We start from the raw sequence: 133,871 nt of genomic DNA on the forward strand, positions 1-133,871 counted from the left end.
CCAGGAGGGAGGCGCTCTGTGCGCTGGGAAAACTGGCAGAACAGGTCTGCAGAGAGCTAGATATTTTCAAGAGAAGAGTTTATGAGCCCAGTTCTTGCATCTCCTCATATCCAGAAAAACGCTAAACTCCGCCCCTTCCTGACACCAGCAGGAAACTCCTGTAAGACGCAAGCCTGGCAGCAGGCGCCTCCCCTCCCGCCTGGGGACGTGGGTGCTGCTGCGCCCCTTTCCCCGGGCGGGTATCCCCTTTGGGGTTTTCCCTTTGGGAACACCTGGGCTGTGGATGGTGGCAAAACGAAGACGTCGTGGGCCCCTGTGGGAACAGCCACGACCAAAGGGGGGCCAGTGAGCTCCGAGGGAGCACGGGGAAGCACAGCAAAGGAGAGATTCCTACAAGCCCAGACCTTGGTTTTCTGGAGGTCCCGTTGCGGCGCAGCGGAAATGAATCCAACTGGGAACCGTGAGGTTGTGGGTTTGATCCCTGGCCTCGCTCAGGGGTTTCAGGATCCGGAGTTGCTGTGAGCTGTGGTGTAGGTCGCAGATGTGGCTCGGATGATGTGGCTTGGATCTGGCATTGCTGTGGCTGTGGTGTCGGCCGGCGGCTACAGCTCCAATTCGACCCCTAGCCTGGGAACCTCCATGTGGCGCGGGTGTGGCCCTAAAAAGACCAAAAGATAAAGAGAAAGAAAAAAGAGACGGTTTTCTGTACATCTTCTGTTCCTACCACCTCCCCACTGTTGCCAAAACTCACACATCCTAGCTCCCCCCTCGCTTCCCAGAAGAGGTTTCTTGGGGCTCCCTGAGATGCTGTTTCCTGGGCTTAAGTCCTAATTTCACCCCAAACAAAACTTGGCTGTGAACCTTCAGGTTGTGTTGTTTTAGTCGACAGCTGCTCAGTGGACACACAAGCCTCGAGGCCCTGGAAGGCGCACCTTCTGCCATCTCGGGCCTGGTAGGTTTTAACCAGTCGTCAAGTCGTGTATCCTCAGTGGCTGTGTCATTCTTTGAAGGGTGTGCCCTGCCCCCTTCCTTCCTGTTGTCACACAGGCAGACGTGAGCAGAGAAGGGGGACATGGGGCCAGATGACAGGAAACCAATCATCATTGCTGTCGACTTGAAAAAAGCATACAACCTCAACCATGGTTTAAAAAATTAAAACTTGAAAGTCGACAGTTCGGTTCTCTTTGGGGTGAAGCGGGAGCTAGGACATATGGGTTTCTGCAACAAAGAGCAGGTAGCAGGAACAAAAGAGTCACAGACAACCGGAGTTACAGAAAGCCGGTTTCTGTGGTTAGAAGTCAGGTCGGGGCCTCCTGGAGCCCCGCCTTTGAGGCGCACCCCAGCTGGGGGTCGTCTTTTGTTGGTGTCCTGTGCTCCCTCGGGGCTCCCGGCCCACCCCTGGGAGTGGCCCTTCTCACGGGTGACCACCGCGACGTCTTTTCTTTTGCCCACTTAGCTGCAGCCCAGGAGGCCAGATGGCAGAGCTGGCCGACTTTTTGCCCCCACGAGGAGAGGGGACAACAGGACGTGACGCAGGTGAAGAGGGAGGTGCCTGCGGCCAGGCTGGCCTCACAGGGGTCTGCTGCTGGTGGCGGGACGGTCACTACTCGCCACAGGCAGCTGTCATCGTGAAGGATCTTAGTGTTTTTCTAGATGTGAGTGTAAGGTTTGCCGAGGGAGGCACACGCGCAAGGCCACGTGGGTAAACCTGAGAGATTCAGGAAGGCCGCAGACGGGGACAGGCTGAGCTCCAGGTGGCGCCAGCCCCGACCGTGAGGCGGTTCTGTGGTGGGAATCTGAGGCTGGAGTTCCTGGCAGAATGTGAGGCAGGAACAATGAAGAAGGGGAGGGGAGGCTCCAGGGAGGGGTAGGGGGTCGGGTCCATGACAGGGGCAGTTCAGCCCTGTGGGAGGGTAATCTACGGCGGCCCTTGTTTCCTGCAGGCCAAGGGGAGCCTCCACGTTCCGGGAGAGGTGTCCCCAGCTGGTCTCCAGGGTCAGCGGCCACATTTGATTGGGGGGGGGGGGGGTCTGTCTCCGTCCTCCTGGGAACCTATCAGTTCCAGGATATTTTTTCGCACTTGTGAATTGCTGTTGAATGTTATCAAGTGGTTTTCCTGTAGACTCAACACAATCACGTGATTTTCCCTCTGAAGCCTGTCCTTAAGGGGAAATACATGGGCTGTTTTCAGGATCTACTGAAAATGAGAGTTCCATGCTGGCTCAGCGGGTTAAGGATCAGGCGTTGTCACTGCTGTGGCACAGGTTTGATCCCTGGCCGGGAACTTCCCTGTGCCACAGGCACAACCAAAATACAGACAGAGGAGTTCCCGTCGTGGCGCAGTGGTTAACGAATCCGACTAGGAACCATGAGGTTGCGGGTTCGGTCCCTGCCCTTGCTCAGTGGGTTAACGATCCGGCGTTGCCGTGAGCTGTGGTGTAGGTTGCAGACACGGCTCGGATCCCTCCTTGCTGTGGCTCTGGTGAAGGCCAGTGGCTATAGCTCCGATCGACCCCTAGCCTGGGAACCTCCATCTGCCGCGGGAGCGGCCCAAAGAAATAGCAAAAAGACAAAAAAAAAAAAAAAAAAAAACCAAAAACAAAACAAAAACAAAAACAAAAACAAAATACAGACAGAATCCTGAACACGCCCCGCATGCCTAGAATATACCTCGTTTGGTCATAGGATGTGATTTTTAAAAATACATCGCTGAATTCTATTTGCTAATTTTTTAAACTGTTCATGAGCGGCATTGATCTGTAGTTTTGCGCGTGTGTGTGTGAGCTTGTGTGGGGTGTGTGGCGTGTGAGTGTGTGAGCACAAGCTCGTGCTATCTTGTGGGTACGAGCCTCCTGCCGGTCACCGACCCCAGCCCTGCGGCTTCCAAGAGGGCAGGACACTCGGATACAGTTGGGAGCACGGCCACTGGGGCTGCTGGAGGGACAAGACTGCCAGACCGGGGAGTGGGGGGGCAGAGCCTGTCCTGGGAGTGAGAAGAGGGAAGGGACAGGATGAGGGGCAGAAACAGGCAGAAGACAGAGAAGCAAAGAGGTGAGGGTGACAGGAGGCAGGCTTTTGCCACCAGGGGGCTGAGGAAACAAGAGTAAAAATAACAGCAACAATAATAATAGTAAAACCATGAACACAGCACCGACCAGGCCAGGCCCTGTTCTAAGCCCTCGCAAATAACTACACTTCCTCCCAGCAGCCCCTCGGAGCCATGCTGCCGCTCCTCCCTCTGTGCAGGATTTGGGCAGTGGTGTCACGCCCCACACAGTCCTTCCCCTGCTGGCGAGGGATGGACGCTCTGTGTGAGTTAGAACCCTGGGGTGGGACCTGACCTGGGGAGGGTGGTGCCGCAGGAACACAGGGGTGCTTTGCAGGAGCCAGGGGTGGGGGGTGCTACTGCTTCAGGGCGCCCCCTTGCCGCCAGCAGCCCACTGGCATCCACGCAGAACGGGGCTGAGCCTGGACAGGCTGACAGCAGCCGCAGCCTGGCCTTTCCCCACAGCCCCGGGCATCCCAAGTCTGGCTGGCATTCCCAGTCCCAGTGTCCCAGGGCGAGTGCTCCCAGCAATGATGGGGGGCCCGGGCAGGAGGCTGGTCTGAGCAGCCCTGCTGGCTACGAACCTCCGGAGTCCTGGCTGGTTCTGCCTGTGGAACTGTGTAGAGGGCTGTGATGAGCTGGCTTGTTGCAGTGATTCAGGGCCTAGGGTGTCTGTCACTGTCACCACAATGAAAAGGCTTGGTGCCAACTGCTTGGTCAGGTCAGCCACCTGGGCAGGCCTGGGCGGCACCTGTGGTCCAGAGCAAGCCGCGGAGCCCAGTCCCGGGGCTGGTGCCAGGATGCCATGCTGGGAGCCCCAATGCTGGAGCTCCCAGCTAGGAGCAGGTGTCTGCCTCACCTGAAGAGGGTTCAGGTCCAGAAGAAGCCCCCAAACCAAGGGGTTAGCCAGGGCTTCGACCTCAAAGTAAGCCTGACAACTTGGTGCGGTGGCTTCTCTGCTAAAAATGACACAGCTCATCTCGTGCTGGCTGGGTGCCGGCTCCTCCTTCTGGGGATCGGCAGGTATTAAGACTCACCTCATCCGCCACAGACCTGATGAAGCGCATGCTATGGCGAGTCCCAAATTACAGGGAAGAAACCCAGGCTCACGGAAGTTCAACAAGCTGCCCAAGGTCACCCAGCGGGCAGTGGCAGAGCGGGGACTGGAAAGCGCCGCTCTGGGCTGAGCTTTCCGCCTCCGGGTCAGGAGGAGAGGATCCAGGATCCCCAAGCAGCATGGCTGGGGCTGCTCCTCTTTTGGGGGAAGCGGGGCGTGAGGGACGGGGGAGCAGAGAGAGAGCGGGGACGTGGCGGTGTCTGCAGCAGGGACAAAAGCGGGGGGCACGCTCTGACCAGGTCACGGTCTGCATCGAGGCAGAGGCGGCAGGAGCGGTGAGCGCAGGTGGGATTCCGGTGGGCGGAACTTTGGAGACCCCCCTGGAAGTAGGTGGAGGAGGCGACACCTGGGTTTTCACATCTTTCACATGATGCGACAACACGATTTGGCTCAGAACCATCTGGGGCCAAGGAGGGCAGCTACGGGGCCAAGCCCGAAGGCCAGAGGGGGGCATCAGTAGCCTCTGGAAAGAGTGAGGCAGAGGCGAGGTCTGTGTGTGGCAGGTGTCTGCACTCAGCATCCTTGGGGGCCGAGCCAAGGAGCAGGCGGTCCCACAGAGACGTCCACGCAGAGGGAAAAGGGGATCCGAACGCTGGCAGAGAAAGCGTGCTACGGACGGCAAAGCGGTGGGTGGCGGCAAGGGCACCAGAGCCGGGACGGGGCCAGAGATCAACGGAAGTCCGGAGCGGCCACGCTGGCCGAGGCGGACGGAAGACGTGGGGTTCGTGGACTCCGGCCGCTGGGTGAGGCATTCATGCCGTCGCTGGGCCGGGCCTCGGTGAAGGCCCGAGCGCAGCTTCACTGAGTCCCGTGACCCCGTTCCACTGACAAGGGCGTGAAGGCCTGCGGAGATGCCCAGAGGGGCTGTGGCTGGACGGGAGGCAGGCCCTGGAGCTGGAACTCAAGCCCAAGTGGACACGCATCTGAGGGTTGAGGTTGACCCACCGCTTGCTGACTCGTGCCTGAAAACCGGCATCGCTCTGTCTGCCTGCCGCGCCACCCTGACGGCTGACACAGGCACCGCGCCCACCACCATCCCTGTCCCCACCAGCAGCACCACGCCCACCGTCAGCACCCCCACATCAGCACCCCACTGCCACCATCAGCACCCCCACATCAGCACCCCACTGCCACCATCAGTATCCCCACATCAGTATCCCACTGCCACCATCAGCATCCCCACATCAGCACCCCACTGCACCATGAGCACCCCCACATCAACATCCCCACATCAGCTTCCCACTGCCACCATCAACACCCCCACATCAGCATCCCACTGCCACCATAAGTACCCCCACATCAGCACCCCCACATCAGCTTCCCACTGCACCATCAGCACCCCCACATCAGCATCCCACTGCCACCACCAGCACCCCCACATCAGTACCCCCAATCAGCATCCCACTGCCACCATCAGCACCCCCACATCAGCACCCCCACATCAGCATCCCACTGCCACCATCAGCACCCCCACATCAGCACCCCACTGCCACCACTACGACCACCAGCATCACCGTCTCCTCCACCACCGGCAACACCACCTCTGGTGCTGGGAGTAACAGGAGCCACCACTCTAGGTATTATGATAAGGAGTTGCCTTCGGGGCGCAGTGGTTCACGAACCCGACTAGAATCCAGGAGGATGTGGGTTCCATCCCTGGCCTCGCTCAGTGGGTTAAGGATCCAGCGTTGCCGTGAGCTGTGGTGTAGGTGGCAGACGCGGCTCGGGCTCGGATCCCGCCGTGCTGTGGCTCTGGTGTAGGCTGGCGGCTGCAGCTCCAATTAGACCCCTCGCCTGGGAACCTCCATGTGCCGCGGGAGTGGCCCAAGAAATGGCAAAAAGACAAGGAAAACAAAAAAAGCAAACAGTGAAACAAAACCATACATAAAAGAAGTGAATGAGATGCTGCGTGAGGCACTTAGACGTGGCGATTTGCTCCGTCTGTGAGCCTCACGTTTGCACCCACCTCTCCGCGAGGAGGGAGCCCTCGCCGGGCCTTTCTCTCCCTCTCCCCGCCCTGCCCGCACACCCGAGTGTCACTTCTTCCTTCAGAGCAACTTGACCCAGAGCTGCCTCCTTGGGGGTGCCCCCTCCCCCGCTGCTCCCGGCGGCAGTGCTCAGAGACCAAGGAGCTGGCAGCCCTTGCAGCGGTCCCTTGTCATCGGCTGGAGGGCCCCAGGCCTGGCAGAGCCATGACTGAAGTGGGGGGTTGCTCTTCCTTGGTGGCCCGTGAAAGAGCGGGGCATCCTAGAGTCTGTGGCGTTGACATATGATGTCACCGCCTCTGGGGAGCTCCCGGCCCCACACCTGGGGGAGGGGGAGCGGGGGGGGGGGGGCCTGAACTGGCTCCGCCGCTTCCTGGCGCCCAGCCGCTCCATCAGCGTTCAAGTGCCTGTCGGGTGGGGGCCGTGGAGAACCGGGGGGCGGAGGGTGGAGAAACTGTCGCGGAGCCCGTGTCTGCTGGCAGCACCCCCACGCCCCGGCCCAGACTGTGAGGCCGCCCCGGGACTATCGCCTCCTGTGCTTGGGCTCAGTTTTCGCCCCCAAGTTCAGACCTCGAGGTCCTGGCCACCGAGAAGGACCACCGCGTTTGGAGACGGGGTCCTCAGAGAGGAGAGGCGGCTAAGAGGAGGTCACCTGGGTGGCCCGAAGCCCGTGTGGTCGTAGGCTCGGTGTCCTTGGAAGAAGAGGACACAGATGCCAACAGAGGGACAGGCACGCGAGGACACAGGGAGCAGACGGCCATCCACGGGCCAGGCGGAGGCAGCCCCGCTGCCGCCCCGACCCTGGCCTTCCAGCCTCCAGAACTCGCAGACGCTGGGTTTCTGCTGCTTCAGTCGCCCCTGCCGTGGCGTTCATGCCAGAGGCCCTGGCAGGCAACCCGCCCCGGGTGACGAGCTGGAGTCCCGCTTCTCTGCACCGGCCAGGGATGGGTGCCGGGCGAAGGGAGGGTGAGGGGGCTGGTGCGTGAGGCCGGAGGGCGCGGGGCTAGAGTGCCTGGGCGGCCACAGGGGCCGGGAAGCAGGGGCAGGACCCAGGGGTACTTACTGCTCTGACTCCCCTCGGGAGAGGACACACATTGGGACAGAGGGCCAGCAGGGAGCGAGAGCTGTGAGTGCCCCAGGCCCTGTCAGAGCTGGACGGAGGCCCGCGACAGGCCAGCTGGCCTGGTCTAGGCCAGACACGCGGGCTCCGGACGGGGATACCGACGGCCCCGGTCCCGCGTTGAGCGTCCACCGTTCTGGCTGCAGGCTCTGCTCCTGCTGGCTCGGCCAGGTGAGCCCGTGGGGCAGGGATGCTCCAGGGCCTCGTCCCGCAGGCTGAGTGAGGGGCTCACGCCTCCCAGATCGCTGGCTGGGGAGCCGCTCTCAGCCCCAGGCCAGGCGCACGCCTGCGTGGCTGTGGCACGAGAGGCTGGGCGGGAGCCAGGCCTGGCCTCCGCCGCCAGCCTTGTGGCCCCCAGGCCAGGGGCCGAGGTGCCCCTCTGTGACAGGGAATTGCTTCCTGCCCATGGCTTGCAAAGAAACCACGTGCTGGCGCCAGACTGTGTGGCAGCGAGTGCCCCTGCTCCTGCAGGCAGGTGGGCTGGGCGGGGCGAGGTGGGGCTCACCAAGGCCTGGCACTTGGTCCTCCAGCAGGAGGGGGGGCCGCAGGTGACGGCAGAGGCGTCAGAGAAAACCCTGCTCCTCCTCCAGGTGCAGACATCTGCCAGGGGTGTGTCAGGTGCGGGCTGGCACTGCCCTGGTCCGCAGTCGCCTCCACGAAGGGTCAGGAGCCTGTGGCCTCCACGCTAAAACCCTTAAGAGGATGAACGAGATGGTCCACGGGGGATGCTCCACGCAGTGTGGGGCCCAGGAAAAGCTCCATTCACAGGGGAGAGGGTTAGAATCGTTGTCCTTTTTGTCTCTCTTAGGGCCACACCCGCCGCACGTGGAAGCTCCCAGTCTGGGGGTGGGATTGGAGCTACAGCTGCCGGGCCACACCACAGCCACAGCAACATGGGACCTGAGCCACATCTGTGACCTGCACCCCAGCTCACAGCAACGCCAGACCCTTTAACCCACTGAGCCAGGTCAGAGATCGAACCCACATCCTCATGGATACGAGTCAGATTCATCTCAGCTGCCCCACCCCCACCCCGACGTGGGAACTCCTGTTAGAATTACTGAACAGAGGGTCCAGGCTGCCCAGAAAGGGAGAGGGAGACAGTGGGGGAGTATGAGTCCTGCCCCTCGTCCCACTCTGAGCCCCCACCACGGCCCTACCCTGCCCCCGGTCTCCTTCTGAGCCTGCCCCTCATCTCACTCTGAGCCCCGCCCCTGCCCCACTCTGAGCCCTGCCCCTGGTCACATGCTGAGCCCTGACTCCATTTGCCCCTCCCGGGCACCCCACTGAGATGAGAGGAAAGGCAGAAAGGTCCGGGCAGGAGGGCAGGACATCCTAGGCCTGGCTTGCCCCAAGGGGCAGGGGCCGGATTTCACCAGTCTCGGTAAACATCGCTCTGCCCTGAATTTTCCACACCCCGGCCAGGAAACGGTAGGCATCAAAGCCCAGGTTTATACCTCCCTGGCGGCTTTGTCTGTGGCCTCCTGCTGGGACCACAGTGCAGCAGCCACAGGGCCAGTGGCGGCCTGCTGGCCCTCAGCGTCTAGCGTGCCCACCTCAACCGCTAGCCCTGGGCCAGCCCCAGGAATGCTCAAGTGTTGCAGAACTAGGAGTCTGGACCTGGTGCCATTGTGCCACTGACACGCGGTGTGGCCTCCGGCAGAGCCCCTCTCCCGGGGCCCACATCCGACGGGCGAGATTCCAGGAGAGCATGGCCAGACTGGCGGGACACTGCAAGAGACCTGTGGCCGTGGCTGCAAGGAGCCTCTGCTGCTGTCCAGGGTGCTGTCTGCTGGCCGCACGCCAGGGACTCGGCCACCTGCTGGCCCCCGGGGCTGGTGCCTTTAGGGGCGGAGGCGACAAGCAGGTGCTTTCCATCCTTGGCGCCTTCAGGCCCAGGCCCCCGGCCTCCCAGAGCCTCCTGATCCTCTGAGCAGAAGCCGCCGCGACGTCAAAGGTCGGCTGAGTTGCTGCCTCCTGATGGACCATGTCGCTGGCTTTCCCCTGGGAGAGAGGAGACGCCCTCACCCCCCGGCCCAAACGGCCCCTCCAGTGGGCTCCGCCTGAGCCTCAGGGGTTTCGTGGAGGGCATCCTGCACAGGACGGGGCGTCCTCAGGCCTCCCCGCGTCGGGGCTGCCACTCACGCCATCTGCTTCAGGAGGCAGGGTGGGCACGGGGCCCCCACTTCTGTGCCCGGAGCCCTCTCAGGGCTCAGCGCCTGGGGCACGTTCTGTCCCTTGTAGGCAGCCAGGCGCCGTCTTTGGACATGGCCCGAGGCCTGCAGACCGGCGGACCGACGCCCCCAGGGCGCTGGACCCCGTCTCCGTGGCGGGCCCCCATCGTCCACACACCACCCCGTCACCAGCAGCCTCTCTGCTTCCGTCGTCCAGACCCGGACGCTAGAAGGATGGAGGCTCAGGTGGCCTCAGGTACCGGTGGCCTGAGCAGAGCGCGGGCCACTCTTTCCCTGAACCCAGAGACGACGCCCTGGCACTGTTTCTCTCTGTCGTCGTTGTTCTTGTCTCTTGTCCTTTTAGGGCCGCACCCGGGGCACACGGAGGTTCCCAGGCTAGGGGTCGCATCGGAGTTGGAGCCGCCGGCCTACACCACAGCCACAGCAGTACCACATCCGAGCCGCATCTGCAACCTACACCACAGCTCACGGCCCCGCCGGATCCTTCACCCACTGAGCGAGCCCAGGGATCGAACCCGCAGCCTCGTGGTTCCTCGTCGGATTCGTTTCCGTTTCCGCTGCGCCACGCCGGGCACTCCCTGTCTTGCTTTTGATGAACAGGCGCAGCCTCTCCTGCCCCAAGGGCCGAGATCCTTTGGTCTGTGTGTGAGACCGTGATGCCTGACGACGGCCCAAACGGGTCAGACGCTGACACCACAAAGAAATCTGAGCGCACGCCCCCCGACGGCCATGCTCTTTTATTTCCCCCTTGAAAGAAGCCCCAGACGGGGAACTCGCCCACGGGGGGCCCCGAGGCGCAGTGTCTCTGGCTCACGAGAGATGCCAGGACAGCCAAGGCGTTCTGGGAAACGGGGAGAGGCTCGACCCTCCCGAGGGGGCTTCTCATGTCAGGGCGTGGCTGACTAGGACGGAGGCCACACTCAGGAAAAGGGTGGCCTCCCCGAGACGCACTGTCCCTCCCAACTCCTCCTCAAGTATCAGAGGAGGGGTTATGTCCTTCTCAAGGTTAATAGGTCCTCCCCGATTGCAAGTTATAGCGTTGCAGCACTGAACAAAGTATAAGCTGTTGCTCCTGGGAGGTTTTCTCTCGCCTGGAGGAGGCTGCTCATCTGCATAAATGAACGTGCAGTTGCGTGTGCACCCCTTGTAAACGTATATTTCCCGAGAACTCAACCCTGCAAAAAAGCAGAGATGAAAATCATTCCTTTCACATTTTCAACTTGCGTTCCTCAAAGCACCTTCCTCTTAACTAGCTCCATCACCTACATGTTGCTTTTACCCATGGCATATGGGACTTTCGAGGCTAGGGGTCCAACCAGAGCTACACCTGCTGGAGCTACAGCCACTAGCATCAGCAATGCAGGCTCTGACCACAACTGTAGTCTACACCACACCTCATGGCAACGCTGGATCCTTAACCCGCTGAGTGAGGCCGGGGATTGAACCCGTGTCCTCATGAATTCTATTTGGGTTTGTTAACTGCTGAGCCACGAAAGGAATTCTTTTTCCTTCTTTAAAAATTTTCTTTCTCCTTCCCTTTCTGATTCTTTCTTATTTTTTTTTCTTTTTGCCTTTTCTAGGGCTGCTTCCGCGGCATAAGGAGGATCCCAGGCTAGGGGTCGATTCGGAATAGTAGCCGCTGGCCTACACCAGAGCCATAGCAACACGGGATCCGAGCCGTGTCTGCAGCCTACACCACAGCTCACGGCAACGCCGGACCCTCAACCCACCGAGCAAGGCCAGGGATCGAATCCGACACGTCATGTTTCCTAGTCGGATTTGTTAACCACTGAGCCATGACGGGAACTCCTTGTTCTTTCCTATTTTTAATTTTTTTTTTTTTTTTTTTTTTTTTTTTTTGCTTCTTGGGGCCACACCCAAGGTATATTGAAGTTCCCAGGCTAGGGGTCGAATTGGAACTACAATTGCCCCCTACACCACAGCCACAGCAAGGTGGGATCCCAGCCACGTCTGCGACCTACACCACAGCTCATGGCAGTGAAGGATCCCTGACCAACTGAGTGAGGCCGGGGATCAAACCCGAGTCCTCACATTTACCAGATTCCTTTCAGCTGCAACACAGGGAGAACTCCCTCTTCATTTACTATTTTTTTCCTTTTTGGCTGCTCCCCAGCACATGGAATTTCCAGGCCAGGAATCAGAACCAAGCTACCGTTGCCACCTACCCCGCAGCTACAGCAACCCCGACAGCGCCACACGGAAGAGCTCCCCACATGACCACAGTCAAACGCCCAACCAGGAATCGCCCACGCTGCCCTGGGGCGTCCACACACGGGACCAGGGACTGCCAAGGGGGGAGCAGCAGTCCTCTCAGGCCCCGGAGGCACTGCGGGACAGGAGTCTCCCGAGGGCCCCCCTCGCAGGCCACGTGCCTCTGCCAGGGGCGGCTACGGCCCTCTCCCAGGGCAGAGGCGACTCCTGGGAACACCCTCTCGGGATGGGGACAGAGCAGTTGAGGCCCTGGGGCCGGCTGCGGAGAAAGAGCCGCTGGGCCCGGTGCGAGGAAGGCGCTCAGGCGGGGGCACTAGTTCGAAGGGGGAAGAGAGAGGCTGGGGCTCTTACGAATGGAGAGAGTCAGACAGCGCCTGATGCCCCGAGGACAAGTCACGATGTGATCACAAGCGAAGGTGTTCTTCGTGTCACACTCGTGGCATCTCATGTCAAAGGCCCCTAGAAAAAACACAGGCCCAGGCTCTGGCTCCAACATCCCTTCTCCTCCCACCCGCTGTACGGCTCAGGCTGGCCCCCCACCACGGAATCAAGTTCTCCCTGAGGCCTGCACAGCTCAGCCCTCAGGGGGGCGCTGAGGCTGGCGAGCTCCCTGGACAGGATCCAGGAGCCCCAGGAGCACGTCCTCTGCTCAGACAGGTTGTCCTAAGGCCTCAGGGGACCAGGAGAGTGAAGCTGCTGCTCTGGTGACAGGACCCCCCTTTTCAAGGACACTCTGGTGGTCCCAAGAGGCCAGTGGCCCCCTGAACTTCCTGCACTCAGCCAGCCCCGCCTGCTGGTGACGCAGGCTCCCTGGCACCGTGTCCTCCTCGGCTTCCAGAGAGGAGGGAGGCTGCCGAGGGAGCCAGGGAGGCCTCCCACAGGCGGCCTCGGCCTGTGGTCGGAGCAGGATTCTGGGAAGACGTTTCCGCTTACGACCACGACACAGAGGAGCGGGGAGGGTCCAGGCTAGACGCACTCCTCCTGGGGCCCCAGGGCCACTGGTCTGGGGAGGAAGCCCCTGCCTTCCTGACGTCCCCCGCCCCCGGACACCCTCCAGTCCACCCCGGCCACCAGCTGCAGCGACCAGGGGGACCTCAGCCGGCGAAAGGGACGAAAACTCCAGGCGGACCCTGGAAATGACCCCCCTTAAGGGAACGCTCCCCCCTGCCAAGATGCAGAACTGCTACTCACAGGCGTCTCCACGGTCAATGAAGCCCCAGGGCCAGGCCGTGATCAGGAGGCAGGCAAGCGGCAGCAGCATCTCTGGAGGAGCTTGAACCTGCACGTGGAGACACCCAGGGCACCGGTCAGCAAGGCTGGGGCTCCTCGGAGGGGCTTCGGGCTCCCAGCGTGGCCAGCACGTGTGCCGCGGCCCCAGTCCCCAGCTTCCCAGGCCATCGCTCCTCTGGGCAGACGCCGGGCAGCAGCCCGTGCCCGCACACAAAGGCTTGGCCACTCAGGCCCTCGTCCCAGATGAAGCCAGCCTCCCCGCCGTGCACCAGGCACGGCGGCTCAGCCAGGGCCTGGGGCCGGCGCCACTCGGACCACACCCCGGGTCCCCAACCCCACAGGCTTCCCCCGCCTCGTGTTGACTCCGGACCTCAGAGGCACTCGTGCAAAGAGCCTCAACCCTGCCCGCCTGGACAAGCACCGGGGCAGACGTGGGGGGCGGCGACTGGAGCCGGGGAACTAGGGCGCCAGAAGCCTGAAGCCTCCGCTGGCCCGGGGCTGGCACGTGCGGAGCCCAGGGGCCACCGCGCCTCCCTCGGCCTGGACAGCTCAGGGCCGCGGACTCCCGGCAGGGGATGGTCTGGGGCGTGGGGACACCAGCAGTCGCTCAAGGGAACGCCCCCAACCCCGCCCCGGCCCCGCCCCAGGCACAGCCCACGCCAGAAACGTCCTCCCGAGGGGACCCACCTGCACCCCCACCGCTGCAAATGCCCACAGTCGTGTGGAAACGGCCTCCCCGTCCCCCTCGTCAGCAGCAGGGGGCACCCCCACCCCCGGGCCCACTGGGGCTCCCCCTGACGACGTAGAGCCTGTCACCACGAGGACACCCACCCAGGCGGCGGCGGCGGCCCCCCACGACACCACGTGCACCGAGGCCCCTGGAACCGCCCGGAGGCCCGGGAGGGGGGCTTTCTGGGCAGCAGGCGGCAGGCCCCCAGGGGCCGCCAAGCTCCCACGGCCCCCGCCCTGCTCGCCCAAGTCCAGCTCTCTCCGGAAAGCGCGGCCCCAAGCCGCCTGCCGCCCAAGGCTTCCCGCCGGGACGCAGCGCGGGCCGAAGCCGGGGACAGGGCTGCAGGGGGGAGGGGGGCTGGCGCTCGGGCCCTGCAGGCGCCCCCGCCCCCGCCGCCCACTGCTGTCCTGCCCGAGAGGAAACAAGACGGCACTGCGGGCCCCAGGCGAGAAACACTGCAGAGCGGACCTCAGCAGCCTCAAGCCTGGCGGGAAGGGGACGGGTGCCAGGCGGGCGTCAGAGACGCTGGAAGCCAAGACCAACGCTCTCCCTTTCCAGCGCCACCGACTCCCAGCAAAGTGACAGCAGATTCGCCCCCAGCGAAGGGGCCGAAGGACCCGAACAGCAGGAGCTGCCCGGTGGATGGGGACGGCCAGGGCCCCACGGGACGGGGCGCTGGGCCCCCGCTGGAGGCCGGAGGGCCGGGCCGGGCCGGGCGGAGGCGCGGGACCCGCGGGCGCTGATGGCAGGTTGAGTCAGAGCCCGTCCTTCACAGGCCTCGAACCTTCCCTGCCCCGTGTCCTGCCCAGACCTTCTGGAAGCTTCTGCTCTGCCCCTTCCCCCTGCCAGCCATGTCCTTTCCACACCTTCTGGATCGTTCTCCCCGCCCAGGTCCTGCCCAGACCTTCCGGAACCTTCCCCTGCCCACTGCCTGTGTTCTTCAGTGACTTTCTGGAACTTTCCTAGCCCCCGCCCCATGCCGTCTCTGTCCTGCCCAGAACTTAAGGATCCTTTCCCTCCCTCAAGTCTTGCCCAGAACGTAGAGATTTTTTTTCTCCTGAGTTTTTTCGCTTAGACCTTCTAAACCCTCCCCTCCCTCAGGTCCTGCCCAGACCTTCTAGAACCTTCCCCAATGCCCAAGTCCTACCCAGGCCTTATTGAACCTATGCCCTTCCGCATGCCTGTGTCCAACACCATGGATCTCATTTTCCATCTCAAAAGTTCGGAAGGAGACCGCAAATTCAATGGAAAACAAAGGTCCTAAAATAAAGAGCAGAAGGGGGCGCGCTGCCAGTTTGGAGGTGGAGGCTCCTCTACCCAGGGGAGGGCTGTTGGGTGGGTAGGGGACGACCGGGACCCCGCGGGGGGGGGTCATTAGATGGCTGATTAGTGCCAGCAGGATCCTGGGACCCTGGTCGAGGTGAGCAGGGCCGAATCCTAGAGCCCGCAGATACTGACCAGAGGCCGGGCGGGACCCCACACTTCAGCGCGGCTGGAATCACTTACGTCCTGCCCACACCTTCCGGAACCTTTTCCATTGCCCGTACACTTCACAGACCTTCTGGAACCTTCCCCGTCCCCGTGTCCTGCCCAATCCATCTGGATCTTTCCCCTCTTCCCTCCCCCGGGTTCTGTCCCGACCTTCTGGAACTCCGCACCCCCCCCCCCGCACCCCCCCAGTCCCCAGTTATCCTGCCCAGACCTCCTGGAATCTTCCTCAATCCTGTGTCTGCCCAATTGTCTGGAACCCTCCCCTCCTCCCTCCCCTCCTCCCCTCCTCCCTCCCCTCCTCCCCTCCTCCCTCTCCTCCCTCCCCTCCTCCCCTCCCCTCCTCCCCTCCTCCCTCCCCTCCTCCCCTCCTCCCTCCCCTCCTCCCCTCCTCCCTCCCCTCCTCCCTCCCCTCCTCCCTCCCCTGTGTTCTGTCCCAGACCTTCTGGAACCTTCCCCACTTCACTCCCCTGTGTTCTGTCCCAGACCTTCTGGAACCCTCACACCCACCTGCCCGTGTCCTGCCCAGACCTTCTGGAACCTTCCCCGCTTCACTCCCCTGTGTTCTGTCCCAGACTTTCTGGAACCTTCCCCGCTTCACTCCCCTGTGTTCTGTCCCAGACCTTCTGGAACCCTCACACCCACCTGCCCGTGTCCTGCCCAGACCTTCTGAAACTGCTCCACACCCAGCTCCTCGATCCCCAGTTGTCCTGCCCAGACCTTCTGGAATCTTCTTCAACCCCATGTCCTAGCCAGATCACCCTAACCCTAACCCATCTGGATGCTTCCCCTCTTCCCTTCTCCTTGTCCTGCCCAGACCTTCTGGAACCTTCCCTGAAACGTTTTAGTATGTAGGTAGCACCGGACCAAGCTCTGGAACATGGGCCCTGAGTTGCAAGTACCTCCGCCGTCCCCAGCGAACCTACCTCCCTCCCTGTTTTCTCCACACAAGGCACCATCAACCCGTCTTGTGTCTCTCACACCCTTGATCCTTACTTGAAATAGTTTTCTTTGGTGCATGTAATTGTCTAGTCTTCACGTGGTGCTTTAAACTTAACAGAAAGCATATCATGATGTTGCAGGCTTTTGAGACGTGTTATTACTCCAAGTTGCCTTTTTAACTAGTCCTTCTGTTGCTGGTCATCCTTTTCATTGTGGACTTGGAGGGTATTATGCTGTGTGAAAAAATGTCAGGCAGAGAAAGACAAATACTGCGTGAGTGGGAACATAGCATAATACCCTCCAAGTCCATCCATGTTGTTGCAAATGTAAAATTTCACTCTTCTTTTATGGTTGAGTAATATATTTTTTTCTCTTTCTTTCTCTCTATGTATATATATCATATATAGAGAGAAGATATATATAGAAGATATATGTACACACACACATATACAGATGATATATGTATACAAATGGAAGATATATGTATCTTCCTTATCCACCTATCAGTTGATGAACACGTTCATATCTTGGCTATTATAAATAATGAACAAAGCTTTTGAATCAGTGTGTTTACTTTTTTTTTTTTTTTTTTTTTTTGTCTTTTTAGGGTCATACCTGCAGCACATGAAGGTTCCCAGGCTAGGGTGTAATCGCAGCTACAGCTGCTGGCCTACACCGCAGCCATAGCCACGGGGGATGCGAGCTGCGTCTGCGATCTACACCACAGCTCATGGCAACGCCGGATCCTTAACCCACTGAGTGAGGGCAGGGATGGAACCCGAAACTTCTCCCTTCCTAGTCGGATTCGTTTCCACTGCGCCACAACAGGAACTCCTCAATTGCGTGGACTCTTACTCACAGCATGGAACTGGCAGTGGTCATTGCAGGATCCCAGGGCGTTTGAAGTCGGGGGCTTCAGGTAGGGGGCCTCTTGCCTCCTCAAGGCAGCTGTGCCCCCTGACAACCCTGGCTGGGCTCAAGCTGCCACTGGCATTCCTGCCTCCAGGGGGCGACGAAGAGCGCGGACAGGGAAGCGGGGGCTGGGCGGGTGAGGCAGGGTTGGGGGGCTGCTGGAGTTCCGGTCAGGTCACCTCCTCTAGCCCAGGGGAAGGCGTCCGAGGCCCGCCTGGGGTGCAGGCTCCACGCCTGGCGTTGGGGCTGGGAAGGACTGCGGATGAAGTGGGGAGCAGCCCAGCACCCCCAGGCTCCTTGGCTGGGACGGGAGGGGCCCGGCGTAACCTCCGCTGATGGGCCCTTTCCCTGACAGCGGACGGACCTTGGGCCTGTGCTCCGTATTCAGGGTCACCGTGTGCTGACCTCGGCCTGTGACACCATCAGCCCTGTTCTCCCTGCAGCACCGGCACGCCCTCCCCAGGGTAGGAGGACCTCAGGGTGGGGATTCGATCTCAGGCCCTGGCACCTTCTGAGCCTTAGGGGAGACAACCTGGCAGGTTCGGCCTCACTGCCCCGCGCCCCCGCCGCAGGAAGAAGTCTCCAAGGGGCCTGCCAGGCCCACGAGGCAGGCAGAGCAGCACAGTGGTGACATGGGGAGCCGAGAGAGTGAATCGTCTTATGGGTTCATCCATGGGGCAGTGCTGCAAGGAGGCCCTTTTGGGACCCCTCAGCTTGGTTTCAAGGCTGCGGCGTCTGGGAGGCACCAGGAATTCAGCAGGAGCACAGAGCCTTTGAGGCTGGAGCCTGCGCCTTGCAGCCATTGCTCAGGGGCGGCTTTGGGCTGACTTGTGTCCCCAGCATCCTGCGGCCGACTGTGTAAGGACAGGGAAGCTGACACGTGGCGATGTCCCCAAGAACAGACCAGGAGAGGCCAGGAGGGGGTGAGGGTGGAAGGCACACAGGCGGGACCTGGCAGCAGGAGCATGTTCAGCGTGGCAGCCAGCACCCCAAGGGCAGACTGTGCTTCCAGGCTGCATCTCGGCCCAAGGGCAGCTCTTACATCATTTGGGGTCAAGGCACATCTTCCGTCTCGGCTTGATGAGGGGCCTTGGCAGCTCTGACTCACTGCCTGCGCTGAGCGTTCCCCGAGGGAGGGGTCAGGAGTGGGAGTGAAGGAAAATTAAAAGCCCCACTCGGACCTTCGCCTCCCCACCAAAGCACAGACTCGCCCTCCGCCCGAGCCCGCACTGCAGCGCCCCCACCTCTCCATCCTGGTTGGGGTCAGGGCCTGGGGGCAGCCTGAAGCGTGCTCAGAATGAGGGCTCTGGGGCCCCTCTGCGGCGTGGGGGGCCTTGGGAGGTGACAAAACCTCTGGGCATCAGTCTCCTCGTCTGAAAATGAGAATGAATCTCGGGGAGACAGCAGTGAGCGATGGTGTGAAGCAAGATGTTAATTCTCTGCTCGGGAATGGAACCTGGGCAGCCTGGGTGAAAACCAGGCATCCCAGCCGCTAGCCCAGCTAGAAGCAGAATTGCCCTGATCCTTGCCCCCTGTTGAGAGCAAGAGTGTTTCAAGGAGGCAAAGACCGTAGAAACAGGTATAAAATTTATTTTATTTTGTTGTCTTTTTGCCTTTTCTAGGGCCAATCCCGCAGCATATGGAGGTTCCCAGCCTAAGGGTCTAATCGGAGCTGAAGCCGCTGGCCTACGCCAGAGCCACAGCAACGCGGGATCCGAGCCAGAGTCTGCAACCTACACCGCAGGTCACAGCAACACCAGCTCCTTGACCCACGGAGCGAGGCCAGGAATCGAACCCGCAACCTCATGGTTCCTAGTCGGATTCGTTAACCACTGCGCCACGACGGGAACTGCGGGTATAAAGCTGATTGTGAGAAACACAATACACTGGTGTGGGGAGAGCCCCCAGACGGGAGTCTACTTATCGAAGGCAGATGCAGCGCGGTAACACACACCCGGAGGCGCGAGGGTGCGGGCCTCCCCTTGAGGGAGGAGCGCGCCTGAGGGGTGATTCGGCTCTCTTCTGTAGGACAGTTCTTCCGGGTCTTTGTTTCCTGTGTCCACGTGTCTTGTTTTATCTTCCACACCTGAGCAGAGCCAGGGGCCTCCCTGATGGGTGTCGGCATCTTTCGGCCAAGCTGGACTCTGAAGCAAGGCCTCGTGGGAAGGTTGTCCAGGCTTAGGACGGCCTGGCGCCCCCTCCCTCTCTGACCCAGGGGGGTCTTTCTGCGCATGTGGCGTTGGGGTCTCCCTGGCTTTAGGATGGGGAGGATGTGACCTCTTGGTCTTTGGTCCAAGCAGGGCTGGGCCCCTCTTCCGATCCTCTCATCACCGTTGTTTACCGAGGTCGTGAAAGACAAGTACCAGTTATTTGCCTTCTGCCTGCTGGTACCTCTGTCATGAAGTGTAGGCAGGGGCTGATTGTAAATGTTTGTCCCAGAGCCCGCTTGTCTCCTGCCTCAGGAAGGGAAACTAGGGGAGTTCCTGTCGTGGCTCAGTGGTGAACGAGTCCAACTAGGAACCATGAGGTTGCGGGTTCCATCCCTGGCTTTGCTCAGTGAGTGAAGGATCCGGCGTGGCCGTGAGCTGTGGTGTAGGTCGCAGACGTGGCTCGGATCCCGCCTTGCTGTGGCTGTGGTGTAGGCCGGTGGCTACAGCTCCGATTGGACCCTTAGCCTGGGAATCTCCATATGCTGCGGGTGCAGCCCTAAAAAGACAAAAAGAAAAAGGTGACTAGGAGGCTAATTGTACCTCTTTCCTGCCCCAGGAAGTGTAAACGAGAGGCTACTTGTAAACGTCTCTCCTGGAGCCCGTCCGCTTCCTGCCTCAGGAACAGTGACGGCAACACCCCCCTCATGGGGAAGTTGCTGGACCTGAGTGACACAATGCAGGACCCCAAACTATGGACCCCCCCAGGACTGGCACCAGCCGTGTGCCTGCTGGAAAGGGTTGTGGGGAGTCGGGGACACAGCCCCATCAGAGGCTTTTCCCACCCGGGGCACGGGCTCTGGGGAGAAAGCAGGGTGAGGGCCCCGAGCTCAGGCCTCTGGGGAACAGGCAGGGCCCTCCCACCTGTCTCAGGAGTGGCTTGCAGGCCACCCCCGCAGTGACCCAGTCTGCTGGGTCGTCACCGTCCTCAGCTGGACAGGAAGGTCAGACAGGGCCTCGGACACATCGGTGCCTTGGCCGCTGCAGCGCCACCCCCGATGGTGTCTTTGGATCCCCCATCTGCCCCTGAGGGACTGAAAGCCCCCACTGGGAGGGACCCTTGCTGGCCCCGTCTCCACCCCAGGCACACACAAGGCCCTGGGGGACAGTAGCCGAAGCCCGTGCGGCCGAGCAGATGAGGGCAGAGCCCGCCTACTGCCCCCCCGCTCTGGTCCTTGTAGAAGAGAGATGAAGCCTTCGGGTCCCCTTTCATCCCTTGATAAGATAAGGCCCTGTCCACGCTGCTCCATCCCTCGCTGCAGGGGGAGGGGGCCTCCTGCGCCCAGCCCCTCCCCATCGGGCCCTAGCCAGACCCTGCCCAGGCTCTCGGCAGCCACCCGCCAGCAGGCCTGCGTCACCGCCAGGCTAGGCTCCCATCCATCTCTTTCCTCCTGCCACTCGAGGCCTCCAGCCCTGACCGCCACCCCGGATTTCCTGGGCAGTCCCAGGGACACTTTCTTCTCTGACGTGACCAAGTCGGCTGGGCCAGCAAACCGGGCGAGATAAAAGCATGGGGCTGGAAGGGGCGGGGGCACACCACCAGGATGGCCATCTGGGCAAAGGCAGAAGCGTGGCTGGCAGGGCCTTGGCTGGCCCTGCACAGGGCACGCACGCTGGGCACCAGAGCCGCTCTGGCCCCTAAGGCGGTGCTGCCCTTCGAAGCCATACCCCAGTGTCCCGGCAACAAGTGGATGCGGGTGCTGCAGCTCTGGAGGGAGCAGGGCTTCGAGAACATTCACCTGGACATGCATCAGACCTTCCAGGAGCTGGGGCCCATTTTCAGGTAGTGCTCTCCCCGCCCACCTGGGCGAGAACCCCTCACTGTCCGTCCCTACTAGCTGCTGGGTCCCTCCCTGCTCTCACGTCCTGACACGGGTGTCGTGTGGGGGAGGGGCAGGAAGGGGGCTCCGTGGAGCAGGTGCCCGGCGAGGCTCCCTGCGCCTGCCAGGAGGGCAGAACACACACACACACACACACCCTGGACGGGAGGCTTCAGGGAGTTGGTGAGTTGGTGGGAGGGCTGCTCTCCACCCCTGCCACCCACCTCCCTGCCAGGGGCCAGAGTCGCACTGGTTCTGCAGAGTGGGGCCAGGGGAGGACACGGCCCCACAGCAGGGCTCGGCCCTCCATGCCACAGATTTGACGTGGGAGGCAGGCACATGGTGCTGGTGATGCTGCCTGAGGACGTGGAGCGGCTGCAGAAGGTGGAAGGCCTTCACCCCCAGCGGATGTTCCTGGAGCCCTGGCTGGCCTACCGACAGCTCCGCGGGCACAAGTGTGGCGTGTTCTTGCTGTGAGGGCGAGTTGGGGCGCAGGGGGAGGGGGCAGGCTGGGTGCAGAGAGGAGGCTGGGTGCAGACAGGGACGAGCCCAAAGCACGCCTGCCGGGCCTCTCTGGCCCAGCGGAGGAGGGGGTGCACTGACGGGCGAGTGCCTGTGCCGGGAGGTGGGGGGGGGGTCGTGTGTGGCCTGGGCCCGGGGAGGGGAGCGGGGTGCCGTGGGGACCCAAGCCCAGCCCTCCCTGCAGGGTGAGAGGAAGAAAGATGCCGCCGCCGGCCCTAGGGAGCCCCCACCCTCCTCCGGTCAGGCCCCTCCAGGGGCCCTTGGGGAGCCCCCTGTGGGCTCTGGGCTCTGTCTGGAGTCTATCGGGAGAGACACGATTCGGGTCCTGCCATGGAGGAGCAGGGGGCTCAGCAGGGAGGGGAGCAGGCAGCCCAGGCAGAGGCGGCATCTCAGGAGCCGGGAGGTAGTCTCCGGGGGCCGCGGGCCTCTCCTATCAGGGTCCTTGGGTGAGCGAGCTGGGCCAAGCTTGCCGGAAGGCCCGGACCCCTTCCTCCTGGACAGGGCCTCGCACCCCAGAAAGGGCCCGATGGGAGCCGTGGGCACCAGGCCCGGATCCTGCCGGTCTGCACAAACAAACGGGGACGTCCCTCGGCACGCTCAGGCAGAGGCCCCCGTCTCCTCCTGGACCAAGGACACTGGGCCTCCTGGAGGAAAGAGGGGCAGTCGAGGCTCAAACGCGGGCAGCCTGGCCCCTGAGGACTGGCAGGCAGCTCCCTGCTTGGCCCACTGCCCTTTGGGGAGAGGCAGGTGCGGACAGGGCTGGGGCCAGCTGCTGACTCTGGATGCGCTGACACTCCGCTCTCGCTCTCTGCTCTGCAGAAACGGGCCCACCTGGCGTCTGGACCGACTGCAGCTGAACCCGGGCGTGCTGTCGCTGCAGGCCATGCAGAAGTTCACGCCCCTGGTGGACGGGGTGGCCAGGGATTTCTCCCAGGCCCTGCGGGCGAGGGTCATGCAGAATGCCAGGGGGAGCCTGACCCTGGACATCAAGCCCAGCATCTTCCGCTACACCATCGAAGGTGCGGGCCCACGAGGAGGGTGCAGCTCAGGGGCACTGGGGCAGCCCAGGTCCGGGGCGGGGAGGGGCAGCGGGAGGCCCTAGGCTGCTGCCTCAGGCTTGGGAACCGCCTCCTCCCCGCAGCCAGCAACTTAGTCCTTTTTGGAGAGCGGCTGGGCCTCCTGGCCCATCAGCCGAATCCCGAAAGCCTGGACTTCATCCACGCGCTGGAGGTCATGTTCAAGTCCACTGTGCAGCTCATGTTCATGCCCAGGAGCCTGTCGCGCTGGACGAGCACCGGCACGTGGAAGGAGCACTTTGAGGCCTGGGACTGCATCTTCCAGTATGGTGAGGGCCCCGGGGCGCAGGCAGGGCCAGGACCAGCGACCCCGGGGCACTGCCCACCACGCACCACAGTGCAGGGAGGACTCAGGCCCCAGCAGGGGGCTTTTGGCTTCTTCATGCTCTCTGAGAGAGTTGGCGCTGAGGTTGGCTGATCCTGAGAACCCGGGTAGGATGTGGAGACCTGGGGACATTGAGGGTTGGGGTGGGGGGAGGGGGTGACAAAAACAAGTGCCCCCCAGCCCCAGGCCCAGGGCCTCCATCACGCTGTGTCCCACAGCCAACAAAGCCATCCAGAGGCTCTATCAGGAGCTGACCCTGGGCCATCCGTGGCACTACAGCGGCGTCGTGGCAGAGCTGCTGACACACGCAAACATGACCGTGGATGCCATCAAGGCCAACTCAATCGACCTCACGGCCGGAAGCGTGGACACGGTCAGGCCAGCAGCCAGCCCTCCCCCTGGAACAGGGAGCCCCCTCCCCCGCCCTCAGGCAGCCTCCTCCCAAACCAACCGTCTCCTCCATGCCCCAGCTTCTGAACTGGGGAGGGGGGGCACACGCGAGCCAAGCCTCTGAGCAAAGGAGTTCAAAGTTCCTCACGAGGGAGCCATGCTCCAGGTAGAGCTCAGAGTGGACGGAGCCCAGGCAGGGACAGGCAGCATCGCAGGCCCGTGTGGACCACCTGGGTCCTGGGAGGAAGGGAAGGGCCGACGTGCAGCTGGAGGGCTGCAGAGGGGGCCTTCGAGGGGCCAGATGGCCTTGGGCTCTCCCTTGGTGGTGACATGCTGGTGGGGAGGGCAGCGAGGGGTTCCAGCCTGCCCGGGAGAAAGCAGGGGCAGCAAGGTGACACCATGGGCAGGGTGAGCCCCCGGGGAGGGGAGTGCGCCTGATGCTTTCTGACTCTAGACGGAACCTTCATCTGCCAGCATCTCTGAGGGCCTGCCTTGGGCCAGGCCCCCAAGAGCCTCAGCAGGCGGGAGCGCAGACTCGGGGTGGGAAGAATTGCTGAGCAGGGGCTGTGCTGCAGCCACCGGGCGAGAGAGCCCAGGGGAGGGCGTGTGCCCCAGGAGGCAGCTCTGGGAAGGCTTCCTGGAGAAGGGGGCTTTCTGCTGCATGTGGAAGAATCACAGGAGAAGAAGTTGGGAGGCAGCCGCCAGGGCCTGCAACAGTAGACAGGAAGGGCGGGGAGGCTGAGTGGGGGCAACAGGGCAGGCGGGCAGGTGAGGGCAAACAGGCTCAGGGCTCCTGGCAGGAAGGGCCTTGGGCACCAGGCCTGCGTCCAAGGCCAGAGGAAGTCAGTGGGGGCAGTGTCTCGGCCGCACGTCTGCTCCCTCACGAGCTACAAGGGTAGAGCTGGAACTAGAGCGCAGGCAGCAGAGAGGCCCGGGGTGCCGCCTTGGGAGGCGCGTCTAGGAGACATTGGGCCTCCTGGGTCTCAGGCTGGGCGGGCCAACGCCTCTCCCTGCACGTGGAAATGAGCCGGCAAGAGGGAACTGCTGGGCTCCGGGGTGGCCCATCTTTCTGCCCAGGGGAGATAAGCTCCTGGGAGCAGAAGGACCTGGGGCTCCTGGACACCCCCCCTCTGGCCCCGCAGTTGATGCAAGAGTGAGCCCCTCCTGGACCCAGAGGAGGGTGAGAACCAGGCTCAGAAGTGGCTGGAGGGGACCTGGGGCTTCACTGAGAATGGGGCCACCTTCCCCAAGGGACTTAGGGAAAAGCAGACAGGTGGTTTGGGATCTTTCGGTCTCAGGTCACTGGGCTTTGTCGTCTCTGGGCACGCAGGGGGACAGTTGTCCTTCTGGGCGGGGCGGGAAGGGAGTGCTGTGGGTGGAGGGGCAAGGCCAGGGCCGAGGTCAGAGCCCTGTGCCCGTGGCCTCGCAGACAGCCTACCCCCTGCTGATGACTCTGTTCGAGCTGGCCCGGAACCCAGAAGTGCAGCAGGCGCTCCGCCAGGAGAGCCTGGCAGCCGCGGCCAGGATCTCGGAAAACCCCCAGAAGGCAATCACCGAGCTGCCCCTGCTGCGGGCGGCCCTCAAGGAGACCCTGAGGTAGGCCTGGGAGACCCCGGCTGTCCCAGTGCCCCTGCCCCCTGTCTGGAGACACCACGCCCGGGGCTTGCAGACAGATGGGGGGGGGGGGGGCGCTGATGAGTAACTTTGCCCAAGGATACCCCGCCCTGCACCTGCTCTTCCCCACCAGAAGAGGGGTGCTTCGTCCCCTGGGCCCCACCTCGGTGTCCTCACCGGCCCGGGGCTGCTCAGGCCAGGGGAGCTTGGGTGGACCCGGGAGACGCAAAGCAGCAGCTCCTCCGGCTCTGGGCTTCCCAGTGCGAAGGCAGTGGGGGAGATGGCCTCGGCCAGTGTGCGCTGGGCTAGGAAGGCTGCAGTGGGGTAGCGAGGGTCCCAGCACAGCTAAGGACTCTGGGGGATGTTCCCGTGCACAGGCTGTACCCCGTGGGTATCTTCTTGGACCGATGCGTGAGCTCAGACTTGGTCCTGCAGAACTACCACATCCCGGCCGGGGTGAGTAAGGTCCCAGAGCTCCCCCGGCAGACACCCGGCTCCCTGACGTTCGCCCGTGGGCGGGCAGCTGACCCTGCCCCTCCCGGCCTGTCTGCAGACCCTGGTGAAGGTGCTACTCTACTCCCTGGGTCGAAACCCCGCCGTGTTCGCCAGACCGGAGCGCTATCACCCCCAGCGCTGGCTGGACAACCAGGGCTCGGGCACCAGGTTCCCACACCTGGCCTTCGGCTTTGGCATGCGCCAGTGCCTGGGGCGGCGCCTGGCACAGGTGGAGATGCTACTGCTGCTGCACCACGTGAGTGGGCCTGGGTGGGGGCCGGTGCAGCGGGGCGGGCGGGCGGGTGGGGGAGGCAGCCTGGTCTGGGACCCTCTCTGCTGAGCGCCCAGCCTCAGGGCTCTGGAAGGCAGGGGCCGCCAGGCCAGGGGATCCCGCGCCTCTGTCCTAGGTACTGAAAAACTTCCTGGTGGAGACGCTGGTGCAAGAGGACATAAAGATGATCTACCGCTTCATACTGACGCCCTCCACCCTCCCCCTCCTCACCTTCCGGGCCATCAGCTAGTCCCGCCGCCGCGCTGTCCGCCCAGCCGCACCACAGTCCCCTCTGCCTGACTCCAGGCCGCCCCTGTTTCCTCCCATGGGCCCTGCTTCTTGAGCCACACTCTGCCCGGCCAGCACTTGGCGCAAGCGGAACAGCCCAGGCCCTCTGAGGGTCAGGGCCTGCCAGCCTGGGCAGCAAGGCCAGGGCAGAGCTGGGAATGCAACTGGATGGCCAGCCCTGGCTGTGTGCCCCATCTCGCCCAGGCCTTCTCCAGCAAGGGGCACCTCGGAGGGCCTTTGGCCCCCCCTGGTCCCAGCGCTGGCTCCAGGCTCCTCGTGGGTCCATCCAAGCAGGGGACTCGCGTCCCGCCTTTTGCCTCCCCGTCCAGTCCCATGTGCCCCTGGGCTCAACTCTGCTGCCAACCTGGGATCCCTGTCCTGTCACTGCCATTTCAAATGCCATCCGTCCCCTTTGTCTGCAGTGCTGTGGTGTGGACTCTCCCTTCAGGCTGGGTTGTCACTTGTCCTGTCGGTCCCGCTCAGCCCACTTGGGCTCCTGCGGGCAGTGCAGGTCCTCCACGATGGTGGCAGAAGCGCCCGGCTAAGGCAGGTCGGTCGGGAGTCTGCTTACTAGAAGAGCTATCTGGGCCCAGGGTATTGCTCTGAAAGGAGGAGGGATGGCAAAAATGCCTCTCCAGGTGGAGACAGGGCAACTACCGAGAAGTCTCTCAAAGGGCCGTGGCTCCAGCTGGTGCTCCCTTTAGCAAAGCCAGTCTGAGACACCCGGCTGCCCTCTCCCAGGGACCACAGCAGAGGGGCCACCCGACCTCATGGGTGGAAGGGGTTGGAATAGCTGAGAGCCAGCCGGGGATGCCCACCTGGCTGGAGTGGGCAGTCTGTACCGTTTCACCTGTCCCCAGGTGACACACCCAGGTCGAAAGGGAGCCTAGAGGCAAGATGAGGGGAGCTGGAGACTCTGCTCGCTCGCTCTCTCCTTCCCCACCTGTGCACCCTGTCTAGTGACAGCCAGGTATGGGGTCACGGCAAGGCGGTAAGGAAGGAGGGGTGGCGTGTCTGGCTGCAGAGAACCTGCCGGCACGGAGACCCCCAGGGCACCTGGTCAGTTCCGAGACGCCTGGAGGTGGCTGAGGGGTACACCCTTCTTGCTGCTCCACTCCACCCACGAGGCGGGGAGGTTTCGGGCTGCTGCCGAGAGTGTGGTCTCCCCTCCCCTCCCAGCCCTGCCTGGTGCTGTTGAGGGGGACTTGAAGGATTGGCGAGAAGAGAGGAGGCTCCAGACACCATGGCCACGCAGGAGCAGACAGGAGCCCTGGCTCACCACGTGGGCCAGCCCTCAAGCCCTCGAGCATCTCTAGTCCTAGGAGATGACTATCAGTGGCTTGCCATTCCTCCCGTGGCTCTCATGGCTTTTGCGTTAGGTTTATGCTGCCACGGAGGGTGTGTCGGGGAGCAGCCCCCGCCAGTTCTTGCCCGGAGGGGTCCGTGTGAGCCTGGGGGGTCTTCGCCCACGACGCCAGGGAGCTACTCGCCAGGGAAGCACTTTCTGGTTGGTAGCTTTTGCAGCAAGGACGCAGGACCCTGCGGCCTCAGGCTCTCACTGTGAGTCAGGCGTGCTTCAAGTTCTTCTTCATCTCACGGGACCCTCGCCTTCTCACAGGGACCCCAGTCGTTTGAGGCTTGTTGATGCTCCTTGTGTCACAGCCTGACCTCAGCCTTGCAAGGGCCATAGTCAATCCCGCACAAAAGGTGAACGTGGGCATCGCCGGGTCTGCTGTCACACATGCTGACTGCACCCTGGTTGGGAACCGTGTCGCTCGGACCTTCTAGAGCAGAGGATGGCAACCCAGAGGCGGTGGGACCAACCCGGCCCACCACCTGGGTCTATAAAGAACCCTTGGTTGGAACACAGGGCAGAGCATGTGCTTCCTGACACCCAGGGCGGCTGCCACTTGCAGAGGCACTGCTTACCTTGCCACGGTGTGACAGAAATCCTTTGATTGGCACTCAAATTGTAGACCATTTCTATATTTTATTTCCAAGCTTTTGTATCCTTATTTTTTAATTTTATTAAAGTATATTTGATCTACAGTGTTGTGTTCATTTCTGTTGTACAGCAAAGTGGCTGAGCTGTGTGTATGTACTCATACACATGTCATTGTTTAATATTCCTTTCCATCATGGTTTATGCTAGGAAATTGGATATAGTTCCCTCTGTGATACAGTGGGATCTCGTTGTCTATTCATTTTAAACGTAACGGTTTGCATCTACAACCCCCATCCTCCGCATCCATCCCTCTCCATGCGCCCTCTCCACTTGGCAACCACAGGTCTGTTCTTTTATCCATGGATCTGACTCTGTTTTGGAGATAGGTTCACTTGTGCCCTATTTTAGGTTCCACATGTAAGTAACATCACGTGCTATTTGTCCTCATGACCTTATTTTAAGGCGTATCTCTAGGATAGGATATAGATTATTTTGTTGACGCCCCCAAATCTGGGGTTCCTAACTGTAACCACTCAAGCAGTAATGTCATGAGTCGCATGCATGCTTAAGACGTTCTTTTGCATTAAACGTGTTCTTTGTAGATTCAGATCGTTGTATTTCCAAGTGCAGTCGCCGGAAACACAGAAAGATGTTCGCGTGCCCTCTACTCAGTTACTCCCACCGCTAACATCTTGCAAAAAAAAAAAAAAAAAAAAAAAAAAAAAAAGTACCAGAGCTAACTAGGGTCGTGCCATCCGCAAACGTGCGGGAAAAGACGGATCTTACCCCTCCCCGTTTCCCCTCCATGGACACGGGCCCTCTTCTCCCCCCAAATCCTGAGACATGGACGCCCACGAGACGGGTCCGGAGGCCTTTTCTCCACGGTCGTCATCCGTGGGCTTGCACGTAAGCAGAGCGGCGTGGGTGTCACCTTGGCAGTTGGCCTTGGTTCCCTGAGCCGAGTCCCCAGAGACTCATTCATTCCTCCTGCATCCGCGAAAATCCTCTTCCTCCTGCTGAGGACCTTCCCACGGGCGCGGGCTCCGGGGTTTGTCCACCCGCTGCAACTTCCCGGGTGTTTCCGGGTCGGGGGCCTACACATCCAGCTGCCACACACGCCGTGGGTGTTGAAGGGAAGCCCGGGTCGCCCAGGAGGAGCCACGGAGAGCGCGCGCCGAGGCCAGGCACCCGCCGTTCCCGACGGCGCCGGCCACACCATCACGCCTCAGTCCGCGGACCACACGGGCGAAACTGAACATGAGAGGAAGCACCTGGACACACACAGGCCTCCCGCGCCCCCCTGTACGTTCTGGAAGCCCCAAGACCCTGGCGCAACAGTCTGCGCTCAGACCCGCCTGCCGCCCCTCCTTGCTGATGCCAGGCAGTCTGGTTGGGCAGAGGCGTCTCATTTCCTGCTGCAACCAGCTCTCTCTTCCTTATGGGCGTGTCCTGCGGGGACACGAGTTTCCGCTTCTCTGCGGAAAATACCCAGAAGAGAACTTGGAGCGCCTACGGTAGCTGCCCGGGGGGGTTTTCAAGGAGGTGTCAGCCCCGTCTACACCTTGGCCGCACCCCGTTTCCGTGCCACCAGCAACGGGGGAACAATCCGGTTTCTTTGCCTCGGGCCCAGCATTTGGTGTGGTCACCGTGGGGCCCTGCGTGCCACCTGGGTCCTGCCCAGACCTCTGGACCCTCCCCCGCGTGCTGCCGGGACCACGGGAACCCCCCCAACTCCTTCCCGGACCCTCTGGAGGCCCCGCCCCACCCTCCTGGCCCCGCCCCTCCCGGCCCCGCCCCCAGCCGGGCTGTCGGAGGGGAGCACTTCCGGGAGCCCCACCCCCACCCCGAGACCAGGCGGAACCTTCCAGAGGCCGCGCAAAGCCTGACGGGAGCCGCCTTCAGACTCTCCCGAGTGGGGTCTGGGCCCGGAACCTGAGCCGCTCCCCTCCGTGGCTGCGCTCCCGACGCGAGTGTGGGCGCCCTCGAGGACGTGGGTGGAAAGTTCCAGAAGGTCTGGGTAGGATGCGGGAAAGGCGGAGGGGAAAGTTCTAGCGTCTGGACAGGCTCGGGGGGAGGGGGGAGGGAGACGGAAGGTTCCAGAAGGTGTGGTGCGGACCGGGTTGGAGGAGGGCAGAGGGGAAGGTTCCCGAAGGTCTGACAGGACGTGGGGTTGAGGAAGCTTCCAGAAGGTCTGGGCAGGACACGGGGCAGGGAAGGTTCGAGGCCTGTGAAGGACGGGCTCCGACTCAACCTGCCATCAGCGCCCGCGGGTCCCGCGCCTCCGCCCGGCCCTCCGGCCTCCAGCGGGGGCCCAGCGCCCCGTCCCGTGGGGCCCTGGCCGTCCCCATCCACCGGGCAGCTCCTGCTGTTCGGGTCCTTCGGCCCCTTCGCTGGGGGCGAATCTGCTGTCACTTTGCTGGGAGTCGGTGGCGCTGGAAAGGGAGAGCGTTGGTCTTGGCTTCCAGCGTCTCTGACGCCCGCCTGGCACCCGTCCCCTTCCCGCCAGGCTTGAGGCTGCTGAGGTCCGCTCTGCAGTGTTTCTCGCCTGGGGCCCGCAGTGCCGTCTTGTTTCCTCTCGGGCAGGACAGCAGTGGGCGGCGGGGGCGGGGGCGCCTGCAGGGCCCGAGCGCCAGCCCCCCTCCCCCCTGCAGCCCTGTCCCCGGCTTCGGCCCGCGCTGCGTCCCGGCGGGAAGCCTTGGGCGGCAGGCGGCTTGGGGCCGCGCTTTCCGGAGAGAGCTGGACTTGGGCGAGCAGGGCGGGGGCCGTGGGAGCTTGGCGGCCCCTGGGGGCCTGCCGCCTGCTGCCCAGAAAGCCCCCCTCCCGGGCCTCCGGGCGGTTCCAGGGGCCTCGGTGCACGTGGTGTCGTGGGGGGCCGCCGCCGCCGCCTGGGTGGGTGTCCTCGTGGTGACAGGCTCTACGTCGTCAGGGGGAGCCCCAGTGGGCCCGGGGGTGGGGGTGCCCCCTGCTGCTGACGAGGGGGACGGGGAGGCCGTTTCCACACGACTGTGGGCATTTGCAGCGGTGGGGGTGCAGGTGGGTCCCCTCGGGAGGACGTTTCTGGCGTGGGCTGTGCCTGGGGCGGGGCCGGGGCGGGGTTGGGGGCGTTCCCTTGAGCGACTGCTGGTGTCCCCACGCCCCAGACCATCCCCTGCCGGGAGTCCGCGGCCCTGAGCTGTCCAGGCCGAGGGAGGCGCGGTGGCCCCTGGGCTCCGCACGTGCCAGCCCCGGGCCAGCGGAGGCTTCAGGCTTCTGGCGCCCTAGTTCCCCGGCTCCAGTCGCCGCCCCCCACGTCTGCCCCGGTGCTTGTCCAGGCGGGCAGGGTTGAGGCTCTTTGCACGAGTGCCTCTGAGGTCCGGAGTCAACACGAGGCGGGGGAAGCCTGTGGGGTTGGGGACCCGGGGTGTGGTCCGAGTGGCGCCGGCCCCAGGCCCTGGCTGAGCCGCCGTGCCTGGTGCACGGCGGGGAGGCTGGCTTCATCTGGGACGAGGGCCTGAGTGGCCAAGCCTTTGTGTGCGGGCACGGGCTGCTGCCCGGCGTCTGCCCAGAGGAGCGATGGCCTGGGAAGCTGGGGACTGGGGCCGCGGCACACGTGCTGGCCACGCTGGGAGCCCGAAGCCCCTCCGAGGAGCCCCAGCCTTGCTGACCGGTGCCCTGGGTGTCTCCACGTGCAGGTTCAAGCTCCTCCAGAGATGCTGCTGCCGCTTGCCTGCCTCCTGATCACGGCCTGGCCCTGGGGCTTCATTGACCGTGGAGACGCCTGTGAGTAGCAGTTCTGCATCTTGGCAGGGGGGAGCGTTCCCTTAAGGGGGGTCATTTCCAGGGTCCGCCTGGAGTTTTCGTCCCTTTCGCCGGCTGAGGTCCCCCTGGTCGCTGCAGCTGGTGGCGGGGGTGGACTGGAGGGTGTCCGGGGGCGGGGGACGTCAGGAAGGCAGGGGCTTCCTCCCCAGACCAGTGGCCCTGGGGCCCCAGGAGGAGTGCGTCTAGCCTGGACCCTCCCCGCTCCTCTGTGTCGTGGTCGTAAGCGGAAACGTCTTCCCAGAATCCTGCTCCGACCACAGGCCGAGGCCGCCTGTGGGAGGCCTCCCTGGCTCCCTCGGCAGCCTCCCTCCTCTCTGGAAGCCGAGGAGGACACGGTGCCAGGGAGCCTGCGTCACCAGCAGGCGGGGCTGGCTGAGTGCAGGAAGTTCAGGGGGCCACTGGCCTCTTGGGACCACCAGAGTGTCCTTGAAAAGGGGGGTCCCGTCACCAGAGCAGCAGTTTCACTCTCCTGGTCCCCTGAGGCCTTAGGACAACCTGTCTGAGCAGAGGACGTGCTCCTGGGGCTCCCTGGGTCCTGTTGGCTCCAAAAGTATGTTTGAGCAGGAGCCTGATGCCCCTCTCTTATTTCTAGGGACCTACAATTTGAGATGTTATGAGTGTTTTGCCACCAACACCTTCTCTTGTATAGACATCAGAACTTGTCCTTATCACCTCAGGCGCTGCCTGACCGTCTCCATTCGTGAGTACCGAGCAGCGTGACTTTCCTCGGGGCATCAGGTGCTGTCTGACTCTCTCCATTCGTAAGAGCCCGAGCCTCTCTCTTCCCCCTTCGAACTAGTGCCCCCGCCTGAGCGCCTTCCTCGCACCGGGCCCAGCGGCTCTTTCTCCGCAGCCGGCCCCAGGGCCTCGACTGCTCTGTCCCCATCCCGAGAGGGTGTTCCCAGGAGTCGCCTCTGCCCTGGGAGAGGGCCGTAGCCGCCCCTGGCAGAGGCACGTGGCCTGCGAGGGGGGCCCTCGGGAGACTCCTGTCCCGCAGTGCCTCCGGGGCCTGAGAGGACTGCTGCTCCCCCCTTGGCAGTCCCTGGTCCCGTGTGTGGACGCCCCAGGGCAGCGTGGGCGATTCCTGGTTGGGCGTTTGACTGTGGTCGTGTGGGGAGCTCTTCCATGTGGTGCTGTCGGGGTTGCTGTAGCTGTGGGGTAGGTGGCAACGGTGGCTTGGCGAGCTCTTCCAACAAACAGGCCCAAGAAGTTGAGCTCCCCTGGACCCCATGGGGCCGTGCCTGTCTCGTGAAAATCCTCCTTAGCTCCTGCCTGCCGGAGAAGGGGCGCAAACCTGAGCACAGCCGCAGAGCAGCTCCGCAGTCTTTTCCCAAATGGCCGGACTGTGCATGTTTCTTCTCAACTTTGCAGGCCGTCTGGTCTCTGTCACTGCTACAAAACACTGTCTCTGTCCAAGTGGCAGCCGCCCTGGGTGTCAGGAAGCACATGCTCTGCCCTGTGTTCCAACCAAGGGTTCTTTATAGACCCAGGTGGTGGGCCGGGTTGGTCCCACCGCCTCTGGGTTGCCATCCTCTGCTCTAGAAGGTCCGAGCGACACGGTTCCCAACCAGGGTGCAGTCAGCATGTGTGACAGCAGACCCGGCGATACCCACGTTCACCTTTTGTGCGGGATTGACTATGGCCCTTGCAAGGCTGAGGTCAGGCTGTGACACAAGGAGCATCAACAAGCCTCAAACGACTGGGGTCCCTGTGAGAAGGCGAGGGTCCCGTGAGATGAAGAAGAACTTGAAGCACGCCTGACTCACAGTGAGAGCCTGAGGCCGCAGGGTCCTGCGTCCTTGCTGCAAAAGCTACCAACCAGAGAGTGCTTCCCTGGCGAGTAGCTCCCTGGCGTCGTGGGCGAAGACCCCCCCAGGCTCACACGGACCCCTCCGGGCAAGAACTGGCGGGGGCTGCTCCCCGACACACGCTCCGTGGCAGCATAAACGTAATGCAAAACCTAAGAATTTATCAACTTACCCTTCCATTCCTTTGGGGCCAGCGTAGCTTGTAGTGATGGCAGGCGTGAGGGCGGGGATCACTGAATTACTCTGAGGGTTACAGGTCAAAACCCACGAGTTCAATTCACCCCAGTAAAAAGGAAAGGGCAGACATCACGGATCGTGATCAGATATGCCAAGAACTGTGCACTCAGCTCCAACCCCGTGTCCCAGTGAAGAAGAAAACAGTAGGGAAGTGTAAGCAAAGGGAAGATTTATCTCCCAGAAACTCTGACCACTAAACACGACGGTGGCAAGTCTGGCCTGAGTGAAACTGGAGTGCAGTACCCGACACCACCACCTCGGCTCCTAATGGATCAAGTTCATGGTCTGTTCACAGGAGGCCAGAGGAAGAAATAGAATGCACGGTGACTCGAAGACAGTAGTTACACTGCAACTCGTCACCAACGACCGTGGGCTTTGGGGAAAAGGAACAGGTGAATTTGGCAAGGGCCTTGGATACAAGACAGTTATTCAGAAATCAATTGACGCAGCATCGAATGATCACCTGAAAATGAAATTTATGAGAAAACACACCTGGATTAAAATATCACTACGCAGGAAGAAATCCAACCAATTTTGTGCAAGATTTGCACACTGAAACTGCAAAAGCCATTCTTGAAGTCCGAGCCTTAAACTCCTGGAAGGATCCACCAAGCTTATGGATGGTGAGTCCCAATAAAGTAAAGATTCATCTACAGATTCAATAAATTTGCAGTCAGAGGCGTCCCAGCAGGTGGTGGGCACATGCGTGTGTGTGCGCGCGCACGTGTGTGAGAAATTGCTTCCAAATGTACAGATGTTTATGGAAATGGAAAGTGCTCAGAACATCCACAGCCATCAAGTGGGAGAAGAGAAACGCTGGAGGACTTGCACTCTCAACTACTAAGAGCGTTCATGTCATTTTCTGTATCAAGACAGTGTGGTGTTGGCTTCGGGATTGAAAAATAGACCAATGGAGGAGAAAAGCAAAGCCAGAAAGCACCTACCAACAGTTACAAGTTTCTGGACGAAGTCGACCCGCCTTGGAGCAGGGAAGGACTGGTTTGCCTTGACGAGGGATGGAGAGACAGGGCGTCATACACTGTGTTTGAGGCTCACAGCAGAAGCAGGTGTGGGAGCTCTGTGAAGCCCAATAGTCCCCCGAATGAAAGGAAAATGTGGAAGATGATACTTGTGTCCTTTGGAAAATTGAGGATTTTTTCTAAAAAACTGCGCAGAAGACTGCTGGTCATGAGAGAAAAAAAATGGTCACTGGCCTGATGTGGAAATTCCCAACATCTGCCCCTGAGGAGGTACGGATGGGACAGTAAAAACGCAAAAGCCGCAGATGAGGAGAACACACTTCAAACACGTATGCGCTCGAGGCCTTGTTTTCAGAATGTAGAGTGAGCTTCTTGCTACAGATCAACCGTGAAAGCAGCAGATGATCCGACAGAGATTCGAGCCACGGGCACGAGGGCTGTTCGCCAGATGGCGAGGTCCGTCTGGGCAGTAAGTGGCAGAGACGTTGGACGTGCTGCTTCCCAGGGGAGCTGCAACTTAAAACCTCTGTCCGATGACCCCAGAAGGAATGACTCAACCCTCAAAGAGGGCCACACCCCGTGTTGGCGAGATCGAGAGGCATACAGGCTCCGGTGGACGCTCAAGAGGTCCAGTCTGTCTGTCAGTCCCTCGGCAGCATCTGCCACAGCGGCACGTAAGCTTGTCAGGGTTCCAGCATTGCCCCTCCTGGGTCCACACCTCCTGGGACTCTTACACGGCCTTGCCTCAAGCCAGGGACAAGAACAGTCACTGCAGTGTGGCTTGGGGTAGATTCAAACCAGAGCAACTTTCATGCCCATCAGCAGGAAACGGGGGTCTGCTCTACAAGGGAAAGGACACAACCAGGGGAGCGAACCCCGAGGGCCGCTCGCACAGGCAGGGGCGCGTCCCCCAAGCCCCAGCAGCCGAGGGCGGGCAGCCCAGAAATAGACCAAGCAGGCTGTCATTGTCATTGATTCCAAAGCAGACTAACTCCTGCACAGGCTCAGAAATCCAGATCCTTCTTTCTGATCTTTGGCCTTGGCTGCTTCTAGTGCCTCCATGGAAGAAGAGAGGGAGGGATTTGGGGTTTCCATCCACTTCCGTTTCTTGAGACAAATGCTGTAATGGGCTCATGTGCCCGACGTGAAAATCCACGAAGCTGTGGACCTGTGGTTGTGCTCTTTGCTGTAGAAGGCTGGACTGTAATGAACCCTTTTTTAATGTATGGGAAATAAAGAAAAGCCAGGAACTGGAGTGGAGTCATTGGGTTCCTCTGGTGTTATTGGAGGGGCAACCCCAGGGCCCTGAGCAGTAAGTTCCAGGAGGAAGTATTTGTGCAAAGGCTTCGAGGCTCAAGGGGAACAGAACAGGGCCGGAGGCACGAGCCCTGGAACCCGGTGGATCTTGAGGCAGCCTCAGGGCGGGCCCTGGTCAGGGGGCCTTGGCTGGCCGAGGAGCTAATGGCAGCAGTTGGGGCCTGTTGGGGAGACGTGTGTCAAGTCTGCCCTGGGGAGCAGGTGGGCATTATGGTGCATCCGCATTGACGTGTTGGGCCAGGAGCTAGGCACCGCAAGCGGGGGCCGTGGCAGGAGCTCCTTCTAGAGGGGCCATGCCAACTGCAGAACATCAGACGAAGCCCATACTCTTGTGCTCTCTGTGCCAGGCGCTGAATGATCTTTGGAACCCAAGCAAAACATGTCGCCTGGTCTGCATTTTATTCCCGGGTGCCTGGAATTCCTCTGCCAAATGATGACCAGGACGACTCATTGCTGTAGCTCACGACAGGGTACTGTAAACCTGCCGAGGGAGGGCAGACGCCTGGCGGAGGCTGCCGTGTAGGTGGAACACATCTCCAGCAGAAGATGTTTATGGACGAACCGGACCCTCTGGTGGCCTGAATATTCTTCCTCGATCAGGACTTTTAGGCAGTGAGTTCCTGCGGTGGTGCAGTGGATTAAGAATCCGACTATACCATCAACAGATGATTGGATTAGGAAGATGTGGAATACTGCTAGAATACTACTCAGCCATAAAAAAGAACAAAATCATGCCATTTGCAGCAGCATGGGTGGAACTAGAGACTCTTACACTGAGTGAAGTAAGAAAGAGAAAGACAAATACCGTATGATACCACTTGTATCTGGAATCTAATATACGGCACAAAATGAACCTTTCCACAGAAAAGAAACTCATGGACTTGGAGAATAGACTCGTGGTTGCCAAGGGGGAGGGGGAGGGAGCAGGATGGACTGAGAGCTTGGGGTTAATAGATGCAGACTATTGCCTTTGGACTGGATGAGCAGTGAGATCCTGCTGTGTGGCCCTGGGAACTATGTCTGGTGACTTACGATGGAGCCTGATAATGTGAGAAAAAAGAAGGTGTACATGGATGTGTAACTGGGTCACCGTGCAGTACAGTAGAAAATTGGCAGAACACTGTAAACCAGCTACATTGAAAAAAAATCATTATATATTTTAAACAAAGAATCCGGCTGCAATGGCTCAGGTCGCTGAGGAGGCAGGGCTCAGTCGGCAGCCTTGGCACAGGGGGTTAAAGGATCCCGTTTCGCTGCAGCTGCAGCTCTGATTCATTCCTGAGAACTTCCATCTGTCGCGGGTGCAGCCAGGGCGGGGGAGAGAGAGAGAAGGACTGACAGACTTTGGGCAATGAAGGTGTGGGGGATGGAGGAAGGTGCTTTCGAAAGTGCAAGCAGAAAACGCAAAATCGATGATTTTCGTCTCTGCTTCTCGGTAGGTGTGAATGCTCGGGAAATACTCATTTACAAGGACTGTACGTTCAACTGCACGTTTGTGTATCGCGAAGAGCAAATGCCGGAAGCGCCAAGGGCGAGATACTGGGCTACGAACAGCTTCTATTGGGTTCACTGCTGCAACACCATGACGTGCAATCACGGAGGACCTACTAATCTTGAGAGGGACATTGTACCCGAAGAGGCAATTGAGGAGGAGTTGGGAGGGACCGTGCGTCTCGGGGAGGCCACCCTTTTCCTGAGTGTGGCCTCCGTCCTAGTCAGCCACGCCCTGACATGAGAAGCCCCCTCGGGAGGGTCCGAGCCTCTCCCCGTTTCCCAGAACGCCTTGGCTGTCCTGGCATCTCTCGTGAGCCAGAGACACTGCGCCTCGGGGCCCCCCGTGGGCGAGTTCCCCGTCTGGGGCTTCTTTCAAGGGGGAAATAAAAGAGCATGGCCGTCGGGGGGCGTGCGCTCAGATTTCTTTGTGGTGTCAGCGTCTGACCCGTTTGGGCCGTCGTCAGGCATCACGGTCTCACACACAGACCAAAGGATCTCGGCCCTTGGGGCAGGAGAGGCTGCGCCTGTTCATCAAAAGCAAGACAGGGAGTGCCCGGCGTGGCGCAGCGGAAACGGAAACGAATCCGACGAGGAACCACGAGGCTGCGGGTTCGATCCCTGGGCTCGCTCAGTGGGTGAAGGATCCGGCGGGGCCGTGAGCTGTGGTGTAGGTTGCAGATGCGGCTCGGATGTGGTGCTGCTGTGGCTGTGGTGTAGGCCGGCGGCTCCAACTCCGATGCGACCCCTAGCCTGGGAACCTCCGTGTGCCCCGGGTGCGGCCCTAAAAGGACAAGAGACAAGAACAATGACGACAAAGCGAAACAGTGCCAGGGCGTCGTCTCTGGGCTCAGGGAAAGACTGGCCCGCGCTCTGCTCAGGCCACCGGTACCTGAGGCCACCTGAGCCTCCATCCTTCTAGTGTCCGGGTCTGGACGACGGAAGCAGAGAGGCTGCTGGTGACGGGGTGGTGTGTGGACGATGGGGGCCCGCCACGGAGACGGGGTCCAGCGCCCTGGGGGCGTCGGTCCGCCGGTCTGCAGGCCTCGGGCCATGTTCCAAGACGGCGCCTGGCTGCCTACAAGGGACAGAACGTGCCCCAGGCGCTGAGCCCTGAGAGGGGTGAGGGCCCCTTCAGGCCGGCTGGGGACTGCCTTTCCAGGCAGGCGCCCTCCCTCCAGGCAGCTCTCCCGGGCCTGGCGGGAAGGAGGGCCTGAGGGCCCGAGGGGAGCCGGCTGGGCAGCAGGCCTTGGGAGGCCGGCCCGTGCCGAGGTCCATCTGGAGGCTCCGGCCGGTGCCCCTGAAGGGCTCCTGGGCCGGAGGCGCCGACGGCAGCTAGAGCAGAGCTCCTCCGGGCCCCGGAGTCCCCCGTGGGGTCTCTTTGGGCTGCCCGCCCCCCCCCCAGCTTGTCCACTGTGCCAAATGGGTGGAGACGGCTTGGAGGTCACGTGCCTGCTGGGAGCCCAGTTCGTGGGGCACGAGGCACCTCCACTTTTGGTCACCCCAGGGTCCAGGAGGTGGGGCTCGTTTTGTCCAGCCATGCCCCTCGCACGTCCTCATCCTGCCTATGCCCCCCTCAGGCCCAGTGATGCCCACAACACCCACTGGGTCCTCCTGGTGCCCACCCTGAGGTGGGGGCTGGGGATCCAGGCCTCAAGGACCCACGGGCTGGTAACTGACAAGGGTCCTTCCAGCCCCAGGGCAGATGGCCAGGTTGGTGGGCGGTGGTCACTGCAGGTTGCGTCCCTCTGGGCTCTGACACCTGCAGACTGACTAGAAGGGGGGCTGGGACCGCAGAGGAAGCCACGTGGATGGGCAGGTCAGCCTCCAGAAATGGCCTGGGCATCCGCTGCCGGGGGAGCCCCCGCAGGCCCTGGCTGGTGCTGGGCTGCGGGGCAGCAGACCCGCCGCCTCCCGTGTCCACCTGTGCACACCTGCTCCCCAGGAGCGGCCGCAGGCTTCTGAGCCGCCATGGGTGGTGCGCCAGCCCCCCTCTGAACGGGGGTGATGGGTCCCCACAGCCCGAGAAGCTCCTCGGCTCCTGGGCAGAGGGCTCCCTGGTCAGAGCCTAGGACCCTCTGGGCCAGGAAGAGGCGTTTAATCTCAAGGACGTGAGCCCACGTGAGGCCGGGGCTTCTGAGGCAGGGGTGGGGCCGGCTTCCTTGCCGCCTGCTTGGGCTCGAGCCGCCTCTCCTGCTGATGTGCCCGCTCGGCTGAGGAAGGGGACGCGGCCCGCTGTGTGCTTAGAGGGAGAGGGGCCCCCAGCCCATCCCAGCGTGGCTCCGGGCACAGAAGCGGGGGCGCCGTGCCCACCCTGCCTCCTGAAGCAGATGGCGTGAGTGGCAGCCCCGACGCGGGGAGGCCTGAGGACGCCCCGTCCTGTGCAGGATGCCCTCCACGAAACCCCTGAGGCTCAGGCGGAGCCCACTGGAGGGGCCATTTGGGCCGGGGGGTGAGGGCGTGTCCTCTCTCCCGGGGGAAAGCCAGCGACATGGTCCATCAGGAGGCAGCAACTCAGCCGACCTTTGACGTCGCGGCGTCTTCTGCTCAGAGGATCAAGAGGCTCTGGGAGGCCGGGGGCCTGGGCCTGAAGGCGCCAAGGATGGAAAGCACCTGCTTGTCGCCTCCGCCCCTAAAGGCACCAGCCCCGGGGGCCAGCAGGTGGCCGAGTCCCTGGCGTGCGGCCAGCAGACAGCACCCTGGACAGCAGCAGAGGCTCCTTGCAGCCACGGCCACAGGTCTCTTGCAGTGTCCCGCCAGTCTGGCCATGCTCTCCTGGAATCTCGCCCGTCGGATGTGGGCCCCGGGAGAGGGGCTCTGCCGGAGGCCACACCGCGTGTCAGTGGCACAATGGCACCAGGTCCAGACTCCTAGTTCTGCAACACTTGAGCATTCCTGGGGCTGGCCCAGGGCTAGCGGTTGAGGTGGGCACGCTAGACGCTGAGGGCCAGCAGGCCGCCACTGGCTCTGTGGCTGCTGCACTGTGGTCCCAGCAGGAGGCCACAGACAAAGCCGCCAGGGAGGTATAAACCTGGGCTTTGATGCCTACCGTTTCCCGGCCGGGGTGTGGAAAATTCAGGGCAGAGCGATGTTTACCGAGACTGGTGAAATCCGGCCCCTGCCCCTTGGGGCAAGCCAGGCCTAGGATGTCCTGCCCTCCTGCCCGGACCTTTCTGCCTTTCCTCTCATCTCAGTGGGGTGCCCGGGTGGGGCAAATGGAGTCAGGGCTCAGCATGTGACCAGGGGCAGGGCTCAGAGTGGGGCAGGGGCGGGGCTCAGAGTGAGATGAGGGGCAGGCTCAGAAGGAGACCGGGGGCAGGGTAGGGCCGTGGTGGGGGCTCAGAGTGGGACGAGGGGCAGGACTCATACTCCCCCACTGTCTCCCTCTCCCTTTCTGGGCAGCCTGGACCCTCTGTTCAGTAATTCTAACAGGAGTTCCCACGTCGGGGTGGGGGTGGGGCAGCTGAGATGAATCTGACTCGTATCCATGAGGATGTGGGTTCGATCTCTGACCTGGCTCAGTGGGTTAAAGGGTCTGGCGTTGCTGTGAGCTGGGGTGCAGGTCACAGATGTGGCTCAGGTCCCATGTTGCTGTGGCTGTGGTGTGGCCCGGCAGCTGTAGCTCCAATCCCACCCCCAGACTGGGAGCTTCCACGTGCGGCGGGTGTGGCCCTAAGAGAGACAAAAAGGACAACGATTCTAACCCTCTCCCCTGTGAATGGAGCTTTTCCTGGGCCCCACACTGCGTGGAGCATCCCCCGTGGACCATCTCGTTCATCCTCTTAAGGGTTTTAGCGTGGAGGCCACAGGCTCCTGACCCTTCGTGGAGGCGACTGCGGACCAGGGCAGTGCCAGCCCGCACCTGACACACCCCTGGCAGATGTCTGCACCTGGAGGAGGAGCAGGGTTTTCTCTGACGCCTCTGCCGTCACCTGCGGCCCCCCCTCCTGCTGGAGGACCAAGTGCCAGGCCTTGGTGAGCCCCACCTCGCCCCGCCCAGCCCACCTGCCTGCAGGAGCAGGGGCACTCGCTGCCACACAGTCTGGCGCCAGCACGTGGTTTCTTTGCAAGCCATGGGCAGGAAGCAATTCCCTGTCACAGAGGGGCACCTCGGCCCCTGGCCTGGGGGCCACAAGGCTGGCGGCGGAGGCCAGGCCTGGCTCCCGCCCAGCCTCTCGCGCCACAGCCACGCAGGCGTGCGCCTGGCCTGGGGCTGAGAGCGGCTCCCCAGCCAGCGATCTGGGAGGCGTGAGCCCCTCACTCAGCCTGCGGGACGAGGCCCTGGAGCATCCCTGCCCCACGGGCTCACCTGGCCGAGCCAGCAGGAGCAGAGCCTGCAGCCAGAACGGTGGACGCTCAACGCGGGACCGGGGCCGTCGGTATCCCCGTCCGGAGCCCGCGTGTCTGGCCTAGACCAGGCCAGCTGGCCTGTCGCGGGCCTCCGTCCAGCTCTGACAGGGCCTGGGGCACTCACAGCTCTCGCTCCCTGCTGGCCCTCTGTCCCAATGTGTGTCCTCTCCCGAGGGGAGTCAGAGCAGTAAGTACCCCTGGGTCCTGCCCCTGCTTCCCGGCCCCTGTGGCCGCCCAGGCACTCTAGCCCCGCGCCCTCCGGCCTCACGCACCAGCCCCCTCACCCTCCCTTCGCCCGGCACCCATCCCTGGCCGGTGCAGAGAAGCGGGACTCCAGCTCGTCACCCGGGGCGGGTTGCCTGCCAGGGCCTCTGGCATGAACGCCACGGCAGGGGCGACTGAAGCAGCAGAAACCCAGCGTCTGCGAGTTCTGGAGGCTGGAAGGCCAGGGTCGGGGCGGCAGCGGGGCTGCCTCCGCCTGGCCCGTGGATGGCCGTCTGCTCCCTGTGTCCTCGCGTGCCTGTCCCTCTGTTGGCATCTGTGTCCTCTTCTTCCAAGGACACCGAGCCTACGACCACACGGGCTTCGGGCCACCCAGGTGACCTCCTCTTAGCCGCCTCTCCTCTCTGAGGACCCCGTCTCCAAACGCGGTGGTCCTTCTCGGTGGCCAGGACCTCGAGGTCTGAACTTGGGGGCGAAAACTGAGCCCAAGCACAGGAGGCGATAGTCCCGGGGCGGCCTCACAGTCTGGGCCGGGGCGTGGGGGTGCTGCCAGCAGACACGGGCTCCGCGACAGTTTCTCCACCCTCCGCCCCCCGGTTCTCCACGGCCCCCACCCGACAGGCACTTGAACGCTGATGGAGCGGCTGGGCGCCAGGAAGCGGCGGAGCCAGTTCAGGCCCCCCCCCCCCGCTCCCCCTCCCCCAGGTGTGGGGCCGGGAGCTCCCCAGAGGCGGTGACATCATATGTCAACGCCACAGACTCTAGGATGCCCCGCTCTTTCACGGGCCACCAAGGAAGAGCAACCCCCCACTTCAGTCATGGCTCTGCCAGGCCTGGGGCCCTCCAGCCGATGACAAGGGACCGCTGCAAGGGCTGCCAGCTCCTTGGTCTCTGAGCACTGCCGCCGGGAGCAGCGGGGGAGGGGGCACCCCCAAGGAGGCAGCTCTGGGTCAAGTTGCTCTGAAGGAAGAAGTGACACTCGGGTGTGCGGGCAGGGCGGGGAGAGGGAGAGAAAGGCCCGGCGAGGGCTCCCTCCTCGCGGAGAGGTGGGGGGCGCAAACGTGAGGCTCACAGACGGAGCAAAAAGCCTAAGTGCCTCACGCAGCATCTCATTCACTTCTTTTATGTATGGTTTTGTTTCACTGTTTGCTTTTTTTTTTCCTTGTCTTTTTGCCATTTCTTGGGCCACTCCCGCGGCACATGGAGGTTCCCAGGCGAGGGGTCTAATTGGAGCTGCAGCCGCCAGCCTACACCAGAGCCACAGCACTGCGGGATCCGAGCCCGAGCCGCGTCTGCCACCTACACCACAGCTCACAGCAACGCTGGATCCTTAACCCACTGAGCGAGGCCAGGGATGGAACCCACATCCTCCTGGATTCTAGTCGGGTTCGTGAACCACTGCGCCCCGAAGGCAACTCCTTATCATAATACCTAGAGTGGTGGCTCCTGTTACTCCCAGCGCCAGAGGTGGTGTTGCCGGTGGTGGAGGAGACGGTGATGCTGGTGGTCGTGGTGGTGGCAGTGGGGTGCTGATGTGGGGGTGCTGATGGTGCAGTGGGATGCTGATGTGGGGGTGCTGATGTGGGGGTGCTGATGGTGGCAGTGGGGATGCTGATTGGGGGTACTGATGTGGGGGTGCTGGTGGTGGCAGTGGGATGCTGATGTGGGGGTGTTGATGGTGGCAGTGGGAAGCTGATGTGGGGATGTTGATGTGGGCGTGCTGATGGTGCAGTGGGGTGCTGATGTGGGGATGCTGATGGTGGCAGTGGGATACTGATGTGGGGGTGCTCATGGTGCAGTGGGGTGCTGATGTGGGGATGCTGATGGTGGCAGTAGGATGCTGATGTGGGGGTGCTGATGGTGGCAGTGGGGTTCTGATGTGGGGATGCTCATGTGGGGATGCTGATATGGGGGTGCTTATGTGGGGTTGCTGATGTGGGGTGCTCATGTGGGGTTGCTGATGTGGGGGTACTGATGTGGGGGTGCTGATGTGGGGGTGCTGATGGTGGCAGTGGGGTGCTGATGTGGGGGTGCTGACGGTGGGCGTGGTGCTGCTGGTGGGGACAGGGATGGTGGTGGGCGCGGTGCCTGTGTCAGCCGTCAGGGTGGCGCGGCAGGCAAACAGAGCGATGCCGGTTTTCAGGCACGAGTCAGCAAGCGGTGGGTCAACCTCAACCCTCAGATGCGTGTCCACTTGGGCTTGAGTTCCAGCTCCAGGGCCTGCCCCCCGTCCAGCCACAGCCCCTCTGGGCATCTCCGCAGGCCTTCACGCCCTTGTCAGTGGAACGGGGTCACGGGACTCAGTGAAGCTGCGCTCGGGCCTTCACCGAGGCCCGGCCCAGCGACGGCATGAATGCCTCACCCAGCGGCCGGAGTCCACGAACCCCACGTCTTCCGTCCGCCTCGGCCAGCGTGGCCGCTCCGGACTTCCGTTGATCTCTGGCCCCGTCCCGGCTCTGGTGCCCTTGCCGCCACCCACCGCTTTGCCGTCCGTAGCACGCTTTCTCTGCCAGCGTTCGGATCCCCTTTTCCCTCTGCGTGGACATCTCTGTGGGACCGCCTGCTCCTTGGCTCGGCCCCCAAGACACCTGCCACACACAGACCTCGCCTCTGCCTCACTCTTTCCAGAGGCTACTGATGCCCCCCTCTGGCCTTCGGGCTTGGCCCCGTAGCTGCCCTCCTTGGCCCCAGATGGTTCTGAGCCAAATCGTGTTGTCGCATCATGTGAAAGATGTGAAAACCCAGGTGTCGCCTCCTCCACCTACTTCCAGGGGGGTCTCCAAAGTTCCGCCCACCGGAATCCCACCTGCGCTCACCGCTCCTGCCGCCTCTGCCTCGATGCAGACCGTGACCTGGTCAGAGCGTGCCCCCCGCTTTTGTCCCTGCTGCAGACACCGCCACGTCCCCGCTCTCTCTCTGCTCCCCCGTCCCTCACGCCCCGCTTCCCCCAAAAGAGGAGCAGCCCCAGCCATGCTGCTTGGGGATCCTGGATCCTCTCCTCCTGACCCAGAGGCGGAAACCTCAGCCCAGAGTGGCGCTTTCTAGTCCCCGCTCTGCCACTGCCCGCTGGGTGACCTTGGGCAGCTTGTTGAACTTCCGTGAGCCTGGGTTTCTTCCCTGTAATTTGGGACTCGCCATAGCATGCGCTTCATCAGGTCTGTGGCGGATGAGGTGAGTCTTAATACCTGCCGATCCCCAGAAGGAGGAGCCGGCACCCAGCCAGCACGAGATGAGCTGTGTTATTAACAGCACAGCAATATCAGTGACATCACGTGCTATTTGTCCTCATGACCTTATTTTAAGGCGTATCTCTAGTATAGGTTACAGATTGTTTACCCCCTAAATCTTGGGTGCCTAACTGTAAACATTCAAACAGTAATGTCATTAGTTATATGCATGCTTAAGACGTTCTTTTGGGGAGTTCCCGTCGTGGCTCAGTGGTTAACATATCCAACTAGGAACCATGAGGTTGTGGGTTCGATCCCTGGCCTTGCTCACTGGGTTAAGGATCCAGCGTTGCCGTGAGCTGTGATGTAAGTCCCAGACACGGCTCGGATCTGGCATTGCTGTGGCTCTGGGGTAGGCCAGCAGCTACAGCTCTGATTCAACCCCTAGCCTGGGAACCTCCATTAGTCGCAGGTGGGGCCCCAGGAAAGACAAAAAAAAAAAAAAAAAAAAAAAAGAAGACGTTCTTTTGCATTAAACGTGTGCTTTGTAGATTCAGATCGTTGTATTTCCAAATGCAGTCGCCGGAAACACAGAAAGATGTTCGCGTGCCCTCTACTCAGTTACTCCCACTGCTAACATCTTGCAAAAAAAAAAAAAAAAAAAGTACCAGAGCTAACTAGGGTCGTGCCATCCGCAAACGTGCGGGAAAAGACGGATCTTACCCCTCCCCGTTTCCCCTCCATGGACACGGGCCCTCTTCTCCCCCCAAATCCTGAGACATGGACGCCCACGAGACGGGTCCGGAGGCCTTTTCTCCACGGTCGTCATCCGTGGGCTTGCACGTAAGCAGAGCGGCGTGGGTGTCACCTTGGCAGTTGGCCTTGGTTCCCTGAGCCGAGTCCCCAGAGACTCATTCATTCCTCCTGCATCCGCGAAAATCCTCTTCCTCCTGCTGAGGACCTTCCCACGGGCGCGGGCTCCGGGGTTTGTCCACCCGCTGCAACTTCCCGGGTGTTTCCGGGTCGGGGGCCTACACATCCAGCTGCCACACACGCCGTGGGTGTTGAAGGGAAGCCCGGGTCGCCCAGGAGGAGCCACGGAGAGCGCGCGCCGAGGCCAGGCACCCGCCGTTCCCGACGGCGCCGGCCACACCATCACGCCTCAGTCCGCGGACCACACGGGCGAAACTGAACATGAGAGGAAGCACCTGGACACACACAGGCCTCCCGCGCGCCCCTGTACGTTCTGGAAGCCCCAAGACCCTGGCGCAACAGTCTGCGCTCAGACCCGCCTGCCGCCCCTCCTTGCTGATGCCAGGCAGTCTGGTTGGGCAGAGGCGTCTCATTTCCTGCTGCAACCAGCTCTCTCTTCCTTATGGGCGTGTCCTGCGGGGACACGAGTTTCCGCTTCTCTGCGGAAAATACCCAGAAGAGAACTTGGAGCGCCTACGGTAGCTGCCCGGGGGGGTTTTCAAGGAGGTGTCAGCCCCGTCTACACCTTGGCCGCACCCCGTTTCCGTGCCACCAGCAACGGGGGAACAATCCGGTTTCTTTGCCTCGGGCCCAGCATTTGGTGTGGTCACCGTGGGGCCCTGCGTGCCACCTGGGTCCTGCCCAGACCTCTGGACCCTCCCCCGCGTGCTGCCGGGACCACGGGAACCCCCCCAACTCCTTCCCGGACCCTCTGGAGGCCCCGCCCCACCCTCCTGGCCCCGCCCCTCCCTCCTGGCCCCGCCCCTCCCGGCCCCGCCCCCAGCCGGGCTGTCGGAGGGGAGCACTTCCGGGAGCCCCACCCCCACCCCGAGACCAGGCGGAACCTTCCAGAGACCGCGCAAAGCCTGACGGGAGCCGCCTTCAGACTCTCCCGAGTGGGGTCTGGGCCCGGAGCCTGACCTGCTCCCCTCCGTGGCTGCGCTACCGACGCGAGTGTGGGCGCCCTCGAGGACGTGGGTGGAAAGTTCCAGAAGGTCTGGGCAGGATGCGGGAAAGGCGGAGGGGAAAGTTCTAGCGTCTGGACAGGCTCGGGGGTTGGGGGGAGGGAAGGTTCCAGAAGGTGTGGTGAGGACCGGGTTGGAGGAGGGCAGAGGGGAAGGTTCCCGAAGGTCTGACAGGACGTGGGGTTGAGGAAGATTCCAGAAGGTGTGTCGAGAACACAGGCGGTGGGTTTGAAGGTTCCAGAAGGTCTGGGCGGGATCCCTGGGGGAGGGAAAGGTCCGTAAGCTCTTGGCAGGATGTGGGGGAGGGGAAGCTGCCAGAAGGGCTGAGCAGGACTTGGTAGGGGGAGGGGACAGAAGGGAAGGTTCCCGAAGGACTCCGGCTCAGGTCAGTGTCTGCGGGTCCTGGGATTCGGGCCTGCCTCCTCCAGCAGGGTTGGCAGAGCCCCCCGGCACCAGCCGTACGTGCCGCGCACAGCGCATCCCTTCCCCGGGGTCCCGGGCCTCCCGGACCGCAGAGCCTCGCTTCCTCTGCAGGCCCCCGGCTCCCCGCCCGCCAGCAGCCCCCTCTGTGCCCTGGAGCTTTTCCTCAGGAGCACACGGCTCCCTGGACCCACACAGCATCCTTGCCACTCAAATCCCTGCCCCACCTGGACCCCACCTCCCATCCCCTATCCCGAGCCCCGACTGGCTGCCCTGCTCATGCACCTGTGCCTTGCAGATGGCTCGTTTGTTTAAATTAAGCCCCTAGAAGGATCAGGTATTTCCTGCTAAGAGCAATTCCCAGATGGGACTGTTGTTTTCATTTTTCTGTTCGTGCCGTCAGGAGACGGCCGTCGCGGGTTATCGCTTTCTTCCCCAAAAGAAGTGGCTCCCAGCAGAGAGGAAAGATGAGGTTACAGGCTTTTGCTAAACTTGGCCTTCTACCGCCTTTTGTAACCTCGGGAGCAAAAATGGGGAGTGCGGAGGGGAAGGGCAAATAACCCAGGATCTTTTTTCCAGAGAGCTGTCAGGTGACTTCTGCCCAGTCTCCTTGAGACAGCTTTCTTCAAGGGAACTCATCCACGCGGTGTTAGCAGTGTAGCTGCTCCCGGATCCGTGGTGGTTATCAGTTTAAGACCCATCACGCTGGATTTTCACACATGCCAGCAAGTTCAAACACCTCTGTGGCAAAACCATCAATGTATGATAAGTTCCATTTTCAAAGGATACACATCTTGCCTCAGTCAGGAGTGAGAGGAAGGCATTAGCTAATCGGCCTCCATGGACCACTTCTCTCATAAGCTGTTTTTCTTCCTGTACGTTTTTTGCCACATCAGGGGTGGCTAAATCTGCAGGAAGAGCCAGCTGTTTTAATTCTTATTTATCTTTTTTTTTTTTTGTCTTTCTAGGGCCTCACCACAGCATGTGGAAGTTCAAGTTCCCAGGCTAGGAGTTGAATCATAGCTGCACCTGCCAGCCTACATCACAGCCGCAGCACGGATCCGAGCTGTGTCTACAACGTACATCACAACTCACAGCAATGCTGAGTCCTTAACCCACTGAGCGAGGCCAGGGATGGAACCCAAGTCCTCCTGGGTACTAGTCGGGTTCATTACCGCCGAGCCGCAACGGGAAGTCTCTCATTCTCATTCGTCTAATGAAGTTCTTAATTCCTTTCTCGATCCCCATTGAAGCCACTGTAGCTTGTGCCATTGTGCTGGCAAAGACTTAGAGTCCCACACCCAGGGTCACGCAATCAGATTCTGGACCTTCAGTCTTTAATTGAGGAGGTGAATTCAGCCTCTTGTTCAGATGTTTTCTGTGCTATGTCATGATTCTCATAATGGCTTGAAACTCGGCTAAAATGTGTCGAGCAGGGATTTTTAAATCCCTGGCATTTTATTTAAAATATTTGCGACAGTAAAGTTGGAAGAATTTACAGCGACTACAAGGAAACCCACCACCAAAGTCCACCCCTCACATTTTACTGGTGTTCCCACTTCTCCGTCTGTCTCATCAACCATTCTTTAATTCATTTTTGTTTCATTTCAAAGTGACCCCCACACACCAGCATTCTTTCCCCTACGAACTGTAGCTTTGGCGCACATGATTCATGTTTCAAATGGTTACCTAAAAATTCTTTGACTACCCAAATCAGAAAAATTGTTCCTGTTTCCTTCTAGAAGTCTTCTAGCTTTGTACTTAGATAAGTTTTATAGCTTTTAGTTGTATCTGTGATTCATTCAAATGGATTTTTGTATATGATGTGAAGTAGGGGAAAGTCATGTTGATATCTTTTCTTTCTTTTTTTTTTTGCTTTTTTGGGCCACACCTGCGGCATATGGAGGTTCCCAGGCTAGGGGTCCAATCAGAGCTACAGCGACCGGCCTGCACCACAGCCACAGCAACACCATATCCAGGCCACGTCTTCAACCTACACCACAGCTCACGGCAATGCCGGATCCTTAACCCATTGATGGAGGTCAGGGATCGAACCCACAACCTCATGGTTCCTAGTCGGATTCATTTCCGCTGTGCCATGACTGGAACTCCTTTTGCTTTTCTTTTTTTTTAATTTGGGGCAATATTTTTTGCATGTTGTTGCTCAATGGTTCCAGCAGCATTGGTCACCCAAGGCGGCCCTTTCTTCATTGTGTTATCTTGATACTCATCTAAAATCAATTCACCTGTTAGACCTGTTTCTCAACCCTTTATTCTCTTCCACGGGTTGTATGTCTGAGCTCTTTGCAGCACCGTGCTTCTTGTTCACCAGAGCTTTCTATTACATCTCAAAATCAAGTCGCCCACGTCATCCAACTTTGTTCTTTTTCCAGGTTACTTTAGCTCTTCTAGGTCCTTCATTTTTCGACTTAAATTTTAGAATCAGTTGTTACTTTCTACATTAAAAACACACCTCCGGAAAGTCTGCCTGAGACCATGATGAATCTACAGCTCAATTTGGGGAAAGCAGACATCTCAGCCCTGGTGGGTCTTCTGGTCCAGGAACACAGCCTAACTCCTGGCTTTTTTAGGGCTGGCTTCTCTTCAGAATTCTGGTCACCTGGTGACATCGTGACCTCAGCTTCCTGGTGGGCTGACAAGTCAGACATTTGTGGATTCTCTGGTCTTCGCCTCTCGCTGTGGTTGTGGTTGTGGTTGTGACAGCAGAGACAGGTTCTCTTGTGTCCGTTCTACTTCCCAGCCAGACAGACTGAAAAAGAATCAGGTAACAATAAAGTGAAGGCGTGATGAGGGCCTCCCAAACTTTGAAGGGGGCTTGGTGGGCCTGGACTTGTAACAGCCTGGTTCTGGTGTGTGACCGGACAGACAAAGCAGCTGACGGAAGAAGCACACAAAGACAACCAGGTGCATTTGGAACTTAACACACAATGAAGGGCCTCACAGATCAACAGCAAACGGTGTTGCTGTTTCATAAAATGAATGGTGTTGAGGAGTTCCTGCCTTGGTGCAGCGGAAGCGAATCCGACTAGGAACCATGAAGTTGTGGGTTCGATCCCCGGCCTCACTCCGTGGGTTAAGGATCTGGCGTTGCCTTGAGCTGTGGTGTAGGCCGGATTCCCTCAATGCTGTGGCTGTGGTGTAGGCCGGCGACTGTAGCTCCGATCCGGCCCCTAGCCTGGGAACCTCCGTATGCCGCAGGTGCAGCCCTGAAAAGATAAAAAAACAAAATTAAATTAAATTAATGGTGTCGAGATAACTGAGTCATCATCTTAAAAAACTGAACGCTGAAGGATATGTTCCAAATGGATCAAAGATTTAAATGTTAAAAGAGAAAGAAAGAAAAAAAAAGGACCTTCTGGCAAAGCCATCAGAAGAAAATATGGGAGAATTCATTTATAATCTTGTTTCGGGGGTGGTTTTTTCTAACTACTCAAAACCCGCAACCACAATGTAAAAGGCGGCGGCAAAGACCCTCTCCTGACCGAACGCCAGCCAGGCTCCCCTGGGCCCTTCATGGGCGACGCCTCAAGCGGGGCCTGGAGAGACTGGCGCGGACACTAAGGTCGCGTCTCGCGGCTCCAGGCTGCATCTCTGGGATGACCCTGCCCCCCCCCCCGAAAGGCCTGCCTGAGAAGACTCGAGGCTGCCGGAAGGACTGACTGTGTTTCAGACCCACCCGAAGAGGGGCCCCTTCTCCCAGGGAGCGGGCTTAATACCCTCGGGAAGTGCCAGGGAGCAGAACCAGCGGTTTTCACCAGGCCCACGCCCGCCTTCCTGCTTTTGTGATGCTCACGTTCCTGACCACCGGCCGCCTGTGCCCTCCCTCTCTCACAGGCCCAGTCGCCCCCCCGGGCACATCGAAGCGGCGTTCCCATCACGCGGCATGTTCCTGATTCAAATCCATTGTGACGGCTTTAGTGTCTGGCTTTATCTTCGGCCGTGAAAAAGCCAGCACTTCCGCTTGGCAAAAACACCAGTATTGAATAAGAACAAAGTTTCTTTGGCACTTGCTGGCCGACCACAGACTATGGCACCGTGTAGTTGGTCAACAGACTGGCATGGAGAGCACAGAAAAGGCAATACAGAGATTTACCTGAATGCAGAAACTTGGCAATGTCCCTTGTAATGGAAGAAATGCAAATTCCTACTACACGATGCTACTGTCACCTACTAGATGGGCAGAAACCCAGGGGATGGAGAAGAATGCCCTCTTTTTGACGGCACCACAGGGACGGGAACGCGCGCTTCTCAAAGTTGGGAGGACAGACTAGCCATTGGGTAACGTGCGTTTAGATTGCAACTGTCAGTTTCATTTCTGGAAACCGTCCCTGAAGTACCTGCACGTGTAGGAAACGACAGGACAACACTGCAGCAGGAAGACACGCACAAAGGAGCATCGAAGGAGCCTGTGCAAATACACTATCCCACACCCGGGCCATGGCACACTCTGCCACTGTTTAAAAAAAAAAAAAAAAGCAGAATTGCAGTGCAGAGGCGCTGCTGGCGCAGAGACGAACGCCTCCTGGAGAGGGCTGCGGGAGGAAGGCCGGGGGGCGCCGGCACCCGAGGCACGCTCCACTGGGGCCACAACCTGGGAGAAAACGGACCGCAATCGCGCTGGGCCTGGGAGGGGACGGGGCTTGAGCGCCTGGCGCCCTGGACCAGGCTCTCCCCTGACATGGAGGGGCCAGGGGCCGCCAAGGGAGGGTTCTGCCTCCTCCAGACTCATGGCAAACCCTTCTCCTCCTTGATCCCCACTGGCCAGATAGCAGGGCGAAGGTAGGGTGCGGGACTTGGGAGCATTCCGGAAGGAGGAGGGGAAGCCCAGAATGGAGCCCAGCGGGCGCGCGTGGGGGCCTGAGGCTGGCGGGACTTGTGAGAGGAGCCCAGCCCCTGCATCTGGGGCCGGGCCAGGCTCCCGCAGGGGTCCCCAGGCCTTCCTGTGCCCTGGGGTCAGGATGGAGGAGGAGGGGCAGTGGTTCTGGGTGGGAGGAGCCCCGTGGGGGCTCTTGAGAGAGCAGGGGATCGGGGCAGGGGTGGGGAGCTGTATGGCGCCCCGGGGGCAGCCGCAGGAACACCTGTCGAGCAGATCTGCTGCGGGCAGGGGTGGGGGGACCCCTGGGGACAGAGGGGACTGGGTGGTAGGGACGGGCCGCCCAACACCGAGAGGCCACCCCTGGTCCTGGGGCCCTTGGAGGAGGGTCTGCGCCAGCGTCCGGTGAGGAAGAGCTCTGGGTGCTGGGAGACGCACGGGGGCCAGCGCTCCCCCTGGACCCGCAGGCCTGACCGAGTGGCCTGCTCTCTCCTCAGAGTCCGGGCCAGGCTGCGCCGGAAATGAAGGCCCTCCTGGCTTTGTTCCTGGTTGTGGGCCTGCCGCGGGCGGAGACCAATGTCACTGTGTCTGGGCGACAGAGTAAGTCCGGGCCCCCAGCCTCCTCAGCTGGGGGGGAGGTGGTGGCTGGAACACCTGTGCAAACACAGGGGTGCCACCTGTTCTGGGCGCTGCCGAGGCCCCAGGTGGGTCTGGGCAATTGGGGAGCGGAGGACTGAGTGGGCCAGAGAGTCCCAGGAGGGTGGCCAGCTGACCTGAACACCTAGTGGGGGAGCTTCTGGATGCGGGGTCCCCCGAGGACAGCCAGGGACGGCCTGTTTCTTCCCTGGCACCTTGCTCTCGCCGCAGCAGCCCCACCTTCCTAGGGGAGGTCAGGCTGGAGGCCAGGCCCAGCTCGGCGCCTCGGTGGCCCTCCTAGGGCCGTCTCGAGAGCAGAAAAGCTGCCAGCGTGTGACCAGCTCCTGTCCTGGGAGCAAGTCCTGCCCTGAGGCAGGCAGACAGCGGCTGTTGCTGAGGGATCGGGGGGCGCCAGGCCTCAAGGACGGGGGCAGGGGGGCTGAATCTGCTGCTGGAGGGGTGGGGTGAGCCAGCAGTGTGGGTAGGAGGGGGCCAGGGCACAGCCTCCAAAACCCTGGAGTCTCTTTTTGCTTCTAAAGCAATCGAAGGGGAGCTGTCGGCGTTGTGTGTAGACGGGGACGTGTTCCCGGGTGTGTGAGTGTGTGTGTGTGTGTTCATGCGTGAGTGGGTGTGGGACTTGGGTGTTTCTGCGTGAAGGCGTGAGTGTCTGTGGGCCGTGGTCTGGGGGTGGGCGTGTGAGCGAGACCCACTCTTGGGGAGGACGAGGGCGCCCCGAGATGAGGAGCAGGGGGTGGGCTGGGGGGAGGTGGAGGGGCCCGCTGGCGGGGGCCTCGGTTGCAGGATCGGGAGGACAGCGGGGTTGGTCTGACGGGACCGAGGGCAGCGACTTCCCACTTTGCTTTCACTCGTCATTCCAGATGTGGCGATGAGGTGCTACGTTTGCGAGACAGAGAACAATTTTCTCTGCACCCAAGAGTCCAACTGCACCCGGGGCAGCCGATTTTGCACCACTGTGGCCGTGAGTAGGTACCCCTTCCACCTGGGCTTCCAGGGGCTGCTCACTAGGACGCGTTCAGGACTCAGGGTCGGCCTCGTTTCCCTCAGTGGAGAGTGACCAAGAGACAAGTGCCCCCTTTCCTGACTTTGAAAAGCAAAGTCCTGTGAAGCCGGGCGTCCGAGCAGGGGACAGCGGAGGGCGCGGCTTCTGTGGGGAACCGTGCGTCAGCTGCTGGCCCGGGGACAGTGAGCTGGAGGGAGAAAGGGATAGAGGTTGGGTGTCTGTCACCCTCACGTGAAAAATTAACGTCTTCAGATGTCCGCACCAAGACTGGAGCTTTCACGCGTAACGGGGGGTGTGGGCGTCAAGTGCGCTCTGAGAGGCGCTTGTGGGCCTGACGGTGGTTGGGGCCCACTGCTCTGCCGTCTGTGACTCCCCCAGTCCCGGGGCCCGGAGGTGCATGCTCTCCCGAGGGTGAGTCGGAAGCTGCAGCCTGACCCCGCAGGGGCCTCATCCTGGGGCTGGAGAACCCCTGTTCTATTGGTCAGCCGCTTCTGGGGGCGCCCACCTTCTAGGGAGCGTGGGAGGCGCTGGCCGCACATGGGCTCCGTAACGCCGCGTGGAAGAGCGCCAGCACAGGCACCTGCGAGGCGAGACACGCTGGGCAGAGTGCCCGGCCGCCTGGTGCTGGGCCAGTGGGCTCTCGGCCCCATCTACGTCCTGGGCAGCGGCTCCTCGGGAGGCCAGCTCCTAGCCCTGGGCAGTGGCCGGGATGGCCAGGAGTCCTTGGTCACAAAGGTCTGGGCAGCCCTGGGGTGGAGATGCCGAGGCCTGAAGAGCCTGCACATCCCCAGGGTCCCGGGGCACCTGCACAGGCCAGGGCTGGGGACATCTGACGCCGCGCTGTGCACAGGCCATCCCCCAGCCCGAGAAGCAGGTCTGAATGCAAAGGCCTGCCCCTCTCCTCTGGGGGGACGGCTCTGGACCCCCCGCCCCTCGAGAGGGGACGCTGGAAGCGGCAGGGCCGGCAGACGCGGCGGGAGCGGCGTCAGGGCCACTGCTTTCCATACCCACGAGGCCCCCGCGTGTCCCTGTCTCCCGCCAGGAGTGTTTCCGCGGTTCTACCTGGTTTCCAAGCAGTGTGTGGCGGCCTGTGCCTTCGAGGGCGTGCAGCAGCGCGGGGCCAAGTCCTTCCTGCTCATCAAGCCCACGCCTTTCCTGTACGTGGTGTGCTGCCAGGAGCGGCTGTGCAACACCCACAACCCGGTCATCGAAGAAAACTCGGAGGATAAGTACAAGGAGGTGGCAGGGGCCTGCGACGGGCTGGGCGGCCGCGTGGGGCTGGCGGCTCTCCTGACCCTGGCCTCCGTGCTCCTGGACCTCTGGCTGCCGTGAAGAAGTGGGCTCACCCCCGGCGCTGGGAACCTGTGCTATTAAACGGGCTTTGCACAGCAAGCTCACGGGCAGTCTGGCCTCCGGGGACCTTGGGTGGGGGCGGCGGGGGGGAGGGCCCCGCCCCGCTGGCTCCAGCAGGCGGTTGGAAGGAGGGCAAGGCCAAGCCCTGCCCAGAGGGGTTTTGTTTACACGCTGTTTCTCTCTGCAGTCAAGCCTTGTGACTCTGTTTATTGCTGGCGGTCACTCTTGCCGCGTCCCCTCGGAGGGCCTGGGAAGTGATGGGAGGGAGGGAGGGAGGGGCTGAGGCCCGGCCGCCTGTGGGGCGTGAGCAGGGGTGCCCGGAGCTCGGTGCTATGGGCCTGGCGGGGGGCGGGGGGCGTCCAGGGGCAGACAGAGTGCCTTGGGTGTAAGACACTCAGAGCGAAAGACGCCTCAGCGAGGGGCAGCGGGTGTCATCCTGGGCCCCGTGCTGTCCTCAGCTCCTGCCACCAGATCCCAGCAAGCAGAAGGTAAGGTTGAAAAAGCTTGGACTCCGCCACTAACTGGCACAGGCGTGAGAACTCACACATCCCTCACGTGTCTCTGCCTAGCCCCTGGAACTTGGGAGGGTGGACAGTGCCAGGGTCAGTTTTCAGCAGCGACGCTGCTGACCCAAGACAGCGGACAAGTCAGACTCGCGCTTCTGCCCCGTGGGGTGGCCTGGGCGTTGGGGTGGGTGCGGCCCCACCCGCTGCTCCCCTGCCTTCTTCTCCCCCACACATCTGTCTGACTCGGAGCGACTGCTGGTGGCGGTGGCCTGGGAACCTTTGGTGGCCGCAGAAGGAGGCCCCTTGGCCCTGCAGAGGGCTGCCTCTGCCTCTCCCATTCCCGAGGCAGGAGCTCGGCCACCCTGGTCACGTCTGGACCCTCTGAAGCAGAGGCCTGAGTCTGTCCCGGGGGACAGTGGGCCAGAGGGACCCCTGAGGCTTGGCCAGAAACCCCCGGACTGGAGACTTCTAGCGTCTGTTGAGCTGTTACTACACAGGAGCAGCACACACCCCTCTTCCAAGTACAGGCTTTGCGCTCAAGCCCTGCTGCTCACGCCCGTGCCCAGGAGCAGTGTCTTCCCACTGCTTCCCACTCACATTCTGGACCGGGCTCTGGGGGGCATCCCTCTGGTTCGGGCAGGCAGGTGGCCAAGAACGTGAGCGTTACCACGGCAACCTGACCTTGGCGTCTCTTCGCAAGGAGGATGGTTTTCGTAGGGTATGAAATAAATGAGGCGTCAAGGTGTGTATGTGGAGAATTCCTAAATTTGGATCTGGCGGGCCTCGGGTGATCCGCTGGGGAGCACTTTCAGTGACTGGGTGATGGGCCTTTCTGCGGGATGAGGAGTTGGAGTGAGCGGGGGCAGGCCGTCACCAGTGTGCTGGCTCCTCTCTGGCTGTGAGAGGGCGGTGTTCAGAAAAGACAGCTCAAGGGCCCACGTGCGCAGCTCCCTGCGAAGGTAAAGGCTTGGGAGCCTGTATCTGCTGGGACTGGGGAGCCAGGGGGGTGACGGACGGGGGCAGGAGGTGGGGCCCCGCTGGTGCGGTGAGGTCCTCACGCAGGCAGAACGGCCCGGGATCCAGAGCGGGGGCCGCGGCACGGCCAGGGAGAAGGCCAAGCGATGGGCAGCACACGCACGGGTTGGAAGGAGCCAGGACGTGGCAAGAACGTTTGCTCCCAACAGTCACTCTCTGGAGACCAGAGGGCAGGGGTACCTGCTCGAGGCCGTGTGAGCGCAAATAAAGTGGGCATGCTGGCAGCTGGGGACAGTCCCTGAAGGCAGGAGAGAAAGGGGGTCCTGGTTGAGACAGTGCCTCCAACACTTGCAGAGACTCAGAGAGCTTTCTGGAAGAGGACCCAGGAGCAGTCCATGGGGAGGAGCAGAAATGGGGGGCCCTGAGATCACCCACAAGGCCACAAGGCCAGGAGACCTGCAGGTGGTTTCAGGAGAGCGACTGAGAGGTGACCTCCGGAGGTCAGACCGAGACGAGCAGGCCCAGGCCGTGGAGGCCCCCGGTCCCACCGGGGAGAGCGTGAAGGGACAGACGGGGCTGCCGGTCACCAGAAGCTGTCAGAACCCGGGGCAGAGGGAGTGAGAGCCCACAGGCTGGGAAGGGCTTCGGCTTCAGCAAGCGAGAAAAGCATTCTTTCTTGGTCACTGGCTTTGGGAAGGGCCCCTCCCCATGCTGGGGGGGGGGGGTTGCTGTATGGGCAGCACGACTTTCAAGGTGACAGGTTCTCCAAAAGAGACGCATGCCGAAGGTACACTCGTATGCAGCCTTCGAAACAGAAAAGTGAGAAACGGAGGGCCACTTTGAGCAGAGGAAGCAGCCTTCCAGGGAGACCAGCATCTCAGACGCTCTGAGAGCTGCCGGGCCCCCGGGGGCCGGCTCCACGGGGCCACATCCGGGTGTGCGGGGAGCTATAGGGAGGACAGAGCGGGAACACAGCCAGGGACCCCCTCTCCTGATACGCGTCGTCCTGGACACGCAGGCTCTCCGAGCCTCTGCGTCTGTGAACAGGCGCGCCCATGGGTCCAAAACGTCCTTCTCCGGCTCTGGCCCCGGTACATCCTCTACTAAGGTTCCCTCTCTCAGGCCGAGCACGGGGCTGCCGGGACGACAAGACAAAACAGCAGAGGAGAGGAATGTTAGAGGCCCACATCATTGTGAACAAAAAAATTTTGGCTAATTGGCTGTATTAAAATAATAGCAGGTGGAGTTCCCGTTGTGGCTCAGTGGTTGACGAATCCGACTGGGAACCATGACGTTGCAGGTTTGATCCCTGGCCTCGCTCAGTGGGTTGAGGATCCAGTGTTGCTGTGAGCTGTGGTGTGGGTCGCAGACCTGGCTCGGATCTGGCTTAGCTGTAGCTGTGGTGTAGGCTGGCAGCCGCAGCTAGGATTCGACCCCTAGCCTGGAAACATCCATATGCCACGGGTGAGGCCCTAAAAAGCAAAGGAAAAAAAAAAAATTTGGAGTTCCTGCTGTGGAGCAGTGAGTGAAGAATCTGACTGCAGAGGGGTGGGGTGCTGTGGAGGTGTGAGTTTGATCCCCAGCCAGGCACAGTTGCTGCAGCTGTGGCTCAGATTCAGTCCCTGGCCAAGGAACTTCCATATACCATGGATGTGGCCATTAAAAAAGAAAGAAAAAAATCCAAGTATAAAAATGACTTTAAAAATAAAGACGTTAAAAAAATTTTTAAAAATTTGCGTGAAAAAATATTCTAAATACTTTTCAACTGTATGCCAAGCTAATATGAACATTTCAGAGGTGGAAGGGAAGGAGGGAGGAAGAAAGAAAAGAAAAAGGAGGCAATCGTGACAATACCTGGTCAGCAAGTCGTGCAGCTGAAGATGCCGTCAGGATAACTTGCTTTTTTCAGGCCACCTAGAGCCACACGTAGGGAAACAGACGAGGCGCTGGGTCTCTGTAAGAGAGGAAGGGAAGGTAAAAGCCATAAATGAGGAGCCTCAGAAAGACTATGTCCTAAGTTAACCACTAAACTGGGGAGGGGGGAAAGATAACCGCTGCACAAGGAAATTTGTCAGGGTGGAGAAGAACATAACAGAAGTTTTTCCTGAGAAATAGACACTCTAGCATGACCTTGGAGCTTGTGTTTACACTACGGGTTTATTCCAATAAACTCCAAAGCACCAGATAAATGTTGCACGGTGGGGGACGGGTGTATACCTGGAAGAACAAAGGAAAAGCCTTTCTGAAGGAGTATCCACTCAGCACAGAGGTCACTGAGTCCCAAAGAACCTAGCTTCCGTCATAGGAGGCTTCCAGTCTGCTCTTCAAGCCTGCTTTGAAGCAGGTGTGGCCTTGGCCTTGGGAGGGGGTTGCTAACCTAAAACAAGGAAACAGCCAGTTATTTTACCAGCAAAATGGATTTATCCTGGAATCACAAAGGACTGCAATCTGTGATCGGCAAAGAACACAGCTGTGGAGAAGGACTGCAAGTCTGGTAAAGCAAAGCGGAAATTCTTTTTTAGAGGAGAAGGGGAATTGGGAGGGGCTGTTGTGAACCAAGAACCCATTGGAGGAAACTGCAAGGTCGCAGTGTAGTGGCTTTTCATTGGCTGGGCTGTGAAGGTCTCTCATTGGCTGGCCTGTTGCCCGGTAAGGAGAAGAATCTTCTTTCTTCCTGCTGGCAGTAGTGTCACTTCCTGCCAGAGATGCAAAGTAGGTCTCTTCCTGTTGGGATCTGTACTGACCTCAAGAGGTGGGTACATGAGAGCTCCCCCTTCAGGCGTCCCAACTCCATTGGAGCGAGTTTCCCTTTAATTTTCACAGGATGCTGGTGGTGAAGTTGTGAGCTCGGGTCCGCACCCACCTCTGTGCCCAGCTTCTGGCAGCAACTCTGCCCACCACAGTCCCCCTTGGCCAGCAGAGAGTGCCAGAGAGTGCTAGAGGGAGCTGGACGCCGGAGGGCAGGAGCTGTGCCTGTGCCTTGGCACCGCGTTAACCAGACTAACAGAGAGTGAAATTCCACGGCCAGGCTCTGCCCAGGGTGTGCGGACGTTTCCATGATGTGTTGCTGGAGCAGAACCCAAGGGCACTATCTCAGAGAGAGAGAGAGAAAGCCTGTCCCACACGCCGTCCCCCGAGACGGTGCGCCCACTTACCTCGACCCTTGCTCTGGCTGCTGAACTCCTCTTCACCCTTGCTGGCCCACCTCCGTGTGCCTCTTTGGGGAGCTGGCAGTGACCCCCCAACTCCATGGCTCAGCCCCAACCCGCAGGGGAGGGCACACAGGCTGTCCCAGGGGTGTCCTGGGGATGCTGGCGGCCGGGACATGCTTGTTTATCCAGTTTACTGCCTTCTCGCTCCTGGAAAATACCAGCTGCCCACGCTCAGGAACACAGGCGTCCTGCACCCTGGCTCCTTGCTGCCCAGACTGGCCGGGACCGTGACAGCCTGCCCACTGGGCACCTGGAAATGATCTTCCCCATCCCCTACCTCGCTCTCTGTTCCACGTCTTGAAGGGGTCGGGGGCTCAAGGAGCGTCCAGCTGGGGCCCATCTGGGCCAGACGGACACTCCAAGAATCTCAAGGAGGGGCCGCTCAGGCACACCGAGAAGCCCACCCCATTCGGGGATGCTGCGGGATGGGCACGGAGCTGGAGATGCCAGCTGTCTCCCTGCTGTAGGAAATAGAAGACTGCAGGGTCAGGGCCAGGGGCCAGGCTCTGAGTGTAAAGGAAGGGTCGGGAAGAGGCGAGCCCGGTCAAGGGCAGGTGCCAGGGCAACTCGGAACACCAGGCTTTCCACTCAGGACACGCAGAGCCCCCAGCCTGGCCTCTCCAGCTGCTGGCTAAGCCCTTTGTGAGGTGCTCTGTCTCTTGAGCAAACCAGCCTTTCTCCGCTTTCCCCACGGCCTGGTCACAGATGCGAAGACTAGAACAGGTTCCATCCTTTGGGGCTAAGACTAAGGCTCAGCAGGGGGCCAAAGTCCAGGCTCAGAGTGGGAACAGGGCGGGGCTGAGGAGTCCTCCTTGCTGCAGGAGGCACAGGTACACCGCTTTGCCCGCCCTGCTCTCTCCCCCTGCTCCCCAGCACAGGGCAGGGTGCAGGGAGAGGGAGGAAGGGGGAGGAAGGGGCAGGACTCGGCCTCTAGTTCACGTGGAGGTCTCGGGGTTCATAACTGGGGTCGAGGTCTTTCCTGGAGGCTGAGATCAACACCTCCCGGCCGGCAGGTCCATGCCACCTGACCTCTGCTGGCTCTCTCACCTGCCCAGCACACCCGTGGGACAGGGCGAGCTCCTGGAGGCCCATGCCAGGCAGAAGGGCATGTTTATTGTGGCCTGGGGTGGGAGTCTGGGCCTTCACTGGAGAATACACAGCTTGTAAAAGAGTGAGTTTCGGAGGCCCAGGTCATTTAATGAGGGGCGGCCCCACCCCCGCCCGCAGGCCCCCAGGCTGTCGGCCGGGCAGCCCCCCCCCATCGTCATTCTCTTGCTGAGGATCCGCCCCTTCCCTGCGGAGCCGGAGCCGCAGCAAACAGCGCGGGCCTCCGAGGGCCCCAACCGCTCGGGCTGCAGGCTCTTTGCTGCCGGAGACCCACAGCATCATTTCGCCCAGGACCTCGCCTTGCCCAGAGGAGAAGGGCTGCGCGCCCAGGTCCCCAGGAACATGAGTGTGCGCTTGAGACCCTGGGTCTACGGGGTGACGGCCCGCAGGCCTGGCCGTGGGAGCATTTTGGGAATCCGGTCCCCTCTCCTACAGCTCTGCACTGGCTCCTCCTCTTCTTCCAAGCCTCGCCCTCCTTGTCCCTACATCCACATGCAGCCTCCGGTAGCTTCTCCAGCGCTGCATGCAGGGTCCCCACGGGTGTTACCTGACTGATCTCCATTAACGTGGGTGCCCCAAGCCCCGACACTCAGCCTCTTGTCCCTGCACCCCAGCACCAAAGGCCCAAGCCTGGCACTGAGCAGAAATCAGCAACATAAACAGATGATTATTTGTTACCTGGAGAAGGAGGAGCCCAGAGCCCCAGGCTCCCTCTCTCCCAGGACCTCTTTCTTCATTCACTTGTGCACTGAGGCCAGCTCTGGCCTCTGCCTGCTGGCCTGGGAGCAGACTCTAGGGTGGGCCCTCTGCCTGGTGCTCCAAACAGGAGTCTCCTGTTTTGGGGCTCCATCTTGCCCTTCCCAACCACATTTCCTGGAAACAAGATCAAGGAAGTTTCTCAGGCCTGGGCTGAGGGCTGAGGTGGACTGTAGAAAGGCAGCCAGGGAAGAGTCCAAGCCCTATTCCAGGACAACTCCAGGCAAGGCTGGTTTCCAGGCCAGGGAAGCCACAGGCTACTGGGAAAGGCCTGGCCACTGCCATGGCCCATGACCATAGGAGGTCACTGAGCATGGAGGGAAGATGGAGTGGGAGGAGCAGAATGGAGTGGATGCAGTGGGTGGAGTGGGTGGTGAGGATGGTGAGGATGGAGTGGATGGTGTGGGTGGAGTGGGTGGTGAGGATGGAGTGGATGGAGAGGATGGAGTGGATGGAGAGGATGGAGTGGATGGAGAGGATGGAGTGGATGGAGAGGATGGAGTGGATGGAGTGGATGGAGTGGATGGTGAGGATGGTGAGGATGGAGTGGATGGAGAGGATGGAGTGGATGGTGTGGATGGAGTGGATGGAGAGGATGGAGTGGATGGAGTGGATGGAGTGGATGGAGTGGATGGTGAGGATGGTGAGGATGGAGTGGATGGAGAGGATGGAGTGGATGGAGTGGATGGAGTGGATGGTGAGGATGGTGAGGATGGAGTGGATGGTGTGGGTGGAGTGGGTGGTGAGGATGGAGTGGATGGAGAGGATGGAGTGGATGGAGAGGATGGAGTGGATGGAGTGGATGGAGAGGATGGAGTGGATGGAGTGGATGGAGAGGATGGAGAGGATGTAGTGGATGGAGTGGATGGAGTGGATGGAGAGGATGGAGTGGATGGTGAGGATGGTGAGGATGGAGTGGATGGAGTGGATGGAGTGGATGGAGTGGATGGTGAGGATGGAGTGGATGGAGAGGATGGAGTGGATGGAGTGGATGGAGTGGATGGAGTGGATGGAGTGGATGGAGAGGATGGAGTGGATGGATTGGATGGAGTGGATGGTGAGGATGGAGTGGATGGAGAGGATGGAGTGGATGGAGTGGATGGAGTGGATGGAGAGGATGGAGTGGATGGAGTGGATGGTGAGGATGGAGTGGATGGTGAGGATGGAGTGGATGGTGTGGATGGAGTGGATGGAGTGGATGGAGAGGATGGAGAGGATGGAGTGGATGGAGAGGATGGAGTGGATGGAGAGGATGGAGTGGATGGTGTGGATGGAGTGGATGGTGAGGATGGTGAGGATGGAGTGGATGGAGAGGATGGAGTGGATGGAGTGGATGGTGAGGATGGTGAGGATGGAGTGGATGGAGAGGATGGAGTGGATGGAGTGGATGGAGTGGATGGTGAGGATGGTGAGGATGGAGTGGATGGAGAGGATGGAGTGGATGGTGTGGATGGAGTGGATGGAGAGGATGGAGTGGATGGAGTGGATGGAGTGGATGGAGTGGATGGTGAGGATGGTGAGGATGGAGTGGATGGAGAGGATGGAGTGGATGGAGTGGATGGAGTGGATGGTGAGGATGGTGAGGATGGAGTGGATGGTGTGGGTGGAGTGGATGGAGAGGATGGAGTGGATGGAGAGGATGGAGTGGATGGTGAGGATGGAGTGGATGAAGTGGATGGTGAGGATGGAGTGGATGGAGTGGATGGTGAGGATGGAGTGGATGGAGTGGATGGAGTGGATGGAGAGGATGGAGTGGATGGAGTGGATGGAGTGGATGGAGAGGATGGTGAGGATGGAGTGGATGGAGTGGATGGAGTGGATGGAGAGGAGGGAGTGGATGGTGTGGATGGAGTGGATGGAGAGGATGGAGTGGATGGAGTGGATGGAGTGGATGGAGTGGATGGTGAGGATGGTGAGGATGGAGTGGATGGAGAGGATGGAGTGGATGGAGTGGATGGAGTGGATGGTGAGGATGGTGAGGATGGAGTGGATGGTGTGGGTGGAGTGGGTGGAGAGGATGTAGTGGATGGAGTGGATGGAGAGGATGGAGTGGATGGTGAGGATGGTGAGGATGGAGTGGATGGAGTGGATGGAGTGGATGGAGTGGATGGTGAGGATGGAGTGGATGGAGAGGATGGAGTGGATGGAGTGGATGGAGTGGATGGAGAGGATGGAGAGGATGGAGTGGATGGAGAGGATGGAGTGGATGGTGTGGATGGAGTGGATGGAGTGGATGGAGAGGATGGAGTGGATGGAGAGGATGGAGTGGATGGTGAGGATGGAGTGGATGGAGTGGATGGAGTGGATGGAGAGGATGGAGTGGATGGAGTGGATGGAGAGGATGGAGTGGATGGAGTGGATGGAGAGGATGGAGTGGATGGAGTGGATGGAGTGGATGGAGAGGATGGAGTGGATGGTGTGGATGGAGTGGATGGAGTGGATGGAGAGGATGGAGTGGATGGAGAGGATGGAGTGGGTGGTGAGGATGGAGTGGATGGAGTGGATGGAGTGGATGGAGAGGATGGAGTGGATGGAGTGGATGGAGTGGATGGTGAGGATGGAGTGGATGGAGAGGATGGAGTGGATGGAGTGGATGGAGTGGATGGAGTGGATGGAGAGGATGGAGAGGATGGAGTGGATGGAGAGGATGGAGTGGATGGTGTGGATGGAGTGGATGGAGTGGATGGAGAGGATGGAGTGGATGGAGAGGATGGAGTGGGTGGTGAGGATGGAGTGGATGGAGTGGATGGAGTGGATGGAGAGGATGGAGTGGATGGAGTGGATGGAGAGGATGGAGTGGATGGAGTGGATGGAGTGGATGGTGAGGATGGAGTGGATGGAGAGGATGGAGTGGATGGAGTGGATGGTGAGGATGGAGTGGATGGTGAGGATGGAGTGGATGGTGAGGATGGAGTGGATGGAGAGGATGGAGTGGATGGAGTGGGTGATGTGGTTGGAGTGGATGGAGTGGATGGAGAGGATGGAGAGGATGGAGTGGATGGAGAGGATGGAGTGGATGGTGTGGATGGAGTGGATGGAGTGGATGGAGAGGATGGTGTGGATGGAGTGGATGGAGAGGATGGAGTGGATGGAGTGGATGGAGAGGATAGAGTGGATGGAGAGGATGGAGTGGATGGAGTGGATGGTGTGGATGGAGTGGATGGAGTGGATGGTGTGGATGGAGTGGATGGAGAGGATGGAGTGGATGGAGAGGATGGAGTGGATGGAGAGGATGGTGTGGGTGGAGTGGATGGAGAGGATGGAGTGGATGGTGAGGATGGAGTGGATGGAGTGGATGGAGTGGATGGAGAGGATGGAGTGGATGGAGAGGATGGTGTGGGTGGAGTGGATGGAGAGGATGGAGTGGATGGAGTGGATGGAGTGGATGGAGAGGATGGAGTGGATGGTGTGGATGGAGAGGATGGAGAGGATGGTGTGGATGGTGAGGATGGAGTGGATGGAGTGGGTGGTGACGATGGAGTGGATGGTGTGGATGGAGTGGATGGTGTGGATGGAGTGGATGGAGTGGATGGAGTGGGTGGTGAGGATGGAGAGGATGGAGTGGGTGGAGTGGATGGAGTGGATGGAGAGGATGGAGTGGATGGAGTGGATGGAGAGGATGGAGTGGATGGAGTGGGTGGTGAGGATGGAGAGGATGGAGTGGGTGGAGTGGATGGAGTGGATGGAGAGGATGGAGTGGATGGTGTGGATGGAGAGGATGGAGAGGATGGTGTGGGTGGAGTGGATGGAGAGGGTGGAGTGGATGGAGTGGATGGTGTGGATGGTGAGGATGGAGTGGATGGAGTGGGTGGTGAGGATGGAGTGGATGGTGTGGATGGAGTGGATGGTGTGGATGGAGTGGATGGAGACGATGGAGTGGATGGTGTGGATGGAGTGGATGGAGAGGATGGAGTGGATGGAGTGGATGGAGAGGATGGAGTGGATGGAGTGGATGGAGTGGATGGTGAGGATGGAGTGGATGGAGAGGATGGAGTGGATGGAGTGGATGGAGTGGATGGAGAGGATGGAGTGGATGGAGTGGATGGTGAGGATGGAGTGGATGGAGTGGATGGAGAGGATGGAGTGGATGGAGAGGATGGAGTGGATGGAGTGGATGGAGTGGATGGTGAGGATGGAGAGGATGGAGTGGATGGAGTGGATGGTGAGGATGGAGTGGATGGTGAGGATGGAGTGGATGGTGTGGGTGGAGTGGGTGGTGAGGATGGAGTGGATGGAGTGGATGGAGTGGGTGATGTGGTTGGAGTGGATGGAGTGGATGGAGAGGATGGAGAGGATGGAGAGGATGGAGTGGATGGTGAGGATGGAGAGGATGGAGTGGATGGTGAGGATGGAGTGGATGGAGAGGATGGAGTGGATGGAGAGGATGGTGTGGATGGAGTGGATGGAGTGGATGGAGAGGATGGAGTGGATGGAGAGGATGGAGTGGATGGAGAGGATGGAGTGGATGGAGTGGATGGAGTGGATGGAGAGGATGGAGTGGATGGAGTGGGTGGAGTGGATGGAGAGGATGGAGTGGATGGAGTGGATGGAGTGGATGGTGAGGATGGAGTGGATGGAGTGGATGGAGAGGATGGAGAGGATGGTGTGGGTGGAGTGGGTGGTGAGGATGGAGTGGATGGAGAGGATGGAGTGGATGGAGTGGGTGATGTGGTTGGAGTGGATGGAGTGGATGGAGAGGATGGAGTGGATGTAGTGGATGGAGAGGATGGAGAGGATGGAGAGGATGGAGAGGATGGAGTGGATGGAGAGGATGGAGTGGATGGTGTGGATGGAGTGGATGGAGTGGATGGAGAGGATGGAGTGGATGGAGAGGATGGAGTGGATGGTGAGGATGGAGTGGATGGAGTGGGTGGAGAGGATGGAGTGGATGGAGTGGATGGAGAGGATGGAGAGGATGGAGTGGATGGAGAGGATGGAGTGGATGGTGTGGATGGAGTGGATGGAGTGGATGGAGAGGATGGAGTGGATGGAGAGGATGGAGTGGATGGTGAGGATGGAGTGGATGGAGTGGGTGGTGAGGATGGAGTGGATGGAGTGGATGGAGTGGATGGAGTGGATGGAGTGGATGGAGAGGATGGAGTGGATGGAGTGGATGGAGTGGATGGAGTGGATGGAGTGGATGGAGAGGATGGAGTGGATGGAGAGGATGGAGTGGATGGTGAGGATGGAGTGGATGAAGTGGATGGTGAGGATGGAGTGGATGGAGTGGATGGTGAGGATGGAGTGGATGGAGTGGATGGAGTGGATGGAGAGGATGGAGTGGATGGAGAGGATGGAGTGGATGGAGTGGATGGAGTGGATGGAGAGGATGGTGAGGATGGAGTGGATGGAGTGGATGGAGTGGATGGAGAGGATGGAGTGGATGGAGTGGATGGAGTGGATGGAGAGGATGGTGAGGATGGAGTGGATGGAGTGGATGGAGTGGATGGAGAGGATGGAGTGGATGGTGTGGATGGAGTGGATGGTGAGGATGGTGAGGATGGAGTGGATGGAGAGGATGGAGTGGATGGAGTGGATGGAGTGGATGGTGAGGATGGTGAGGATGGAGTGGATGGAGAGGATGGAGTGGATGGTGTGGATGGAGTGGATGGAGAGGATGGAGTGGATGGAGTGGATGGAGTGGATGGAGTGGATGGTGAGGATGGTGAGGATGGAGTGGATGGAGAGGATGGAGTGGATGGAGTGGATGGAGTGGATGGTGAGGATGGTGAGGATGGAGTGGATGGTGTGGGTGGAGTGGATGGAGAGGATGGAGTGGATGGAGAGGATGGAGTGGATGGTGAGGATGGAGTGGATGAAGTGGATGGTGAGGATGGAGTGGATGGAGTGGATGGTGAGGATGGAGTGGATGGAGTGGATGGAGTGGATGGAGAGGATGGAGTGGATGGAGAGGATGGAGTGGATGGAGTGGATGGAGTGGATGGAGTGGATGGAGAGGATGGAGTAGATGGTGTGGATGGAGTGGATGGAGAGGATGGAGTGGATGGAGTGGATGGAGTGGATGGAGTGGATGGTGAGGATGGTGAGGATGGAGTGGATGGAGAGGATGGAGTGGATGGAGTGGATGGAGTGGATGGTGAGGATGGTGAGGATGGAGTGGATGGTGTGGGTGGAGTGGGTGGAGAGGATGTAGTGGATGGAGTGGATGGAATGGATGGAGAGGATGGAGTGGATGGTGAGGATGGTGAGGATGGAGTGGATGGAGTGGATGGAGTGGATGGAGTGGATGGTGAGGATGGAGTGGATGGAGAGGATGGAGTGGATGGAGTGGATGGAGTGGATGGAGAGGATGGAGAGGATGGAGTGGATGGAGAGGATGGAGTGGATGGTGTGGATGGAGTGGATGGAGTGGATGGAGAGGATGGAGTGGATGGAGAGGATGGAGTGGATGGTGAGGATGGAGTGGATGGAGTGGATGGAGTGGATGGAGAGGATGGAGTGGATGGAGTGGATGGAGTGGATGGAGTGGATGGAGTGGATGGAGTGGATGGTGAGGATGGAGTGGATGAAGTGGATGGTGAGGATGGAGTGGATGGAGTGGATCGTGAGGATGGAGTGGATGGAGTGGATGGAGTGGATGGAGAGGATGGAGTGGATGGAGAGGATGGAGTGGATGGAGTGGATGGAGTGGATGGAGAGGATGGTGAGGATGGAGTGGATGGAGTGGATGGAGTGGATGGAGAGGATGGAGTGGATGGAGTGGATGGAGTGGATGGAGAGGATGGTGAGGATGGAGTGGATGGAGTGGATGGAGTGGATGGAGAGGATGGAGTGGAAGGTGTGGATGGAGTGGATGGTGAGGATGGTGAGGATGGAGTGGATGGAGAGGATGGAGTGGGTGGTGAGGATGGAGTGGATGGAGAGGATGGAGTGGATGGAGAGGATGGAGTGGATGGAGTGGATGGAGTGGATGGAGTGGATGGTGAGGATGGAGTGGATGGAGAGGATGGTGTGGATGGTGAGGATGGAGTGGATGGAGTGGATGGAGAGGATGGAGTGGATGGAGAGGATGGAGTGGATGGAGTGGATGGAGTGGATGGAGTGGATGGTGTGGATGGAGAGGATGGAGAGGATGGTGTGGATGGTGAGGATGGAGTGGATGGAGTGGGTGGTGACGATGGAGTGGATGGTGTGGATGGAGTGGATGGTGTGGATGGAGTGGATGGAGTGGATGGAGTGGGTGGTGAGGATGGAGAGGATGGAGTGGGTGGAGTGGATGGAGTGGATGGAGAGGATGGAGTGGATGGAGTGGATGGAGAGGATGGAGTGGATGGAGTGGGTGGTGAGGATGGAGAGGATGGAGTGGGTGGAGTGGATGGAGTGGATGGAGAGGATGGAGTGGATGGAGTGGATGGAGAGGATGGAGTGGATGGAGTGGATGGAGTGGATGGAGAGGATGGTGAGGATGGAGTGGATGGAGTGGATGGAGTGGATGGAGAGGATGGAGTGGATGGTGTGGATGGAGTGGATGGTGAGGATGGTGAGGATGGAGTGGATGGAGAGGATGGAGAGGATGGAGTGGATGGAGTGGATGGAGTGGATGGTGAGGATGGTGAGGATGGAGTGGATGGAGAGGATGGAGTGGATGGTGTGGATGGAGTGGATGGAGAGGATGGAGTGGATGGAGTGGATGGAGTGGATGGAGTGGATGGTGAGGATGGTGAGGATGGAGTGGATGGAGAGGATGGAGTGGATGGAGTGGATGGAGTGGATGGTGAGGATGGTGAGGATGGAGTGGATGGTGTGGGTGGAGTGGATGGAGAGGATGGAGTGGATGGAGAGGATGGAGTGGATGGTGAGGATGGAGTGGATGAAGTGGATGGTGAGGATGGAGTGGATGGAGTGGATGGTGAGGATGGAGTGGATGGAGTGGATGGAGTGGATGGAGAGGATGGAGTGGATGGAGAGGATGGAGTGGATGGAGTGGATGGAGTGGATGGAGTGGATGGAGAGGATGGAGTAGATGGTGTGGATGGAGTGGATGGAGAGGATGGAGTGGATGGAGTGGATGGAGTGGATGGAGTGGATGGTGAGGATGGTGAGGATGGAGTGGATGGAGAGGATGGAGTGGATGGAGTGGATGGAGTGGATGGTGAGGATGGTGAGGATGGAGTGGATGGTGTGGGTGGAGTGGGTGGAGAGGATGTAGTGGATGGAGTGGATGGAGTGGATGGAGAGGATGGAGTGGATGGTGAGGATGGTGAGGATGGAGTGGATGGAGTGGATGGAGTGGATGGAGTGGATGGTGAGGATGGAGTGGATGGAGAGGATGGAGTGGATGGAGTGGATGGAGTGGATGGAGTGGATGGAGAGGATGGAGAGGATGGAGTGGATGGAGAGGATGGAGTGGATGGTGTGGATGGAGTGGATGGAGTGGATGGAGAGGATGGAGTGGATGGAGAGGATGGAGTGGATGGTGAGGATGGAGTGGATGGAGTGGATGGAGTGGATGGAGAGGATGGAGTGGATGGAGTGGATGGAGAGGATGGAGTGGATGGAGTGGATGGAGTGGATGGTGAGGATGGAGTGGATGAAGTGGATGGTGAGGATGGAGTGGATGGAGTGGATCGTGAGGATGGAGTGGATGGAGTGGATGGAGTGGATGGAGAGGATGGAGTGGATGGAGAGGATGGAGTGGATGGAGTGGATGGAGTGGATGGAGAGGATGGTGAGGATGGAGTGGATGGAGTGGATGGAGTGGATGGAGAGGATGGAGTGGATGGAGTGGATGGAGTGGATGGAGAGGATGGTGAGGATGGAGTGGATGGAGTGGATGGAGTGGATGGAGAGGATGGAGTGGATGGTGTGGATGGAGTGGATGGTGAGGATGGTGAGGATGGAGTGGATGGAGAGGATGGAGTGGGTGGTGAGGATGGAGTGGATGGAGAGGATGGAGTGGATGGAGAGGATGGAGTGGATGGAGTGGATGGAGTGGATGGAGTGGATGGTGAGGATGGAGTGGATGGAGAGGATGGTGTGGATGGTGAGGATGGAGTGGATGGAGTGGATGGAGAGGATGGAGTGGATGGAGAGGATGGAGTGGATGGAGTGGATGGAGTGGATGGAGTGGATGGTGTGGATGGAGAGGATGGAGAGGATGGTGTGGATGGTGAGGATGGAGTGGATGGAGTGGGTGGTGACGATGGAGTGGATGGTGTGGATGGAGTGGATGGTGTGGATGGAGTGGATGGAGTGGATGGAGTGGGTGGTGAGGATGGAGAGGATGGAGTGGGTGGAGTGGATGGAGTGGATGGAGAGGATGGAGTGGATGGAGTGGATGGAGAGGATGGAGTGGATGGAGTGGGTGGTGAGGATGGAGAGGATGGAGTGGATGGTGTGGATGGAGAGGATGGAGAGGATGGTGTGGGTGGAGTGGATGGAGAGGGTGGAGTGGATGGAGTGGATGGTGTGGATGGTGAGGATGGAGTGGATGGAGTGGGTGGTGAGGATGGAGTGGATGGTGTGGATGGAGTGGATGGTGTGGATGGAGTGGATGGAGAGGATGGAGTGGATGGTGTGGATGGAGTGGATGGAGAGGATGGAGTGGATGGAGTGGATGGAGAGGATGGAGTGGATGGAGTGGATGGAGTGGATGGTGAGGATGGAGTGGATGGAGAGGATGGAGTGGATGGAGTGGATGGAGTGGATGGAGAGGATGGAGTGGATGGAGTGGATGGTGAGGATGGAGTGGATGGAGTGGATGGAGTGGATGGAGAGGATGGAGTGGATGGAGAGGATGGAGTGGATGGAGTGGATGGAGTGGATGGTGAGGATGGAGAGGATGGAGTGGATGGAGTGGATGGTGAGGATGGAGTGGATGGTGAGGATGGAGTGGATGGTGTGGGTGGAGTGGGTGGTGAGGATGGAGTGGATGGAGTGGATGGAGTGGGTGATGTGGTTGGAGTGGATGGAGTGGATGGAGAGGATGGAGAGGATGGAGAGGATGGAGTGGATGGTGAGGATGGAGAGGATGGAGTGGATGGAGAGGATGGAGTGGATGGAGAGGATGGAGTGGATGGTGTGGATGGAGAGGATGGAGTGGATGGAGAGGATGGAGTGGGTGGAGTGGATGGAGAGGATGGAGTGGATGGAGTGGATGGAGTGGATGGTGAGGATGGAGTGGATGGAGTGGATGGAGAGGATGGAGAGGATGGTGTGGGTGGAGTGGGTGGTGAGGATGGAGTGGATGGAGAGGATGGAGTGGATGGAGTGGGTGATGTGGTTGGAGTGGATGGAGTGGATGGAGAGGATGGAGTGGATGTAGTGGATGGAGAGGATGGAGTGGATGGAGTGGATGGAGAGGATGGAGTGGATGGTGTGGATGGAGTGGATGGAGTGGATGGAGAGGATGGAGTGGATGGAGAGGATGGAGAGGATGGAGTGGATGGAGAGGATGGAGTGGATGGTGTGGATGGAGTGGATGGAGTGGATGGAGAGGATGGAGTGGATGGTGAGGATGGAGTGGATGGAGTGGGTGGAGAGGATGGAGTGGATGGAGTGGATGGAGAGGATGGAGAGGATGGAGTGGATGGAGAGGATGGAGTGGATGGTGTGGATGGAGTGGATGGAGTGGATGGAGAGGATGGAGTGGATGGAGAGGATGGAGTGGATGGTGAGGATGGAGTGGATGGAGTGGGTGGTGAGGATGGAGTGGATGGAGTGGATGGAGTGGATGGAGTGGATGGAGTGGATGGAGAGGATGGAGTGGATGGAGTGGATGGAGTGGATGGAGTGGATGGAGTGGATGGAGAGGATGGAGTGGATGGAGAGGATGGAGTGGATGGAGTGGATGGAGTGGATGAAGTGGATGGTGAGGATGGATTGGATGGAGTGGATGGTGTGGATGGAGTGGATGGAGAGGATGGAGTGGATGGAGAGGATGGAGTGGATGGTGTGGATGGAGAGGATGGAGTGGATGGAGTGCATGGAGTGGATGGAGAGGATGGAGTGGATGGAGTGGATGGAGTGGATGGAGAGGATGGAGTGGATGGAGAGGATGGAGTGGATGGAGTGGATGGAGAGGATGGAGTGGATGGAGTGGATGGTGAGGATGGAGTGGATGGAGTGGATGGTGTGGATGGTGAGGATGGAGTGGATGGAGAGGATGGAGTGGATGGAGTGGATGGAGTGGATGGAGTGGATGGAGTGGATGGTGAGGATGGAGTGGATGGAGAGGATGGAGTGGATGGAGTGGATGGTGAGGATGGAGTGGATGGAGTGGATGGAGTGGATGGTGTGGATGGAGTGGATGGAGAGGATGGAGAGGATGGTGTGGGTGGAGTGGATGGAGAGGATGGAGTGGGTGGAGTGGATGGAGTGGATGGAGTGGATGGAGTGGATGGAGTGGATGGAGAGGATGGAGTGGATGGAGAGGATGGAGTGGATGGAGTGGATGGAGTGGATGGAGAGGATGGAGTGGATGGAGTGGATGGTGAGGATGGAGTGGATGGAGTGGATGGAGTGGATGGTGTGGATGGAGTGGATGGAGAGGATGGAGAGGATGGTGTGGGTGGAGTGGATGGAGAGGATGGAGTGGGTGGAGTGGATGGAGTGGATGGAGAGGATGGAGTGGGTGGAGTGGATGGAGTGGATGGTGTGGATGGAGTGGATGGAGAGGATGGAGTGGATGGAGAGGATGGAGTGGATGGAGTGGATGGTGAGGATGGAGAGGATGGTGTGGGTGGAGTGGATGGAGAGGATGGAGTGGGTGGAGTGGATGGAGTGGATGGAGAGGATGGAGTGGATGGAGAGGATGGAGTGGATGGTGTGGATGGAGAGGATGGAGAGGATGGTGTGGGTGGAGTGGATGGAGTGGATGGAGTGGGTGGAGTGGATGGAGTGGATGGAGTGGATGGTGTGGATGGTGAGGATGGAGTGGATGGAGTGGGTGGTGAGGATGGAGAGGATGGAGTGGATGGTGTGGATGGAGTGGATGGTGTGGATGGAGTGGATGGAGAGGATGGTGTGGATGGTGTGGATGGAGTGGATGGTGTGGATGGAGTGGATGGAGTGGATGGAGTGGATGGAGTGGATGGTGAGGATGGAGTGGATGGAGTGGATGGAGGGGATGGAGTGGATGGAGTGGATGGAGTGGATGGAGTGGATGGTGAGGATGGAGAGGATGGAGTGGATGGTGAGGATGGAGTGGATGGAGTGGATGGAGAGGATGGAGAGGATGGTGTGGATGGAGTGGATGGAGTGGATGGAGTGGATGGTGTGGATGGAGTGGATGGAGTGGATGGTGAGGATGGAGTGTATGGAGAGGATGGAGTGGATGGTGTGGATGGAGTGGATGGAGTGGATGGAGTGGGTGGTGAGGATGGAGTGGATGGAGTGGATGGAGTGGATGGAGTGGGTGGTGAGGATGGAGTGGATGGAGTGGATGGAGTGGGTGGTGAGGATGGAGTGGATGGAGTGGATGGTGTGGATGGAGTGGATGGAGTGGGTGGTGTGGATGGAGTGGATGGAGTGGATGGTGAGGATGGAGTGTATGGAGAGGATGGAGTGGATGGTGTGGATGGAGTGGATGGAGTGGATGGAGAGGATGGTGAGGATGGAGTGGATGGAGTGGATGGAGTGGATGGAGAGGATGGAGTGGATGGAGTGGATGGAGTGGATGGAGAGGATGGAGTGGATGGAGTGGATGGAGAGGATGGTGAGGATGGAGTGGATGGAGAGGATGGTGAGGATGGAGTGGATGGAGTGGATGGAGTGGATGGAGAGGATGGAGTGGATGGAGTGGATGGAGTGGATGGAGAGGATGGTGAGGATGGAGTGGATGGAGTGGATGGAGTGGATGGAGAGGATGGAGTGGATGGTGTGGATGGAGTGGATGGTGAGGATGGTGAGGATGGAGTGGATGGAGAGGATGGAGTGGGTGGTGAGGATGGAGTGGATGGAGAGGATGGAGTGGATGGAGAGGATGGAGTGGATGGAGTGGATGGAGTGGATGGAGTGGATGGTGAGGATGGAGTGGATGGAGAGGATGGTGTGGATGGTGAGGATGGAGTGGATGGAGTGGATGGAGAGGATGGAGTGGATGGAGAGGATGGAGTGGATGGAGTGGATGGAGTGGATGGAGTGGATGGTGTGGATGGAGAGGATGGAGAGGATGGTGTGGATGGTGAGGATGGAGTGGATGGAGTGGGTGGTGACGATGGAGTGGATGGTGTGGATGGAGTGGATGGTGTGGATGGAGTGGATGGAGTGGATGGAGTGGGTGGTGAGGATGGAGAGGATGGAGTGGGTGGAGTGGATGGAGTGGATGGAGAGGATGGAGTGGATGGAGTGGATGGAGAGGATGGAGTGGATGGAGTGGGTGGTGAGGATGGAGAGGATGGAGTGGATGGTGTGGATGGAGAGGATGGAGAGGATGGTGTGGGTGGAGTGGATGGAGAGGGTGGAGTGGATGGAGTGGATGGTGTGGATGGTGAGGATGGAGTGGATGGAGTGGGTGGTGAGGATGGAGTGGATGGTGTGGATGGAGTGGATGGTGTGGATGGAGTGGATGGAGAGGATGGAGTGGATGGTGTGGATGGAGTGGATGGAGAGGATGGAGTGGATGGAGTGGATGGAGAGGATGGAGTGGATGGAGTGGATGGAGTGGATGGTGAGGATGGAGTGGATGGAGAGGATGGAGTGGATGGAGTGGATGGAGTGGATGGAGAGGATGGAGTGGATGGAGTGGATGGTGAGGATGGAGTGGATGGAGTGGATGGAGTGGATGGAGAGGATGGAGTGGATGGAGAGGATGGAGTGGATGGAGTGGATGGAGTGGATGGTGAGGATGGAGAGGATGGAGTGGATGGAGTGGATGGTGAGGATGGAGTGGATGGTGAGGATGGAGTGGATGGTGTGGGTGGAGTGGGTGGTGAGGATGGAGTGGATGGAGTGGATGGAGTGGGTGATGTGGTTGGAGTGGATGGAGTGGATGGAGAGGATGGAGAGGATGGAGAGGATGGAGTGGATGGTGAGGATGGAGAGGATGGAGTGGATGGAGAGGATGGAGTGGATGGAGAGGATGGAGTGGATGGTGTGGATGGAGAGGATGGAGTGGATGGAGAGGATGGAGTGGGTGGAGTGGATGGAGAGGATGGAGTGGATGGAGTGGATGGAGTGGATGGTGAGGATGGAGTGGATGGAGTGGATGGAGAGGATGGAGAGGATGGTGTGGGTGGAGTGGGTGGTGAGGATGGAGTGGATGGAGAGGATGGAGTGGATGGAGTGGGTGATGTGGTTGGAGTGGATGGAGTGGATGGAGAGGATGGAGTGGATGTAGTGGATGGAGAGGATGGAGTGGATGGAGTGGATGGAGAGGATGGAGTGGATGGTGTGGATGGAGTGGATGGAGTGGATGGAGAGGATGGAGTGGATGGAGAGGATGGAGAGGATGGAGTGGATGGAGAGGATGGAGTGGATGGTGTGGATGGAGTGGATGGAGTGGATGGAGAGGATGGAGTGGATGGTGAGGATGGAGTGGATGGAGTGGGTGGAGAGGATGGAGTGGATGGAGTGGATGGAGAGGATGGAGAGGATGGAGTGGATGGAGAGGATGGAGTGGATGGTGTGGATGGAGTGGATGGAGTGGATGGAGAGGATGGAGTGGATGGAGAGGATGGAGTGGATGGTGAGGATGGAGTGGATGGAGTGGGTGGTGAGGATGGAGTGGATGGAGTGGATGGAGTGGATGGAGTGGATGGAGTGGATGGAGAGGATGGAGTGGATGGAGTGGATGGAGTGGATGGAGTGGATGGAGTGGATGGAGAGGATGGAGTGGATGGAGAGGATGGAGTGGATGGTGAGGATGGAGTGGATGAAGTGGATGGTGAGGATGGAGTGGATGGAGTGGATGGTGTGGATGGAGTGGATGGAGAGGATGGAGTGGATGGAGAGGATGGAGTGGATGGTGTGGATGGAGAGGATTGAGTGGATGGAGTGGATGGAGTGGATGGAGAGGATGGAGTGGATGGAGTGGATGGAGTGGATGGAGAGGATGGAGTGGATGGAGAGGATGGAGTGGATGGAGTGGATGGAGAGGATGGAGTGGATGGAGTGGATGGTGAGGATGGAGTGGATGGAGTGGATGGTGTGGATGGTGAGGATGGAGTGGATGGAGAGGATGGAGTGGATGGAGTGGATGGAGTGGATGGAGTGGATGGAGTGGATGGTGAGGATGGAGTGGATGGAGAGGATGGAGTGGATGGAGTGGATGGTGAGGATGGAGTGGATGGAGTGGATGGAGTGGATGGTGTGGATGGAGTGGATGGAGAGGATGGAGAGGATGGTGTGGGTGGAGTGGATGGAGAGGATGGAGTGGGTGGAGTGGATGGAGTGGATGGAGTGGATGGAGTGGATGGAGTGGATGGAGAGGATGGAGTGGATGGAGAGGATGGAGTGGATGGAGTGGATGGAGTGGATGGAGAGGATGGAGTGGATGGAGTGGATGGTGAGGATGGAGTGGATGGAGTGGATGGAGTGGATGGTGTGGATGGAGTGGATGGAGAGGATGGAGAGGATGGTGTGGGTGGAGTGGATGGAGAGGATGGAGTGGGTGGAGTGGATGGAGTGGATGGAGAGGATGGAGTGGGTGGAGTGGATGGAGTGGATGGTGTGGATGGAGTGGATGGAGAGGATGGAGTGGATGGAGAGGATGGAGTGGATGGAGTGGATGGTGAGGATGGAGAGGATGGTGTGGGTGGAGTGGATGGAGAGGATGGAGTGGGTGGAGAGGATGGAGTGGATGGAGAGGATGGAGTGGATGGTGTGGATGGAGAGGATGGAGAGGATGGTGTGGGTGGAGTGGATGGAGTGGATGGAGTGGGTGGAGTGGATGGAGTGGATGGAGTGGATGGTGTGGATGGTGAGGATGGAGTGGATGGAGTGGGTGGTGAGGATGGAGAGGATGGAGTGGATGGTGTGGATGGAGTGGATGGTGTGGATGGAGTGGATGGAGAGGATGGTGTGGATGGTGTGGATGGAGTGGATGGTGTGGATGGAGTGGATGGAGTGGATGGAGTGGATGGAGTGGATGGTGAGGATGGAGTGGATGGAGTGGATGGAGGGGATGGAGTGGATGGAGTGGATGGAGTGGATGGAGTGGATGGTGAGGATGGAGAGGATGGAGTGGATGGTGAGGATGGAGTGGATGGAGTGGATGGAGAGGATGGTGTGGATGGAGTGGATGGAGAGGATGGAGTGGATGGTGAGGATGGAGTGGATGGAGTGGATGGAGAGGATGGAGAGGATGGTGTGGATGGAGTGGATGGAGTGGATGGAGTGGATGGTGTGGATGGAGTGGATGGAGAGGATGGAGTGGATGGTGTGGATGGAGTGGATGGAGTGGATGGAGTGGATGGTGAGGATGGAGTGTATGGAGAGGATGGAGTGGATGGTGTGGATGGAGTGGATGGAGTGGATGGAGTGGGTGGTGAGGATGGAGTGGATGGAGTGGATGGAGTGGATGGAGTGGGTGGTGAGGATGGAGTGGATGGAGTGGATGGAGTGGGTGGTGAGGATGGAGTGGATGGAGAGGATGGAGTGGATGGTGAGGATGGAGAGGATGGAGTGGATGGAGAGGATGGAGAGGATGGTGTGGATGGAGTGGATGGAGTGGATGGAGTGGATGGTGTGGATGGAGTGGATGGAGAGGATGGAGTGGATGGTGTGGATGGAGTGGATGGAGTGGATGGAGTGGGTGGTGAGGATGGAGTGGATGGAGTGGATGGAGTGGATGGAGTGGGTGATGTGGATGGAGTGGATGGTGTGGATGGAGTGGATGGAGTGGGTGATGTGGTTGGAGTGGTCCAGATAGCGTGGAGAGGAGGGATGGGGTGAGGAGGGCTGGAGTGGGCGCCGTGGATGGAGACAAGCAGAGTGGAGAGCATGCAGTGGACCCTGGCGTTGCTCAGTCACGGTCCGTCCAGCTCAGGACACAGACTCATTTTCGGGGAGGTGGTCAGAGCTCTGGTTCCTTACCCTCCCTTATCTTACGGGGTTTGGAACGAATGGGCGCCCACATACCCTATGGCCTAATACAGGAAGGTTCTAAAAGAAGCTTAAAAACAGTTAAAATAAAACAGCACTGGAATTCGCGTCATGGCGCAGTGGTGAACGAATCCGACTAGGAACCATGAGGTTGCGGGTTTGATCCCTGCCCTTGCTCAGTGGGTTAACGATCCGGCATTGCCGTGAGCTGTGGTGTAAGTCGCAGATGCGGCTAGGATCCCGCGTTGCTGTGGCTCTGGCGTAGGCCGGTGGCTACAGCTCTGATTCGACCCCTAGCCTGGGAACCTCCATATGCCGCGGGAGTGGCCCTAGAAAAGGCAAAAAGACCAAAGATAAATAAATAGATAAATAAAACAGCACTGACCAATGCGCCACGAAAACAAACAGGACAGTCTAGCCTGACTTTCAGTTCCAGGCTCCTTGGCAGCACAGAGAAAGCCTGGCCCAGCCTGAGACCTGACCCACCTGCACGGCAAGGGCCCGACACACATGCAAGTGGCCCCCAGCCTATGCGCCAGCGCTCCCCCTGCCCCCACAACCACCCTGTGCCACACTTGGACCTGGGATGGGCACCCAGCAGCCAGCCCATCCCCTGTGGGTGGATAGTAAAGGGCCCCACAACCAGGGCCCCGGGAAAGGGCACCAGCCCGTCCTGGGTGAGGGAGGGCCTGGAGGCGTGTGAGAGTCTCCCCTGCAGGCCGATGGGGAGGCAGCTACTCAGAGAGGGCTGTCGTGGGCCCTCAGCAGACTGTGACCCAGAGGGCAGCTGTGGTTCCTGGGGAGGGGACTGTAGCCCCTAGGAGAGAGGCTGGTGGCCCTGGGAGGGGACGGAGTAGACCTATGAGCTCCCGCTCCAAGACCCTGACTCAGGGCAGCCCACCGGGCGCAGGCTGTTGGCTGCATCGTCCTGCCAGGCACCCTCATCAGGCACGGTCCCTGAGCCTGGCCTGGAGCCCGAGGGGCCGCAGTTCAGCTCCCGTGGGACGTGGGGCTGTGCCTCTGGTTCTGTGCGGCCCGGGCCATTTGGCCCCAGGACCAGCAGCACCAGCACCAGCACCCAAGGAGCTTGCTAGGAATGCGGAGTCTCGGGTCCCAGCCAGCTCTCCAAGGGGGAGGCACCATTTCACCAGAGCCTGGGTGGCCTCTGTACTCTCCACGTTGAGCCACGCTGGTCAAAAACTTCCGGCCTGTGGGGCCTCCATGTCCCCATTCAAATCAGTCTGGTGTCTCCCTGCCCACCCTGGCCCTAGGGAGGGGTGCGGAGGAGACCGCTGTGTCCCCCAGACCCCAGGGGAGGGCCATGTCTCCAGGGCCCTCCAAAGCGGACTGTCACCCACAGACTAGCACGCCCGTCTCTCCTTCCTCCCAGCTCAACCAGGGGCCTCGTGACAGCTGCAGGGACAGTGAGCCCGATGGCTTGGGACAGAGGGACAGGAAGAGAGGGGGCACAGGAGACCTTCTGGGAACCCCGGCAGCCCCTGGGGTGGGGCAAAGGGGGGCCCCCCAGTCGTATGAGTCAGGCTGGGCGGCCAGCCCAAGCTCATCTCCATCTAAATTACTAGGTCCGCAGGGCGGAGAACCAGCCCTATAAAGACACCTGCCGCTGGCCGCTCCCCAGGCCCAGCTGATGGATGCCCCACGATGAAGCCACTCCTGGTGTTTCTGCTTCTGGCTGCTCTGTGCACTGACCTGGGTAAGGGACACGAGCTGGGAGGGAGGGGGTCGGGCAGGTACCGGGCAAGGCTGCCTCCGGTCTGAGGCTCTGCGGCGTCGGCCTGCCTGGGGGGCTTCCGGGGGCAGGAGGAGAGGCCCTGGGGCTGCTCCCTGACCAGCTGGACATGGGGACCTAGGGCCCTTCCTCTGCAGGGGACAGAAGACCCCAGTGATGCTTCAGAGCTCTGGGCCAGGCAGTGGGACCTGGGTTCCGGCCACGGTGACCAACTGTCCTGTTTTCTTGGGACAAAGGGGATTCCTGGGCTGCGGGACACTCCACGCCGAAAATCAGGAGAAGGATTTGGTCAGTCCCAGCTCTGGCCCTGCCTGATGGCCTGGCTTTATGACCTTGGCCAGGAGTGCCTGCTGCTTTTTGGGGTCACCGGAAATGGGGCCTGGGGAGTGGGTGATTCAGCTTGTGCTTGCCAGCTGAATAATTACCATCCTGGGCTTCCGCTGGGCTTGGTCGGGGTGCGGGGCTGGGGTGGAGCCTCCAGCCGTCTGGGGACGCCCGGGGTGGGGGAGAGGGAAGAGGAGGGGCCTGCAGCTGGAAGGGGGCCCTGCCAGAGGAGAGCTGGGTGCAGAGGTGAAGAGCCGGGGCTGGAAGGCCCCCGGAGGCCCTGCTCAGAGCGCCCCCCGCCCATGGTCCGGGTGGAGCTGTGGGAGAGGAGAGGGGAGCCGGCTTGGCTTTGCTGTAGGAGGCTGACACTGGACACCTGCTGGGGAACCGGCCGCTGCTCCCGGGCACTGCTCCTGGCTCTTTGGAGTACTCACCTATTAGTTCCCGGCACAGCCCAAGGATACAGGGACCGACTGGACCCCTGTGGGGGAAACTGAGGCACAGTAAGACTCTTGTTCAGAGGCACCTCAGAGTGTCTCTCGGCCCCACCACCCAGGACTCCGCTGCACACAGGGCACTGGGAGCGGCCGGGGTCACCCTCAGACGGAGGGGCCTGTTCTCCTCCGGGAGTTCCAGAACTCTGAGCAGCCTGGGGTGGGGGCTCCAAGGGTCTGTGCTCGACCCCCAGCTTTGCCCACGGCTGAGCCACAAGCGCCCTGACGCTTCACGAAAGGGTCAGCTTGGCATCAGCTGACCCACGTGTGCCAAGGACACCCCCACAGGGCACCCCCCCACACCTGGTGGAGAGGCGACCTTTCCTGCAGCACAGCCCCCACTGCCAGCCAGGCAAGGTGCCGCTGGCTTGCCCACCTGCCCGCCTGCCCTGTCACAGCTCCTGAGCCCTCACAGCCTGCTCTCCGCTGGCCCGGACCCACCCGCTGCACCTTCGGCAAAGGGTCTTTCCCCCGACAACGAGTACAGACCCATCCATCCGTCCAGGCGCGGCTGCCGGCTGTGGCCCCAGGAAGCCTCCCCGACGGCACCGCCTCCGTCAAGTCCCTGCTACCTCTGGATCAGGTGCCCACTGAGTGTCCGTTGCACGCTCTGCTCCATCTCACCCGGCTACACACTGCACCTGGGTGGCCACCCCCGGGCGGCCTGCGGGGTCTCCAGGCCAGGTGCTTTGTCCTGGTTTCCTTGTTGGCAGGACTGGACAGGCCACACCGCATTCGGGGGTGGCCAGGGCCAGACCTTTCGCAGCGGACGCCCCACCGATCAGCCTGGAGTGGGGTCGCTGGCCCCAGGCACAAAGGGAGACCTTTCTTTCCTGTTAGAAGCAGCCTTAGCACTGACTGTGTGCAAAGTCTTGGGACCCGAAGGCTCCAGGCAGTATCCGGGCCGGAGCCCGGGTGCAGGCTGGAGGGGCAGGAGCCAGGCTTTGTGCAAAGCTGACCGGCTTCAGCTGCCACTGATCCTTTCTTGTAGGTGAGGCCCTGTGGCCCAGAGGGCCAGTGGGCCACGCTGGTCACTGCCACCAGATCCCGAGCCCCTCAGCCCATCCCAGGGGGCCAAGAACACCTCTTCAGGGAGGGAGGAGAGCAGGCATGGCCCCCCCCAGGCCGCCCACCCTGATGGCTGCCAGAGCCCCCAGCCTGGACTGACCCTGGGCCTGCGCTTCCTCCCCCAGCCCGGGCCCTGCGCTGCTGTGGCCGGGAGCCCTGCAAGCCACTGGTGGCATGTGCCCCACCCAACAAGTATTGTGTGGTTTCTCAGGGCAGTGAGTACCCCCCACGCTGGCCTCTGCCACCCCATCACCCCACAGTGGGGCCTCCCCCGGGGGGCTGAAGGGGCGGGGACCACAGCCTTTCCGTGCAACACTCACACATCCACGCCAGGGCCCGGGAAGACGAAACCTTTCAGCAGCCCCACGGCAGTGTCACGGCAAGGCCCCAATGTGGGCCTCCCAGCTCAAGCCCACGGGAGGTGTTTGGGTGGGAGGGAGCCGGCGGTACGTGGATTTGGCAAGAGGTGGGCACGGAGGGACGGTGATGCCCGGAAGGCCTGGCCTCGATCGCAGCCCCGCAGGGCGGCCTGGCCAGTGTGCCTCCCCCGCTCCGGGCCTCGCGCCACGCCCCAGGGCCCCTCCCAGTGCCGGTGCTCCAGCCCGCCTTTCCCCGCCTCGTGGGAATTGCCCGGGGCCCCCACGCCCCCAGCGCAGGCCCGCCCCTTCCTCCTCCCTCCTGGGACACCCCTCAGGTTGGAGCGCCGAGTCGGGCTCATGGTGACAGGGACAGGCAGGGTCGCCTGGTGGGGGTCTGCTCAGAGTGCACAGCTGGGCAGGAAGGGGTGGCGGGGATAGGACGGGGCCGAAATGAAGGGGTCCCAGGAGCTTCCGCCCTTGGGGGAGGACGCTGGTGGGGTGAGGGCCAGGCCTGGGCGGCTGCGTGGGCAGCACTTCCTTCTCCGCAGGGGGGTGGGCACGGTCTCCTCTTGCAGTGGCCCCAGGCCCTCCTCAAGCAGCAGGGCAGCCTCAGCCAGAGCCCACCCTTTGGCCTCCCGTCCCCCGTCCACCAATGACGAGAGGCCCTGGCAGCTGGGCCTCATTACAGGGGGACCCCCACGAGACCAGGCTGGGGTCTGTCTCCCCACCCCCTCAGGGGACCATGAGCCTCGGCTCAGCCCAGAGATGCTATGTGGGAGCAGGGCACCCCTAGTGCCCCACGGACCCTCCCCTGTCTGTCAGGCAGAGAAAGACCCTACCTAGAGACCCTAGCCTGTCACCTTCTCAGGGGCCAGGGGACACCCCCCCCCGCTTCCGGCTGCTGGGGCCACAGCCAGGAGCTGCCCCTCCCCTCAGGGACCTGGCAGATGGCTCCTGAGCACCCCGGCCCTGGTACCAGGCAAAGACCACAAGGTTCCCGGGCTCAAAGGGCCCGCTGGCGGGAGGTGGCCAGAAAACAGTGACCTAAAAGTGAGAGGGACCAAGGGGGCCCTGCTCTCCCTGGCGCTCCCAGCAGTCTGGGACCCCCCACGGGCTCAGCTCTTCCACCCTGGACGGGACCAGGCCCCCAGACAGCTCACGGCTCCATCCCCGGGGCGGGGGCTTTCCTCAGACGCCCCGCCCTCAGCCCACTGCCCGCTGTCCGTCTGCTGCATCTGTCCGTCCAGCCACCTGGCTGGCCAGGCAGCCCTCTCTGGCCACGTCCTCTCTCTTTTTGGCCAAGGCCTTAGAGGGCACGGGCCTTCCCCGCACTGGTGGTGCCCCCTAAACATCGCCCCTAAAAACGAACATCCACTCAGAGTGCTCTCAAGGCCACGCAGGCATGAATCCATCGAATGCCCTGTCGCAGAAACTGGTCCTCTTGGCGTCCACATTCTCTGGATGAGGAAACTGAGGCAGCTCGAGGGAGACCCTCTGCCCTCTCTGCTCTCTGGGTCGGAGTCACTGTTGCCAGCCTGTTCCCAAGAGGACGTGAGGGAGGCAGCTGTCACACCGACCCAGCAGCACTGGGCTCCGAGCTGTCCGCGCCCTCGTCTCGGGAACCCTGCGCAGCTCCCAGCCTCGCTGTGTGGGCGCAGAAGCCGAGCCAGCGACTCCGTCCCAGGGGCCTCACCGGCCCGGCTGCCCCGGCACCTTCCCCTCCCCTTGGGGATGGGAGGCTCTAAAATCTGCCATCTGGGCTGCCTGTGTCCCTCCAACTCCTCACCCACCATTTCCTAAGGCTTTCCAGCCCCCAAAAGGGACAGGGGTGAGCGCAGGGCCTGGCATTCCCTCTGGACCCCGAAACCCAGAAGCAGGAAGAACCCCCACACCTGTCAGAGGGCAGAGGAGAGCCCTGCCTCACTCCCTGGCCCCAGGGGTCACACAGGAGCCTGGTCTGGGGGGAGATGGGACGGACTCCCCAGGGCCACAGGCCCCGAGAAAGGACCCGAAGGCTCTGCGGGGCTCTCAGACGCAAGCCCCTGGAGCCCAGAGGCAGCTGTGCCCGCGGTGGGTGCCGGCGGCCCCAGGCTGCAGGACTCCTGGGGAGAAGGCTGGGTGGGAGTGCACAGAGCAGGTGCCCATGGACCCGCGCCCCTCTCTCCGCAGCCTGTCCCAGCGGCATCCTGGTCATGAAGTCCTGCGCCCCGACGTGCCCCAACAGCACCGTGTCCTCCGACGGCCACACCCTCTCCGTCTCCTGCTGTCAGGGCAGCCAGTGTAACAGCAGCGCCGCTGCAGGCCTGCCGGGCAACCTCGGGGCCCTGTGGGCCAGCACCTCGGCCAGCCTGCTGTGGGCGCTGCTCCGGGCGGCCTGGTGAGCCCACCCGCCACAGGCTGGCCCTGGGTCTTGCCTGTTCCTTCTCAGCCTGGACCTGGGCTGCACGGGAGCCATCTCCAGCTGGTGTGTCCCCACCCCCCCGCACACCTTCACCCTGGCGGGAGGAGCGCCGTCCCCCTGTCACTCCGCCCTGCCTCCCCCCGGGCCACCCCAGCAATCCCCACCTCTGGGACCCCCTGATACAGGAAGACCTGTTACCCTCTCCTGGGCTCTCAGGGTCCTCTGATCACCCGTGATGGGAAGGGGGCCTCAGTCACCCCAGGACCCTCCAACCCACTCAAGGGCCTTGCTCTGGGGGCCCCTCTCCCTCAGGACCCCCCTTCCATGCTCCACGGCCCTTGGGCCCCTCCAGCTGCCTTCTGTGCCAGGGGCCGAGGGCTGGGCTTCCCTCCGGCCCACCAGCCACCCCTTCACCCACTGTCCGTGGGTCAGCTAGGGCGCTCATTCATCACAGACCCACGGGGCTTCCCTGGGGCTGACGGGGCCCGCCTCACAGGGCCGTCACTCTGGGGCTTGGTGTGCTGAAGTCTGGGGACCACCAGCCCCCCCACCAACCCCCGCGTGCCCACCGTGGGGGAGAGCCGTGCGGACTGGGGGCTGGCCTACCTCCCACCCCCAGGATATAGAGGCAGAGGGAATAAAGCCAGAGCTGCTCTGAGCACGTTCTCTTGCGACGTCGAGGCTGGGCAGGAAGGTTCTCGTCCCGGGAGGCGGGTGCAGGGCACCGTACGAGCTGAGGCGGATCCTTGAGCACATGCTCGGGCGACGCAGAAGCACTTTTTCCTAAGAAGCCAGCTCTGCCCCAAACCCCCTTGGCCAGGAGGACGGAGACGCTCTTCCAACGAATCCCAAGTAGGGGGTGGACATGGCCCCTACGAAGGACAGCTTCTGGGCCTGTGTCCCCCACATAGGGGGTCAGTTCCACAGGCCCCTCCTGTCCCATACCTCCAGTCGGGGCACACCTGCCCCAGGGCTCTGAGTCTCCTCCCAGGGCCCAAGACCCCCCCTCTCCAGAAGTTTGAGACCCCAAACCTCTGTCCAGGGCCTTGCCTCAGGAACCCCTACCCGGCCTGAAGGGAGGAAGGCCTTCCTGTCCCCAGCAGCCACTTCTGAGGTCCCCTGTGCCTGTGATGGAGCTGAGGCGGCCACTCAGTTGGGGACCACGATGCCCCCAGGAAGTGCGGGGAAGCCGGGGGCTGGCCAGCAGGAGGGGAGGGGAGGGGAGGGGAGGGGAGGGGAGGGGGGGCCCACCCTCTGCGGGACTTCGGGCCACCTCTGTCCACACCTTGGGAGGTCTGGGGGACAAGACAGGTTGAGGGGGCCCTGCCTTGGCCCAGATGTCAGGATTCCCTCAAGGTCCCTGCGAGCCTTCAGCACGGTCGGCCTGCACGGCTAGGTCCGGGGCGCCAGGAAGAGGTGAGGTGACCCTCCCAGCGGTGAAGCTGGAGCTCAGGATTGGGCCGCCCCACCCAGACTGAGCAGCTTGGGGTTTCTTAAGAAAAGTGGAAATTTCCCTTCTTGACTCTCCTGTCTGACGAACCTTCCACTGGGGCGGGCCCCACCCCTACAGGTCCCGAGGGAAAGCCACTGAGGGTGCCACGTGACACCCCAGGCCGCCTCCCCCCAAGGGCTTCTGCATTCAGAGGCTGGGGAGGGGCAAGGAGGCGGTCTCTGGACAGGACATTCTGCTTTCCTCACTCTCCATGAGGAAACTGGACCCAGAGAGCTTTCCGTTTTTTTTTTTTTCCCTGTCTTTTTGCCATTTCTTGGGCCGCTCCCGCGGCATATGGAGGTTCCCAGACTAGGGGTCCAATCGGAGCTGTAGCCGCCAGCCTACACCACAGCCACAGCCACATCAGATCCAAGCCGCATCTGCGACCCACAGCACAGCTCACGGCAATGCTGGATCCTTAACCCACTGAGTAAGGCCAAGGATGGAACCTGCAACCTCATGGTTCCTAGTCGGATTTGTTAACCACTGAGCCACAACAGGAACTCCCCAGAGAGCTTTCCTGAGTCACTCCAGCCCCCAGCTCCTGATGGCAGAGTGGCTGGCACCATGGCCTGAGTTCTCAACGGACGCTCAGAAGGCCTACTGCAGAGCAGGGTCACGTGGGCGCTGAGACACCAGTGGCAGAGCAGACACAGGCCACAACCCGCAAACTGACAAGCAAACGTGGGCCCACGGGGAGGAGGTGGGGGCTGGAGGGCAGGCTCGTGGCTGTGATCCTGACCGTGGGAAGGTAGCAGGAGAACAGGTGCAAAGGCCTGGAGGTAGGGACGGGCTGGAGAGACTTGGAGGAGACCCCAGCTGAAGCCCAAGGGTGGGCTGCAGATGCACCAGCAGAGCAGGGGCCCTGGAGCGGGATGAGGAGGGGGGTCCCACCCTGGACACCCCCCGCCCCACCACTGCTGGTTTAGGGAGGAACATTTTGGGATGGCGTGGGGGTGGGGCCGTCCATGGAGGGCTCAGGCTGTGACTTGTTATTCTTGAAATCCCCAAGGGAGGGCTGGGCCAGGGCGGGGGGTGGGGGGGCAGTGCCAAGGCAGCTGGAGCTCCAAGAGCTTGGGAGCCGCGGGCAGCTTTGGGTTAGACACCCAGACTGGCAGCCAACAGGGTCAGCGCCAAGACCCCCAGTGCCCTGGGGCTGACAGTTGGAGCTGCCTCCTCTGGGTACCGCCCCAGGGCTCCTGGGCCTCCACGTGCCCACCCTGACCCCGCCCTGCCCTGCCAGCATACTCTGCTCCCAGGGGCCCCTGCTCCTTTCTCACACAACATCCTCGATTTAAGATGACACAAACCCCTCAATCCCTAAGCCCTTGCAACTGTAGCAATGAGCTTCTGCAGGCCCAGATAGGGACCCACCTTCTGCCCTGGGGGCCTGTCCCCACCCCTAGAGCAGGCTGCAGCAACATGCAAACCCCTGGACCAGGACTGGTGCCAGAGCTGGGCCCCGGAGGCCACCAGGCTAAGCAGGGAGCAGCTGAGCGGGACTGTTTCCACTTCAGAGCTCAAAGCTGCCTGAGGCTGGAGGAGCAGACACCCAGTCTCCTCAGCTCCCTGACGACCTGAGGACAGTGCGCCACAAGCTCCCAGCCACATGAGTGCACAGAGGCAACCCTGCCACCTTCCGTCACCTGTGCTCGGACCAGCACTGGGCGCCTGGTCTGTAAAATGCAGGGTTTGGATAGAGGCTGTCCAGGCCCAAAACCTGGGTCTGACCAGAAGAACAAAGCCCTCCCCTGCACGTGCTCAGGAGGACAAGGGGCCCGTTTCCATGGCTCCATCAGCTGGTCCCCAAAAACTTTTCTAAAAAATGTTCAGTTGTCTTGGCAGTGTTTTAGTGGAGCTTAAAAAATGGTAGCACCAAACAAGGGGCAGGGGACAAAGTGACTAGGGTGGAAGGTGGCCCAGGAGAAAGGAATTTGCTCTGCTCCATGTGGAGGTGCTGGGGCCAAAGGCGGACAGACAGACAAGCAGAGCACATGGTGTACATTAGACGTTCATTCTCCTCTTAAAGGTTAGGGCTGAAGTTGTCCTCCCGCCCCCCACCCCCGTCGACAGAGAATCTTGAGTAATAAGAGTGTCTACATGTCTGTTGTTGCAAATCCCGGGGATGCCTGCCACCCACGTGCAGACCTAAGGCTCTCAGAGCCCCACTAGGTTTCACTCTGGGGTCTTTGAGAATTACTGCTTTTTCTTGTCATGGGCAGGTGAGTGTACAAATGAGAAAGAGCTGAGGAGCGAGGCGATAGAAAAATGTCACTGTAACCATCTCCTAGAGGATGCGGAAGTGGTGTGAGCAGAAGAGTCGATGGATGAAGGAAAAGATGGATGCCTGGATGGATGGATGGATGGGTGGATAGATGGATGGAGGCTGGATGGGTGGATGGATGGATGGATGGATGAAGGAACAGATGGACACATGGATAGATGGGTGGATGGAGGCTGGATGGTGGATGGATGGAGGATGGATGGATAAGGGAACAGATGGATGCATGGATGGATGGCTAGATGGACAGACTGATGGATGAATGGAGGATGGATGAATGGAGAGATGGACGTGTGGATGACAGGTGGATGGCGACAGACGGGCGGATGCAGGCATGATGAGAGATGGGCAGATGGCTGAGTGGATAGATACGTGGGAGGTGTTGGGAGCAAGTGTGGGCAGAGGGGTGGGGAAGAAAGTGGGAAGGGCCCCATGGTCACTCCCCCAGGACGCGGCTCACACCTCGAGGGCTTCTCCTCCATCACCCTGATCCCCGCATTCCAGGGTCTCTCGGGGACACAGCCAGAGCAACTGGCAGTCAGGGCCCATGTGGGCTCTGTGGAGGGGTGCCCAGTGCGGGTGTGAGCAGGGGTCCTGTGAGGCCTCTCCGGAGGTTTGTCTCTCTTGGTCCTCAGAAACCTAGGGCTCCAGCCCAGCCATGGGAACAGGCTGCGCCTCGAGGCAGAGGGCTGGCCACGTGGTGACTCCCTAGATTTGCAGTCTGGCAGAGCCCAGAGGAGGGGCTCCAGCTGCGTGAGAGGCCAGCACAGAGGGGCAGAGCTGGCCTTGAACCCCAGCCCCCAGCCCCGCCCAAGGACACGAGCAATGGCAGGGGACACGTCTCTAGAGAAGGGTCCCTGCTGGGAGCCGTTCGCACAGGTCTGCCTGCTGACAGAGTCCGGGAGACCGTGGACCGCAGACCGCACAGCATGTCTGGGAAAGCGACGGTCCTGCTGCGTCTTCTCTGCCTGCTTCTGCTGTTCATAAAAACTGCGAGAGCTGGGAAATTGCTGTCGAATAAAGTTCCCCGAAGCAAGACCCCAGGGAAGGTAAACGTCGGGGCTTGGTGTTTCCCCGCGGATTCCTACCACCCCCTTGTTCTGTGACCTTCGTGCACGTCTGAGTTTCCTCCCTTGTTTCTGTACAGAGCCTGATAGAATGCTTTCACATTTAGACCGTTACCGTTTAACCTGCGGAAATCCCTGGAGACAAAAGAGAGGCTCGAGGCACAGGTCTCTCCATGCTCCAGCAGGTAGCTCTCTTCTATGCTAGAGACTGGTGGATGAATAGGGTGGTCACCGCGCTTTAGTTATAGAACAACTTGTGTGGTTTGCAGCAGGTGATTGAATACAGGTCAGGAAATTACCTGCTTTCAGTCAATTGTCTATTGCTGTGCCAGGCCTGCTGGCCCAACCCTGAGAAGTGTCAGTGCTGTGGTTTCTAGTTCTATAAGAATCAAATAACCTTTGATAGATATGATTAACCTTTACTCATAGAACATAGTCTGGCCTTAGGTTTTAGACACAGAAATAGTCTTAAGTATGAAGTTAGTGAGTTTGTCCTTTTGCAACCCGCGAAGTGAGAGCATCTCCATGAATGCATTTAAGTCTGAAAAGTCAAGTGGGAAGTACGAAAAAGAGCATTGTTTGTGTCCCCAGATGTGCCTGGTCATGCGCCGGGTCATAAGGTAACATCTGACGGAGTGGAAAGTTAAAAAATACCACCAGGTGTATGAGGCATGACATGTGCCAAAGGAAAGTGAAAATGGAGCATGAGCTTGGTTGATCCAATTAACAAACGAGCAGCCTGCAGAAGCATCGGGTCTGTGTCCACTCCTTCTCCGACGCCGCTCGTCCTTCCGGAGGCCCCGGTTCGGCTGCAGCTGGCCTCGGGCAGGTCCCCAGGATGAGAGAGAACAGGTGGGGCTATGCCAGGCCCTGGGAAGCAGATGCGGGAAACCCACGTCTCGGCTGCGGCCCTGGGTGCAGCGGTGGCTCTCCCAGCAGGGGGCCTGGGTGTGGGGAAGAGCCCCAGGAGCAGGGGGCAGGCCCACTCACTCCCATGCGCTGGCTGGGTGACCCGGGGCCAGGTCCCACCCTCCCTGTGTCATCTGAGTGTGCAGGTGTGTGACTAAAGGGAACAGAGCAGCCCGAGGAGGACACCGCGTCACTCCATGGCCTGACTCATGGGGCCTGGCTGGGAAGGAGAGAAACAGAGAGAAGCAGGACCCAGAGGCCATGCACGGGCTCGAGGCCAGGCCCTGGCTCTCTTGCCGTGATGCCCTTCCCCATGCCACCTGCTGGAGCTTCCCCCGCCCTCAGCCCCGGGACCCTCAGCCTCCCTGGTCGTCAGGTTCCCAAGGCGGATACATGGAGCATCATCACGTGTCCATCCTGTCCCCTCCTCCCAGCCAGTTGGGGTCCCCAGGGGCTGGACCCCAGCCTTCCTCCCTGTCTCTCTTCTACCCTCTGTGCCTGGCACAGCACAGGTCCTAAAACTCTGTTGAAGGAACGAGAGAGGGGGGTGCATGGGGCACCTCAAGGTGGAGGGAAGTTTGGGGTGACCCGAAGCTTGAGGTTCGGAGGTGCCCAGACCAGGCCTGACTGGCCCGCCCTGGTGCCCCCCCATCAGCCCAGGGTGGCCCGGGGCTGGGGGGAGGGGTTTCCCAAGGCTGTGCTTTCACTTTCCAAAGGCCTGGGGTGGCCGCTGGGTCACACTGAACCAGGCACCTCCCTCTCTGGGCCACACTCCCACTTCCTGTAACCCTGGTGGCCCTGACAGCGGGAGGTCTGGGCCTCCGTCCCTGCCCCCCACCACCCGGCCTGAGACCAGGGGGGCCGGGCAGGAAGGCAAGGTGCGGGGAGGGGGCCTGGCAGGAAGACCCTGGCCACGGGCAGAGGCCCAGGCTTGTCTTGGAGCCTGACTTCCTGGATAGCTGGGTTCAGGAGCAGGCCGGGGCGGAGGTGGCAGTGTCCTGGCCCCCCCGCCCCTTCGAGGCCCCTCCCGGGAGTCATGGCTGCTGTACAGTCAGTCTAGGGCCCTGGGGCTGGGTCGGAGGGCTCGGGTTCCGGAAGCAGCAGGTCTCTCCAGGCTGTGAGGGAAGAGGGACAGGAGGGGCCGGTGGTGACAGAGAGAAGTGTCAGGTTCTGCCCATTCACCAGAGACCTGGTGCCAGCCTGGCCTTCTCTGGCCCTGGTGTTGGAAGGGGACCAGTTTCAGGGCTCCTCTCTCCATGAAAGCTCCTCTTTGCCCTGAATCCTGGAGCCTGCTTCCAAGATCACGGTCAGGTCACTGCCTGCAGGAAGCCCTCCCTGATTGTACTGTCCTGAGCGCCCCCCGGTTCTCTGTGAGCTCCTGCCGCTAGAATCACCCACATTCTCCCACAAGCCAAGTGTGTCTGGGGTTGAAGTCTCTGCTAGAAAGCCCCCAGGAGAGGCAGTGCACATCCTCACGGGCGGCTCTGCCAAGGGCCAAGGCCTCCTTCCCCACCTCTGCCTCCAGGGCACACGGCCACAGCAAAGCCCGAGGTGCCCCGTGGAGGTGGACTGGGGGTCCAGAGGTGCCCTCCAGGCCCTCCTGCAGGGGCCCCCTGCCCAGATCTCTGCTCCCACTCGGCCCCACATCCCTGGATCCTGCAGCTCCCCTGGGCCCAACAGGAAATCCAATCCTCCAAACCAGTTTTTCCAGAAGCTTCCATGCCCCTTGGCCCAAGTGAGTCAGCCTTCCCCACCTGCCACCCCCCACCCCATGCCAGTCACCACCCTGGCACTGAGCCCTGTGTCCCGCTTCCCAGGGCCTCATCAGCACCCTGCCTCCCACCTGTGGCTGAGGACTTGTGGGGGGGCCTCCGAGCTCAGGGCATTTTCTCTGGGTCAGGGCGCGGGGAACCCCCACATTATCTGCCTCGTCCATTCAGAACCCAGAGACACTCAACAAGCCCCAGGGACCAGCCAGCCAGACCGGCAGCCTCGCCAGGCTTGGAAGGCTGATGTGGGGCCACCGGGGACTCCTGCCTCCCCCTCTGCCCCCCCAGGACCGGAAGGCACAGAAACCCCCCCTCCCTGCTTTGGGCGGGTTCCGCGGTGCAGTAACTGCTTCAGGAGGGGCAGCGTTTCTGGTGGCTGCTTCCGGCACTGCGATGCAGGCCTGACCACCCACCCGGGAGTCAGCTCGGGAGCCGGCTGGCGCAGGGGCTGCCAGGAGGAAAGGCCGGGGCTCTGTACCCCAGACCTGAGTGGCCGAGCCTGTGCTCCGAAGAGCCTTCAGCTGGCTCTGACCCCCACGCTCCGGCCCAGGGCCGCCCTCTCGGCAGCAGGCGCATCCCCACCAGACCTTCTGGAGTGTGTCTTCAGCAGGGACAGCTGCTGGCACAGCCCAGGGTCAGTCTCCACCTGTGTCCTGGCCCCACTCACTGCCATCGTGACCTGCCAGGCAGGGACCCATCAGGGCCTCTGTGGGTCCCACCACACCCTCCAGCAAGGTCTGCCCGGCGCAACCGAGAGGTAGTGTGGTCACGGGGCCGGCAAGCAGTCTTGGAAACCGGGGTTGGGGGGATCAAGGGAAGGAGGCCTATGTGCTCATTGGCCCGGGTCCCTCCTGTGAACACGGTGAGAGGGGGCAGTGGGGATCTTCTGGCTGGCACCCCCCCAGCCAAACCCGCCCGGCCTGGGAGCGCACACGGACTTCTGGCAAAGCAGACACAGAGCGCCGTGGTCCCAGAGCAGGGTGGGGGCAGCTGCTGGAGCAGGGCCGGCGAGGAGCAGGCAGAGGGGGCATTCGATTGGGAGGTGTCCTGGGGCTGGGAAAGGTGGGAGGCAGGTGCTCAGGAGAGGAGTCTTGGCCCCCGGGCCACCCTTCCCCCAGCAGCCCAGCCCCTGTCCCTTCTCCTCCGCCCCAGGCCCTGCTGGACTTCGCCTCCCCCGCCCGGTCCATGCTCACCACTTCCGGCACATCCGGCATCCACGCCCCACCCGCGGCCTCGTCCAGCCCCGCTCCCCAGGTCCAGATATCTCAGTGGATACTTTGCTTCCCTGGGGTCCTTTCTCAGGGCCCCTGGGGGTCGACCTAGCAACCCCGAACGCAGGGCGAGCACCTCCTCCTGCCCCCGGCCCTGGGGCAGGTCACTGGGCACCCCCAGGGCACTGGCACAGGCTCAGGATGGTGACCCTATCCGAGGGTGGGAGTGGAAGGCCAGAGACCAAGGGACCAGGGCTGGGAAGGGGACAGAAAAAGGACAGGGCAGTGGGCTGCAAAGTCAGCTGAGGACTTCTTCCCGGGGGAGGTGGTCCCCGGCCCTCGGGGAGGTGGGGGGGGTTGGGGGACAGCGCTGAGATCCCTCCAGCTGGCAGGGCAGGGGTGTGCTGGGCTGGAGGGCGTGGGCCAGGCAGGATGGGGCAGATCCCCGTCCGCCCCTCCCCCACGGCCTGTGCCAACTATAAGGCCTCCAGCGAGGAGGGGCCCCCACTGCTCCCAGAGACACCCCGAGATGAAGACAGCCCTGCTGTTCCTTGTCACCCTGGCTGTGGCCGCGGGGCCAGGTGAGGGGCTGGGCAGGGGCTGGGGATGGTGGGGGTGGCGCGGACCCTGGAAGCCTGGAGTTGCTTTCCCTAGGCTCAGAGAACCTGGCGTTGCGGGGGCCCAGATCAAAGGGAACCCCACATCATAAAAGTGTGGAATCACAGACTTACAATATTCAGACCGGAGACTCTTAGGATCAACGGCGAGAATCAGATATTCTGAGAGGGAGGGAGCCCGGACTCGTCTCAGGCTGCGTCTCCGCAGGGTCCAGGCTCTGGTCCTCCCAGACCAGCCCTTCCTCCCACATGCTCAGTGTGGCTGAGCTGACAGCCCTGGGGCCCCGACTCAGCCTCAGGCCCTGGGGTCCTGGGAGCTGCTGCCAATCCCAGGGCTCTCTGAGGCCCCTGGAGAAGGGCCATCAGTGCCCCCATATGGCCACCTTCTCACCGGTCCTCTAGAAAAGCCAGGCACTGGGCAGCTCCTCCAGGGACCGTGCCCTCCTGCCTCCCAGGGCTTTGTGCCACACAGGAGCCCTGGCAGGAATCAGGGGCCTCAGAGGGGACAAGCCTGGGGCAGGGGTGGCAGCAGGCCCTCTCCAGGAGGGGTCTTTTCGGGCAGTAAAGCCAGGCCTCCCTGTCTCCCTGGGAGGTCTCCCTGGGGCCCGCTGAAACCACACACCCTCACCCCCAGCCCAGGCGCTCCGCTGTCACGTGTGCTCCAGCACTACCAACTGTAAGAAACCTCAAGCCTGCCCAGCCAACTCCAACTTCTGCAGAACCACGACCAAGGGTGAGCGGGCCGGGAGAAGGGGAAGGGGCGCTGCCGGATGCCCCGGGCTCTGTCCAGGCACCCCAGGGCTTGGAGGGCCAGCCCTGGGGCGGTTGGTGGGAGTGAGCTTGGTGACGGCTTGGCAAAGGGAGCTGGGACCTGGGACCTGGGTGCCATGGGGTCCCAGGTGCTGCCTGGCCTGACCGCCCCCCGCCCCATCCTGTTCCCAGTGGAGCCCCTCTCCGGGAACCTGGTGGAGAAGGACTGCGTGGAGTCGTGCTCGCCCACGTACAGCATGCAGGGCCAAGTCAGCAGCGGCTCGGCCACAACCCTGTGCTGCCAGAGCGACCTGTGCAACGAGAAGCTGCAGACCTCCGCGGCCACCCGCACCCTGCTCACCAGTGCCACCCTCGGCCTGGCGCTGGCCCTGGGCCTCCTCGCCCTCCTCTGGGGCCCAAGCCTGTGACCCCCGGGACCAGGGGCCCTACCCCTTCCTCTCGCCGGCCAGGACGGGGGCTCGGGCACCCTGGGCTGGGGCCCCCGTCAGAAGGTCTGGAGCCCAGTGGTTGCCGTCGTCATCGTCACGGGGCGTGAAGCAACGATGGCTGGGAGCCACCCCTCCCCCAGGATGAGAGGACCCGCCTCCCTGAGCAGCGGGGCCTCAGGGGAGGGGACAGAAGGCGTTCTGTTCCCTTCTGGTTTCATATGCACTCTGTTTGCTTCCCTTTTATTTTTCTACTCAACCTCCTGCATAAGAATAAACGGTTGAAAACGAATGGGGTCCTGTCTGTGCTATTCCGGGAGCAGAGGGGTTGGGGGCCATCCAGACACACAGGCCCTCCAGTCCCAGGGCTTGTCACCAAGGCCAGTCTTGGCAGCCTGCATGGCGCCTGAAGTGTCACCCCTCACCCTCGCTACAGGGGCGGGGGGGGGGGTCCCTTGCCACCTCCTCTGCAGCCCCAGGAGAGCAGGCCCTCCTGGGGGAGGCCTAGGTAGGCGCCCTGGGGAGAAGCTTGTGCGTGGAGCGGTGATGATGGCCAGGCAGCCACCTGCCTGCCTGAGACCCCCTGGTGGAACCCCTCTGGACAGGGCCGCAGGCCCACCCTGCCAGCCCCTCCCTGGCCCCTCATGTCCAAGCCCCAGCTGGTGACCAGGGTCCCACCTCGTCCTGACCAGGTGACCTTAAGCAAGACCCCCTACTCCCCGGAGCCTAGGACTCCTCCGCGTGCCCGTGGCGCCCACCTGAGGAAGGCAGCGCGGTCCAGTGTCACCTGTGGCGGAGATCGGGGGCCCCGGCCCCTCTACCGCCTGCAGGTCTCTCCCGCCCCGCGCTCCCAGGGGCTGTGATCCGACCTTGGCTCCTGTGGAGGCGGGAATCCTCTGAGGACCAGCATGCCCCCCGGTGGCCACCGGAGAGCCGGGCGTTGGTACCAGCGGCCCTGCGGGGCTGCCTCCCCCTCGCTTGAGCGCACACCACGCCCTCTGGCTCCTGGGGCAGAGAGTGGAAAGGCCGGGTCAGAGCCGCGGGCCGCAGGGGTCAGGAGGAGAGGCAGGGGCGCACAACCCTCCCGCCGCCCGGCGACGTCCCGCAGCCATCTGGCCTCCTGGCCGGGCTTGGCATCCGGGGTGGGGGGTGGGGGCGGGGACTTGCACCTGGGGGAGGGGCTGGGGGGGAGGGGAGGGCGCTCTGCGTGGGTCCAGCTCCAGAGACCGAGAGGAAAGTGCTTCCTGGGGCCAGAGTCCCGCGAAGACCACTTGCCCCCACCGCACCCCCACCCCAGCCAAGGGCGCAGCCAGCAAACTGCAGGGCGGAGGGAGGCGGATGCTCGACCTGGGGTCAGGGCGGCGGCCGAGTGACCATCCCTAAAGGCACAGCCAGGAGCGGGGAGGTACCAGCGAATTCCCTCCCGGGAGAGCCCGCTGTCCCCTGGGGCTGGAGCAGCGTCTGCGACCCCACAGGACCCCAGACTGGAGGTCACAGGTTGCAGGGCCATCCTCCAGGACAGTCGCAGCTCCCCCCCCATCACCGCCCTCCCGCCAGCTCCTGCCCAGACTCCCAGGCTCCTGGCCGCCTCTCTGTGACCCCACTGGGCAGCCCAGCCACCCCTTCAACCGTCCTAGACCCAATCTGACCCCAACCCCGATCCTAACCAGGTCCCTCCACAGGTGACAGGCCGGGGCCTGGGTCTGCAAAGATGAGGGCTGGGCTGCCCCAGACCTGTGACTGTCTGGAGGGGTGGCCCCTGCCTTCCCTCCCAGCAGCTCTGAAGGAAGGGCTCCCCCTGCCGGAGCCCCAAGTCCAGAGCCTGCGCAGGGATTTCCAAAGGCCAAGGCCAGAAGCTGTGCTGGGAGCTGAGGGGCTGATGGCCTCGTGGGTCCAGTGCTGACTCTCCTGGTCCATCTGGGACACCACAGGGCAGCTGTCTCTTCTCTGAATAGAACGGTTAAAAGCAGCCAAGCACAAAGGCTTCCGAGGATTTTGTAAAAGCAATTGAACTTGGCTTCTGAGAAGAGACACCCAGCCCCTCCTTGCAACCTGCTTACAACAGTTACTGGCTCACAGCTCACGGCGTAGTGGGGCCTGCACTTTCCCCCAGACAGAAAGGAGCAGATCTCCCTGGGGTCAGAGGAACAGGGGTGGGAGAGATGACCAAGAGCCTCCCTGGGGCCACCTGGGCTACTGGGCCCCGCAGAGGAGGCAGGGGGCCCTCCTGGCTTGCTGCCCACTCCTCTGGCCAGCCCCCCTGCTCTTTCTCCAGCCCCTGGTGGACAAGCAAGACTAGAGAGGGGGTGCTGTGTCACCAGCGCCCCAGCCACACTGCTCTTAGGACAGCTGCAGCCAAGAGGGGCCCAGGTCGCCAATGGCCACTTCTCTCCCTTCCACACCTCCCCACCTGCTAAGGCAGTGGAGTCCCCGGCTCCCCCCAGGCTGCCTCCCTCTGTCCTCTCCCAGAAACCCTGGGTGCTGGAGTGAGCCAGGCCTGTGCCAGGGGACACAGTATGGAGGGCAACGGGGGCTGGGGGCCTCTCAGGGGACACCACACCTGTTCCTGGACAGTCAGTCACATGGGTCCAGGGGTGGTGGGTGCTTGGCTGGGGGAGGAGGGGCTCAGCCTGGAGTGGGAAGGGCAGGGGCCCCAGGCTGGCCGAGGATCACGGCCAAGGGCAGAACTGCTTCGCAGAGCTGCTGGACCTCGGAGCCCATGTGGCCAACGTCTGAGTCTCCAGCGCCTGAACTGGGCATGTAGTTCCAAGCTGTTTGCTTCGCTCTTGTGTTTTGGTGTTTGGAACATTTGCCCGCACTGTTTCTGATGAGAAACCTGCCCCCGGGTGTATGACATGACGTCTGCTTGCAGTGTTTTCTCTTCGTCACTGGCTTTGAGCAGTTGGGCCACAAGGTGCCTTGGTGTCGTTTGCTTCAGCTTCTTGTGCGTGAGGTGTGTTGCATTTCCGGGTTCCACGGGTTTATAGTTTCCCTGGGGGACTCAGGCTGGAGGAAGACAGGAGGGTTCAGATGCAGATCAAAGGAATAATTTCTTGCATCGTCACCTACAGCAAAGCCTTAAACTTGTGAACGTGAGCTGTCTATTTTTGTGTGATAAGCAGTAAAGTTTTGATGTGTTCCAAATCGAGCCCTACCCCGGCGAATATTCCTCTGTCTCCAGGCTCCTCCCTCCCCTCTTTGGAGCAGTTCCTCAGAGCCACCTGAGAGGCTGTGTCCCGGGCTGTTGTCCACCACAGGGTCCCCGAACAAAACATGAAGTCACAGCTTCTAGGTGGGATGTCTTGTTTCAGTCCACACGGGAACCACCTGCTCCTTCCGCATTTCCGGGCCCTCAGTGGGAGCCCTCCCTGCATGCAGCCTGTCGGCAGCCCTACCTCAGGGCGACTCCCCCTCCCCGCTCTGCCCTTCGACCTGGAGCTGCTTTGGCCTCTGAGCCCCTCTCACCTCCTCACCCCCATCCCCCACCCCTGTCATGCGGCCTGCAGCCCCATCATCGTCATTTATCTCCTGCCATCCAGGACCACTGCCCTGCGCCGTCTGTGCCCCTCTCTCCAGTTGTTTGACGGCAGGGCAGTAAACCCAGTTTCCGTGACTTCCCCGTGAGCCAATGCGGAAGCCCACGCCTACTCCGGTTTTGACCCATGTGCATTTATGCTGCAGAGTGTAAGCTTCACGAAGACAAGAAAGACTCGGGAACATTTGTCAGTTTTATCCCCCGACTCCCAGCACCTGTGGCATCTCAGTGACTATTTGGCAAACTGGGTGACCAGCCAGGCTGCCTGCAGAGAGTGCCCACTCTGCTCTGGAGGCTCAGTGCCTAGGACCCCCAAATGGTCATCTCTTTTAAAATAAAAAAAAGAGAATTTTGAGGTCTGGAGTTCCCATCTTGGCACAGTGGAAACGAATCTGACTAGGAACCATGAGGTTGTGGGTTCGATCCCTGGCCTTGCTCAGTGGGTTAAGGATCCGGCGTTGCCGTGAGCTGTGGTGTAGGTCGCAGACGCGGCTCAGGTGTGATGTTGCTGTGGCTGTGGTGTAGGCCGGCTGCTGTAGCTCCAATTCGACCCCTAGCCTGGGAACCTCCATGGGTGGAGGGTGTGGCCCTAAAAGGCAAAAAAAAAAAAAAAAATTTGTGGTCAAAGAAAGTGTATTTTCTTTCTCACATTAGGGAAAAAAAAATTAGGGCCCATGAAAATCTTAAAATTTGCCTTAAACGTTATTTTTACCATGCGAGGAAACATGGGATCCTATCGGGGCTTGCTTTTCTGCTCTGTTAGGTGTGACCAGGTGTGGGGACTGAGGCACAGAGATGCTAGGTAACTTGCGAGGTCACACAGCAGGTAAAGCAGGGCCGGTGGGGACACCCCCCCCCCCGCAGCTCCGCATCCCAGTAAGACTGGGCTGAAGGAATAAGTGGGGGGGGGGTGGCCGCTGGGAAGCAGGCCTCGGTGGAGCACGGCGCGGCTGCGGGAGGCAGGTGGGAGGAAGGGGCGGAAGATTCCGGGCCGCGGGGCGCATGGCCCCGGGCGCGTCCTGGCGGTGCACCTGCGTCTGAGCGTCGCGTGGAGGCCGCCGCGGGGCCGCCCCAGGGACCGGTTGGTTGGGGCCCCGCAGCCGACGCGAGCCCGGGGGCGGGGCGGGCCCGCGGTGACGTCACGCGGTGGGCGGCTCTGCCGCGGGGCGGTGTCGCGGCGCTGTCACTGCGGGGCGCACGGACCCGCGCACGGTCAGTCCCTGGCCGGGGCGGACGCGCGGCTGCGGGTGAGTCCCAGGCGCAGCGAGGGCCCCGGGGGGCGAAGGGCACGGTCGAGGTCACCCCGACAGCCCCCCTAACTGGGGGCCGCGGCTGGGGGGGCGGGGCTGTCCGGGAGGGGGCGGGAAGAGCTGAAGCCTCGGGAGGGTCTCGCTCGGACCTTCGGCATCCGGAGGTGGACGCCCGAAAAATGGGTCATGGAAGATGGGTTTGTTGTTCCCGGGTTCGGGAGAGTCTAATTTAGTCCCCGGCGCGGAGACCCGGGACTCGAATAGCCCCGCGCGGGGAGGAGAGTCCTGGTCCGGATTCCCCCACCCCCGCCCCAGACCCCTTCCCGGAGAGGAGACGTCTCTGTTCCGAAGGGCACCGCCAGGCCGGGCAAAAGCTGCTGTTGAGGGCGTTGCCCAAGCGCCCTCCTGGAGGGCATTCAAAGCGCGTCCTCCCCAGGCTGACGGAGCCCATCGCTGCCAGGAGCTCCGCGGTGGCGGAGGCGGAGGCGGAGGTGGAGGCGGAGGACTCAAGGCCGGCTGGGGCTCTGGAGGTCTTCCTGGGAGAGGGGCCCCCGGCCAGGCTCCGAAGGGAGCGGGAAGGCCCACCCACGCAGGGACAGGCGCGGGGCCAAGGGCCGGATCAGCCCACCTCTGCGGCCCCAGCCCTGCCCTGGCCAGTCGCCCTGCACCTGGGGCTCCGGGCAGGGAGAGGCCTGTGTGCCAAGCTCCACAGGGCCCCTGGAGTGTGGCTCTGGGCCTGGCAGCCCAGGCGTCCCCACCCGGTTTCCGGCGCTGCCTCCTTCAGGAGGCCGGGTTCTCGGTTCTCGCTTTCATGGGCACTGGCCCCTCCGACTGGACCGGCCCTTCCCTGCTTCCTTCCCATTCCCTTTCGTGTCTCCTCCTCCAGCGGGCCTCCCCTGACTCCCAGGCCGTGTTGGGTGCCTCCTGCCCAAGCCCCCAGCGAGCCCCTCAGGCCCCGCCGTGATCATCCGTCTTCGTCTCCTCTGTGCAGGGCTCCAGCGCCTCCAGTAGATGAGGCGCTCTGGGAGGGCAGGGGCCTGTCCCACCCGCTCTGGGCCCTGCTCCAGCCCCGGCCTGTGCTGAATCGAGGACGGCCCGCTCTCTGCGTCTCCACCCCCCCTCTGCCCTCTCGCCTCCAGCCATGGCGCCCCTGCTCGCCCTGTTGCTGGTGGCCCTGGTGGGCCTGCCTGTGGGTAAGAGGGATGGATAGACGGACCTTTGGGGGCAGGCAGGCTGCAAGGGGTGGGGTGGGGGGCAGCGAGGCCGGAAACCCCAGCGACCCCCTCTCCTCCCCGCTCGTCTGCCCTGGGGGAGGTGGTGGGCAGGGGAGGGGCCTCCCCCTGCTCTGTGACCCCCTCCCCCTTCCCCCGGCCCCCAGCCCAGGCTCTGGAGTGCCACGTGTGTGCCTACGAAGGAGAGAACTGCTTCAACCCCATGCCCTGCCCGGCCATGGTCGCCTACTGCATGACCACGCGCACTTGTGAGTTGTGGAGTGCTCCCCACGGCCCGTGGGCGTGTGGGGGAGGCTGACGGGGGGCTCCCACCTGCCCCGGGGAGCCCCTGGCCCACCTGCCCACCCCTCCGCAGACTACACTCAGACCAAGATGAAGGTGAGCAAGTCCTGCGTGCCCAGATGCTTCGAGACCGTGTACGACGGCTACTCCAAGCACGCGTCCACCACGTCCTGCTGCCAGTACGACCTCTGCAACGGCGCTGGCCTCACGGCGCCCGCGACCCTGGCCCTGGCCCTCATACTCCTGGCCACCCTCTGGGGTCTCCTCTAAAGCCCTCTCCCGCCTCCGCAGACTGTCCAGCACAAAGCTCTGAGCAGCACGGACCCCACCCTCTGCCCTCCCAGACCCCCCAGCCACACCCAGGACTGTCTGCAAGAGAACCCGACCTCCCCTGGCCACCCTGGGGTCAGCTTCCAGGTCACGACCTGTTACTTCCAAAAGGCTCTTGTGGGACCACGCCTCCTGAGGCATCTGTCCAAGGATGGGGTGCAGGCAGAGTGTGCTGTCGGGGAGGCTTCGGTCGGCCCAGACCACTGATTCGAAGGCGCCCTCTGCCGCGTCTGCCCTGAAGCTGTGCTGGAGGGGGAGGCGAGATGAGGGACCCAGGGGTGGTGGACAGTGGTAGGACGAAGGCTCTCCAAGGCCCCAAAGGGGCTGTCTCTGTGTCCCTGACTGAGGCCGGAGCTGCCCAGGGCAGGTGTGGCATGGGGGCTGAGCCACGAAGGCCTGTGTCCCCGTTGGCTGTCCCGGGGAGGGTGCCAGCCTCTGTCCAGTGGCCTGTGGCAGGGGACGGTGTAGGTCCGCCTAAAGAGACCTTCCAGCCCCAGGAGTGGATTCTGGGTCCAGTGCGGGGGTCTGTCCCTTCTTACTCAGCCAGACCCTTGACCTTCCCCCTCCCCACCCAGCACTGGGCGGCCGCAGGACAGGCCAGGCTATATTTGGTCAAGCCTGAGAGCTGAGCCCAGGGCTATTTTGGGCCAGGAAAGAAGGGAGCAGTGTCGCGGCTGCGGAGGCCTGGCCTTTAGTCCCATAGCAGGTCCTGGCAGAGTAGAGCCTTTACGGGGGTGGTGGTGGGGGAAACCACCTCGGGGGCGCCAGAGAGGATTCTGCCAGAGAGGATTCTTCCCCTCCTCCCACAAGTCGGACAGTCCCCCCGGTGGGGACGGAGGGCGCATCCTCGAACTGGAGCGGGGCGCCCTCTCGTGGCTGCCTGGGGTGGCGCTGGGCAGGGGCAGGCTGGGCCTGGGGGACGGAGCAGGAGGGGGCGGCGGGGAGGGGGGAGTGGATCCGGATGGAAGGGAGGGGGATCGGGGTCAAGAAAGGGGGGGTGCGCACCCCTCGCCCCCTCCTGAGGAGTGACCATTGTCCCGCCACCTGCAGCAGGCCCCTGTGCTCTGGCCTGCGGGCCCCGCCGGCATCCTGAACAAGCGGTGGTGCACCGGCCTTGGCCTCCAGGTCTGCTCCATCCGGAGGGTTGCCAAGGGCCCTGCAAGCTCCACCTCAGGGAGGGGCTCTCAGGAGCCCCCATGCCAGCTGGGCATTGGGATCCCCAGGGACCCAGGCATGGGCGTTATTTAAGGGGCACCCACCCATGGTGAGGCTGGGGAGGCACAGGTGTGTCCAGGGAGCCCAACCCTCCTTCTTGTGAGACCGGACACGACACGCAGCCACTTTTCCGGGGTCACGCAGCACCAGAGGCCTCCTCACCTGACCACTGCCCCAGTTCCAGTGTTCACAGAGGAGCCCAAGTGGGTGCAACGGTGGCAGGTGCCCATGTGGGGGGTGGTTCTAGAACTTAGAAGCCCTGGGCCCCGAAGGGTGGCCCCTGTCAGGGGGACCTGTGCTGGAAGTTCCCTCCTGAGAGCTTCCCCCAGGACTGTCAGGCCCCCAGGGATGGGGACGCTCTGGCAGCCCGGGTCGGGGTCCTTAGGGGCTGGCAGCGTGCTCTGCCCAGACAGCAGGCCTGGTGTCCCGTCCCCCTGAGGCCGGCCAGGTGTGAGTCCCTCCTCAGGGGAAGCTGGGAGGAAGGCAGACCCCACCCCTGGCCCTCAGGAGCGAGTCCCCTTGGAGCTGGCTGCAGGGCCAGTGCAGATGTAGGTGCCAGCGGGAGGGCGGGCAGCCTGCCCTCCTGACTCAGTGGGCGGGGCCTGGGAAGCGGTCACCACCCTGCTTGTGCAAGCACTCCGTCCTGGTCGTCCGTCCCTCCCTCTGGTCCCAGTGGGCGATGGCGCTGAGCCCTGCCTGGCCACCTGTGGGCTGTGGGGTCACTAAGAGCAGGGATCCAGTGGGAGCTGCAGGTGCACAGTGTTGAGCGGGGTGCTTCTCACACCTGCCTCCTGCATCTGTCCATCCATCCTACACCCTGACCTGGTCCCCCCCAGCGCCAGGGACCATGCTGCCCACCCCACCCCCCTAGAGCAGGTTCTGCCAGGCCAGGCTGTCCCTGCGTCCCGCACAGAGCACACGAAGGTGCTCGGCTCAGGCCGGGCCGGGCCTCCCAGTGGGAGGTGCGCTGCACTGTCAGGGGACTCGGCTGCAGCGCCCCTGGCAATCAGAGTCAGTTTGTACCTACTGTCTGTCAGTGCAGTTCCCCCGACAGCCCTGCAAGGTAGGAGCTGTCATCAAGCCCCTTTCACAGATGAGGAAACAGAGGCACAGAGGGGGCGGGGTAGCCCAAGGTGGGCTGGACTCCTTGTCCGCTGCCCCGCTGTGCAGTCCCTTCTCCCGTCAGCTACGGGAGGGAGGGGAGGCTGGGAAGGTGGGTTTATAAGTTTAAGAGAACTTTAGCATGTTAAATATAATACCTTAGGGTCAGAAAAGCTCAGGAGGTTTGGGAAGCCATGAAGGCCAGACTCAGGGTGTCCAGCCGAGTGCCAGGCCGGGGGTGGCATAGCAGAGAGGGGACAGAGGGGCGCCAGGTGCCCCATCTGCATCAGGACCAAGGATCGTGGTAGGGAGAGGCCCAGGTTCCTCCTGGGAGCCGGCCTCTGTGTCTCGGGAGTGGCGGCTCGACCCTGACGGCCCCTCCTGTGGAGCCTTGTATTCTGCGTTGGCCTGGAATCAGCCAAGAGGCTGGCACCACAGCATCGAGCTGGGGTCAGGGTCGGGTCTGGCCATCACGAGGAAGGTGTGGTGCGCCGGCTGCTGGTGCCCTGGTGCCACAGGGCGGGGAGGGGCACAGCCCCGCCCACCTCCCTTTGCCGCGAGTGTCTGATGGGTGGTGATGAGTGTGTATTTTCTTCCTGATTCTAAACTTCGGAAAAAGTGAAAAGCAACTGAGAGGCCTCTTTCTTTTTCGTGCTCCCGCCGCCCTGAGCGGCTTGTCAGATCCTAAAGCTCGGGCTGATCTGGAGCTGGTCCTTCGCGTCTCTGAGCCTGGCTGTCTGGTTAAGGAAGTGGGGACGATGGCGCCTACCAAGCTGGGGCCCAGACGGAACGAGGCTGCGGGTGTCAGTGCCCAGCCTGGGCCTGGCGCACCGGAGGCCCCCGATGGACAGCGGATGGGGAGGGGTCTTGTCCCTTCCAGGCCCCTTCCCTGGTGCTGGCACTCCCGAGGGTGCTGCCCCTGCCAGTGGCTGATGCCAGCCCCAGGCCCTAACCCTCCTGGGGCAGGATTCACCTTCAGGCCACATCTTCACCCTTGCTCACTGCATCGCCCCAGCGAGGTCTGCGTCGTATCTCCAGCAGGTGGATACAGATGCTGTGCCTCCCTATGTCCCTAGGGGCTCCGCCAGTGTGATCTGGTTTGGCTGGTCCTGCTGGCTCTGTCCGTCTCTCAGCCCCTGGCCACTCTGGCTCATCTGGTCTTTGACCATGGAGCCAGCCCTGGCCAGAGTGGGGGAGGGGAGCCAGCAGGAGAGGCAGGGGTCCCTGGAAGCCGCCCCAGGTGGGAGCAAGGTGACACCCCCCCCCGGGGAAGGCTGGTAGGGCCGGGGACGCAAGCAGGGCCCCAGGAATGCACCCCACTCCCCAGCTCTCGCTTCATGTCCCAGCTCTTCTCTGCCTGGGAGCAGGGTCTGGGTGGGCACAGCCCAAGAGCCCACCAGACAGAGGGCCAGACGAAGCCACTCAAGCCACCAGAGCAGACACAGCACGGTCCCTGGGCCAGCAGGGCTGAGGGCTGACCCCCTTCCAAGGGTCACCTGCACTGCCCCCGTGGGACCCCAGCACCCCCACCCCCAGCTTTTGGCAGAATGGCACGGCCGATGCTGGCTCCCACGACGTTTGGCTCCGTTCTCAGGAGGGCCCCTCTGGGCTCCCACCCATCACGGGGCCCCTCTTAATACACACTCCCAGCCGTGGGCAGACACCCAGAGGTCCCGGGCCCTGCCACATGGCCATGATAGTAACCAGAGCCCCTCATCACTGCCAGCGCAGTGGGCCCCTCACAACCGCAGGTTCTGGAAGGAGGCGAGAACCACCCGTCATGGCTCTCAGGCAGCTGCTGGGGTGTCTGGGGAAGCCTTTGGCTTCAACCAGCTCTGAGCTCCGTGAGCACCTTTAGGGGAGGGGAAGGACCTGCGGGCCCGAGCCAGACTCCATTTCTATTCATCACAGAGAGACCAGAGGCTGTGCGCCAAGAGTGTGCCCTGTGCCAGACCGTCCGACGTGCTCCCCGAGCCTGTATCTGTGGACAGGAAAAGAGCTTTTTGTGACTACATCAGGCCCTCCAGAGGCCATGCGGCCATCAGGCCTCGGGGCCAGGCTTGGGCCCAGCACTGACTAGGCCCCCGTCCAGCTCCGGGCTGAGCTGGCTGTGGGGCGACGCAGAGCAGGGCTGGGGCAGGGTGGAGACGCAGCCGGTGTAAGACACAGTCTGGGTGCCCGGGGAGCCACAGGCTCTTCCCAGGAGAACATGAGACCATTCCTTGGGTGAGTCCAGGGGCCACTCTTTTCCAGCCCCCCCCGCCCCCCCACCCCAGGCATTGCTCTAAGCCTGTCCCTTCAGTCTCGGCCACTGCTGAGCCCTGACCTGTGACTCCTACTTTGTGGAAACCCATTTCCTGCCCCCACCCCCTTTCCTGGGGCACAGGCCCTCCCCGCTCCAGCTCCTACCCTCAGCCTGTGACCCACTTACAGTTCTCACCCCTCGTTCCTCCCGGGACCTGCAGACCGGTTGGCTGAGCCCTCACGCTGCCCTTGTCTCTGCAAGGACGGCTTGCTTCTTGGCCCCGGCCCCTGACTTGACTCCCATCCCCCCACCTCCTCCACCGGCCTCCCTCATGCTCCAGGGACCTCACACACCTGAGTGTCACAGCAGGCCTGTCCCCTGGGTCCACCCATTCTTGGCTCCCTCCGACCTCTCCCCGGGGGGTCTGGGCCCCACCCCTGTGCGCTCCTGGCCTTCCATTCCCGGAACTTCAGCCTTCTCTGGGCCCCCACCCCTGCTGTCCTGGCTGCAGAGGCCAGCCCGAGGGCTCTTTGGGGACATGGCCCTCCAATGGGCGGCCCACACCTGGCCTTGCCCTCCCCCCACCAGCCCCTGAGTTGGGTGGGCATCTTCAAATGAACAAAACCAGTCAGCCCCCTTGACCCGACCCCACTCAGACCCCGCTCCCCAGCCCCACCTGCTTCCCCATCGGGTCAGCACCCACCTCACCGGCCACATGGCCCTAAAGGAGATGGACAGAGGAAGCAGATGTCTCCACTTTCCCAGCGACATGGCCCTGCCCGACCCCCACGTGTCCCTGCCACCGGCCTTGCCCCCCCAGTCGGCACAGCCAGAATCAGAGCAGCGCACGTGCAGCTCATCACGCTGTCGCCAAATGTGATGTGAGGGTGGCTTCCCACAGTCTAATGGACTCACGCTGGGTGGGGGGGACTCGGACTGGCCGACTCCCGCTGCAGCACCGACCCCAGCAGGACTGGGGCCCGCCGCACCCAGAGCAGCATCGCCAGGGCCCGTGCTGCGCAGTCCCACGGGGTGGCCAGGCAGAGCGCCCTTGGCCGAGGCTTGGTACATGGGACCGCCTCCCCGACCCCCCTATCTTGGAGGTCTTGAGGGGCCAGACACCCCAAGATAAACGACAGGGCCCCTGAGAATGGGAGTGAGGGGCCGAGTGGGCAGAGAGGTGTCATTATGCGGATGGGTTGTCACCTGCGCCCCTGTCAATGTCCCCGTCCACCTGTCTCGGTCTGTGGCTGCAGCACAAGTCCTGTGGTGCCCCCAGTGCAAGGGCTTCAGAGGATGCCCATCAGGCTCCAACTCCTGCATCACCATCACCACCCATGAGTAGGGGTGCAGAGCGGCTGGGCCACGCCCTCCTTGCCCATGGAGGGAAAGCCAGGCTCAGAGGGGCAGAGCCTGAGCCAGGCGCCCGGCAAGTCAGGGGCAGGGAGACAGCCCGCTGGTCCCAGGGCTAGGTCCACCCAGATGCGGGCTGACCCTTGGCTCGGTGGTGCGTGGGACACGGGGCACGGGCAGCTCAGAGCCTCGGGGAATCGGCAAGATTTCTCTCCTGTCCACCCCAGGGGCCCAGCTCAGCTTCAAGGACCTGCCTCCAGGCCCAGCTCACCTTCAAGATGTGCAGAGGGCGGGGTCTGTGGGGGGAAATGGGGTGGCGGGGGCTGCAGGGTGCAAGGCCCTCCGTGGTGGGGGGGTGCCTTCGCAGCCTCGCCTGCCCCTCCCCCTTGCCTGGGCGGCAAGATGGACGAGACCCCCTCCATGTCACCCCCGGCCCCCGACCTGGCCCTGTCCCGGGCGCTTCTTGTTCTCACCTGAGGAGACACAGACAGGCTCATGCGATGGTGCAGCTGCCCCGACTGAGCGCGGCCTCGTCCCGCAGAGAGGGACCAGCGCAGAGCCCGGCGACAGGCCTCACCGGGGAGGCCAAGAGCGAGCTGGGGGCCCCTCCAAGCCCGCCTCGGGAAGGACCGCGTCCCTTACACCCCCGACTGATGGCGCTCCTGCGTATCTGTGGGGGACAGCGTGCTGACCGCCCGGGGGAGAAAAAGCAAATGCGCTGCTCCCCCCTCTGCACCCACTGCATCGAAAGTCATTCCAACTGAATCAGAGATTTTTTAGACGGCAGACAGTTGAGACTTGAAAGGAAGGCACATCCTCCCAGGGCCTGAGCACAGAGTTCCTGCGCCAGCTGCCACTGCGCTAGGAACCTACCCAAGGGAAGGGGCCTGCTCCCACCCAGAAACTTAGTCGTGAATGTTCACGGCGGTTTATTCATAAGGGTGGCAAAGCGGAGATGCCCCACATGTCCATGAATCCACGAATAATACACACAGGTGGTCTCTCTAGGCGATGGAATATTTTTCAGCCACGAAAAGAAACAAAGTCCTAACACAGGACGTGAGCCAAGTGGCGACACCCGGTGAAAGAAGTTGGGCATGGAAGACTCGCGTCCTGGACCCCGGTTCCAGGCCGAGTCAGAACAGGTGAATCCAAGGGACAGAGGGTGGATCCGTGGCTGCGGGCCGGCGAGGGGGGGATGGGGGTTGGGGGATGACAGTCAAAGTGAGGGGGTTCCTTTTTGAGACAAAGAAAGTGTTCTGAAACCAACTCTGATGGTTTCGGCATATCTGTAAATACTCCCCAAACCGTTCATGTGGCTGCGCTGCATCGTATGTGAAGTATACCCCAAAAAGCTGTGAATAATTTTTAAAAAATTAAGGAAAAGAAGCCTCACAATTCAGATTGAGAAAAATTAAGATGACATAAAAAATCTGAAAAGAAATGCGTGGAAGGGCAGCAGCCGAGGGTAACAGGCACGAAGACTGCGGTGCAAGACGCTCACAGCAGCGTTTCGAGCACAAACAGCGCAGCCTGGGTGCCCCCTAGTGCGGGAGGGACGCCCGAGGGCCATCCCGATGGGTCCTGCTGGAGGGAGAAGAGTCAGCGCACGGCCGCCACCCCCGGGGGCCTTCACCCCGTCTGAGCAGTTTCTTCAGAGCTTAGAAACGCGGCTTTAGAGCCCTCAGTCTGCTCTGCCCGACACAAGAGGGCCATGGCAAGTGGGGACCCAGGGGGGACACCCCTTGACCACCGTACGTGTCCACAGACATTGTCCTGAGAAGATCTGTCCACAGGCAGTGCGGAAGGAGGCCTCACAGGGCAGACAGAGCAGAAGGGCCCTGACCCCGGTCCCCCTCTGAGCCCTGACCCTGTCACCTTTTGAGGCCTGCCCCTGTCACGCACTGGGCCCTGTTCTGGAGGCTTCTGGAGGAACAAAAGGAAGGGTGGAGGCCTCTTAGCAGGGAAGCATCTCGGGCAGAGCCAGCGCAGACCCCAGCTGGGCCACATTCCTGCTTCGCCCTAGGTAACAGCCCCAGGTCGCCGAAAGTTTCAGCCCGAGTGTCCCTGGCGGGGGGCCAGGGAGAAACTCTAGGAGGAGCGAACGCCCGGGGGCCAGGGGTGTACCTGGAGAAGCGTAGGTGGGGCCCCCTGGGTCTGAGGACCGGAAGGCGCTGGGCTGGGCCAGCACGCAAAGGAACTGGGCTACACCCAAGGAGGCCCTCGGGTGCATGTGGCGGTGTCCAATCCTGTTAGCCGCGAGCTCGCTGCGGCTCGGTGGCCTAGTGAAGAGCAGAATCAGACAGGCCTGGCTGCTGTTCTGGCTCTGGCCCAGCCCTCCCCAGGGAACTGCCTGTCAGCTGGAGCTTCCCATCACGCTCCAAAGCCCACGCGATGCCCTGGGTACCCGCGCTAGCTGTGGTGAGGTAGGGAAGGCCCAACAGGGAAGCTCTGGGTGCTAAGGGAGGGCCAGGTACCCACATCCACCCTTGAGCCTCACCCAGTGCCCACGGAGAAATAGCCCCTCCCAGCCTCGGGGGCCAAGGCCAGAGCCCAGATGGCCCATTCTAAAAGGGTCCCCAGACAGAACTTCACCCACAGAGGCGAGGTAGGGAAGGTGCCCCTGGCAGCCAGAGCTTGGAGCGGGTGAGATTTGGACCTTTGGGAGAAGGCGGAAGAGTCGAGTTGGGCTGCAGGGGAGTCCCGAGAAAGTCTGGGCACAGCCCAGCCTGACTGTGGCTTTGACCCTCAGGGTCAACACCCAGGGTTTACTCTGGCATCCAGACAACTGGAGGAGGGGGTGGCAGGGTCACCGGCAAGGCACAGCCAGGAAAGCCACAGGTGTGTGTGTGGTCAGGGAGCCGTGCCCGGGGCCAGGCCTGAGTCCTAGGACCCCAATCCTCACGGCCTGTCTGAGCCTGGGCAAGGGCCTTCCTGTCAATGCCGCAACCTGCAAGGGGACCTGCATGAGGGGCGGCCCCCTCGCCCCCACTGAGATCAGGGGGCCTCCACAGGACACCGGGATAAGCTTCCCCAAGGCCCTTCCGTCCCCGCCCCGATGCAGGACCTTCCTGTTGACCTAGCACGGTTCAGCCTTTGTCCTCTTAAGCCTCCGAGCTCATTTTGGCTGGATGTCCAGGCGGCGATCTCCCCATCACTATGCCCACGTGACCGCCTCAGAGAAGCCGGGTGCTGGGGCCTTGGGCAACGGGGAGGACTTGAGCCCAGAGCCGCTAGACCAGGAATCTGCCCCGAGGCAGGAGTGGGGACCCCAGGCAGGAGGGGTGCCTGACAGAGGCGGGAGTCAGGGTGCAGGAGAGCCCCCAGCCCTGCCGCTCCCTCCCAGGTAGCCGGGTGCTTCCCGAGGCTGGAGGCTGGGGAGGCGGGGGAGAAGGCAGAAAGCCCCCTCGGAGGGAGTTTCAGAGGCGGGCAAGGACCCCACCCTAAGAGTGGGGTCACGAGGGTTCGAGAGGGGCGCGGGGAGGCGGCGCAGGAATGAAGAAGGGGCGGGGAGGGTGGGAGGAGCCCCACGGGGCCGGGGCGGGGCCGGGGCGGGGCCGGGGGCGGGGGGCGGTCCCTGCACGTCTGCGGCCCGCGGGGAAAGCCGATCCCGCTAATCTGCTCGGCTGACCGGTTGGGCAGCTGCACCGGCTGTTCACCTTCCCGGCCAGGCACGCCCAGGACCAGCGCGAGCTGTGCGAGGACCAGAGCATGTGGGGGACGCGGCTGGCGCTGCTGGCGCTGGTGCTGGCTGCCCGCTGGGAGCTCGGTGAGGGGAAGGGGGCAGTGCCTGGGGTGGGACGGAGGGAGAGAGCAGGAAGCCGAGACGTGGCCTAAGAAGGAAGAGAAGCGAATGGAGCGGGCCGGGCACGGGGGGCACTGGGGGCAGAACTCGCGGCCCATGTCAGGGTGAGGAGGGGTGTGGCGGGAAGGGGCCTCTCCTCAGGGCTGAGGCTGGCAGAGTGGCTGGTGGCCCAGGTGCTGGGCGCAGTCTGGGGAAGGGCCCCTCATCCGGGGGCGTGGGTGCTAGGGAAGGATTTTCCGCAGGGGCGGGTGGGCTCGGTCCATCAGTCTCCCGGTTCCCCACCGTGGGGTGGGCGCAGGTCTCAGGAGGTGCCTTGGGGACACCAGGGAGGCACGGGGGTTGGGACAGCAGGAGATGGAGAAGGAGGAAGCAAACACAGACATACTAGGGGACTTGGGGTTTGAGAGAGGTCCTAGGCCCCTGCAGCCCCACACCCGACCAGAAAAGGGATGGGTGGAGCAGACCCAGCCAGATGGTTCTGCCCATTTGCCGGAGGGGGAAACTGAGGTCATCCGAAGAGACACTGCAACACTCCGCGGGGTGGAGGGGCCTGCGCCTCACTGTACGCCTAGGCTGCCGTGGTGGGGTGAGGCACTGGAGCTGGAGCAGCCTGGTTGCCCCTCACCCCCCAGCTGGGCCCTGACCTGCCCGGTCCCCACTGGATTGTGGCTCTTAAACCGTCCCTTGTTAGGCCGGCGCCAGCAGGCACAGCAGGCCCAGCCTGGCTGGCCCACCAGGTACGCTCCCCAGTTCCTTGCTGGATCCCCGATCCCCACTGCAGCCCTTTGGGTCCTGCATTATTCTGATGAGGAGCCCAAGAAGTGACCTGCCACATGGAGTGCCTCCCCAGCCCTCTAAAGCTGCTTCACCCCTGCTTTGAACTTGGCCGGCAGGCCGAGCCCACCCCCACCCCCTCTGGGGCACACTCTGCCTCAGGACACTGGCTCGCAGCTCTCTTCCTGAGTTTGGGCCAGTGGACGACTGGACCCCGGGTGGCACTGTCCCCCCAAACCTGGGCCTTTGGGTTGGAGGACTTGGGAGGGACAGGGCCTGCCTGACCCGTCCCTCATCGCCCCTTCCCCAGTGGTGGCCCTGCAATGCTACACCTGTCACGAGCCCACCAGTGTGTCCAGCTGTGTCACCACCGCCACCTGCAGCTCCAACGAAACCATGTGCAAAACCACACTCTACTCCCTGGAGATCGGTCAGTGGGCAGGGGGGGCCCCGGGGTCCCAGGGTCAGAGCTGCCTCCAGCCCTTCTAGAGCTGGCCAGCCCAGGCGCCCAGTGCCAGAGAGCAGCCACCACCTTAATCATGTCCCCAGAGGGCTCTTGGTCCAAGCAGCCAGGCCGCCCGCCACGCCTCCCTCCTTCCCGCCTTCTGTGGCGGGAACTCCCTTCACCCTTGCTTGGGAGTCACTGGGGAGGGAGTTGCCTCAGCCCATGGGGCACCCTGAGCAAGTCACTGCGTGTCCCTGGGTCTCGGCCAGGGGTGGTGGAAGGAAAGGGCCTTGGCATGAAGGGACTGAGACCTGGGCAGCGACCCCAGAGTGGGTGCTGTGCCAGGCGGATGGGCAGGACTTGGAGGCCGCGGAGGACAGGGTCTCAGGCCAGCCTGACGGCGGTGCCCCCTGCCCCCAGTGTACCCCTTTCTGGGGGACTCCACGGTGACCAAGTCCTGTGCCAGCAAGTGCGTGCCCTCGGACGTGGATGGCATCGGCTTGACCCGGCCCGTGTCCTGCTGCAACACTGACCTGTGCAACGTGGATGGGGCATCTGCCCTGGGCAGCCCCCGCGGCCTGGCCACCACCCTCCTGCTCAGCCTCCTCATCATCCTGCAACTCTAGAGCCCCCCCCCCCCCCCCGCCGCCCAGCCCCCAGTGCCTCGGAAGAATCGCAGCCCCTCCTGCACCAGGCCTCCTGAATCTCTTTTCTTGGAGCGGACCTGTCCGCTGGGCAGGGGAGCACCGCCCGCTACGTTGCTGGCTCTGTCAGCCTAGGCCCTGTCCCCCTTGGGCCTCTCGGTCCTTCCATCTGTGTCCCAAGGCCTCTGCCCACCCCAGCCCCCCGGGCTCTCTTGGGAGCTGCCTCCCCCGTGCCCACATTGCTGCCCTGTCTGTCCGTGTGCCCTCCATCTCCCTGTGACATGGTAAGCAGAGACGGTCACTGGTCCTGGGACACTGGGCAGGTCCCTGCTCACCTGGCCTTGGCGGGTCTGGGTGCCTGATCAGGCAGGGCAGGGAGTCGGGTATCATGGGCAGGGGAGCTCCACGGCCACAAGGACTAGGTCAGGGGTGGCTTCTTGGAGGGGGCACCAGGGTAGCCCCTGAACGACAGGGAGACTGGGTGGGTAGAAGAGGCAGCCCAGGCGGAAGGTAAGTCCAGGGGGCCCAAGAGTGGCCGAGGGTCTGGGGTTACTCCATGAAGCGCCCCACAGCTCACTGGCCTGGCCCCTGAACAAGGCTTTACACGTGGCTGGTCCCCTGCGTTGTGTGGCAGAGGGTGCTGAGAGGAGGCTGGCAGGCGGGCTGGCCCTTCTGCAGTGCCCCCCCTCCCAGAAAGCCCTGGCCCCACCCTCACCAAGCCCCATGCCCTGGTGTGCAGGGCAGCCCAAGCTCCAGTGCAGAGGGGACTTTGGCTTCACCTTGGCCTTGGGCCAGCACCAAAGCCTCCAGACCATCTCCCAGAGGGCCACCTGCCCGACAGGCCTCTCCCACCTTCCCCCACCCGAAACATGCACCTGTCTCAGAAGCACTCGGGACAGGCCGGCGCCTGAAAAAGGATGGACCCGGGGGCAGGAGGCGAGCCCTGCTCACCCCGGTTCCTGCCCTCCTCTCAGCCTGTCCCTGCCCCTCCCTGCTCTCCTAGGTCCTGGGGTGAGGGGGCCTCCTGGGCTCTGCAAGGGGCCCCCAGCGCCTCCAGCTGAGCTGAGACGGGTCCACACAGCCTTTCTTCTGCACCACAGGGCACCCCAGCCCACAACCCTGAGTCCAGAGACCCCCCCCCCAATCAGCCAACCCCTCTTCAAGGAGCTCCTGCTCCCGGATGGAGGGCGGTGGTGGCCAGGACCCAAAGCAGGGCTGTCCTGGGTGAGGGACTCCCGCCTGTGCGAGAAGAGACTGGAGCCTAGGATTCCCCCTGCTCCTTGGGCCCCAGGAGCTCCACCCTCTGCTTCCTGTGGGCAGGACTCTTGTCCGAGCCAGCTCCCAGGGGGCTGGACCCTCACAGAGACCCTGTGCGGCTCTCTGAGCAGACCCTGGAATGGCAGGTCACCGGGGGCCAGAATGTTCAAACACTGTCTTGGAGGCCACACTTGGGGCTGTGACTCTGAGCCTTGACCTTTGGGAGGGAAGACTGCCCTCAGTTGTCCATCACAGCCCTCAGCTGGCCCTGTTCCCACAGAAGCAGGGAGACAGGGCTTGCCTGGCCTCAGACTCAGGAAACACAGACACACACAGACAGACACACACACATGAACACACGGCTGTACGGAGACACATGGGGAGGCTGGATGCCACCCCCACCCCAGCTACCACCCCACCTGCAGTGCCCTCCCTGCCATCCTAAACCTCCAACGTCATCCGGCTCCTCAAAGCTGGGCCAGGGCCCTGCCCAGGCAGCCTCCCCCGACGGCATGTGGGATTCCCATCCCGAGCCAGGACCGGCCTGTTCTGGGCACGCCCGCCCCACCGCTGCTCCGTCCCGCCTCCTGTGGACACACCCTCACCAGCCACCCTCAGGCTTAATCACCCTCTGCCCAGCCCTCACGGAAAAGGGGCTCAGGGTAGCTTGTGCACAGACGGTCCCGCAGGAGACAGGGGGAGCAAGCCCCACTCAACCCATCAGGCTCTAGGCCAGACACTTCCAGCTCTTCTCGAAACACCCTGGGTGCGTTGGGGGACCAAGCCCCAGAGAAGAGCCTCCCCTGCTGCGCCCGCCTGACTGCTTGATATGCGGTAACCAGTGTCTCTCCCTTGGCAAACATGACTTGCCTTTGTTTCCTTGCAATCATCTCTCATCCATGAGGCCGGGTCCCTTGTGCCTGGAAATAGCCCAGCGTCCCCAGTCCCAGCACACAAACAGAAATCCAATCCAGAGGGAGAGTCACCCTGAGGCCACACGTGGAGACGGCAGCAAAGCCAAGACCAAAACCCAGGCCTCCTGGGTGCCCTCCCCAAGCTCCCCCAACCCTGTCGTCCTGCCTTGAGATTGGGGTGCAGCTCTCTACCCAAGAGCAGGGTCCACCCACTCTCCACACTGCATACCTTTCACCCATCGCCCGCCCATCCATCCATCCCTCCATCCACTCATCTGCCATCCACCCCCCTTCCAAGCAGCCGTCCACTCATGCGCACTCCATCCAGTCACTCCTCCCTTGGCCCACCCACCCTCTCAAATGTTACCCACCCACCCACCCACCCACACCCATCCACCCACCCACCACCTACCATCCATCCACCAATCCACCCACACCCATCTATCCACCCACCATCCACCCACCCACCATCCATCCAGCCACCATCCATCCATCCATCCATCCACCCACCCATCAACCTACCATCCATCCACCCACCCACCTACCATCCATCCACCCACCATCCATTCAGCCACCATGCATCCATCCATCCATCCACCCACCCACCCACCATCCACCCACCAATCCACCCATCCATCCATCCACCCACCCACCCACCTACCATCCATCCACCAATCCACCCACACCCATCCATCCACCCACCCTCCATCCATCCACCCATCCTTCCATCCATCAACCCACCCATCCATCCACCCACCCACCATCCATCCATCCACCCACCCACCCACCCACCATCCATCCACCCACCCACCCACCCACCATCCATCCACCCACCCACCCACCTACCATCCATCCACCAATCCACCCACACCCATCCATCCATCCACCCTCCATCCATCCAACCAACCATATAACCACTTGCTGAGCCCTCAGAGAGAGAAGCCAGAGAACCTGGGATACCAGATCTGGATGAGAAGGACCTGGACTGGGCCTTCTAGAACAGGGGAGCCTGGAGGTTAGGGTGGGAGACCAGAGAGGCTGCCCCACTGAGGCAGAGCCCGGGCGAAGGCATGGACAAGAAGATGTGGGGTGGGAGGTGGACAGTGCAGATCAGAGACTGTCAGGCCAGGACTGGAAGCTGCACAGATCCCTGCTGCCTGGGCCCAGAACCAGGAAGCTCAGGCTTGATCCAAAGGCCATGTGTAGGAAGGGGTCGGCAGCCACGAGAGGACGGGCCCAGGACCCCATACTCAACAGCCCAAAAGGAGCGTGGTGGGCTCACCCCCTCCCCAGAACTTCTCTGCACCTGGCCTGACACCTCACCTCTGGACTCCTGCTCCGGTGGGTCCCTGGGTCAGGTGTATACCAGGCAGGGGACGTCCGAGTGTGGAGATGGCCTTGGCCCTGGTCAGGCCTGCTGTTCCCGTGTAGCCTCCCCACGCGGCTGCAGGGAGAGCCCAGGCGGCTCTGGCAGGGTGCTTCCCGCCGAGGGCCCCTGCGTGCTGTGGCGCCTGCACATCCTCCTGCCAGCTGCCTCCAGCTTCCGCCTGGTGCCACCCTACTGACTCATGCACCGCTTCTGCCCCCCTACTACCTGAAGCGGGGGCCCGAGGGCCGGGTATAAATCCCCAGCAGAGGCGGGCACAGGCTGCTGCCCTCCAGGCTCCCAAGCAGGAGGTATGGCGTCTCCCAGGGCCCTGCCGCTGCTGCTCACAGCAGCCCTGAGTGCACGCGCGGGTGAGCGGGGCTGGCTGGCGAGGGGCCCCGAGTGGGGAGGGAGCTTTGGGGGGCTCGGCCGGGCTCACCTCTCTCACCCTAAATGACCAGGCTTCACCTGGGACCAGGTCGCGGCCCGTTCTCCAGGCAGGGAAACTGAGGCCCTGGCGGGAGAGGCCCCGTTCAAGTTTGGAGCCCTGGGCTTGGAGGGGCTCAGCAAGACAGCCCGCTTCCCCCTGAGGGACGGGAGGGGATGCGCCCAGGGGGGCTGCGGGGGACGGCCCAGGGGCCCGGCCATCCCAGCCCTTCCTCCTGCCTCCAGGTGGGCCTCAAGCTCAGGTGGGGAGGGTCTGTCCCCACCCGTCCCCCAGGTGAGGGCTTCAGGTGCCTCACACGGGAGCAGCGGCCCAGGCCCATCTCCTTGCACAAGAACTGCAGGCCTGCGAGACCGCGCTGGGGGCAGTGGAGTCAGGTGAGGCTTGGGCTCATCGGAGCTGCATCAGCCTCAGGCTCCGGCTCCCATCTCAGGGCAACACTGCAGACCCCGAGAGGGGGTGGGGCGGGGGGGCTTCCCAGGCGCACGGGGTCTCGGGGTAACCAGGGATGCGGCAAGAAGGGCCCGGCCAAGTGCCCAGGGACAACCGGGGAAGGCGCTGGGCAGCGGGGAGCGTGCTCTGACACTTGCCCTCCCTGGCGGAGGGCCCCTTCAACCAGAGCCCCGTGGTGACCCATTCCTGCTCCAGCTCCGGCGAGGCCACCGACCCCAACAGCACTGGGGCTGCCCACCCCGCCTACTGCTGCTTCCGTGACTTCTGCAGCCCCACGGGGGCCGCCAGGCTCAGCGCCAGAGCCCTGGCCACTCTGGGGCCCATACTCCTAGGCCACCTCTTCCTCTGAAGGGCCTGGCACTGGCGGCGGGCACACCTCCACAGCCCGGGCTCACTGGACCTCAGGTTATTCCCAGGACTCGGGCAGAGAACCGCACTGGACGCTCTCTGCACCCCACCCCCGTACCTGCAGAAAATAAATCAGTGGAGGCTGGAGATGACCCCTTTCCTTCCGGGGCTGAGACCACAGAACCGCCTTCAGGCAGCTGGGCGGAACTGGTGGTGTTCTGGCTCCTTTGTTCTCACCCAGGCCGTTCTGAACCGTTTCAGATGGGAAAACAGAGGCTTAGGCAAAGACATGAATCAGGACCCAGTCTCCCAGCATCTCAGACCAGGACCAGCTCCCCAACCCAAGGAAAACCTGCCTCCATTCCCAGAATATTCCCTGACACCCGTAGGCGTCATCCCTGCCCTCCCACCAGGGTGGGAAGGAAGCTGCCGTTGGAATCATTTTTTCCATCCAGCCCGGGCTGCTGCCACAGCAAGAAGAGGCTGGAGAAGGGCTCGTGGAGCTCAGCCAGCCTGCCCGCCGGGGCTGCACCTGGGCCCATGCGACAGCTGAGAGCAGAGACTGTGCACAGAATCTCAGGCTGGGCCAGCTCACCCCAGATGTCCAGGGCTGGCTCAGGGCTCCCAGTGGGCACAGTGTCCTCAGGGACTGACCACCCCGGGAGCTCAGTGTCTTGAGGCTCCAGGAGACCCAGCCTCAGGCTCCTGGTCCCCCGTCTCATGGCACACAGCTGTCCTGGCTGGGACCCCGCTCCAGCCCTGTCGTTGGCAGGCAGAAGCAGGAGCCAGGTTGGCCAAAGGGTGTCACTGCTCATGCTGTCATCAGGCCCCCTGGACTGGGCAATTTGCACCTTCCGCAGGATGGCCAGCCTTCCAGACCGCCCCTGCGGGGCCCTGTATTTGGAGGCCCGGGGCTAAGGCGACCGCCTCACTTCAGGGGCTTGGCAAAGGACATCACCACCCCTCAGTCTCACCAGCAGAGCAACAGGGAGGGCACCTCTGGGCTCTTCGGGGGTGCAAAGTGGGTGAGTGCCACCCAAGAAGGTGTCGGCAGGGCCAGCAGAGGGCACAAGCCCCTTGCCCCCCCCACCCCCCGGGCACCCGGGTCATGGGTCCTCCCCTGCTGGCACCCCCACCATGAGCTCGGCAAGGTGGCCTGAGAACGCCCACTGGCCAGCGCTCCCTGAGGGAGCTGGAGAGGCCACGGGGGCCTCGGGAGTGGCCACAGCGGGGATGGGGGACGGGGGCCGCTCACACCGTCTGTGAGCACGTGGGGCCTTAGAAGCAAGGAGGTGGCGCCAGATGGCCCCCCACCCCCTCCAGTCATGGGGAGCTGGTGGGTGGCAAAGAACTGCAAAGGGAGGGGAGATGCCCGCCGAGGGTCCCCAGGGGCTACTCACCCCCCCACCACCACTGGTAAAGAGGCCACCCTCGTCCATCACCTGAACATCAAATGCGGGACACAGATGGGTGTGGAACGTGCCACTGCCCACACCCCAAGAAGCTCCGGCTCCCGACGGCAGCCCACAGGCAGGTGACAGGCAGAGAAGTCACCTGGGGAGCATCGGCCTCACCTGGGACATGCCAGACGGCTCCTGGACAGTAGGGACTGGGGAGCCCCGTCAGCCTCAGCGGCGGAGTGGGGGATACGTGGCCAGAGAGGGGACCCAGGCCTGGCTGGTCCCTGGGGTCAGAGTGGGTCCTGCCAGGACCCTCTGCAGATGCACTTCCATCCTGGCCCTGACCTGCGCCCTCTGTGCGCGGCCCGCCCTCCAACCGCCGTTCAAGAGAGGCCCTTCCCCTGCCCCAGCAGCGGGGTGTCTCCCTGAAGTGGACAGAGAAGTCCCCGTGCCCCTGGCACACAGCCAGCCCAGATGCCCTCACTGCCTCACAGCCGTTCTCTCTCTCTCTCTCTCTCTCACACACACACACACACACACACACACACACACACACGGTGCCCAGTGGGCAGACCACACCAGGGGCCCTTGTCCAGCCTCCCCAGCCCCCACCCTGCTCCACAGGCCCAGGCAGCACCACCAGTGGGGCTGAGACACCTGTGCACACCCTTCGCTGTAGCCCCACCTGGGACTCTGTCCTGACGACACGCAGCTCAGACACCTGCTGTGAACCCCCAACGCCCCCAGCCCAGCCCCAAGTTGCCGAGCAAACGCCTCTCACAGGAAGAGGACGCATCTTCTGTGCACATGCCACGTGCCTCCACGTAGCCACCAGCTCAGAAAAGGTGCAAGGCACAGCCCGGCAGGCCCTGGGCCTCTCAGACCTGCTCAGGAGGCAGAAAGAGCCGAGGCTTCAGCCAACCACCGTGACGGCAAACTGCTGGCCTGCCTCCCACCTCCCCGGCCCCGCCACCCCACTGCTGGACGCCCGTGGCCTCCAAGCGCCCCTCTTCCCCGTATTTCAGCACAGGGGCCTCCTAGGTCCTTCACACGGCCCTGCCTTATGCCCAGGGGTCCCACCCCTGGCCCTCCTGGAGCGGCTGCAGAACAGCCCTAGGCTCACCCTGCCCCCTACCCATTAAGGCCCCCTGACCTCTGTCCACGTGGCACCCCCAGCCTGCCCAGTGACCCCAAGAGTCTGGGACCCAAACCCAGAGTCCGGGGCACGACCCCAGGCACCTGGTAGAGGGCTGCAGGGGACAGGAGCAGGGGCCGAAGGGGCTTGGGCAGGTCCTTTCCGGCCCTGGTCCCATGTTCGGTGGAATGGGGACAAGCCCTGCCCTGCCAGCATGGCCTCAAGTTTACCCAACAATCCCCCCTGACCCGCTGGAAAACAGCCCCGGGGAACCCGGGCTTCAGAAACCAGGACTCCCCAACACCTTCGCATCGAAGACCCTTTAATCTTGGGCTTTCTTTAAATAGACAGAAACACCGCAGCTTCCCCAAGGCGGCTGTAACACAGGCGACGGCGCGGGGGCAGCGACAAATCAGGGGTGAGCTGTACTCCTGGCTCCTGCTGGCAGGGGGAGCCCGGATGGGGCGACGAGGGGGCAGTTCCTGGCCCTAGCTACTCTGGTCTGCCCACGGGCTGTGGGGGGCAGCAGCAAGCGCGCGGGCAGGCGGCACCCCCCCCCCACACACACACACAGACGCATGCACGCTCACACGCGCATGCACACGCGCCCACAAGCAAACAGCAATCTCACAGGCAGAGCCCTGGCCTTGGTCCCCAGCCTCCAGGGACTGGGCCCCTGGCTTGGCCCGCAGCCCCTGCCTCTCCCCAGGGTGAGGACTAGGCAGCCCTGGGAGGCCTCGCCCCGCTGTCCCAGCAGGGGCGTGACCCCATCAGGCAGCCTCAAGAGCAACTGCCAGGACAGAGCCGCTCAAGCAAAGCCAAGAAGACCCCTCCCCAGCCTCAGCCCCTTGAGGGAGGCAGCTCTTAGAGCAGGAAGCAAGAAAATCAGCAGCAAGCAGGACGCCAGGCAAGGCCAGCCCGCGACAGGCTGACAGCCAAGGGCGACAGGCTCAGAGAGGGCAGCCCCCACCCAGGTCACAGAGCAGGGCATGTGGGCACTGAGGGGTGCGGATGGGTGGCACCCAGGCAGAACCCCACTCCCACGGGACACCCCCAGCTGCAGGAGCTGGCCCCCTCCACGAGCCCCCCATGCGGGCCGCCCTGCCCTGGCCCTGCCCGCGGGCCCACCCCTCCTGAGTGCCCTTCAGTGGATGTGCCCTGACCCACCTTCAACTGCAGCCAGAGGAGCCGCACACAAATGCTGACCCTTCCTGGCTCCCTGTGCCCGGATCAGACCCCAGACCCCAGCCCTGCCCCCAGGACAGCTCTGACCTCACCCCCACAGCGGCTTGGGCTTCAAGCTCCGGTGCTCAGGGTAACTCGAGCTGGTTCCCTGCTCTGCGTTTGCTCCCGACTCAAGCCTGGCTTCACCTGCAGGGCAGGCCGCCACCAGCACCCCCCAACCCCCGCAGCTGGCTCACCAGGGCCCTGGGCCACCCAGTTTGCCCATCATCACCACCCTGAGGGCAGAGCTGGTCTGGGTACCTGTGCTACCCCCATCCCCTGCTTGGCATGGGGTGGGGCAGAGAGGGGCATCAGTAAGGGGGCCAGGGGGGGAGGGTCCTGAGCTGTGAAGGAGCTGGGCTGGGCTTGTCGCAAGGCCACTTCAGCTCGGAGAGAGCCCAGCCCGGGCAGCCCATCCCGCACTCGCTGCCCCCTGGCAAGCAGGGAAGCGGGCAAGTGCCCCCAGGTCAAGGCTGCTGGGCAGGGCAGGTGGGCCACCGTGGTCACTGGTCCTTGCCGACGTCACTGAGCCCACTCTCGGCCCGGAGCAGCTGGCTGCTGGCCTCATTGTAGGCGATCCAGTGCTGCAGATCTTCCGGCAGCTCAGGGGGCTCCACCTGTGCGGGGAGAGGGGGGTGAGACTCCCACGGGCCACCCGCTGCCTTGGAGGGGGCAGCCGGGGTTGCTGTCTTCCCACCTCTGGGCCTCTGCCCAGGCCATTCCCAGCTCCAGGGCCCCCTCCTCCCCTGCCGGGGGCCGCCCTATCCCGCTCTCAGGACACCCACCTGCCTCCACCAGGCCTGTCTCCCCCACAGGGCCACGCCTGAGCCCTGTGCGTGTCCCCAGAACCTGGGCCAAAGCCTCCGAGGCCAGGTGGCCATAAGCGCTGTCAAACCCAGGGCAGGGGGCAGAGGCACAGAGGAGGCAGGCGAGCAGCTCTGCTCGGGGAACCCCTCTCTTTCTCAGGGCACCCATGGGAGCTGGAGTCCACTTCCTAGGTCAGTCTGGGCCTGACCACCGCATTCCTAAGCCCACCTGCAGCCACGCCGCCCCCCTCCCTGCAGATGCGGTCTCGGCTTTGTGATGGGGGGGCAGCTGAGAGGCTGGGCCAAGCTGGGGGGTCAGAGGCCTCGCGCCTGGGCTTTGGGGGCTCTCGGGGATGAGGGGAGTCCCAGGAAGTGCCCACCCACCCCAGAGCAGCCGGGAGGTGGGCAGAGGCGCTCCCCACCGGGCCACAGGGCAAGCATGGACAGAGCTGGGCCCAGCCTGGCTCTGGGAGCGCCCTCCTTCCAGCCCAGCTGTCGTGACCAGGTCCAACCTTGGCGGCAGCCCAGCTCTCCCCACAAGGCCACACTGTCCCACGCCAGCCTCCAGCGTGCAGGCCCCTGGGCGCCGGACTCAGCCTCTCCCACGCCAAACCCAGGGCTGCACCCAGGACCCTCCGGACCCAGGGGCTCAGGCTGGCCTACTCCTGGCCATGCCCTGGTCCTCCCAGCTGTGGCGGGCGTCCTGGGGCATCCTCGGGTGCCTCTCACGGGACCTCACCCATCAGCCCACACCTGACCACATGGCACTCTCCCCGCCAGGAAAGCGGCCTTGCTCCCTCTCCTCCGCCTTCTGGCAGCAGCTCTCACAGCCTGGGGCCCGCTGTGCAGCCTCAGGCAGTTCCCAGCACCTCCCTGAGCCTCTGAAATAAAGGAAGGGCTCACCCCCACCACTCAGGTGAGGCTGCGTCCCTCCTCTGGGCCTGTCCAGGGGTCAGAGAGAGCAGTGGCCTGTCCCTCACAAGGGCACCTAGGGGTCCGGCAGATCCTGGCTCCAGCAGGGAGGTCCCAGGCTCGTTCCGAGGAACCCACCAGCCTCAGGAGCTGCCCTGACAACCATCACCGCAGCAGCATCCCCAGGGCCCAGTTGCCATGCTGCAGAAGCAGCTGTCCTGTGCCGGGAGAAGCAGGCCCTGGGGAGGGGCCTTAAGCCCCGGGTAGATGCCACAGCCTTCTGCTCTCCAACTGGGAGAGGCACAGGGCCTGCGGCTCTGCAGGGCTCGGCTCACCCCACCCCAACCCAGGTGGTGGGGACCCAGCACCTCAGCTCTAAGCCAGGGGCTCGGGTCCTGGACAACCTGCAACCTCCTCTCACCGACACCCTCCCCGCTCCATCCTACATCCAGAAGCAAGGACCAGTGAGGCTGCTCTGCCCTCCAAGCCTCCAGACTTAGACTCCTTGGGAGATGCCTGCTCTGGGCTTCCCTGTTCCGGAAAAGGTGGGGGGGGGGGCGCAGAGCCTTGAGGGGCCAGGTTAGTAAGAGAGGGCAAGAGAGGAACATTTGGGGTCCAACTGCTACGAGTTGATTGGGGACCCTGAGCGATCCCTAGAAAAATGGCATCGATGAAGAAGGCTCTGGGTCCAAAAGACAGGGCTGAGTGTTCCGAGGCGGGCCGGGGGAACCCCAAGGAGGGGTAGGCAGCGGGCCTTCCCCAGGGTTGCGGGCCGGGGCCAGGGATCCCAGGGGTCCAGCGGGAGGAGGGCACTCGGAGAAGGGGAACGCTCACCCTGTGCTTGCACAGGTGCTGCACAACGCGCTCCGGCGAGGTGCCCAGCACGTGCTGGCGGGAGCGCAGCAGCGCGCACACGAAGCCGTCGCGCAGGCTGATGAAACGCGCCTCCAGGTAGAAAGCGCGGTCGTCCCAGCCCAGCAAGCGGGTGCGCACCTCGAACGGCTCGAGCAGGCGCAGAGAGCGGCGGTAGCGCGCACACGACGCGGCCAGCACGGCGCGCGCCCCGAGGGCGCGCAGCGCTCCGAGCACACCGCAGCGGGCCAGATGAGCGGCGCGCGCCACGTCGGCCTCACGCAGGTAGCGCGCGTTGTTCATGTGCAGCAGCAGGTCCAAGTCCGAGGGCAGCACGCGGCCCGCATAGCTCTGCTCAGCCAGCAGGTCACGGACGCGAGGCTGCAGCAGGCGCGCTCGCAGGACGGCGCACGGCACGCGCACCAGGTACCAGCCATCCAGCAGCGCGAAGTAGGCGAGCGACAGGGCCAGCACCGCCACGAGTAGCCCCAGCATCGCCTCGGCAGCGGTGGCGGCAGCGGAATGCGGCGGAACCCTCGGCGCTGGTGCGGACTGTGAGCGCGGAGCTGAAGCCCGCTACGCCGGTGCCTGCGCCCAGCCGGCCCGCCTGGGAACCGCTGAGCGCCTCGCTGCCGGAGCGAACCACCTCCGGAAGCCGGCTGAGGGAGGATCTGCCAGAGGCCGCTGGTACCGCAAGCCGGAGCCCCGCCCGTCCTCCCCCGTCCCCGCTCTCAGTGGTCCGTTCCATCCCTCGCCGCCGGCGCCGCCCAGCTTTCCCCGGAGCGGGCGGGGTACAGGGCGGAGCGGCGCGGGCGACACAGCGGCATCTGGCGGCCACGCCCCGCGCCGCAGATGCGGGAGCGTCGCGGGTCTCGGGCAGCGTCGCCCCTTCGCCAGGAGATCCAGTCCCTCGCGCCTTTCGCTGGCAATTGAAGACTGAGACTGGCCCCGGAGATTACGCCTCCGATGTGGGATGGGCAAAGTCTGTAGCGTTTTCCTGGCCCAGGCGCTGGGATTTGCAGGAGAAACGGACACAGCCCGGTCCCCAGCCACGCTGCTTGGAGGCTACCGGACACCACCCCTTCTCTGCTCCAGAACCTCCAGGGGCTCCCTGCTTCTGCAGGGGGACAGCTCCGTAAGCGGTGGATTCAGGGAGCATCACAGTCTGGCCCCAATACCCTTTGTCAGTCTCCGTCTGTAACCTCATTAACCCTCTGCCCACATTCTCCCCTTCCCTCCTGAAGGTCCTGGTAACCCCAAGTTCATTTCCATGCCCTTTGCCCCTTTAGACGGAGAGGGCGGCGCTAGTGAGTGTAGATGACTCAGCAATGGACTCAGAGCTGTCTGGCCTTAGGCACTGGGGACTCCAAGCCAAGTTCCTCTTCTGCGGGAGGCCCAGAGATGGCCAGGCCCACTCTCTCTGCTGGCCCCCAGGGCTCCCCAACAGCAGCGTTTTGCCAGTGACCCTGGAGGCTGCCTCCTTAGGTCTGTACTGGAGTCCCCGGATGGGTGGGTTTAAAGCGCTCCCCAGGGATTGCTGCCGTCTGGGCTCAGAGAACGGACTGGCAGCAGCTGGACTGAGGCAGCTGGGCTTCAGTCCAGTCCACACCTGGCCTGGGCTTGGGTGGCGGGGTTCCTGAAGGTCCCCTGGAAGAAGGAGCTCCTGGGGCAGCCTCCCGCAGCTCGGTCACTGTCAGGCAGAGGCTGAGTTTTCTGCGTTTCTGGCTTTGCTTCCGGTTTTCCTGGGTCCCTGGATCTGATTGGACACTCCCAGGGACAGGGAGCTCACTCCCTATCAGGACAGGTCCAGCGGCTCCCTCCTTATCGGGACAGGTCCAGCCCTAGGAAGTTCTAGCAGTAAGAAGGCCCTTCCCGCACACGGCTCACACTTGTCTCAGAAGTGATCTCCCTGCCCCGGCTCGTCTCTGAGCTGTCTGTCCCGGGGTGGGCTAGCTTTTCAGTGCAACGGAAACACCTCTGACTCAAACCCAGCCTAAACCCAGACCGGGACGTGAACCCATGGTTTTCTAATTAGAATCGCTCACCTGGCGTCTGGACTTAGGCTCAGGTTCTTTGTGTCTCAGCCCAGAAGGACTTCAGCGAGAGACAAAGTGATAGGCAAGAAACAGATTTATTAAGATGGGACGCCTGTGAGAGATGCAGGCGGGCGGGCGCGGAGGCTCTGCCTCCGGGATGGGGCACACTGCATTTTTATAACCCCAGGAAGTGGAGGGGGAGACTGCATCGTCCCCGTCCCCGTTCTTTGAGTCCATGTCGGCTTCCATCACTGGCTCCTCCTTCGTATCCGGTGAGGGAGTATTTGACCCTATGAGGGCGAACGAGGCCTGGCACGGGACCTATTCGAATCAGCGGGAGGGTGGTAACAGATGCTGAAATCTGTTGACTCATCTCAGGTTTCTGTACAAGGAGCATCTCCGGCTTTGGAAGGTCTCCTTTCCCTTCAATTCCTGTCCCGGGCCCTAAGGATCTTTATCTTGCTGAACTTGAACGCAGGCCTGATTTTATGTTTCTCTTAATGGACTGAGGCGTGTCTTGTGCTGTGATGTACGGTTTTAGAGTTAAGCAAGGCTGCTTCGTTCTGCTGGCTTTCTGACAGTGCTCTCCCAAAGCTCCCTGGATTTCCCGCTCCGTCTGTGGTCCCGGCTGGGCCTCCTCCAACTACCTGTGAAACTATCCTACCCCATCCCTTCGGCACGATGAAAAAAGTGGCGTGTCCTGGGAGTTCCCGCTGTGGCCCGGCGGTAACAAACCCAACTAGCATCCGTGAGGATGTGGGTTCTATCCTGGCCCTGCTCAGTGGGTTAAAGATCCAGCGTTGCCACTCAGATCTGGCGTGGCTGTGGCTCTGGCACAGGCCGGCAGCTGCAGCTCCAGTTGGACCCCTAGCCTGGGAACCTCCATATGCCGTGGGTGCGGCCCTAAGAAGAAAAAGAAAAAAAGAATGATGTAATGACACATCCTTGGAGCCCCCCGTGGCTGCTGCTCTGAGAACACAGGCTTCTCGTCACCCGCCTTGTCCTGTCCCCCAGGGCAGGGGCCTGGTTCTGCAGGTGTCAGTGCAGGTTGGGAAATGGGGAACCAGCCGGGACCTTCCACGGCCGCTGCCTGCAGCCTCCTCACACCCACACCTGAGCTTCCTCTGAGCTGCTTCTGCCCAGCACGTGTTCGCACTGCACATGCTGTTCCCTCCGCCAGGGCCCCTCTCCGCCCATCTTCCCCTCCCCTGACCCCGGACTGGCTGGACCCCCGGGCCCCGGTCTCTCTGTGCTTTGACACAGATGCCAGCCGTAGCCGGGCAGCGCCGTCGCCCGTGGAGCTTGCAGTCAGGAGGCCGGTGCCTGGTCTGCCTTGCTGTTTGCCCAACCCCAGGGCCAGCAGATGCCCGGTGCACAGAGGGTGCTCAGAAGGCGCAGATGCAGCAGGGAGCACGCCATCTCTGCCCCACCGCCCGCCTGCTTCGGTCCCACACGATGGATGCACATCTTGCAGTGGGCCACTGGCGTTTCCTGCCGCTGGTGGGGGTGCCCTCCCTTGGCTCTGGCTTGCAGGATCCAAGCCCTCGGAACCAAGGAGGGTGCAGGAGCAGTGGAGGGGCACTCCCGGTCCCCTTGGCACCTCAAGGACTCTAGTGTCTGGGCAGTGCCAGGCGTTCCTGCCAGAGGCAGGCCTACAGCCTAAGTTCTAGTGGCCACTGCTTGGGGTCAAGGCTCCAGAGCAAAGAGGAGCACGTGGAGTGGCCAGAGAGTGGTCGGCACCGGTACCATCCCCGCCCCACCCAAGATCTGCCCCAGACCCCAGCAGCGCCCCGAGATGGGCTCAGATCCTGGCGGCAGCAGCTCTGCGGGCTCTTCTGGCCCAGCCCGAGCACACCTCGGTCACCACCACGTTGCCGTGAAGGGGCAGAAGCGGGGTGCTGAGGGTGCAGGCCCATTGTCCTCAGTGCCGGCCCAAGGTGCACCTGAACCTCAGGTCTATAAAAAGGGGGTGGTGGCCCGAGCCGAGGGTGACTCTCCCACAGCCCAGGGGCAGGAAGCCAGTGGTGCCTAGTTCCCCAGATGACTCTGGAGGAGACTAAACCCATTGCGCCCCCACTGGGGCTCTTCTCTGGGTGCCGTCTGGGCCGGGCCCTGAGGTCACGTGATGTTCAGGCAGCGGCCCGTCCTGGTCCAGGAGCAGGGCGGCCAGGCCAGAGGTGGTGGGTGAGGAGCAGTCGGCTCTGGGGCAGGGGTGGGGCTCGGGTGCTGGTACGGGGACTCCGTCTTCCCAGGGTCACCACCCTGGACACAGGGGTGCGTGGGGCTCGCTGGGCCCCTGGCCTGGGCTTCACGACCCTCCCCCCTACCAGGTTCCAGTCCTGCCTCACCCACCACCACCCAGTGTCTGGCAGGGGCGGGAGGGCCGTCCTGAGCCGGGAGCAGGGCCTCGACCCCTGGGGTCCGCCCCGGACACACGGTGTGAAGGGGGCACCCTCGCGAGGGGAAGGGCTGTGCCGTCAGGGTCGGGGGGGCCAGCCGACCCTGGGGAGACCCTTTTATAGTTTGACTGCAGGTGTGCAGCCCTTAAGAGACTGAAACAGTCACCCAAGGGTCTGAGCCCCTCCCGCCCAGAAACGCCTCCACGCCTTGAAGTCTCTGGGTCCGTCCTTATGGCAGAGAGGGGTCCCAGTGAGCATCGAGGCTCAGAGAGGTTGGGCAACACGTGCGAGGCCACACAGCAGGAGCCAGGCGGCCCAGAGATGAGGCCCTCCCTTCCAGGGGTCGGCCGTTTGCTCCCGCCCAGGCCGTAGATCCCCCCACGTGGCCGCACGGCCACAGCCACAGACGTGGGCGCAGGTGCCGACCCCACCCAGCCCTGGAGCCCAGCGCTGACTTCAGCCTGGGGGACACGCAAGGCCAGAGGCTGTGTCTGCAGCCAGGCTCGTGGGCCTTTATTGAGGACCTGCTGTGTGGTGGGGCTGCTACCCCAGGACCCCCGGACATGAGAAAATGGTCTCCCCTCCCATGTTCATCGCTTGGGGCTCCCAGGACCTCGTACCCCTGTGGCCCCAATTCTGCTCAGAGGGGTTCACCCCTGGCTTTTGGGGGCCCTCCTGAGAGGTGCTCCATGCCGGGTGCGGGGGAGCCCACGCAGGGCCCAGCTCAGCGGTGGAGAGGGTGGGCAGGAAGGGCTTCCTGGAGGAAGAGGTGCCTGAGCGAGGGTTAAGGGGTGGGTCGGAGTACTGAACAGTGGAGACAGCTGCCACCCAGGGCCCAGGGGTCTGAGGGGCCGTCTGCGGGGCGTTCCCGCATCACCAGCGCCCAGAAGGCCGGGCAGGGGGGCTGGCAGCCAGGGAGTGCTGGAAAGGGCAGATGGGCATCGCCGACCTGAGGCAGGCCCAGGAGTGTGAGCAAGGGGCACAGCGGGGTCCTCCTGGGTCCTACAGCTGGTGGGGGCCCCCAAGCAGCAGCCCGCCAAGAGCGGTGAGCAGCGCCAGGGCGCCGGCGGCGGCGGGCTGCAGGGCATGGGCCCCGCTGGCGTTGCACAGGTCGGTGGAGCAGCACGTGATGTTCCTCTTGCCCACGTAGTAGTTCTCTGAGTCCTCCACGCAGTGCGCGCTGCAGCCCTTGCTAATGACGGTCAGGAGACCGACAGCACCTATGGGAGGGGCAGGGACCTCGGGGCTGGGATGCGTCCGGAGACTCGCCCAGCTGGCCGCGCCCCAGCTCCCATGGCCCCCACCTGTCCCTGCTCTAACCCCACCTCTGGAGTCAGCCTGGGTCGACCTCAAGACTACAAGCAGGGTGAGGGCAGGGCCTGGCCTTCTCTACAATGGCTGAGTGAATGCAGGGCTGGATGGACGAGTGACGGATGGGGAGCCCGGGGCTGATGGATGGACGAGTGATGGATGGAGGGTGGGTGGGTGGATAAGGAGTCGGGGCTGGGGGACGGATGAGGGATGGGGTGGATGCGGGGGTGCTGGGGGGATGGATGGATGGGGGATAAGGGGTGGGGGCATGCATGGAGGGATGTGTGGGTGGGGGGCTGGATGGATGAAGGATGGGTGGGGGCATAAGGGGTGGGAGGACGAGCACTGTACTGTGTGGACAGGGGGAAAGCAGGCGGGCGGACGGGTGGGCAGAAGGATGAACAGTTCTATTGAAGGGACTGATCTCAGGCTCTCTTGAGTCCCGGCCAAAGGGGGGAAGGGGCACGGAGTTGAGGGGACGGTGCAGGGGGCAGGGCAAGGCGCAGGGAGGCCTGCAGGGGCAGCAGGGCCACTCACGGATGCGTTCGGTCCAGCACTCCGTCTCGGAGCGGCTGCAGTTCTGCACGTGCAGGCAGTCCTCGTTGCTGACCTCGGCCTGGCAGGAGTAGCACTGCAGGGCGGTGCCTGCGGGGGGCAGGGGGCTCAGAGGCTGCCCAGCCTGCCCTCCCATAGAGCGGGGCGGGGGTGGGGAAGCACCTCATTTTCTCATCTGTCTGCCACACGCAGCAGGGAGCTCTGTCTGGTGGCTTCCGCACCCCTGGGGCCTCCAGGGAGGGCGCTACGCCTGAGCCAGTTGCTTGTAAGGGCCTGTCACAATGCCCCAGAGGGACGGGCGCCGGGCAGGTGAAGGCGGGTGGACAGGATCCTTCCTGGAATTGCCTGTGCCCCCGGGCCACCCTGCCTCCCTGGGTTGGGAGCCTGTAGATGAGCCCCCGGCCGGACCTGCTCTGTCCTGGTGGCGGGGGTGGGGGGGGCCCAGCTGTCATGATGCAGGGTCTCCTCCAGGCCAAACAACAACGAAGCTGGGATCCACGCCATCCCAGTGCCAACAGGCTCTGTGTGGCCAACCCTGGGCCCTGGCCCCGCCCACACTGGCCAGCCCCAGTGGCCTCCGGGCCAGAAGAGGACCTCGAGGCCCTGAGAGCTTTACTGGCCACCCAGGGATGGTGGGCTGGGGGAGACCAAGCCAGGCCCGAGTACAGATGGGAACAGTGCAGGCTGCACCCTCCCCCGGGGACCCGCGCTGCCCTCGCCGCCCACCTTGGAGGCTGGTGCTGGGCCTGGGGAGCAGGACCCAGTCATTCTTCCCTCCACGGCCCTTCTTCCCTGTGCCCTGTGTCCCTGCAGGCTCTCTGCACACCCTTGTCCGCCTGCCTCTCCAGCAGCCAGCCTGGCCCCACTGGAGGGACAGTTAGAAACAGACCCAGGGCCCTGGCTGCGCCGAGAGCAGCGGGGCTCCTCCTTCCCGCCGCTGCCCCCTCCTCCTCTCTCTCTGCCTCTCTGCACCCCCCCCCCCAGGGGTCCACAGCCCAGCCCGCTCCCCTGGCCCTATCCCGTGGCTGGCGGAGGTCTCACCTGGCGGCAGGGCCAAGCCAGCAGCTAACAGGGCGAGGAGGACAGGCTTCATGGTCACAGGCAGGCAGCGGGCAGCTGACCTCGGGTGGTTTTATACTGCTCTGCTGGGGCGGGGGAGGTGGCTGCCCACGGTCGACACTAAGCGACAAGGGCCGGGGTGGGGCAGATTCCAAATGTCCAGCAGCCGCCAGGCCACACCCTCCTCTCCCTTTGTCCTCTTTCTGCTTCTGGAAGACAGAGCCTGCCCGTGGGCAGGGGCCACACTTCCCAACCGTGGCCAGGTCTCAGCCGGGCCGGGGTGAGGCCCAGGCCCCCATCTCCAAGCGCCCCAGACTCCATCACTCCTTCGCGCACCTCGGCTCGAAGACCAAAAGGCTTAAGGTCCCACGGAGGTGACAGGCCTTGATCAGTGTGGCAGACAATTAGCAGAGCTCGGCCCTGGGCTGGACACTGTCCACCCGGACCCCAGACCCACTCTCCACCCGGCTGTGTCCATAAGGACCCTATAAAGGCTTCCGCCGGCCAGGACCTGAGCTGGGGAGGTTCAGAGGTCAGCCACCTCTCTGCCTCACCCTGACGGCTGGGCCGAGGTGGCAGGGGCTCCCTTTCCTGACGAGCCCCTCCCATCACGCAGGCTCCCGCCAGCCTCTGGTAACCGCCTCTGCCCCTCGTCCCTCGGTTCCTGGGCAGGGGGTCGTCCCTGTTTTCTCTCTCAACCTGACCCTCCCTCTGTCAGCAGCCTCCCTGGGCTTCTGGAGGGTCTGGCCGGGAGCTGGCGGGCACAGGCCACACCTGCTGCCTGCTGGCCCCAGCGCGGCTCTGGAGCTGACAGTCCCTCTCCCGCGGGAGGACGCCGATCAGGCCCTGCGGACGGCCTCAGCGCCTGGATTTACCCCTGGAAGCTGGTCCAGGGTGTGTCAGACACTGGGAGGATGTTGCCAAGGAGTGAGGCAGGGGCCAGGGGCTCCAGCTGGGCGGGCCCGGGAGCAGGATGACAGGGCAGGGTGGGCTGGGGTGGCTGGAGATCCGGGGTCCCCCCACCAGGCCCCTACTCCTCCCACCAGGCCAGGCTCCGTTCCTCGGATCCCAGGGCCCAGAGTCGAGGGGAACACGCTTGAGGTCACACAGGGGTGGGGGTGGCTCCTCACCCGCACCCCTTCCTTGCCTGCTGCCCACCTGGAACTTTC

The 133,871-nt window shown here is 62.1% G+C and overlaps 9 protein-coding genes and 2 long non-coding RNA genes across 15 annotated transcripts; 7 read left to right on the forward strand and 4 right to left on the reverse strand.

The window, feature by feature from the left end:
• Positions 1 to 10,185: 10,185 nt before the first annotated feature.
• LOC146403634 (uncharacterized) lies at positions 10,186 to 15,193 on the reverse strand. Its single transcript, XM_085024283.1, has 5 exons — positions 15,175 to 15,193; positions 13,613 to 14,394; positions 12,887 to 12,974; positions 12,047 to 12,154; positions 10,186 to 10,638 (listed from the first exon to the last, which is right to left on the reverse strand). The coding sequence occupies exons 1-5, from the start codon at positions 15,191 to 15,193 to the stop codon at positions 10,346 to 10,348; spliced, it is 1,290 nt and encodes a 429-aa protein (XP_084880409.1). The 3' UTR covers positions 10,186 to 10,345.
• Positions 15,194 to 20,589: 5,396 nt separating this feature from the next.
• Positions 20,590 to 28,054, forward strand: CYP11B2 (cytochrome P450 family 11 subfamily B member 2). 4 transcript variants are annotated; one of them, XM_021088772.2, is made up of 9 exons: positions 20,590 to 20,987; positions 21,342 to 21,497; positions 22,366 to 22,565; positions 22,688 to 22,891; positions 23,166 to 23,320; positions 24,767 to 24,933; positions 25,329 to 25,407; positions 25,505 to 25,702; positions 25,854 to 28,054. In XM_021088772.2, the coding sequence occupies exons 1-9, from the start codon at positions 20,749 to 20,751 to the stop codon at positions 25,965 to 25,967; spliced, it is 1,512 nt and encodes a 503-aa protein (XP_020944431.1). In that variant the 5' UTR covers positions 20,590 to 20,748; the 3' UTR covers positions 25,968 to 28,054. The 4 variants fall into 4 exon arrangements, 3 of the variants coding, with proteins under 3 accessions (XP_020944431.1, XP_084877113.1, XP_084877114.1); XR_014842881.1 differs by having other exon boundaries at positions 20,607 to 20,987; positions 23,166 to 24,517; XM_085020988.1 differs by having other exon boundaries at positions 20,732 to 20,987; positions 21,342 to 21,503.
• Positions 28,055 to 29,850: 1,796 nt separating this feature from the next.
• On the forward strand, positions 29,851 to 37,986 carry LOC110260193 (glycosyl-phosphatidylinositol-anchored molecule-like protein). Of its 2 annotated transcripts, none has more exons than XM_021088770.2 (4): positions 29,851 to 29,967; positions 31,622 to 31,709; positions 32,341 to 32,448; positions 37,530 to 37,986. In XM_021088770.2, exons 2-4 carry the CDS (start codon positions 31,640 to 31,642, stop codon positions 37,823 to 37,825), a joined length of 474 nt encoding a protein of 157 aa, XP_020944429.1. In that variant the 5' UTR covers positions 29,851 to 29,967; positions 31,622 to 31,639; the 3' UTR covers positions 37,826 to 37,986. The 2 variants fall into 2 exon arrangements, with proteins under 2 accessions (XP_020944429.1, XP_020944430.1); XM_021088771.2 differs by having other exon boundaries at positions 29,851 to 29,961.
• A 9,190-nt stretch (positions 37,987 to 47,176) lies between these two features.
• Positions 47,177 to 55,712, forward strand: LY6K (lymphocyte antigen 6 family member K). Its single transcript, XM_021088773.2, has 4 exons — positions 47,177 to 47,287; positions 53,009 to 53,111; positions 54,026 to 54,130; positions 55,211 to 55,712. The coding sequence occupies exons 2-4, from the start codon at positions 53,033 to 53,035 to the stop codon at positions 55,498 to 55,500; spliced, it is 474 nt and encodes a 157-aa protein (XP_020944432.1). The 5' UTR covers positions 47,177 to 47,287; positions 53,009 to 53,032; the 3' UTR covers positions 55,501 to 55,712.
• Positions 55,696 to 59,513, reverse strand: LOC110260196 (uncharacterized). Its single transcript, XR_002343043.2, has 3 exons — positions 59,410 to 59,513; positions 58,857 to 58,956; positions 55,696 to 58,137 (listed from the first exon to the last, which is right to left on the reverse strand). It is a non-coding gene; the product is annotated as an uncharacterized LOC110260196 (long non-coding RNA).
• LOC110260400 (uncharacterized) lies at positions 55,878 to 85,606 on the forward strand. Its single transcript, XR_014842882.1, has 3 exons — positions 55,878 to 56,009; positions 80,665 to 80,795; positions 85,246 to 85,606. It is a non-coding gene; the product is annotated as an uncharacterized LOC110260400 (long non-coding RNA).
• A 9,106-nt stretch (positions 85,607 to 94,712) lies between these two features.
• LY6D (lymphocyte antigen 6 family member D) lies at positions 94,713 to 96,311 on the forward strand. Its single transcript, XM_021088774.2, has 3 exons — positions 94,713 to 94,787; positions 95,458 to 95,556; positions 95,766 to 96,311. Exons 1-3 carry the CDS (start codon positions 94,736 to 94,738, stop codon positions 95,999 to 96,001), a joined length of 387 nt encoding a protein of 128 aa, XP_020944433.2. The 5' UTR covers positions 94,713 to 94,735; the 3' UTR covers positions 96,002 to 96,311.
• A 4,408-nt stretch (positions 96,312 to 100,719) lies between these two features.
• Positions 100,720 to 105,593, forward strand: LYNX1 (Ly6/neurotoxin 1). The gene is made up of 4 exons (XM_021088775.2): positions 100,720 to 100,801; positions 101,796 to 101,997; positions 102,183 to 102,284; positions 102,392 to 105,593. The coding sequence occupies exons 2-4, from the start codon at positions 101,946 to 101,948 to the stop codon at positions 102,586 to 102,588; spliced, it is 351 nt and encodes a 116-aa protein (XP_020944434.1). The 5' UTR covers positions 100,720 to 100,801; positions 101,796 to 101,945; the 3' UTR covers positions 102,589 to 105,593.
• Positions 105,594 to 112,158: 6,565 nt separating this feature from the next.
• LOC110260198 (ly6/PLAUR domain-containing protein 2) lies at positions 112,159 to 116,373 on the forward strand. Its single transcript, XM_021088776.2, has 3 exons — positions 112,159 to 112,331; positions 113,452 to 113,571; positions 114,007 to 116,373. The coding sequence occupies exons 1-3, from the start codon at positions 112,274 to 112,276 to the stop codon at positions 114,210 to 114,212; spliced, it is 384 nt and encodes a 127-aa protein (XP_020944435.1). The 5' UTR covers positions 112,159 to 112,273; the 3' UTR covers positions 114,213 to 116,373.
• Positions 116,374 to 121,853: 5,480 nt separating this feature from the next.
• THEM6 (thioesterase superfamily member 6) lies at positions 121,854 to 125,958 on the reverse strand. The gene is made up of 2 exons (XM_021088784.2): positions 125,325 to 125,958; positions 121,854 to 123,389 (listed from the first exon to the last, which is right to left on the reverse strand). The coding sequence occupies exons 1-2, from the start codon at positions 125,835 to 125,837 to the stop codon at positions 123,276 to 123,278; spliced, it is 627 nt and encodes a 208-aa protein (XP_020944443.1). The 5' UTR covers positions 125,838 to 125,958; the 3' UTR covers positions 121,854 to 123,275.
• A 1,496-nt stretch (positions 125,959 to 127,454) lies between these two features.
• Positions 127,455 to 132,750, reverse strand: PSCA (prostate stem cell antigen). The gene is made up of 3 exons (XM_021088785.2): positions 132,685 to 132,750; positions 131,626 to 131,733; positions 127,455 to 130,997 (listed from the first exon to the last, which is right to left on the reverse strand). The coding sequence occupies exons 1-3, from the start codon at positions 132,734 to 132,736 to the stop codon at positions 130,780 to 130,782; spliced, it is 378 nt and encodes a 125-aa protein (XP_020944444.1). The 5' UTR covers positions 132,737 to 132,750; the 3' UTR covers positions 127,455 to 130,779.
• Positions 132,751 to 133,871: the final 1,121 nt, after the last annotated feature.

This window comes from Sus scrofa, chromosome 4 (assembly GCF_054392235.1).
Source record: "Sus scrofa isolate SSC_HxYL_T2T_F1_AM1 chromosome 4, Sscrofa_HxYL_maternal_Yorkshire_Landrace_v2.0, whole genome shotgun sequence".
Taxonomy (NCBI): domain Eukaryota; kingdom Metazoa; phylum Chordata; class Mammalia; order Artiodactyla; family Suidae; genus Sus; species Sus scrofa.

Coding starts and splice junctions, on each gene's coding strand:
- LY6D (XM_021088774.2), top strand. CDS start 94,736: ATGAAGACAGCCCTGCTGTTCCTTGTCACCCTGGCTGTGGCCGCGGGG. Junction 94,788..95,457: donor GGCTGTGGCCGCGGGGCCAG/GTGAGGGGCTGG, acceptor CCTCACCCCCAG/CCCAGGCGCTCCGCTGTCAC. Junction 95,557..95,765: donor CTGCAGAACCACGACCAAGG/GTGAGCGGGCCG, acceptor TCCTGTTCCCAG/TGGAGCCCCTCTCCGGGAAC.
- THEM6 (XM_021088784.2), bottom strand. CDS start 125,837: ATGCTGGGGCTACTCGTGGCGGTGCTGGCCCTGTCGCTCGCCTACTTC. Junction 123,390..125,324: donor AGCACCTGTGCAAGCACAGG/GTGAGCGTTCCC, acceptor CTCCCCGCACAG/GTGGAGCCCCCTGAGCTGCC.
- CYP11B2 (XM_021088772.2), top strand. CDS start 20,749: ATGGCCATCTGGGCAAAGGCAGAAGCGTGGCTGGCAGGGCCTTGGCTG. Junction 20,988..21,341: donor GAGCTGGGGCCCATTTTCAG/GTAGTGCTCTCC, acceptor TCCATGCCACAG/ATTTGACGTGGGAGGCAGGC. Junction 22,566..22,687: donor CTTCCGCTACACCATCGAAG/GTGCGGGCCCAC, acceptor TCCTCCCCGCAG/CCAGCAACTTAGTCCTTTTT.
- LYNX1 (XM_021088775.2), top strand. CDS start 101,946: ATGGCGCCCCTGCTCGCCCTGTTGCTGGTGGCCCTGGTGGGCCTGCCT. Junction 101,998..102,182: donor CCTGGTGGGCCTGCCTGTGG/GTAAGAGGGATG, acceptor CCCGGCCCCCAG/CCCAGGCTCTGGAGTGCCAC. Junction 102,285..102,391: donor CTGCATGACCACGCGCACTT/GTGAGTTGTGGA, acceptor ACCCCTCCGCAG/ACTACACTCAGACCAAGATG.
- PSCA (XM_021088785.2), bottom strand. CDS start 132,736: ATGAAGCCTGTCCTCCTCGCCCTGTTAGCTGCTGGCTTGGCCCTGCCG. Junction 131,734..132,684: donor TGGCTTGGCCCTGCCGCCAG/GTGAGACCTCCG, acceptor TGCCCCCCGCAG/GCACCGCCCTGCAGTGCTAC. Junction 130,998..131,625: donor GTGCTGGACCGAACGCATCC/GTGAGTGGCCCT, acceptor CCCCTCCCATAG/GTGCTGTCGGTCTCCTGACC.
- LY6K (XM_021088773.2), top strand. CDS start 53,033: ATGAAGGCCCTCCTGGCTTTGTTCCTGGTTGTGGGCCTGCCGCGGGCG. Junction 53,112..54,025: donor CACTGTGTCTGGGCGACAGA/GTAAGTCCGGGC, acceptor TCGTCATTCCAG/ATGTGGCGATGAGGTGCTAC. Junction 54,131..55,210: donor TTGCACCACTGTGGCCGTGA/GTAGGTACCCCT, acceptor GTCTCCCGCCAG/GAGTGTTTCCGCGGTTCTAC.
- LOC110260198 (XM_021088776.2), top strand. CDS start 112,274: ATGTGGGGGACGCGGCTGGCGCTGCTGGCGCTGGTGCTGGCTGCCCGC. Junction 112,332..113,451: donor GGCTGCCCGCTGGGAGCTCG/GTGAGGGGAAGG, acceptor CCCCTTCCCCAG/TGGTGGCCCTGCAATGCTAC. Junction 113,572..114,006: donor ACTCTACTCCCTGGAGATCG/GTCAGTGGGCAG, acceptor CCCTGCCCCCAG/TGTACCCCTTTCTGGGGGAC.
- LOC110260193 (XM_021088770.2), top strand. CDS start 31,640: ATGCTGCTGCCGCTTGCCTGCCTCCTGATCACGGCCTGGCCCTGGGGC. Junction 31,710..32,340: donor CATTGACCGTGGAGACGCCT/GTGAGTAGCAGT, acceptor TCTTATTTCTAG/GGACCTACAATTTGAGATGT. Junction 32,449..37,529: donor CTGCCTGACCGTCTCCATTC/GTGAGTACCGAG, acceptor GCTTCTCGGTAG/GTGTGAATGCTCGGGAAATA.
- LOC146403634 (XM_085024283.1), bottom strand. Junction 12,155..12,886: donor CATTGACCGTGGAGACGCCT/GTGAGTAGCAGT, acceptor TGTTTTTTCTAG/GGGCCTTTGACATGAGATGC. Junction 10,639..12,046: donor CTGTCTGACTCTCTCCATTC/GTAAGAGCCCCA, acceptor GCTTTTTTGCAG/GGTTGAGTTCTCGGGAAATA.